The sequence below is a fragment of the Mytilus californianus genome, unplaced genomic scaffold (genome assembly GCF_021869535.1).
Source record: "Mytilus californianus isolate M0D057914Y unplaced genomic scaffold, xbMytCali1.0.p SCAF_12, whole genome shotgun sequence".
Classification (NCBI taxonomy): domain Eukaryota; kingdom Metazoa; phylum Mollusca; class Bivalvia; order Mytilida; family Mytilidae; genus Mytilus; species Mytilus californianus.
The window spans coordinates 37,596,877-37,741,055 of record NW_026262604.1 but is presented as its reverse complement, the minus strand read 5'-3'; the positions used below and the strand labels follow the sequence as shown (position 1 = coordinate 37,741,055).

The following is a 144,179-nucleotide window of genomic DNA, read 5'->3' as shown; positions in this document are numbered from 1 at the left end:
GACGAAATATTACCATTACGCAACCTAGGTTCAAAGGCGTCCTGGTAACCACACTTTATCATGGAACACGTTTCAAAATGTGGAATCTTCAACATAAAAGTGTCATAATTCTAAATTGACTTATCCAAAATATGCCAATAATGGAAAGAGAGCTTTTCTTTTTGAGACAAAACATCGGGTACAAGTCTGAGAAGACTTGATAAAGTAAACTCGAATATTCCCGAGAGTTGAAAGGGTGCACAGATGGACGAATTGACGAAAGCACAACAGTATAATACATAATTTAGTCTTTGTCCTTGTTGATCTGGCTTACAAAAAAACCCACTAAAAATGTCTTGAAATTGCCATTTAGTTACCATTTTACATTTTCATCCTACATTCTATTATGTATTTGATTATGTTGGTGATCAGCGATACCACCGGATATAACTTTGCGACAAAATAAGCATCCAATGAATGATTTATTCAGTAAGGGTTTGGATTCATAAAGGTGAACAATTATTATTGCATTCTAAAGGACTGTAAGAATTAAATAAATGAATGTTTGAATTCATAATAAAACATATAATATTTCGTTTAAATAAGCATCATGTTCGTATGATTTCGTCCAAGGTTGTAGATGCATTTGATTCAGGTCCGCTTTTCGATGACAATCTATCTAAAAAAAAACAAGTTTTAAATATTTGTAAGTTTATATTAATTAACACCGGGATTGTAATAGAATTAAAAAAAAACTGTTTGTGTGAAAAATAACATGCTTATAATTTGGTACGCCAAACGCGCGTTTTATGTTCATAAGACTCGTCAGAGGCACTCGAATCAAAACAATATGAAGGCCAAATCAAATTACAAGCAGATAAAATAACTTTATTTTCTTTCATTAAATGTCAACAAATAAATAATTGCTTTCAAATTTCCCTAATCATTAAGCATCTTGACCGATCATTTGTTTTTATTTTTGAAGATGGCGGAAGGCAACCATTCTACCTTAAAGATTATTAACCGGTATCTCTTTAAAGCCGGTAAACGTTTTAAAAACTACAAATGACATAATTACAATTATTTCTCGCATATATATCCAGTTTTGTATGAACAAGGCTGATCATTCCAAGTAGAAAGACGGTCACCATGGGTATAAATGGCTATACAGTCTTCATTCCCTCCGGAATTGGATGGTTCACCACTATTCCAATTCGTATAACTAACTGTACTGTGATCATATACCCATCTAAACTGTCCTTCTCTTGACAAGTCATTCAATCTCGTCCAGATTTGATCATGGCTTGTTTCTTTAGAATAAATAACGGTAATTTAACTTGCTAGTAAAATAAAGTAAGAGTAAGTGGTTTTTATTATATAACCCATACTAAAGATTGCTATTTGTCTCTACGCCGAGCCTTTGGTTTCGTATGTTGTTACGGACTTCCTCGTTTTTTGCTCACCTGGCCCAAAGGGCCAAGTGAGCTTTTCTCATCACTTGGCGTCCGTCGTCTGTTGTCCGTCGTCGTCGTCCGTTAGCTTTTACAAAAATCTTCTCCTCTGAAACTACTCGCCCAAATTTAACCAAACTTGGCCACAATCATCACTAGGGTATCTAGTATAAAAAATGTGTCCGATGACCCCGCTTGCCAACCAAGATGGCCGACATGGCTAAAAATAGAACATAGGGGTCAAATGCAGTTTTTGGCTTATATCTCAAAAACTAAAGCTTTTAGAGCAAATCTGACATGGAGTCAAATTGTTCAATTGGTCAAGATCTACCAGCTCTTCAGACGAATCGAACAACCCATTGTTGTTTTGCAGTTTTTTGTTATTATTTTGAATATTATTATAGATATAAATAAACTGTAAGCAGCAATAATGTTCAGCAAAGTAAGATCTACAAAAAAATTATTATGACCATAATTGTCAATTGACCCCTTAAGGAGTTATTGCCCTTCATAGTCAATTTTTAACAATTTTTCGTAAATTTTTGTAATGTTTTACAAAAATCTTCTCTTCTAAAACTACTCGGCCAAATTTAACCAAACTTCACCAAAATCATGACTAATGTATCTTGTTTAAAAAAATGTGTCCGATGACCCTGCCCACCAATCAAGACATGGCTAAAATAGTACATAGGGGTAAATGCAGTTTTTGGCTTATATCTCTGACACTAAAGCATTTAGAGCAAATATGACAATAGTTAAAAATGTTCATCAGCTTAAGATCTATCTGTCCTGAAATTTTCAGACGAATCAGACAAGCCGTTGTTGGGTTACTGCCCCTAAATTAGTAATTTTAAGGAAATTTTGCAGTTTTTTGTTATTATCTTGAATATTATTATAGATACAGATAAACTGTAAACAGCAATAATGTTCAGCAAAGTAAGATCAATTGACCCCATAAGGAGTTATTGTCCTTTAAAGTCAATTTTAACAATTATTCGTAAATTTTTGTAATCTTTTACAAAAATCGTCTCTCCTGAAACAACTGAGACAAATTTAACCAAACTTGGCCACAATCATCAGTAGGGTATCTAGTTTAAAAAATGTGTCCGATGACCCTGCCTGCCAACCAACATGTCAGACATGGCTAAAATAGAACTTAGGGGGAAAATGCAGTTTTTAACTTATATCTCTGAAACTAAAGCAAATGTATAACGGTTGCATTATTTCATGCATCAATTGTAAATAAAAATATCAGGTGAGCGACACAGGCTCCTTGGAGCCTCTAGTTAATTTACGTTATAATTCGGTATTTTTGTTATAACATTTTTGCTTACCTAGTTATTTGCAAAAACTCAAAGGTATGAATACAGATAAATACGGGAGATATATAAAGTTACTGTCATCAACCCCAAATTGATCAATGACTACCGGTAGATAGAAAAATGTAAATCGAAATCGTTCCAGGTAAAGCATCGGACTAGGTAATACCGATATAATAGACTAGAAAACACAGATACAACTGAACTTTTATACTATAACATGTATAGATTAGCAAGTTGATGTTTATCCATCAAAATGTAGAACGAAAACATACAACTGCAACAGTATAATTTTAACTTATCATATACGACTATGAAGACAAAGGTGAAATATTTGTAGGACACGAGAACAGACTCAAATGAAAAATTTACTGTCCATATATACATGACAGAAGTTGCCATTAGAATATCAGAATCAAATGAGGAACATTTTACGAAAGAATCCACATTCGTTCAGTTTGTAATGAATTTTGAGTCGAAAACCATACAAATTTAGTAAGAGTAAAGTCATGCGGATAAATTTCATTAGTATACTTATAACAATCTGGACTGTCATAACTCAAATATTATATACATAGTAATTTCAAAAATTAAATGACAAAAATATGTTATATTGTTTAAATAACACGGGAAATCCCTCGACATAACTTACTTGCACTTTCGTTACCAATCCATCTGTTTTCTGTTGATGATTCTATTTTAACTAAATGTGCGTTGTTCTCACATATTTTCTGTAGAAATAGATATAAACAGGCTTTCAGACTGAGGAATTTCTTTGAAAAGAGTTAAAGTATATTTCGTATAGAATACCTTAGTGCTGTTTTTTTTTTATTGAATTCAAAGGTTGGCAACCATAAAACATTACAAGTTAACAATAATGATAATAATAATACGAAAAGAATTGTTCTGACTTGCCTTGATTACCCTAACGTGCTTAAGCAGAATGTACTTGATTTATAGGTCAAACTACAAAGGCAAAGTCGAACTATCTAATATTTTGGTCGACATTATTATGTTTTAGTTTAAAGTTTAAGTAACAGTTACTATAATAGGAAGATATTTTTGGGCCAACTAATATATACGTGTATATTTACCTTCGCCTGTTGCCAAGTAATTCTGTCATATCGAAACATATAACAGTGGTTGTTGAACCTTTTCCATCCAGGATTACACGTTTGTCTCATATCTGTAAATAAACAAGTACATAATATAATTTATGAACGTATTTTTCTATGATGATAATGATGATGATGGATGGCTGCTTAACGTCCAGTGGTTTTCTATTATGAATTCCCTTCCGAATTGAATGGAGGATTTAACATTTTTTGTGTTAGAATGCTTTTAATTGTACATATAAGTTCAGCAGTATGTTCTGCACAAACAACATATAAGTATCACAAAATAAAATTTGAAAAATGTTGTTCAACGAAAAACACAACACCTATTTTCTTGAAATATTTGCACGATTGCTTCACATTAAAAGAACGAAGAAATATTGTACTTATTGAACAATGTGTAACCGCTTTAATCAACATCTTTTTTTCAAGTATACAATTAATTTCAATTATACTTTTGACTAATATAAGATACAGACTAGGATATAGCGTGTTGATAATATTGACTTTTTAGATAAAACAAAAAAGGTAATTAATGTTATGTTTTTCTTGGAAATTATATATAATAACCAATATAAAATATCGCAATTTGAAAATGTTATGTATTGATTGATATTAAGCAACTTTTCAAAACATTGTAAAAAATGAAAACAACACGTTATAAATTTCGTGCGTCCGAAGCGCTTTTCTGAATTTACCTTTATCAGGAACGCTCAAAGCCGAATGTTTGAAAGTCAAGGATGTATAAGAACCGGAACAGTTGAAGAGCTATACGACAAAATAGGACCAAATAGCCAAATCCATCCAAGGTCAAATTTGCTTGAGGGAGTTGAAACCTTGGTTTCTAAATAATTCACTTTCTTTGCTGTTCATTCAAAACAAATATCTTACGTGACCTCCCTGTGTATTACTTTTGACTAACATGTGTTTAATACGTCAAAATTATGTTTACTTTACTTCAGATTTATAATTTGTATTACTATATGAAGGTTTATAAAGGTAAATGAAAACTGAGATTGGTATGCAGGACTTATTTCTATTTTGAAGGAGGGTAACATGGTTTATTTGTCAAAATACCTGCAACGTAAATGGCAATATGACGTAAAAATGCAGGTCTCAAAATTAATAAATGACTACATAATTCACGACGACTAGAACTTCTCTATGCAGTGAAAAGTGCTTGTCAACTTTAAGTAAAAAAAATACGGGCTACAAAAACGGGCTTTATAAAACGTATAACTTGTTAGGATACTGTTCCCTTTATTGAAAGCCATGATTTCTTGTTGGTATTGCCATTTCAGTGTTCATTTTGTAATTGTTTGCACTTTTTAACTGTTTGTTCATGGAGTTCAAATTTCCAATGATAATGACTTCAACATACATCACTCAAACGATAATACTCAGAAGCAAAATTGTAATAAGCATAATTTGTTGTAATGATTGATACACAAACTGTCATAAAGTATTGCTGAATTTGTGTGAGGGAAATTGAATTTATTATCTTTTATTTTATACAATCGCATCATTATAATTCAAAAGTAGTGAAAAAATATACTTCGTATGCTTCCATAATTAAATAAATACTAGTAATACATTCTGTTCAGAGAGACGATATTATAAGTTTAGGAACACTTTGGTGGAGTGTTTTTATACACGCTTATGTCGTTTAGTATTACGACTACGAATACGAATTTGTTTATTATATTGACATTGTGTATATATACAGTATAATAATAATATTTGTCAATACAATGTGTGTACACCCGGCCAATTGGACCTATAAGTCACTTAAAAAATATAAATCTAAAAAAACATTTCATAGTAGAGTCCTGTAGTTCAATTATTTACATAAATGAATTGTCTGCGTTTTGTAAATGCTTGTAAAATATATTTAGCTGTTCTTCTTGGAAAATAAATTAGAAATGTATTAATTGTTCACAGTGTGGCGGTGATAAAAATGTTTCTTTGCCCGTATGGTTGAGTAAAGTTCATTTCGAAGTTCATTATATAGATCACAGTTAATAAGGAAATGAATTTCACTTTCAATTTCATTTTTGCTACACATTTTACTATTGATTATTATATTATTATTTGGCATGCACTAATATCAACAACATTTCATAAGCTTACAACCTAAAATACTAATAACAATTTTAAAAATGAACACTAATAAATAATCAGTCATTAATATTAACAACGATATCTTATTTAATTATACTCGGTTAAAAATAATCTAGATAAAATTTTAAAAAGTGCTAACTGAAGAAGGGAGATCAATAAACAAACAAGCAAACGAACCAAAAAATAATAATAACATAATAAATAAACAAATAAATAAAAATTGAAAATAAGTATATAATTAAATTTAAACAACCTTGAATTTATATGTTTAAATCTCATAAATTAATTAAGAAGACACACCGATATGTAACAAATAAATTTGAGGGAATCACATGATCTCAAAAAGGAGCGACACCAGTTAATGAGATTATTAATAAAAATAGCTACAGTAAGTAAGTGTAAGAACTGTCCAATACGCGTAAATGTTAAAACAGTATTAGAGTTCTGTGCTCGCAAAATGTTCTTAAAGTGTCAGGAAAACTGTTTTATTGGTGTTTTAAAACAGTTCCTGTAAGATTTTAAATTAAGTATTTTCATTGAAGCTTGCCTCTTTAATTGTGAGACATTTTGGTCCCATTTACCACCGGCATTGTCATCATAATTCGTTCATTATGATTTCAAATATCTGCATGGTATTCGGTACATTGTTAGATTATATTATACAGATATAGTTTCAGGTAGGATTTGACAGTGAATTAAGTTTCTTTAAGAGTAATGCCGCAATGAAATTGGAAAATGTTTGCTCTGTCCAGATTTTATCCTACAATCGAAGCATGTAAAAGATGGTGCATTTCTTCTATGCGAAGGTGAATACATTATTATTTTCTGATATGAAAATATTCATATATGTAGGTTGTAAATGCATATGAGTTCACATCAAATGAGACACTACGAAAAAGATCTGATTTGTATAACCCGCTTCTTCGGTTCGCTGTATTTTAAACACGAAGTTCAACATACTATGTCATGGTTGTAAGATTCACCAGTCCAGCTAAGCCGACATTTCTATATTGATAAAAAAAAAAATACCACGCGTAATTAAATCGTTAAGCTCGCTAGTTCATATCATGCTGTATACAATTTACTTTGTTTTCAATTTTTTCATTTGTGTATTTGTTGTTCGTTTGCATTGTTTTATGAAACGAAGACCATTTATAACATACTGTCAATTTTGCTTTAATAAATCATCTTATTAATTTCAACATTATATAAATTTGATTCATTAATTGGTGTCACAGGTGGTACAAGTATAAAATAACTTTCTGGGGCAGCCTGCTTTCAGAGGGTTGTATGTGCTCAATCTTTTGTTTAATGTGTAGTTCTTGTTTTTCAACCTTTGACTTATATGTTTCACCCTATTGACATAGTTTCATTTCTTTCTGGTAGTAACCTTTTCTTTCTGCTAGTTTTAGTGAATAATCTCCCCGTGCCAGAATCTATTTTATTCCGTTTTCCAATCTTTTAACCTCAATGTACCATTACGGAAGTGACAATAACAAATCGTGATTCGAAATTAAAAAGACAACACAATAACCATGGTCCATAAAACACAACCCACATATATAGATAGTAAGCATTACGTACGACATTTCAATCCGAGACTGAAGATTTATAAATATGAGTAACAAATAATAAATAAACATTGATCGTTTAACATATGTTAATTGTGAGTATAGTTTGTATTTGTAATGTTTTATGATTTATTCTATAATACACCATAATTTATGCTGAAGGTTGGTACAAAATGTCTCTTTGTTGTCTGTATGTGGGCTTGTTCTTGTTGTAAGTATAGGCAATACACAAAATGACCAAGAACATTGAAGCCAGGGAACATCCAACCACTACTCCAATTATTCTGTTGTCCTTTATTTCGTCTTCAATTTCCGCTATACTTTTACCTGAAGAATACAAATTAAAATACAAAAAGCAAGTTATCATTAGCTTGTGCACAAGAACGCCGTTTTTAGCTCATCGCTGTTGTTTTTGACGTTTACATGCTACAGACTTCAACATAGCGCTGATATAAAGATTATAAAAAAATAATAACAAAATTACCAACGCAAAGGAAAATTCAAAACGGAAAGTCCTTTATAAAATGTCAAAATCAAAAGCTCAAACACATCAAACGAATCGCAAAAAAACTGTCAAATTTTCAACTGGGTAAGTTGTTACAGGCATTTATTTATATATAAAAGAAGGGAATTAAACCAGTGTTAATTGCAAAGATACTCAAGTTTATTTTGTGGCCATATCATCTGGTATTAGGGAAAAAAATAAATACAGAATCTCAACCAATTATGTGTCTTCATATGGTGTGTTATGACATTGAGGACAGTAACGAGCGTTAGGTAGACATATATTTTATATATATAGTAAAACGTCAAGGTGATTCATTAGTGAAGATAAAATAATATCAACCGATAAAATAAGGTGTGTGCCAATTACCGTACAAAATTCCTGTAATGATTATAATTTCTATAAAAATACAACATATAGTTTTTAATATCGTTTGTTTCAGTGGTTATATGTTCAGGGTTACTACTAGTTCATATAAGTTCAGCATTTTGACTCATGTATATACTCTCAGATCTTTACTTAGCGTCTTTTTTATTGTTGTGTGGTATATATAAGTACCCTACCACGTCTGGTCTGTGTTTTTACTGTATGTCTTTCTGTTTTGTATCGATCTGATGAGATCAGCTTTTTTCATCTGATTTTTATAGTTTGTTACACCATTATCCTAGGTAAGAAGAGGGTATGGCGGCATTAAACTAGTCACATTATGTATGTGCCTGTCCCAACCCAGGAGCCTGTATTTCCTTGGTTGTCGTTTTTTTTTTGTTGTATATTATATTTGCTTTCGTCCTTAGTTTTGTACATAAATCAGGCCGTTGTTTAATCGTTTTACATTTGTCATTTGTCATTTCGTTGCCTTTTATAGCTGTCTATGCTGTATGGGTTTTGCTCATTGTTGAAGCCGTAAGGTGGCCTAAAGTTGTTAACTTGTATGTCATTTGGTCTTTGGTGGAGAGTTGTCACATTGGCAATCATACCACATGTTCTTATTTTTATATTGGTATTTTTGACGATATTTAAAAACCTGAAAATATTTATAAATCTACAATCACTGCTGCACGAAATAAATATTTTGCACCAAAATTAATAATTTTAGATGTAAAAAAAACCCAGCTATTTTTCATTCAATAACAACAAACGTTGTTTCATATGTTCTCATGTGTTAACATTCCTGAATTTTAAGTATAATTGTACTGTTTAACTTAATCGAATGAATCGGTTTAATAGTTTTTAATAACACTAGAAAAATGCTTGGTTGTTTTTTTTTTTCAAGTTGCTACTGGCTTTGAATGAGCTGTCAGTAATTGCGAGTATTCTCAGATCTGTACTTACATGAACCACTGTCACGTCCGGTCTGTGTTTATGTTTGATGTTGTTTTTTTTTGTTGCTTTGTTTCGATAGTAATGCCCCTTTCAAATGTATTTTACTGTGTGTTCTGATATTGTTCTGTTTCGTCATTGTCCCAGGTTAAGGGAGGGTTGGCGCCTTAAAACATGTTTAACCTCGCCACATTCTGTATGTTCCTGTCCCAAGTCAGGAGTATGTAGTTCAGTGGTTGTCGTTGGTTTATGTCTTTCACATTTGCCTTCCGTTTTTATAAATTGTGCCGTTATTTTTCTCAATTGAATTGTTTCATATTTTTTTATGAAGAGAACTTTTATAGCCGACTATACAGTATGGTTTTATTTTCTCAGTGTTAAAAGCAGTTCAGTTGCCTACACTTGCTTACATCGACTTCATTTGAACTTTGGAGGATAGTTGACCATTGGCAATCATAAAACATCTCCTTATTTATATATTGAATAAAACTTACTATCATTAGTTTCCATCATTTCATGTCCACTAGAAGATGACCGGACGCATTCTAACATAACAGTCAGATTAAATCCATAAGTACCAGTAGCCTTTGGGTCCTCTATAACTGTGATAACCATCGTTTTCGAATTTATAGACAATATGTTATGGTAGTTCGGAAAACAACTTAATTCCTGTAAAATCAAGTTTTAAAATCAAAACTTATTTCCATTATTTTAAGAATAAAATAATTTTAGGTATTGCAAATAGTTTTATCATTTTATTATATGGAAAATGAAGATAATGAGGAGAAGGAGGAGGAGGACGATAAAAAAGTATCCCTTTATATCAATCCCGGTGACCAATTTCTAGTAACATATGTTAATATATCATATAACATATAAAGATAATTTAAAGTGTATTAACTAGATTGTAAATGAAGAATAGTGAAATTAATTTTGATGGGTGGACCTTGAAATCAAAATAAATAGAATGTCTATTTATAAAGTCAACGCTAAAAAGGGTAACATGAAGTATAACAAAATACCAAAGTCCTTGGTAACGAACCTATTTGATAAGTTTTATATCTGTAGTTATTAAGCATGTACCATATAAAGAAGTCATGGTGTTCATCTGACAAACAACGAGACCTATCGTTTGTGTACGAGGTACACAACCACAAGGTTCAACTGTAAACCAATACAATTTACATACATTTTGTGTAAGGGCGTAAAAAATTTTGAAAACTTGATTTGGGAATATAATATGTCAGTTAACGGCCAAAACGATATCAGAAACATAAACAAGACACCATAAAGGTAGAACCGGTAACCCAGAGAAAGAGCAATGAAAAAAAAAAATATTTCCCCTTGATTTATTCCAGGCCAGGGCCATATACACATGTTTCAATTTTTTTTTAATTCACGGTAATACAGCCATATATGCGTACTTAACAAGGTTTTAACGATATTTTAGCGTATTTCTAAACATGTTATCAGTTTATTCCCCAAAACCCAATTTGTTATTTTTTAAGCAATTATTCAATCAAAAAAGGAACACGATGGACATCATCAAACACCAACAACAATCTTAATAGAAGTAAAGATAGGTACAAATTAACTCATTTTTAGTTAACGATGTCCAGGGACAGTCTATACTAACTTCGTAAATGTGAAATGATTTGCTATGAAGTCACGTGACATAAGCGACGGAACAGTTCTGTCTGCAAAATTGTATAGACATTGTTATAAGTTACCAGTCCCGTTAGTATATACTGTCCCTGACGATGTCCTACGGTACTTATTATCAAAACATGTAAATATAAGATGGTAACTATTATATAAAAATGCATTCAAACATTTGTCAAATGTTCAATGGCAACATATATCGCTGAGTACAATTTTTTTCATTCTATGAAGATATGTTAGTTAAATTGTGCATATATTTTTAAGTATATGATATAGACTCTCAATATTTACCCTCGACTGTGAACCAATCACATTAAAAGATGTTCCGGTAAAAGTCACCTTGGCAGAGCAGGTATCCAGTGCTAACTTATTGACTGAAACACGAAAGGATGGGAACAGGCAATCCATCGCACGAAGCGCGACTGTACAAACACCGTCTGATAGATTTCCATTTGAGTAGAGAGAGAGTTTTTCTTTCTTTTCGAAATTAATGCTGTTTCCACATATTGTTGAACCAGAACCCATAATAACTTAAAAAGAAATGGTTTGTTACGTCAGTTCATATATCAATATCTGGAGCAATCATGAAATCATTTATGAAGCAAATCATATATATTGAAATAAAAAGAAGAATGTTTAAAACAGAAGAAAAACACACTTTATATTTGAATTAAAGCAAGGTTACAAAATTTCGAGACTTTTTCAAAATGTAGAAGTACTGAATTCTCCATATGAGTTAAATACAGTTACATTATCTGGTGACCCCTATATGTAATTCCAATCGAGTTTTTTTTTGACTAATTTAAAAGAAAAGTCAAAAACATTATTATATCTTAGAAATATCAAGTGGTCAATATAATAAAATATACTTTTTAAGTCCTGACTTACCTGTCTTATCAGAACAGCACAATTTCATTAACATGATGGCTGTTGTAATGATAACTAATGTTGTTGTCATGGTGATTTTTTGTGCTGAAAATATGAATTTGTTAATGAAAAGCAGAACGCCAATTCATGGTATCTCGCACACCACGAAGTCATTGAAGCGTGATTGTTAATCTAGATGAAATCTAAAAAAAAAAAATAGTAAAGAAAAATAACGAAACGTGTCACCCCAAGGAAACGATTGGTGATTACTTGTTGCTTGTGGGTTATTTTTCTATAAGCTAATCCATGCAGAAAACTAGTGTTGCAATATAACAAATATTTAAAGCAAATAAAAGCTCAAAATTCATTACGAAACAATTATTTTTCAAGAAATTTACTGACCGAGCTTAATATCAAATTAGACGTGTTCATTGCTACATTGGTAGTTTTCAGGACGCTGTTTTCCATTTTTCTTCAAGCAAATGAGTATCATAAAAATTAAAACTAAGCTAACTTTTGCATTACTTACCTTGGTGAGGCCCTTGCTGTATATGTTTAAACCCACAAATGTTACTTAAAACAATTTCACTCTGTGTTGAATGACGGGAATTTTTCTTGAAAAAAATCATATATGGAAAAGAAAATCTCTATTCAATCATGGAAAAGAAAATCTCTATTCAATCTCTGAATACTTTAATCATCGTAGAAGAATAAAAAGTAGCTTTGATCAGGTATAATTAATCGTTTAACCTTCAAAAGATATCGATTTGATATGTTTACTCCGGAAAAATTAAAGTATTTGAAAAAAATTTCCCACGTTAAATAGTATCTATATTTACTTTTATCGATCATTTTATAAATATTCATGTGCTTGCATAAAAGTAAGAGAAACGAGCCAGGCTTTTACATTTTACACATAAATATAAGTAATGCCACAGTATTAGAGACTGGATAGGGGGGACCTTATTTCTGTATTTTTGAATTTGGCTCGTATTTCTATATCTTATTTTAGTACTATAATTCTCTATTTAGTAAGCCCCAGTCTCGCTTCACAATATGTTTCTTATACTGTGGAAACAAATATTGGAGTAACGAAAACCGGACTTGCATAAAAGAAGTCCTTACAAAGATATAGAGAAAGTTAGGGAGATTGAGAAAATTAGAGACGTGCAGTTTTTTTTTGTGCGTTTGATGCGCAAGTTAATAACCTCTGGTGTAAATAAGACGCAAATACCACTCAAGAACGTGATATCGAACGGAGACTATATGATAAGACGTCTATAAAGTCATATTTCGTCAACTTATACAAATTAATAATTGCATTACCTGCATGTTTCATCATAATACGTTATTTGATTGGCTGTTTCATTTTAATATGTTATTTTGATTGGCTGTTTCATTATAATACGTTATTTTGATTGGCTGTTTCATTATAATATGTTATTTTGATTGGCTAACAGCAATCTCCCGTCATTCTGAAATCAACCTCAAAATGAAACATAACATTCATGATGACAAGAGCTTCCACAATAAAGTGCACAAGTATATATAATAAAAACTTGACAGAAATCGTGTTTTTATTATCCTAGCAAACAATGTAATTATTAGTTTCATGCTTCTTTTAGTAATTTTATAGGGTTGTAAAAGCGTTTATCTTGCGCACATTTTTAGAATAAAATTTCATACTTCTATCAACGCTTTTACACCCCAATGAATTAACAAAAAAGAAGCATTCAATTCCTAAATTTATTTTTTTACGGTCTCACCGAAGAATGTAAATACGGGTTGGGCAATGGCAATCTTCGGAGTGTATACTGTCTGCTTCTTGATTGAAAGATATCATCGACTCATGTACGTTGATTGGTTGAGACAATTTGAATCTTAATAAATGTCTTCCAATCCGAAATTCCAAGATGTTGGGGATAACTTCTTTATCTAGTAATTTCTATATTTCAGATAAACTTGACTCAATTCACTCACTTTCTTTATTCGTACATTAGTAAAATATATCTTAAAAATAAAAAAAATGTATATTAGAATTCAAATCAGTTTTTTCCAATATATTAATTCCAATCTCAAGAGCTCCGTATTTTCCACGAACTCCAGTCCATTGTTAATTCAAAGGTTGAATACTATCTATCATTGCATCTTCTATCATTTTTCTTTTCATACAAGCTTTTAAACTTTGGAAACTCAGATCTATTTTTGGGGGGAAAATAGTACACAGCTGACAATAGATATAAGAAGATGTGGTATGAGTGCCAATGAGACAACTCTCCATCCAAGTCACAATTTTTAAAAGTAAACCATTTTAGGTCGAAGTACGGTCTTCAACACGGAGTCTTGGCTCAAACCGAACAACAAGATATAAAGGGCCCCAAAAATGACTAGTGTAAAACCATTCAAACAGGAAAACCAACGGTCTAATCTATATAAAAATAAGGAGAAACACTTATAAACCACATCAACAAACGATTACCACTGGACATTAGCTTCCTGACTTAGGACAGGTGCAAACAAATGCAGTGGTTCTTAACGTTTTAATAGGTACCAACCTTCACCCTAATCTGAAACAATAGTGTAGCATCACACCATAGAAAGACACACTATAAAATATCAATTGAAATGGCATAACTCAATCAAAAGACATATTAACACAATCACTGAACAAATACATTTGATCTGTGACACAATATAAATACAAAATCAATAAAATAAGGGGTGAGATGTTAAACGATATCAGAAAGACTAACTATAACCTTGGACAACATGCCACATTTATTCTGTAATAATTTGCGTGTTTCTAGTATTGGATTTTAGATGGATAGTATCACCTGTTATAAATTTACGTTTAAAATGTACAGGTTACATTGATTTTTCATGTAACTTTAGAATTGTTTTATAAAATATTTTGCTTCTGACATACAAAATAACAACGTTTTTGTTACCCTTTCTCCTTAAAACACAATAAAAGAATCATCTCGGGGTAAAACAAAACTTACTGGTCAAATATAAAAAAATAATTGCCCTCTTGTAATCACGAGGAGGGATTAATTGAAAAATCAAAGCTATGGGGTTAGCTCATTTATTAAAACCGTACGATGGCCTACAATTGATTTCATCTATGTCATTTGGTCTCTTGGGGGTAATTGTCTCATTGGCAATCATATAATATCTTCTTATCTTCTTATATTCTCAATAAGTTCAATAAGGCAAACTAAGTTGACCGTAGATGGATATGCCTTTGTCTTTTATCACAGGTCTTCATATGTTTCGCTTTTTATACATCCTTGGGTTTTAACTCTTTGGTTTTAAGCATTCCTGATAATGTACTTATTACACACTATCATATGTGTATGCTCTATGAACCATGCAATCTTATATATTACTAGTAAGTAAAAATTTCGCATCATCATACACAAGTGAACTAAGATTCAAGTTGAAGTACATGTAAGCACAAAGTTAACTTCACTGAAAACGAACTGATTTTTATAGTTCGTTCTTATGTTGTACTGTTACATCACTGTCCCAGGTTAGGGGGAGGGTTGGGATTCCGCTAACATGTTTAACCCCGCCACATTCTGTATGTATGTGCCTGTCCCAAGTCAGGAGCCTGTAATTCAGTGGTTGTCGTTTGTTACTGTGTTCCAATTTTGTTTTTCGTTCATTTTTTGTACATTAATTAGGCCGTTAGTTTTCTCGTTTCAATTGTTTTACATTTGTCATTTCGGGGCCTTTTATAGCTGATTATGCGGTATGGGCTTTGCTCATTATTGAGGACCGTACGATGAGCTATAGTTCCGTGTCATTTAGTCTCTTGTGAAGAGTTGTCTCATTAGCAATCATACCAAAATAAACCAAAAACTGGGTACATGTCGTGCTAATGGACGGACAGAAGCTAGATAACTAACCAGAAAACAGAATTCCCCTTTATACGGTAAGTAGAGCATTCTGTTTAGTCAAAGTGCAAGTTTCAAAAGTAAAAAAACGACTTTAAAAAAGTAATACATAAAAACTCCACATTAAAAAAAATCCGGCAATTGCGTGGTCTTGTACAAAGCAGGCTTTATCTCATTTGCACCCATACCACATCATCTTATATCTATTTATATTCATATCATATTGCCATGTCCTTTATCATTTCATTTGCCACTGGACGTTAAATAGCCATCCATCCATCATTAACATTTATACACTAAATCTAATTTTCCGGTACAAATAAATTTGATCTTTTAGACAGACAACATTTATTTTCTTATATTACAAGTATGGACACAGTTTAGTGTGGATAGTAACTGTTCTTCTTTTTAGTATGTTTGACAGTTTCCTCTTCCGAGTTTATGCATTGGTTGTACCACAACAGATGTTTCCTGGACTATTTCTATGTCTTTCTCATGAGGTTCTATGTTAAACATGTACGACAGTGAAGCCATATTGGATTTTCAAAAATTTAGCAAAAATTCAAAATTAGCATAGTACAGGGTCTGATATTAACCCTTCTGAACAACTTTCCCTTGAGGAAATGACCATACTTGTTTGGAAGAGACAACCACGTGTAGAAATTTTGTGTTTTTTTTTTATATTATAACGATATACTATTTCAAAGTATTTTATTACAAATTATTATTGGTGATTACACAGTAAGACAGTTCATACATTAGACAGTGGGATAACTGGCTGATGTTGAGATACCACAGTTGTTGCGTCTATTCCTGGACATTTGGATATAACCTTTCTGTCCCCATGATTCTCCCCAGCTGAAAATAAATAAATTAATAAGTAACAAATATAAGGGATATAAATTTAAGATGCATGTAAAAAATAAAGTAGCGTCAACTCTGTCCGCTTACTCAATTGAACAGAAAATGTAATGAATTTCATTTTATTATTTTGAGGAATCCGTAGGATGATTAAGATAACCAAGATTGAAAATATAAGTTGGAAAACTTCGGATACAATCGACAAACTAAGGATATCCTCGACAAACTTCGAATATCGTCGACAAACTTTGGATATCATCGACAACTTCGGATGTCATTGATGAACTCGAGATATTCTCAACAAGCCTCAGATATCAAACACGAAATAAAACAAGTTTTTTTTCAGTATACAGAATTTTTATATTTAAATTTGATCAGTAAATACATGACAACTGATTTTTTTTCAAGCTGTAGAGTGTTTTGAAAGGTTGAGAAATGTTCAGACACTTTTCTTGTTTCAGTATAAATGAAAACAAGGATTTATATAGTATCTTACTAATAGTATATGCAGTCATCCTTGATGAACTTAAAGCTATTTTAATTATTATTACCCAACTAAATAAAACTATAAAAAGGCTTATATATTATTACGTCTTATCATCATACTATTGTATGTAGTGGTTCATGACTAGACATTGAAGTTTTTTTAAATGTTGTTTTACATGTATATATTCCTAAACACGTCAATATAAAAGGAATAATGTACATTACTTGGTAAGACACTTTTGTTGCACTCAGCTGTTTGTTCACTTGTCTCGCTGAATACAAGTGTTCAAACACCATTATGTAAGAGGGTCTCGATGCTGGGTTGTTTCGTTCCATATTTTTTTATTTTTTGGCATTTTTTCTCTACTCTTCACTTGCTTTGCTCATTATTCTCTATTCTTTATACTGTTTAAACTTATTTTTCTCTACTCTTTATATCTATTAAAACCTATTTTTCGCTATCCTTTACATCTTTTGCCACTTTATGTACAATATTCTCTATTCTGTAAACCTCATCCAGGCTTTCACGTAACTCACCTATTCTGTAAACCTCATCCAGACTTTCACGTAACTCAACTATTCTGTAAACCTCATCCAGACTTTCACGTAACTCACCTTTTCTGTAAACCTCATCCAGACTTTCACGTAACTCACCTATTCTGTAAACCTCATCCAGACTTTCACGTAACTCACCTATTCTGTAAACCTCATCCAGACTTTCACGTAACTCACCTATTCTTTACAATCCAAAAGTCCTTTCCGTTATCTGTTCCGTAACCGACAGCTAAAACACCATGGTCAAGTCTGGTCTGACTACAGAACCATTCATGGTATACACCAGTCTTGTAAAGCTGGAAACTAGTATGGCTAGCGTCGATGGCTACGGCGATTGGGCCCTGTGTAGCTACAGCGGACATCAAATCGTCCTCACTTTTTGTCTTGATGTCAACAAATCCAGTATCGTTGGCACCAACATTGGCTGCGTTGAAGTTACATTTTCCATTCTGAAATAAAAGGTTAATTATTATTTATATAGTTCCAAACAAAACACAGTATGTATAATCCCTGTTTGTCAAATGTTTGGGTTTCTAAAATTTTCGTTAGCTGGATGAAAACACGTATTTGAATTGCGTTTCTTAATGATCTTTAAAACTTTATATAAAGTTGATATGAGCAAAATGATGATCCACACCAAATCGTGAAAATTGATAGTCACGAAAATAAATGAATCTACATATACACAACAACATCTGTATACCTGCTTGCAATAGGATATTTATTCAGGTATCTTTCAGATTGATGGATTGATGTTGCTTGCCTTATGTCCAGTCGAAAATATTTCATATATATTCAGGGCGAGAGTAAATTTACAATTATTTCAATAGAGTCCTTTTGAAAAACAGGGAATGAAGGGCTGAAACTTTTAAAATACCGCTAAAAATGGAGACATATTTGATAGAGACAAAAAAGTTGCCTTGCAACAGACCCCCTACAAATTTTTCAGAGAGTTGTCGTAAGGTATCTTTATCGTCCAGAGAGCACGGCACTCATCCTACTAAAGGCATCGGATTGAACTTTTCTATTCAGATCGGACGTGGCCGCGTATTTATACATCCGGCACAGCAAAAAGGACGTCAAACTTTAGTAAGGATCGGGTCTAGATATTAAAAGATTAGAAACACCATAGTATACTATTTACCTTAGCCGTATACGAGTATGAAGCCTCGGTATCAATTCTTACCTTAGCAGTATATGGGTATGAAGCATCAATTCTTACCTTAGCAGTATATGGGTATGAAGCCTCGGTATCAATTCCATTGTTTGTCTTAATGTAGGTGAAGGCCAGATCCATCAAACCTCCTTCACATCCATGGTTTCCTACGAACAATTATCAAATGTAAGCCATATCATTTTGCATAAAAGTAAGCTGCTAAAGTTAGGGAGGTTGATTTAAAAGAGTTGAATTTGTATATAGATATAAGAAGATGTGGTATGAGTGCCAATGAGACAACTCTCCATCCAAGTCAAAATCTATAAAAGTAAACCATTATAGGTCAAAGTATGGTCTTCAACACGGAGCCTTGGCTCACAATGAACAGCAATGTATGCCTTCGTGCATCCCAACATCGTGTGAGAATAAAAATATTTGTATTAGTTTGACATAAGTCATTGATTAATGCGAAGAATTAAAGCAAAATAAAAAAAAACAGTTTCCATTATATAAGCTTAAAACCAATTCGACACGCAGGTGTATCCTTTATTGTACAAGTTCTAAACAATGAAGACCCAATGGTGGCCTTCGGCTGTTGTCTGCTCTATGGTCGGTTTGTTGTCTCTTTGACACATTCCCCATTTCCATTCTCAATTTTATCTAATCATTTATTGGTCATTACTTTCGCTTATCGCCTAGTAGAACAAAAATTATGCATAGTCAGGACGAAAACATATTGACAAATTTTGTCATCAGCAAATTAAAACATAACTAAATTTGTATTCTTTTCAAACGGGATGTATAAAGACACACCCACGTTCATTTTGATCTATAAAGAGGTTAAACTCCTAACTATCCTACTGCCTGTCGATACATTTATTTTTGGCATTGCACAAGTCATGTCTTCTTTCACTGTCCATGACGTTAAAATACTAAATCCCTTGGAAGTGGTTTAGTTGATTTTAGTCTCTGATGCATGATTTTTTTTATTATTAATTGTTTTTGGCTTTTAACTAGCTGTCAGTAAATGCGAGTACTCTCAAATCGTACTTTCTTGTTTATTTGACCTGTTGATACTAATTGTAATGCTTTTTTGTTATTTAATGTTATTCAGGGTTATATCTGGTCTATATACCAGCTTTGATAATTGTTTGATATTACTTAAATTTTCACTTCGTACTATGAACATCAAAGTTATTTATTTTGTAAAAATATTTCCTTTCTCTATTTGATCTGTACACGTATACCTAACAACAAAATTATTTTCATTTACCTTTGTTTAAAGTAATTGCAAATGGCTGATATTTTTGTTCGAGCATATTGTTTTTCTTAAATTGTTTAACATTTCATAGCGGTATAACATGTTACTTTTATTATTCTTCCCTTAGTTTATTTATTTTGTGTTTACATTGTATCATAGGTCAAATTTATTTGTTCAGTGTATGTTCACTGGTGTTAATATGTCCTTTGATTGAGTTAAGCTATTTCAGTTGATATTTTATAGTGTGTCTTTATGTTGTGATGTTACACTATTGTTTCAGAAAAAAACACTCATACCACATCTTCTTATATCAAATTATTCAAAATTTTGGTTCTCTGAAACGAGTAGATGAAGGTCGAGAGATTAAGATAATCGAAAGAATAAAGGGTATGTTGGTTAGGGACAGACATTTGGCCACCAACGAACCACGCAAAGCGTTGTTGCAAGGCAGGCTTCTTCCACGTGCTGAGCGAGGCACTCTCCCTACACGAAGAGTCGAATTTAACGTATCCATTCAAAACAAGACGTGAATGCGTATTCATACATCTCTCATAGCTATCATTAGAATTGTTTCCATATTTCTATACACAAGTTTACCCTTGCTGTGAGAAATCTTGACGGACCATCATTTTTTATCGTAGAGTATATATATTGTAAACTGTAAAGAATTTGTACATCTTAACTCAAGGTACATACCCTGTTTTGTTGAACAGTCTACCAAGTTTTGCTCAGAGAGAGATGTCAATTTTCCGGTCTTCTTGAACCATTGTCCCTCCAGAGATCCAGTAGCACTGAAAGACCAGCATGAACCACATTGTCCCTATAAAATACAAACTGACATATTAGGGTTATGTTTAAGGAAATGTTGTCGTCATTGATATGCATTCATTTTAAGAAGAGTCGATAACTGTTAATTATATTCGTAATGGATTTGATTCCGGTATATATTTGGTGATTTCTCTTATCCTTTTAATGTATTTCTAAATATAACAGTTTTGCCATCAACTTAAATTCCAACGTGTCAAACACATCAAAATTTAATCAATCGAAACACAACCTTACCAAAATAAAACAACAACAAAACTCAACATAGCAAAAAAAAAAAATAAATAAAATAAAACCAATATTATTTCAAGTTACGACGATCGCTATCTTTAGAAATTTTTCATACCTGATTTTTAATTCCTGTGACGTAACCTTTGGTTCTCCAGTCAACAGAGGTTGGTGGATCGCCGACGTTAGATGGAGGTAAGTATGTTGAGCCACTCTTCCTCTTCTCGTCCAGCTTGTAACCATTCATTACTCTATTGAATTCTGCGTTGCTCTTTTAAATGAACAAATGTTTAGATGAGTATAATATAGATTGCTGCTTTAATTGTGGATACATTTACATATGGATAAAAAAAGTACTGAACGTATATATCAATGTACAGTTCTATATTTAGTTTAAACGATTTTGCTTATCGAAGCCTTTTATAAAGCATCTACGTTGTATGTTTTTCGATTGTGTATCAGTTTTAGGTATACATTCAAACATTTGTGATAAAAACTGGCTTAAAAAGTACTTGCATTTTCTAATATTTGTTTGATTTTGAGTAAAATAATCATAGTTTGTTTTTGAACCCTACATGTAATTGATACTAAGATATAAAGCACAATACGTTAAAACCACGCTAAAAACTTATTTATAATTAATTCTGCTTCAAGATTATGTAACTTTAAATCCAAATATACCTACCATATCTCCGTATTCGTTCATTCCAACCCAGAAGGTATGCTGTCCTCTGTCTGCCTCCAAGTTGTGTTTCTCAATAAAGTTGAGATGCTGTTCCCAGGTAACACGTCTGAAATAAAAACATCCATTCGAAAAGTTATAGTACAATATACATAACACAGTTATAATATACAGAATAATGCAATATTTGAATATAAAAACGGTACATTGACAAAACACAATAACATATAAAAGAATTATTCCCGCCAATGAAGAACATCTTTAGGTTTTTGTATAAGTTTGTTGAGGAGAAGGACTGCATCACGAAAAAGAACAAATAAAAAGCAATGAAACTCTCTATCATAAGTAAATACAAGGAGATTTGATCTGCATCAGCAACTTATCGGCACAAAAACACAAAGTCTTCCACAATATGTGATATTGCTATACAAAGGCCCCGAGTATAAGAAGTATAAAATTGAGAGAAGCAAATGTTTCCTATCTACTCCAGTTTACCAAATGGTAAAAAGCATCATGATATAACAAATGACGACGACATGAGTGGCACAGACAAACATGTTACAGGGTTGATCTAGTCTGAGATTCCATTCTCACCTTTTGATTTGTTTAATGTTTTCTCCATCTGAATATTCATTTGATATTTGCCACTGAACGTTAAGCAAACATAATTAAATCAAATTTTATACTTTAGTCATTTGTAGAAAAGTTAAAAAAGGGTTTTCTATGAAAATAATTTTGTAAATGGGTACCTTCAAAAGTTTAAACAAAAAAGTGAATGAAGGTAGAACTGGTAATCAGGTGGTCGATTTTCGTTTTAAAAAAGTTTCCGTCTCCGCTACAAATAATATTAAAATATGGTATGATTGCCAAATAAACAACAATGACCAGAGACCAAGTGACGTCGCGGTAAGTAACGATGTCACCATAAGGCCTTCAGCAGTGAACAACGCCCTATTGTATAATACTTAAGTATAAAAGGCCCCGATATGACAAAATTAAACAATTAAAACGAAAATCCAAATGGCCTGAAAAAACAAAAATGACACGTATATTGTACCAACCAACGACAGTGTATATTGTTGATGGATGACGGATATTTCTATCCTAAATTTAATGTCCATAAAACATATTTTATTCACCGAAGGGCATTGTGAATATAAGAATATTTTAGAAAAAGAAATATAAAATTTCATTGCGAAAGTTCCATTTGTTCTGTACAAATGTACATATATACCTTCGGGCCTCTTCCTCGCCTTCGTAGGTCTTTTTATGTTGTTGTTTGTAGGCCTCCCATTCTTGGTCCAGTTCTGGTTGGGTCAAACGTGCAGTTGTCACTACAACCAAAACGGCTACCAATAATAGTTTCATCATCTGAAGAAAAAAAAGAAAGATAGTTATGTAATACTAGTACTAGATTTTCATGAATAAGTTTTATTCATCACACTTGACTTTTCTGTACTAGTATCTGGATTAAAGTCACTACATTAATCAACAATAACATTTAAATGATTTCAAATGGAATTGAGAATGGTTATTCATCAAGATGGTCTAAAAATAAAGAGGCAGAAGGTACCAGGGGAACATTAAAAACTCATAAGTCAAAGAGAAACTGACTACGCCATGGAAAAAAAAAGTCAACAAAACACTTCATAATGAAACTCTAAAGATTGATCAAAAAGTAAAATAACAAAAGTACCGAACTTCAAGTAAAATTAAAATAAAAAAAGTCCCTTATCAAATGGCAAAATTAAAAGCTGAAACACATCAAGCGAATGGAAAACAACTGTCATACTCCTGAATTAGTACAGGCATTTCCTTATGTAGAAAATGGTGGATTAAACCTGGTTTTATAGCTAGCTAAAATCTTACTTGTATGACAGTCGCATAGAATTCCATTATATTGATAACAATGTGTGAACAAAACGAACAGACATTTTTTACACATTGTGACTTGGATGGATAGTTGTCTCATTGGCACTCATACCACATCTTCTTATTCATATATAATAATAGGTAAAAATGTCAAAAATAGGGGTACAGCAGTCAACATTGTGTTACAATCTTTAATTATAAAAACAAACAAATATGTCAACAGAAAAACAAAATGGTATATAGACAAAGCACATAAGTAAAAATGAACCCCACCAAATTCTGGAGGTTTTATCAGGTGCTATGGAAGGGTAAGCAGATTCTGATCCACTATAGTGGCATCCGTCATGTTGTATTTTTAGCTTAATTTGTATATACGCTAATTCTTTGTCGTGCAAGGAACACATGGGAGGGAAAAGAAAGTTTAAAGGAAAAAATAAGTATCCCTACAGCCTATATTGTGAGAGCTACCACATCCAAAATCCGGATCATAAGTCGAACTAGTACAAACTGTTTTCTTATTTTTATCAAAATTATACATTATCTCTGAAGATTGTTCACTTGACGTTAAACTCTCATCCATCTATCACAACAGTGATTACCATATAAATCTCTTAACCTAGATTCCTTATTTTAAGGTCGTTTCACAATCATTTATCTTGTGTGTGTATTGACAGGTGGCTCTCCTTTTATCAGTAAATAATCACGTCGTGGAGGTCTAAGTTATTCTGATTTAAGTAAATATGATACTAGTATCTTGACCTTGATTTAAACTGCTGTAAGCATTTAGAACTTCTTTTTTTTCTCTTATTTTAAGACTGGAATACAGAAAGTAAATAGATATTGATAGATAAAAAATATAACATTTTTAGCTAAAATAATAAAAACTGTTTTTCGGAATAAAGTATATTCATAAAAAACCGGTTTCTGGTTATGACTCGTCATTATGTATATATATATATATATATATATATACCTTACATTGTCCGCTCATCAGTTCAGAATTTATTAAGAAATAAAAGTTCTAACTCCCACACGCATATTTGGCCTTATTTTGATTTGGTTACTGTTTTATAGGCCCTTATTGCTCATTTAGTTTCTCGTGTGTTTCAGTACTTATAACGTCTTGGCTTTCAACTGTTTACTTTGAGCGTTCCCGATGAAGATTAAGCAAGAGAAGCTTTTCGAACGCAAACAATGTATAAAGAGGCATTTTCATTTTTTTCAGGATTATTTTACTTCACGTTTAATTTTTCTATGCAAAATAAAGGTAACAGTAGTATACCGCTGTTCAATAGTCATAAATCGATTTAACTGAAACAAAGCCGGGTCACAAACCAAAACTGAGGGAAACACATCAACTATAAGAGGAAAACAACGGAACAACAGAAAAACTGAACTGCTACAAAAACAAACGCCACAAACATAGAAACGGACTATTTGATAACAACAGCCATACTCCTGACTAGGCAATTTAAGAAAAAATGGTGGGTTGAACCTGGTTTTATGGCTAGCCATTTTGCTAAAAATGTGTATTTATACAACATTAATGCCATATGTACATGTATATTAATGTTAACATATTATCAAATTCAGAATTTATGTTTCGTTGATGTATTTAGTTATCACCATTTCTCTGTTTGATATGTGAACACTGTAAACTCATATCAATACACCAAGTACTATTATCTTCCCAGATTACGTTGGTCATAAAAACTGATTTAGAAATGTACCAATATCATCAATAAAGGCATATTTATTTACAAATAAAAAATAGAAAATAAAAATAAAACAAACACAAAATAATCACACACAAAAAAAAAAATATAAACACCCCCGTCCCCCCCCCCCCCCCCCCCCAAAAAAAAACAAAAACAAAAAGCGCGGAATAAATAGTCAAATCACTGCTAATAAGATGAAAATCCACACTGTTGATTGGATTCTCGAAAGCTTTTCAATCGAAAATAAACGAACATGTTTTTGCATTTGAAAAAAAAAACAATGCTGCTCAGTATGAATTGCAGTATGGTATAGACTTGCAAAATCGCCTGCAGCGTAACATAGTGTTTACTTGTAAAAATCGAATTTGAAAACTAAAAAAAATGCTTTAATACAAAAACGTTGACCAGTTTTCCTTCCGATCTATAAAAGTCGAAGGAATGACGATAAGTTATTATTATTACAGAGATGCAATTCAACATGAAATGATAAGTAGATCGATCTGAATTTGTATGATATATTAGCCACTGGACGTTGAACAAACAATTGATCAATCATTCATCGAATCGGTATCATTAAGTAGCAAAAATATTAAAAACCATAGATGGAAAACTTAATAGTAGTGCTATCAATATTAATAAAGATTACCCTTTTTCACGGAAAGTTTAGCAAAAATTTCAGTTTAGAAAGAGTAGACTAAAACCTACCTTTCCGATCTACTTGTAAAGGAAATATGTACAGCGGTTCGCTATGATAACAGTCTTTATTCCAGTCTATCGTTTTTATCTTCTTTTGGTGTGTAATGTGACGGTCATGTGGTCCAATCTAGAACATATGACCTTATCTAATGCACTTATGATATTGAATTTTTGTCTAAATGTCGGGTACGTCTGTAAATAAAATCAAATGGGGGTTATATGTAAACAAAACAGCAACCTAACAACACAAATAACCAACAAACATATATATCTTGATCAACATTTATCTTATTTTACCAGAAATATCAATATTTTGTAAAGAATGTCCAGAGATGAATGTTGTAGTTACACAGTAAACACACAAGGACACACATCAAGGACACATATTTTTTTTTTACTAAAATTGTATCGCAATTAAAGAATACGAAAGCTGTTGCTGAAAAACTGTCGCGGGTTGCGATTTTACATGCAAAACTCCTTCTTAAGTAAGTAAATTGTGCTTTGCCACTATTGGACAGGTAAATCAGGAGGCGGTTTTCCTGTCGACCGACCTGGCCATGCTTCGTTTGAAGTTGAAGCGATAACCAGTTTTCCCCCTTTTAAACATGAATTTGAAATGCATTTCAGAGATTTTGGTGGGGTTCGTGCTGCTCAGTCTTGATTTTTCTATGTAGTGTTTTGTTTTGTTTCTTTTTGTCATGGCTTTGACAGTTTCTCTAGACTAATGAGTTTTAAATGTCCCCTTGATATATTCCGTCTCTTTTTAGCTCACCAGACCCAAAGGACCATGTGAACTTTTCTCATCACTTGGCGTCCGTCGTCCGTCGTCCGTCGTCGTCCGTCGTTAACTTTTACAAAAATCTTTTCCTGTGAAACCACTGGGCCAAAATTAACCAAACTTGGCCAGATATAGAACATAGGGGTAAAATAAAGATTTTGGCTTATATCTCTGAAATCAAAGCATTTAGAGCAAATTCGACATGTGCAAAATTGTTCATCAGGTCAAGATCTATCTGCCCTGAAATTTTCAGACAAATCAGACAACCCGTTGTTGGGTTGCTGCCCCTGAATTGGTAATTTTAAGAAAATTTTGCAGTTTTTGGTTATTATCTTCAATATTATTATAGATAGAGATACAACAGCAATAATGTACAGCAAAGTAAGATCTACAAATAAGTCAAACATGACCAAAATGGTCAATTGACCCCTTAAGGACTTGTATTGCCCTGTATAGTAAATTTTTAACAATTTTTCGTAATTTTTGTTATCTTTTAGAAAAATCTTCTCCTCTGAAACTACTGCGACAAATTTAACCAAACTTGGCCACATACATCATAAGGGTATTTAGTTTAAAAGATATGTCCGATGACCCCGCCAACCAACAAACATGGCCGACGTGGCTAAAAATAGAACATAGGGGTAAAATGCAAGTTTTGGCTTATATCTCTGAAACTAAAGCATTTAGAGCAAATTTTACAGTGATAAAATGTTCATCAGGTTAAGATCTATCTGCCTTGAAATTTTCAGACAAATCAGACAACCTGTAGTTTGGTTGGTGCCCCTGAATTGGTAATTTTAAGAAATTTTTGCAGTTTTTGGTTATTATCTTCAATATTATTATAGATAGAAATAAACCGTAAACAGCAATAATGTACAGCAAAGTAAGATCTACAAATAAGTCAAACATTACCAAAATGATCAATTGATCCCTTAAGGAGTTATTGACCTTAATAGTCAATTTTTAACAGTTTTTTGTAAATTTTTGTAATCTTTTACAAAAATCTTCTCCTCTGAAACAAATTTAACCAAATTTAGCCACAATCATCATTAGGGTATTTAGTTTAAAAACATAGGAGTAAAATGCAAGTTTTGGCTATTATTTTTTGAACCGTTATAATTTAAAAATAGAGAAAATCTGAAGGAGCAAAATTGTTCAGAATAATTAGCTCCGCCAATTGTCCATATATGTCAAAACTGTTAGACTAATTCTTATAGGAGTTATTGCCTATAAATGACAAATTTTACCATTTTTCTTTTATATTTTAGCCTATTATCATGAAAACTTTGATATTTAGAGAGAAACATTTTTCCCCGTTATTCCTTATATGATTTAAATTATAATAGATAATCATAAATAAACACTTTAAATCACAAAAATGATCAGCAAGACAAGATCTATTTAAAAGTCAAATTTTACCGATATAGTTAGTAGACTGTCACTCTTCATAGAAGTGATTGTCCTTAAATGAGGAGTTTTTTACCCTCTTTTGTGTTTTGAGCAAAAACTAAAGAAGATAGAGAGACACTAAACAGACTAAAAGATCGGTAACACAAGATCAACAAAATAGAGATTTTTGTCATGAAGTCTATTCTCGTCTACAATGTTGGAGAGTGTCCTTTGTTTGAAATGCACATAGACCTGGGTGAGCAACACAGGCTCTTTAGGATCCTCTAGTTTTTCTTTTAAAGTAGATTAACTGTATACCGCCATCTTGGATTGTAAAATATCAGTTCACAATAGGTAGTTCTTTGCTTAAATCTGCAAATTTTGAGACAGATTGGCAATAAATAGGTTAGACAATTTATTGGTATATAGATAAATCAGTGATTTATTTTATTATTCAGAATTATTAGGAAATACCAATATTTTTGTTTTTCGAATTACATTCTCAACTTAACCATTTAAGAGGAGATAACTCAAATAGGAATATTTTTTTCAAGTAAAGGAATGATAAATTTTTAACAATTTTTACTTGTAGCAAGAAAACAAGGTCGGTGACACCATTTTTTCTTTTCTTCAAGCATATTTTAAAACCCATCTGCTCATATTTTATATCAAAATTCTATCTCATAGATTTCTGATTATTTACAAAAAATTGTTTTTTCATGAACAATCTATGCAAATTTTAGCAGTTTGCACGACTTGTAGCTTGAAAAATAGCACGTTGACTCATACGTTTTATTATACTTTTGAAAAAAAGCATGGAAAAATTTGCATTCTGCCAAAGTATAAGAAAATTCTATCTGAGGAAATCTATACCAATGATCCACCTTAAAGTAAACTAGTATTTAAATATTACATTATAAATGCCTTAGTGATAACTTTTTTTCTAGAATGCGGGTAGTTGTGGATCAAGTCCCTTGCTGTGTCATACCAAAGACTTCAAAACATGTAATTGCTTCTCTTACAAGCATGCAGCCATGAAGGAGACCGGTTAAAGACTGCTTTGTTGGTAAGCATGTCTTTCAAACTCTTACTTTCTGATCTATCATGTAAAAAATCGACTTACATGTAAAATAAAGCAGGTTATATACATATCTAAATAATATATTATTGGCCTGAATGTGCATGTAATATTTGCCGCTGAACGTCCTTGATTTTATGTATTTAATAACATTTGCTCTATCGTGTTCTTTTTAGTTTAATTGTCGTTAAAATAAAAGTTTTAGAATAATAATAAGTCTAAATTAATATTGACAAACGTCAGGTATAAAAGAATGTTAAGCTACAAAATGCATATATAACGTTCACTCTGAAAAGTATTCAAAATGTATATTCTTATAATGGATTAACGATACAGTATTTTAGATCGGTAATTCGTGTCAATCTGATGCGTTAACTGATGTTTACAGTTTGTTTATATGCTGTGCTGTTACACAACTGTCCCAGGAAAGGAAGGGTTAGGCGCTTGCAAACATATTGAACCACGGCATTCTGTATATGCTTGCATGTGCCAAGTCAAAAGCATGTAATTTAATGGCTTTGTTGGTAGATGTCTATTTTATTTGTTTTCATTTATTGTTTTGTCATAAGTCAGGCCGAATGTTTTCTCGTTTTTTTTTTAACAATTTGTCATGTCGGGCCTTTATAGCTTACTATACGGTATGGGTTTTGCTCATTGTTAAAGGCCAAACGGTGATCTCTAGCTACTACATGTAACATCCACGTCATTTAATCTGTGGAAGATAGTTTTCTCATTGGCAATTATACCACGTCTTTTTATTGCTAGCTATACCAAAAATAATAAAGATTTCAAAATAATTCATCAGAATGATATTTGGAAATAAATTTTTAAACATCTATTATAAAGTATAGGCCGAATTTTGTTGGTCAAATGGATGTAATGCGTACCCTACAATAACTCATAGGGATTACAAAACATGAAGAAATAACTGACACGCGAGATTAGCAAACTTTTAAAACAATATCAAATGTCATTTATAAGGAATGAGTAATGACAAAATTACTCGGCCTAAGTGAAAGGAAAATAAAAAAATGTAACAATTTAATTTTATATTCCCATAATAACAAAAGACAAACACAAAATTTGCCGGATGCACAAATGATTATGTTATTTATTTCATCATGCCACATTTCAATTCTATATGCATATCAATTGTAAAATTATTGTTTACAAACATGCAAGGTCAACATCAGAGCGCAGTTGTTGTCAATGTAACCCCGGAAAATGATGAATGTTTGGGAACCAAATGTAGATATCCATATAGCATTGACTTTCTTTCTATATACAGGAGTTCTGTGTTGCCTTTTCTAATTGAACGATAAACATAATCATCCTTTGATAATGTTTGATAGGTACTGACATACATATCAACGTCCCCTTCTCCCCCAATCGTCATTATTTGGATTCTATTTACATCTGAACCAGATAATTTATGTAATTTCCTAAAATCTAGCCGAAATAATAGAATATTATTTGCTGAGTTCAGTTTAAGGTTTTTTATCTCCATATGTTCACTGATCATACGGATATGATCTTCTACACTACAAATTTCTATACCAACATCAGAAATAGCATGAACGATATAAATCAATTGATAACTGAGATCGTAAGCGGCCTTCAAAAGGCCACAACCAGCATCAATAAAATCTGAAGTTTCATGCCAATAAAATCTACTAGCATATGTAAATAAAATAAAAATTTCTTTCCATTCTAAATTGTCCTTCAAAACACAAGCAACTCTATTAAAAATGCCACTAGAATAGTGGACGTTTAAATCTGGAGTGTAGTCTTTGAAATGAACAATTGAACGCCCATCTTTGTCCTGGTCACATAAATCTCTTGCACCCCATTTTTCGACAACGATTCCATCACCGGCTATATAATCCGTAGTTTTTGTAATGAACCATTCCGCTGCCTCACCAATGATATCAGATATTGATTCACATACGGCTCCTGATTGTCCTGTATATTCCAAATTTGTATGCTCATCTGTAAATGCGTGACCAATTTCATGGCCGATAACATCAAGAACAGCGTACGGATAAAGGAAAAATGGAATCCCGTCACCAATCTCAACAGCAACCTCATGCGGGTCAAAGTGAGCTGTTTCATTTTTTCCATAATGTACAAAAAAGTTGACTGGTGTCTTACTTACTGGGGGCAAATGTATCCAGTCCTTAAACATTTGAAATATCCTTGAACTGTAGTAGTAAACATCACTTAATGGAGAATAGGCATCGTTCACTACATCCTTAAATCCATCAGAACATTTAAATGTAAAAGGTGACTCTGGCTGGTTAAATTTGTTATGCAAATGAAACACACGTACATCCTCGTTCTGGAGTGAACACTGGCTACCGTTTTTCTGTACTTGAAGATATGGCATATCTTCTCCGTATTTATGTTTTCCAGTCTTTATATTACCTCCGACTGATTTAAGATTGTAAGATTTTAGTTTAGGTATTTGTTTAATTATCTGTCCAGTCTCTGCTGAAATAAAAAATCCAGGCATTGACACTTGATTGTTTATTTTCAAACGAAAGGAAACATCATAGACTAAAAATGCTCTGTTATCTAAAGTGTAAATATATGTTCTGATTCTCTCGCTATCAATTACAGCCTCTTTATCGAAGAAGGTGGCATTTTCCACTGCTATTTCTAATGCCCGAATTTTAGAGATAATTTTATTATTCGTTATATCATCTGGAATCTCGTGGAGTAATTTGCCGTCTGCCTGTCCTGTATATTCGTTTGTAGTTTTATCAGTTTCAATCGAAGCATAAGCATCATAAACAGGGATTCCGTTAAATTTTTCCCGGTATTTTACTATGATGGTCCCTTCTGAAGTCAGTTCTGTATCTACCTGTTCGAGTTCTTCAGACTGTTTCATTCCAATAAGGTCGCGTGGTGATAACCGATGTAGGGATCGTCTATCACGTGGATTCAAAGAAACAGAGAGTCTTTGTGAAATACGTTGTGAAACATCTACCCAATGGACTGAGCAACCATTATCAGAGAAAACTACAACATAAAAAGCATATTACAATGTACAATAAAGAAGAGGTTTTATGTATTCCATAAATATTTCTTCAAATATAGAGTCAAGAAAAAACTAAAAATGTGACCTGAAATATATATTTTTTAGCTCACCTGGCCCAGAGGGCCAAGTGAGCTTTTCTCATCACTTGGCGTCCGTCGTCCGTTAACTTTTACAAAAATCTTCTCCTTTGAAACTACTGGGCCAAAGTTAACCAAACATGGCCATAATCATCATTGAGGTATCTAGTTTAAAAAAAAGTGTCCGACGACCTGGCCCGCCAGCCAAGATGGCCGCCATGGCTAAAAATAGAACATAGGAGTAAAATGTAGATTTTGGCTTATATCTCTGAAACTAAAGCATTTAGAGCAAATCTGACATTGTGTAAAATTGTTCATCAGGTCATGATCTATCTACCCTGAAATTTTCAGACAAATCAGACAACCCATTGCTGCCCCTGAATTGGTAATTTTAAGAAAATTTTGCAGTTTTTGGTTATCTTCAATATTATTATAGAAAGAGATAAACTGTAAACAGCAATAATGTACAGCAAAGTAAGATCTACAAATAAGTTAAATGAACAAAATGGTCAATTGACCCCTTAAGGAGTTATTGTCCTTTATAGTCCTTTTTTAACATTTTTTTTGTAAATTTTTGTAATCTTTTACAAAAATCTTCTCCTCTGAAACTACTGTGACAAATTTAACCAAACTTGGCCACAATCATCATTAGAGTATTTAGTTTAAAAATGTGTCCGATGACCCAGGGTGAGCGACACAGGCTCTTTAGAGCCTCTAGTTTTAATCGTTAAAGTGTCAGACGTATTCCGCGTTTCACAGAAGCTAACGACTTTTACGACTAGGATTGGTTGACATGCAATCGTAGGGGGTATTTAGATTACTAGTTTTATCCTGAAACCATATTCCGTCTTTATTTCAGGTTGTAGAATTATAGTAGTATTTAATTATTAAGAAAAAAATGTACGAGAGATAATTTTACAACTGATATCATTTAATTCAAAAATAATATTTAACATATTCAGTACAATTCTACCAACTTTAAAAAATAACAGAAAATGTGCACAATATACAATGTATAAATAACCTTCTCTATCGTGCGGATTCAAGTGTATTATTCCATTAGAAATAAAAACAATTTTAAGGATATTATTCTGTGTTGGACAAACATATAGATTTTTGGATTCCTTTAACTATTAACTTATCATAAAGCAAGTAATCATGCAGAATACTGGCGTTATTAGGATGAAATATATCCCCTTTATTTTAAAATCCCGTAGCTAGAGCATTTGAGAAAAACAATTATTTTTTTAAAGGTATATTAATTAAATAAATGTTTTCAATATTTTGCATGAAATTTAAAAAATTCAACCAGGAACACAAAATTCGAATTAAAAAGAAATGTTAAACAAGTAATTCACATATGTTTCCATGCATGACATTGTAACACAAATACATGTATGATAAGGGTACTGCTCACGGACTGTGTTCACAGAAATACATGTATGATAAGGGTACTGCTCACGGACTGTGTTCACAGAAATACATGTATGATAAGGGAACTGCTCACGGACTGTGTTCACAGAAATACATGTATGATAAGGGAACTGCTCACGGACTGTGTTCACAGAAATACATGTATGATAAGGGTACTGCTCACGGACTGTGTTCACAGAAATACATGTATGATAAGGGAACTGCTCACGGACTGTGTTCACAGAAATACATGTATGATAAGGGAACTGCTCACGGAATGTGTTCACAGAAATACATGTATGATAAGGGTACTGCTCACGGACTGTGTTCACAGACAATATTAAGTTCATAGTTATGATATATTAATCGGTGTTTACTCCGGATTCCTTTACCAATAAACACGGACCGCCTTGAAATAGCAAAAAAAAAACAGTGTTGAAAATGGCATTAAAAACCAAAAAAATCAATCAATCAATCAGTGCTTACGTCTAAATTGTATGATATATTTTTGATAAATTTTAATTGTTAACAGTCTGTCATTATCCCTTTAATGTCTGTTATCCTTAAGAATGGAACTTGTCATTCGATGATGACAAATTTGTTTCCCATTTTTCCTGCCGGGGTCTTTTATAGCTTACTATACGGTATCGGCTTTGATTATTGTTGAAGGCCGTACTGTGACATATTATTACTCAAATCCACGTTATTTGGACAATGTTGGATACCACATCTCCTTATCTTATAGTCTAATGTTCTCGTCATATCAAATGTAGAAATAAAAATGACAAGAAATATGTAAAAATAGTCTTACCCAACAGGAGGTACATGTAGCTAAACATGTATATTCTCTCCATTATATATTTGTATGTCTTTTGTCAACGTAGTGATCTATTTATATCCGCTACACTCTCTCCGCTATTAATTTCTTGTCAACTTAGCTTCTATTTATACTAGCTACATTCCTATTCATCGTAGTTAACCCCACAAAATATACTAAAATTGACTTCAGTATATTTTAGAAATATCAGTTTAAAGGTTACATGTAGTAAATAAAATTATTCTAATGCCCACAATTTTCTGTATCATTAAATCTGATGGGTAAATTATATATGCAGTATTGTGTGAATTGTAAAGGTCAATTATTGTGGATTGTCAATCATCCCACAAATTAATTTGAAGTGTCAATTGCTTTTGTCATAAGCCTTACTGGTGTACGGCCTGTCTGGCATGTTGAATAAGTGCTTATAGTAAAACTGATTTTAATTGGCAGTAAACATCTTGAAACATTGAAAAAGATTTTACCGCTGCTGAGAAACATTATCGATATTGTTTTCATTGAGATTTCTTGGATTTCGTTAGTATTATGTTTTATAAGATGTTTGTTTGGTTTCGTTACTACTGTGTTTTATAAGATATAAAAATGAGAATGGAAATGGGGAATGTGTCAAAGAGACAACAACCCGACCAAAGAGCAGAAAACAGCCGAAGGCCACCAATGGGTCTTCAACATAGCGATAAAATCCCGCACCCTGAGGCGGGCTTCAGCTGGCCCCTAAATAAAAGTGTGTACTAGTTCAGTAAAAATGGACGTCACACTAAACACCAAAACATATAAATGAACTAAAATTAAAAAAAAACATACAAGACTAATAAAGGACAGAGGCTCCTGACTTGGGACAGGCACAAAAATGCGGCGGGGTTAAACATGTTTTGTGAGATCTCAACCCTCCCCCTATACCTCTAGCCAATGTAGAATAAACAAACACACAGCAATAAGCACAGTAAAACTCAGTTTAAAAGAAGTCCGAGTCCGATGTCAGAATAGGTAACAAAAGAAACTAAGCAAAATGACAATGGTATATAAATTAACAAAGGTCAACTAGCAGTTACTGACATGCCAGCTCCAGACCTCAATTAAACTGATTGAAAGATTATGTCTTCATCATATGAAAATCAAGCACAATCCCTCCCGTTCGGGGTTTAGCATCATACCATCATAAAATATATGAGATGAACATAACCCGTGTCATGCCAACAACTGGTTTTAGAATAAATGTGTTATTTCCGATGCAAAGACCCTATGAGTGAATCAATATCAATACCAAAATATGCAATTTTTAATGACCTGACAACAGTATCGTAACTATATCCTTTCTGAATAAGTCTGTTTAAAGGTTTGGTTAGCTTTTGAGGTGAGTGCCGACATTTTTGTGCTTTGTATAGAATATTACCATAAAAGATTGGATGTGGAATACCTGATCGTATAAGATGTCTGCATGTTGATTTATATTTACGAATGATGTCCTTGTACCGATAATAAAATTTAGTAAATGTTTTGACTAGTTTGTGATATCGGAAACCCTGGTGTAACAATTTTTCATTAACTCAGAGATTTCTTTCGTTAAAATCAAATACGTTGTTACATACACGAGCGAATCGAACAAGTTGAGATATATAAACACCATAAGATGGTGAGAATGTCACCATCTAAAAATGGCTAATTAATAATAGGAAATGAAAAATCATCTCTTTTATCATAAATTTTGGTGTTAAGCTTCCCGTTTGTTTGGTTTCGTTAGTACTGTGTTTTATAAAAAAAAAATCATGGGGTTATTTACCATGTCGTTCTATAAGAAGGTTCTTTGGTTTCGTTAGTGCTGTGTTTTATAAAGAGGTTCTTTGTGTCTCGTTAGTGATGTATTTTATAGATTTTTTAAAAACATTTCGTTAATATTGTGTTTTAAAATAACTTCAATCGGTTTTGTAAGTGTTGCGTTCTATATAAAATAATTCAAGGATTTCGATAGTATTGTGTTTTATAGGAACTTTCTTTAGTTTCCTTTTTGTTCTGATTTACAAAAAAGTTTCTTTGGTTGCATGTACGAGAGTGTTGTGTTTTGTAAGAAGCTAGTATCTTGGAGTTTCGTTAGCGTTGTGTTTTATATTGTATGGCCATGCTTGGTTTTCGTTAGTATTCTGTTTTATAAAAATGTCATTGGTTTCGTTTATATAGTATTCTGTTTTATTAGAAGCTTTTTCGGTTTCGTTAGATTCCGTGTTTTATATGAAATTTGTTCTGCGACTTTAGAGTTAAATTAAAGTTGTATAATCAGTTTTGTTTGGGCTGTTTCGCAAGTATTTTGTTTAGTAAGATGTCTTTGCGTTACGTAAGTACATGTGTTTTACTGAGTCGTACATTTTACGTGGTACCTGTCTTTGTTAAGGATGTTTTACTATACAAGCCCTTTCTTTTTGTCATCTATAACTCCTTGGGATCAACTTTCATAAATAAAATGAGTTAGTGAGACAAACCGATAACCCCAAAAATTCAATGATAAAGACTGTTGATTTACGTATCTCCTGATCAATATCATATTTCTTCTCAAGATTACATACACGGCAATTGAACAAAGTTAAGAATATACTAAATGGACAAACATGTTTCAAGAGGGTCCAAAGTTTAATTGATATGAGATCCTTAATGTGTCACTAACCATGAATATACTAAGTAAATGATTACAAAGAAAGCAGATATATTTCCCAGTCTGCCTTTTCTGTACAGATTTTCTTTGTACGCGCTGACCAGGCTGAAGCTAGCGAACAATAACTAGCGAACAATAAGCCAGCGAACAATAAGGCGATATATCTAAAAACCGAAAAAATTAATAAGACAGCAACGGCCGTTAAATGAAAAATATTTAAACAGGCAGAAATTCCGTCCAAATATTGCAATTTCAACTCAAACATGAAATGGTATTTATCCCATCCATTGATAAAACAAGTCACATCTCTTTTTAGGCTAATATTCAGTACCACAGTAAATCTGCATCTGTCAACGGATTATTTGTAGGTGTAAAACCACCAATGCACCCACTTCCATTTAGAACGTATGTAAAAGTAGTCCTTCCCTGTAAAATACAGCACCTTTGATGTCATTGTTTAATTGAACTAAAATACACATTTGCAGAAATGGGGGTTGGCCTATTCCATGGCTTCTTGAGAAAAATAATGAGGGGTGTCACGGGGTATGACTATATAGGTCTTGTAGAAGAGAAACAGGCGCATCTTTTGCGCAAGGTATCGAAGGGCGCTATGTTCAAAAATCTGAAACTAGAGCTCAAAATTTGAAATTATTTTTGTTAAAAACAGGTGGAATGGCCTATTCCATGGCTTCTAGAGAAAAATAATGAGGGTGTCACGAGGTATGACTATATAGGTCTTGTAGAGGAGGAACAGGCGCATCTTTTGCGCAAGGTATCGAAGGGCGCTATGTTAAAAAATCTAAAACTAGAGCTCAAAATTTAAAAAAAATTGTTAAAAACAGGGGGGTTGGCCTATTCCATGGTTTCTAGAGAAAAATAACGAGGAGTGTCACGGGGTATGACTATATAGGTCTTGTAGAGGAGGAACAGGCGCATCTTTTGCGCAAGGTATCGAAGGGCGCTATGTTCAAAAATCTGAAATTAGAGCTCAAAATTTGAAAAAAAATGTTAAAAACAGGGGGGTTGGCCTATTCCATGGCTTCTACAGAAAAATAATGAGGGGTGTCACGGGGTATGACAATATAGGTCTTGTAGAAGAGAAACAGGCGCATATCTTGCACAAGGTTTCGAAGGGCGCTATGTTCAAAAATCTGAAACTAGAGCTCAAAATTTGAAAAAAATTGTTAAAAACAGGGGGGTTGGCCTATACCATGGCTTCTAGAGAAAAATAATGAGGGGTGTCACGGGGTATGACTATATAGGTCTTGTAGAGGAGAAACAGGCGCATCTCTTGCGCAAGGTATCGAAGGGCGCTATGTTCAAAAATCTGAAACTAGAGCTCAAAATTTGAAAAAAAATGTTAAAAACAGGGGAGTTGGCCTATTCCATGGTTTCTAGAGAAAAATAATGAGGGGTGTCACGGGGTATGTCTATATAGGTCTTGTAGAGGAGAAAAAGGCGCATCCTTTGCGCAAGGTATCGAAGGGTGCTATGTTGAAAAATCTGAAACTAGAGCTCAAAATTTGAAAAAAAGTGTTAAAAACAGGGGGGTTGGCCTATTCCATGGCTTCTACAGAAAAATAATGAGGAGTGTCACGGGATATGACATATAGGTCTTCTAGAGGAGAAAAAGGCGCATCTTTTGCGCAAGGTATCGAAGGGCGCTATGTTCAAAAATCTGAAACTAGAGCTCAAAATTTGAAATAAAATGTTAAAAACAGGGGGTTGGCCTATTCCATGGCTTCTAGAGAAAAATAATGAGGGGTGTCACGCGGTATGACTATATAGGTCTTGTAGAGAAGAAACAGGCGCATCTCTTGCGCAAGATATCGAAGGGCGCTATGTTCATAAATCTGAAACTAGAGCTCAAAATTTGAAAAAGATTTGTTAAAAACAGGGGGAATGGCCTATTCCATGGTTTCTAGAGAAAAATAATGAGGGGTGTCACGGGGTATGACTATATAGGTCTTGTAGAGGAGAAAAACACGCATTTTTTGCGCAAGGTATCGAAGGGCGCTATGTTAAAAAATCTGAAACTAGAGCTCAAAATTTGAAAAAAAATTGTTAAAAACAGGGGATTGGCCTATTCAATGGCTTCTAGAGAAAAATAATGAGGGGTGTCACGGGGTATGACTATATAGGTCTTGTAGAAGAGAAACAGGCGCATCTTTTGCGCAAGGTATCGAAGGGCGCTATGTTCAAAAATCTGAAACTAGAGCTCAAAATTTGAAAACAAATGTTAAAAACAGGGGGGTTGGCCTATTCCATGGCTTCTACAGAAAAATAATGAGCAGTGTCACGTGGTATGGCTATATAGGTCTTGAGGAGGAGAAACAGGCGCATCTTTTGCGCAAGGTATCGAAGGGCGCTATGTTCAAAAATCTGAAACTAGAGCTCAAAATTTGAAAAAAAAATGTTAAAAACATGGGGGTTGGCCTATTCCATGGCTTCTACAGAAAAATAATGAGGGGTGTCACGGGGTATGACAATATAGGTCTTGTAGATGAGAAACAGGCGCTTCTCTTGCGCAAGGTTTCGAAAGGCGCTATGTTCAAAAATCTGAAACTAGAGCTCAAAATTTGAAAAAAATTGTTAAAAACAGGGGGGTTGGCCAATACCATGGCTTCTAGAGAAAAATAATGAGGGGTGTCACGGGGTATGACTATATAGGTCTTGTAGAGGAGAAACAGGCGCATCTCTTGCGCAAGGTATCGAAGGGCGCTATGTTCAAAAATATGAAACTAGAGCTCAAAATTTGAAAAAAATTTGTTAAAAACAGGGGGAATTGCCTATTCGATGGCTTCTAGAGAAAAATAATGAGGGGTGCCACGGGGTATGACTATATAGGTTTTGTAAAAGAGAAACAAGCGAATCTTTTGCGCAAGGTAACGAAGGGCGCTATGTTCAAAAATCTGAAACTAGAGCTCAAAATTTGAATTTTTTTTTATAAAAAACAGGGGGTAAGCCTATTCTATGGCTTCTAGAGAAAAATAATGAGGGGTGTCACGGGGTATGACTATATAGGTCTTGTAGAAGAGAAACAGGCGCATCTCTTGCGCAAGGTATCAAAGGGCGCTATGTTCAAAAATCTGAAACTAGAGCTCAAAATTTGAAAAAGATTTGTTAAAAACAGGGGGAATGGCCTATTCCATGGTTTCTAGAGAAAAATAATGAGGGGTGTCACGGGGTATGACTATATAGGTCTTGTAGAGGAGAAAAACACGCATTTTTTGCGCAAGGTATCGAAGGGCGCTATGTTCAAAAATCTGAAACTAGAGCTCAAATTTGAAAAAAAAAATTGTTAAAAACAGGGGGTTGGCCTATTCAATGGCTTCTAGAGAAAAATAATGAGGGGTGTCACGGGGTATGACTATATAGGTCTTGTAGAAGAGAAACAGGCGCATCTTTTGCGCAAGGTATCGAAGGGCGCTATGTTCAAAAATCTGAAACTAGAGCTCAAAATTTGAAAAAAAATGTTAAAAACAGGGGGGTTGGCCTATTCCATGGCTTCTACAGAAAAATAATGAGCAGTGTCACGTGGTATGGCTATATAGGTCTTGAGGAGGAGAAACAGGCGCATCTTTTGCGCAAGGTATCGAAGGGCGCTATGTTCAAAAATCTGAAACTAGAGCTCAAAATTTGAAAAAAAATGTTAAAAACAGGGGCGTTGGCCTATTCCATGGCTTCTAGAGAAAAATAATGAGAGGTGTCACGGAGTATGACTATGTAGGTCTTGTATAAAAGAAACAGGCGCTTCTCTTGCGCAAGGTATCGAAGGGTGCTATGTTAAAAAATCTGAAACTAGAGCTCAAAATTTGAAAAAAAAATGTTAAAAACAGGGGGGTTGGCCTATTCCATGGCTTCTAGGGAAAAATAATGAGGGGTGTCACGGGGTATGACAATATATGTCTTGTAGAAGAGAAACAGGCGCATCTCTTGCGCAAGGTTTCGAACGGCGCTATGTTCAAAAATCTGAAACTAGAGCTCAAAATTTGAAAAAAAAATATTAAAAACAGGGGGTTGGCCTATTCCATGGCTTCTAGAGAAAAATAATGAGGGGTGTCACGGAAGGTATCGAGGGGCGCTATGTTCAAAAATCTGAAACTAGAGCTCAAAATTTGAAAAAAATTTGTTAAAAACAGGGGGAATGGCCTATTCCATGGCTTCTAGAGAAAAATAATGAGGGATGTCACGGGGTATGACTATATAGGTCTTGTAGAAGAGAAACAAGCGCATCTTTTGCGCAAAGTAACGAAGGGCGTTATGTTCAAAAATCTGAAACTAGAGCTCAAATTTGAAAAAAAAAATATTAAAAACAGGGGGTTGGTCTATTCCATGGCTTCTACAGAAAAATAATGAGGGGTGTCACGAAGTATGACTATATAGGTCTTATAGTGGAGAAACAGGCGCATCTTTTGCGCAAGGTATCGAAGGGCGCTATGTTCAAAAATCTGAAACTAGAGCTCAAAATTTGAAAAAAAAATATTAAAAACAGGGGGGTTGGCCTATTCCATGGCTTCTAGAGAAAAATAATGAGGGGTGTCACGAAGTATGACTATATAGGTCTTATAGTGGAGAAACAGGCGCATCTTTTGCGCAAGGTATCGAAGGGCGCTATGTTCAAAAATCTGAAACTAGAGCTCAAAATTTGAAAAAAAAATTGTTAAAAACAGGGGGGGGGGTGACCTATTCCATGGCTTATAGAGAAAAAATAATGAGGGGTGTCACGGGGTATGACTATATAGGTCTTGTAGAGGAGAAACAGTCGCATCTTTTGCGCAAGGTATTGAAGGGCGTTATGTTCAAAAATCTGAAACTAGAGCTCAAAATTTGAAAAATAAAATGTTAAAAACAGGGGGATTGGCCTATTCCATGGCTTCTAGAGAAAAATATTGAGGGGTGTCACGGGATAGGACTATATAGGTCTTGTAGAGAGGAAACATGCGCATCTTTGCGCAAAGTATCGAATGGCGCTATGTTAAAAAATCTGAAACTAGGGCTCAAAAGTAAAAAATAAAAGGAAAAAACAGAGGGGGTTGGCCTATTGGTGTAATACCTCCATTGATTTTCTTTTTTTTTTTTTTTAAATTTGCAGTTTTCAAAAAAATGTGGAGAATTTATCTTTGTTTCAAATTAAAAAATTAACATAACATTTCATTGCATATAAGAAAATAACTATCACTGTCAGTTAACCAATCAAATTTGCCCCTTATTTAACCTGTGTACAAGCTTTAGTAACCATGCAACCTCAAGTTTCCAAAATATTCTACAGAAACCCCCCCCCCCCCCCCCCCCCCCCCCCCCCCCCCCCCAAAAAAAAAAATGATGCTTTGAAATACCCGATACATGTATATGTTTATGACCCAGAAATGTTTTACTGCAATAAAATGATGGATTAATTACCTACAACTGTCAAATTCAAGGGAATATTTTTTCGACCTATTTTCGTATGCAACCGGATGTGACGTACCATGCATTAATTGGTGGTATTACACCTATTCAATGGCTTCTAGAGAAAAAAATAATGTGGAGTTTCACGGGGTATAGCTATATAGGTGTTGTAGACGAGAAACAGGCGCATGGTTTGCGCAAGGTTTCGAGTTGCGCTTTGTCCAAAAACTGAAACTAGGGCTCGGAATTTCAAAAACAATTTGGGAAAAACATCTGGAATTTGCCTATTCCATAGCCTCTGGTAAAAATAATGAGGGATGTCGCGGGGTAAGACTATAAAGGTCTTGTAGAGGGCACACAGGCGCATAGTTTGTGCAAAGCTTCAAGAGGTGCTATGTTTAATTATGTCGAAAGGAACTAAAATTTAGTGAGGAACAAAGCCAACTCAAATGTCAGACAAGAACGTGAAAATCGTGAAAAAGACATATCAGAGTCAGCAAAGAAGAATTTCTTGTCATATGAAGTCGAAATGAAAATCCAAATTCCCCCATCCGAATTATATGATGAAAGAGATTGTAAAATGTGTTATGTAAGTACTGATAAAGAGAAGGCTGAACACTGGCTGAATTTTTTTCAAGGGTATTTCGAAAAAGAAAACGATGAAGATGAAATAACTTTAGTGCGAAGGCCAGCTGGTATACAACCTAAAAATCTATATACTATTACAGACTTAATAGACAGTCTACTTTGTATTATTTTCAAAAGTCTATTTATATCAGAGGTTTTGTACCAGAATAAAACAAAATCGGCAAACAGTACTGAGTTGTTAAAAAAATATGATAGTAAAACTACATACAGACCAGTTAACTTTATCATTGACAATCCAAGCGCCACATTCTTAAAGACGGTATACGTACCATCGTCCACGTGCGTGCATTGTCTGATATAAATAAATGTTTACTAGGCAAAAATAGAAACGTTACCCTGGTTTTTAATTAAAAGAATTTACATACATTAATTTATAATATTTTCAAGATTAAAACTAGTGACCTGAATGATTTATCTATCATTTACTAATTTGTTAAAAATTCGAAGACGACGTTACGTCATTTTCTGATTTTAAACAAATAAGCATTTTTTCAAACATTTACCTGTATCAAGATGGAATTGAGTTGTCCTTTTGGTCATTAAATGTGTCGAGCACTATTGTTAACAAAAGGTCGCATTAAAAAATTGAAAAAGTTACACGTAAGTCAATGCCACGTCTACGTCATAATGAGAGAGATCGAGCTATTGTGTTGTTGGCAGCAAAAATAACTCTAATACACGTTGCAAATCATCCCAATGTCTCTAGAATGAATATTGAAAGGCTTAAGACTCGTCTTAGAGATACTGGCACGACAAATAATCGTCCCCGAGGTTGCAGGCAACGTGAAACGAAGTTACGTCAAAACAGTCACATCCGCATTATTCATCTCCGGAATCGATTTGTAAACTTGTCACAAACAGCACGACAAACTCATGGAAGAAACAAAAACAGGCTTTATTCCCAAACAGTTTGTAACCGACTGCATCAAGTTTGCCTAAGAGCTCATCGTCCGTTGAAGGGACCTATCCTTACGCAACGTCACAGGATGTCGCGACTTGAATGGACTCGGGTACGGATTCGATGGAATAGCTATAGGCTAACATGGAGACAAGTCCTTTTTACCGATGAATAGAAATTCAACTTGACATTTAGCGACGGCAAAGCCAGTGTCTACCGGAGGTGCAATGCATGATTTTCTGATGCGTGCGTACAGGAAACGGATCTGTTTGAGGGTGGCGGAATTATTGTATGGGACGGAATAACCTACCAGGAACGCACCGATCTGACAATTATTGAAGGTAACCTAAATGCAAAAAGGTATAGGAACGAAATTCTGGCTCCACTCGTTCTCCCGTTTCTCCGAAGGCATCGTTTTGACCACGTTTTTGAGCAGGACAACGCCCGTTGTCACGTGGCACACATTTCAATGATTTTTTGGAGAATAATCACATTCGTGTGTTGCCGTGGCCAGCAATGTCTCCAGATTATATCGCCGATGGAACATTTTTGGGACGAACTTGGACGACCCATCAGAAAGAGCCAAAATCCATTGGAAACGCTCGCCAATCTCCGCATAGCATTTTTCAGGGAATGGAACAACACAAACGGCCATTGATAAAGAGGGATGATCATGGGTAGATCCTTCAAATACTAGAACATGAACGACAACCATATCACCATTCTGAAAGCTCCGAGGGCCAGTTCGGATGCTGTAATGAAATGGTGGGTTATTAAAAAAGTAAAAGACAGCACGTATGAAACCTAGTGCGACCAGATTTAAACGGATATAAAATGAATGAAGCAATCAAAGAACATGAGAAAAAATAATGGACAAGCTGGACAAGTGTGACCACAAATTCAAACATGCAGAACCATTTGATTAGTTAACTTCACGAAAATAAAATGGCAGAGGACAAGGTGATGAATTTTTGGTATGCAAAGAAATAGTAAGAACAAGAAGGAGAAATTCAATAGATTGACGGAGTGAGATGTGTTAAAATAAACTAGAGTAGATATCGAGATCTTAAAAATTGAGGGTAATACGTTGCATCATAATCATACCTCTCGTAAATACCACACACATGACGTTTACTATGTGTCGCACTTAATGTAATGTCACGTCACTTTGACATGTTACTATGACTAGTACATCTATCACATAGTCAAGAAGTCTTTTATTTCTATCTTAAGAAGGGAAAATGGATACAAAGCTGAAAACCATTCGTTTCGGACATAAACGAGCACTTACAAGACTTTGGAAGAATTTTGGAAACATAACTGCAGAGATAGTTTCGATATAGAAATTGAGGAAGTCACAGCTATTTTAGATTCCGTGTCACAGAAAAGTGATATTCAGAAAGGTCTTAATGATAGAAGCTTGCTCGGATGAAGACGTAGTGGAAGAAATTCAGCAAACAGTTCAGTACATGTTCGTTTACATTAAAAAAACCGTCAAATTAAAAACTCATTCAATCCTCACAATCAACTAGTCATAATTTACCCGTCAATACTACCGTTTTTCAAGCTAGTCATTTTACTCCCTCTGATACACCCATACATATCATGATTTCACCTACAGGCAATAGTGTACCCGCAAGCGACTCCTCTCAATAGAACCCGCACGCCAATTGATTCAGGTCGACACCTCTTGTACAATAAAATGCAGCATAGTTTTATACTAGTAACCCTGCTATATCAGAGAAAACCGTTAAACCCATTGGTTACTAGTAACCTTTACATTCTCATAACCTTTACAGTCTTGGAGAATCATCAAGAATATAGACCTTCTAGAGAGGTTAGTTTAAACATAGTTATTTTTAGTGGATTTGGAAACAAGTTATTGTAACTTATATTAATCATATCCCTCTCTACTTTGCTGGTGCGAATGCTGCCTTGTAGCGGCATTAGCCTGGTCTCTTTCGAAATCTACAAGGTTGTCTTTTACGTGCAGTGATATGGATCTCTCTTAATGCGGGTCAGCCGTTTATCGTACCCTTCCGACAGACTATCATCGTTCCTGAAGACAATACTCGCAAATGGTGTCAAGGCAGAGCCGAAAATTTGGTCCCTGAAATTTTCTCCCAGGAACAGAGATCGAACCACGAACCTTTGTGTTTGAAAAGAGAGGTTGTGACTCCATGTCTAATTGTTTGATCCAAGAAATAAATGACTGAGATTACCTATCCATTTCTCAAAGAGATCATTGACATCACCCCGATTTCGCCTTCGCAATACCTTATCGATGCGGTACGAGGTATTCAGAAGTTCGGGAACCCTGTATTTCCTCATCGTTGAAATCATGGGAATTGGTAAACACGCGGATCCGACCCTGCTGTATAGTAGGCATGTCTGCATACAAGTGACAGTACACCTTATTTTCTTTCATATTTCTTATGACTTGCTGCCAAAGGTCTTAAGTCGATCTCTGTTTGGTGGTGTTTTGTTGGTGAACGAGATCATCTAAAGTACCAATCGCGCATGTGCGCGTACATTTGGCTTTAAAGTATTTGATCATCTTCCCATCATGGTGTGGTCCCAGTGGTCGAGAAAACCCGGCTTTCCTCCATTCTGGCGGGATCAACGTCGTGTTTTCGGCATAGCACTTTGACCTCTTTGTTGTGGAATTCAGTAACCTTTTCCGTCCATAGTTTTATGAAAATGTTGGACTTAAATACGGTATAAAAAAAAGCACCCTTGGTCGTCATACCTTCTTGGTCTTTGGCGGCACTAAACAGTCGTATTTGGCAAGGAAAACATTGATGATGCTAAGAATAAACGTGAATTCTTTGTTCTGTTGAGATAGAACTGTAATCCAAGTTTCACCTAAACGAACAGCGTTCAGGCATCGTTTCTCGAATTTACGTCGAAATGTTTTATCCGTCCAACGAACTTTTCTATTGAGACGCCCAGACCAATTGAACTTTTTTGCCATTTTTAAGCACAAATCCTTCATAGGGACCCCAACCTCAAACATAAAATGCAAATTCATTGTGTTTCAACTAGTCTAAGGATAGAAACAAGAATATGGCTTTTTGTAAACAATGGTAGAGACACCTTAAAGGGATGTAATCCTAGGGTAGATACAAGTATGTATTTCACACAGAACGTCAGAGATACCCCAGCCCCAAACACCTTAGAAGGAAGCACCCCTTCAATTGATACAAATAAAGGGATGGCATCCAATAGTGTTGATATGAATATGGATCAGTTCAAAGATTTCTTTCTTGAGAATGAAGAACCAAAAACTTGCGGCGCATCACTGAAGAGAAAGAATGGACAGTTCTGCAAGAGTAAACCGGGAAAAGATGGGCTCTACTGGAGACACAGCAAAGAACCACGTCAGCAGGAGAAGGAAGAGGATACCCCAGTTGGAGGGAAAATCGTGGTGAAAGCCACCATGAAAGAACTCCGAGAAATCACGAAGAAGGAGGGACTTAAGGGATACAGTAGGAAACCCAAGGGGGAATTGGTAAAGTTAATCGAGGACAAAACCGCCCACAAATTTACTCGCGAAGAGGTTTTCACCAAAAAGGAACGGAAGACCATTGCCAAAAGACGGGGAATCACCAACTATTCCCGACTAGCGAGAGCTGCTCTGACTGAGCTGGTGAAACATGATATCGAAAATGCACCCATCGAAGAGCAAATCAAAATTGTCGACCGACGCAATGCATTGAAAGGTGTATTTGGTACAGTCACCATTGAACCACTCAAGCAGCATAATTTGGAAACGTTTTTCCAGATCAGCCGAGGAACCATTTCCAATGAAATCAAAAGTACCCTCACCCAAGAGAAAGCATTGAAGGTGCAAATAGCATTAACAGAAGAGTTAGTGAAATCAAACCCTGCAACCGGAGAGAATATCTACGTATATCCCACCTTCAAATCATGTCAGGTTACGATCACCCACTCATCAGACCTCGATTTCGAGATTTCCCTTGTGGCAGAGAAGGTTCAGGAAAATATGGCCAAGTATATGCGCGATGGTAGTGGATGGACATTTAAAAAGATCGATAAGCTAGAAATCCACTTGAACAAATTCAAACCACTCGCCGGGAAGTCTTACATCCCACTCCCACAGAAGCTCACCCAAAAGAAAGCTATCATCAATGTGAGAAATGAAGATGATCATTGCTTCAAGTGGGTAGTGTTATCAGCACTTTACAATCCGGAAGTAGACAGGAAATCAGCAAACCGAGTCACACAGTACAAACAGTGGGCAGGCGAGCTTAAATTTGATGGGATTGAATTCCTAGTTTCCCTCAAGGCAATTAACAATTCGAGCGGCAAAATCCAAACCTCAACATTAACGTTTTTGGCTACGATGGTGTTAAGAAAGGTGAAGATGAAGAGGAGGATCTTTAAGTATATCCCCTGAGAATATCGGAGAACACCGGAGAGAAACACATAGACCTCATATTTTTTACCCATAATGACAAGCAGCACTACTGCTGGATTAAGAGCCTTTCACGCCTTCTGACCTCTCAAGTGACAGGACACAAAGAATCAGTATACTTCTGCCGTAGGTGTTTGTGTCACTTTTCCAGACAGGACATCCTAGACGAGCACATGGAATTTTGCAGTCAGAAGAAGCCGATCAGAATCGAGATGCCGGAAGAAGGAACCTTCATCAGTTTCCAAAACTACCAACGCCAGATGAGGGTACCATTCATAATCTATGCGGATTTTAAGTGCTTTACGGAAAAAAAGGGACACCTGCCAGCCAGATCCATCACGAGCCTACACCAAGGCATATCAACTGCATCAGCCATCTGGATTCTGTTACCGCATAAAATATGTCCACGGTGACTACAAAGATTCAGTCGTTTACTGTGGAGATGATGCAGCCAAGACATTTGTGGAGTGTATGAAAAAGGAAATCGGAGAAATTGCCAAAACCTATGAAACCAAAATTGCGATGGTAATGACGGATGAAGATAATGAGAATTTCGCGGCGAGCACACTCTGTCACATTTGTGGTAACACTTTGGGTGGGGATAAGGTTCGGGATCACAATCATCTTACTGGCAAATATCGAGGTGCAGCACACAATGAGTGTAATTTAGCGTTTCAGCTACCCAAATGTGTCCCCATCGTATTTCATAATTTGAGTGGGTATGATGCCCATTTATTTGTGAGGGAATTAGGATTCGGAGAAGGAAAGATTAACTGTATCCCCAATACCGATGAAAAATATATTAGCTTCTCCAAGAAGGTTGGAGATATCGAGATGAGGTTTATTGACTCCATGCGATTCCTACTCTCCTCCATTGAAAACTTGGCAAAGAATCTGACCAAGGATTAATTCAAGGCAACGCAGAAGTGTTTCGGTGATCACACCGAACTGGTGATTAGGAAGGGAGTATATCCATACGATTATGTAGATAGTCCCACCAAGCTGGAGGAAACACAGCTACCACCTAAGGAGGCGTTTTTCAACAAACTTCGCGGTGAACATATTTCCAATGAAGATTACGCCCACGCCCAGCTGGTGTTCAAGGAATTAAGTTGCCGGACGATGCACAATCTTTACTTGGAAAGTGATGTCGCCTTACTAGAAGATGTTTTCGAGAATTTCAGGGATAACTGTATGAAAACTAACAAGCTCGATCCCGCACACTATTTCACATCCCCAGGGCTATCTTACGAAGCGATGCTAAAATACACCAGGATCCGACTGGAACTTCTGGCCGATCCGGATATGCTGTTGATGTTCGAAAATGCGACTAGGGGAGGTGTGGCCATGATATCTCACCGACTCGGAAAGGCCAATAATCCATATATGAGTAATTACGATCCATCGCAGCCAACCAAGTTTATGACCTACCTAGATGCAAACAATTATGGTGGGGCTATGGCACAACCCCTTCCCACAGGAGGGTTTGAATGGGTAGATCCAGAGGAGATCGACGAGATGTTAAAATATTCAGAAGATCATAAATATGGGGCGTTAGTAGAAAGTGATCTAGAATATCCTCAACACCTTCACGATAGTCATAACGACTACCCTCTCGCGCCGGAAGCCATGGAAATCGACGGAGTTCGTAAATTGGTACCTCATCTAGGAAAACGCGAAAAATATAGCCTTCATCTTCAGAACCTCCAATACTAGATCTCCCAGGGAATGATCTTGAAAAAGGTTCATCGGATCATCAGATTTGAACAATCCCCATGGCTTAAACCGTATATCGACCTGAATACCGAACTCAGAGCTCAGGCTACAAGCGATGCTGAGAAGGGTTTTTACAAACTCATGAATAACTCAGTGTTTGGAAAAACGATGGAGAATATTCGAAAGAGGGTCGATGTTCGACTGGTGAACAGTGAAAAACAAGCCCTAAAACTGGTGTCGAAGCCCAATTTTGATCGCTGGGTCGTATTCAATGAAAATCTGGCAGCCGTTCACATGAAAAGAACCAAGCTGAAATTCTCGACAATCCAGTCTACTTAGGAGCATGTATCCTGGACATCTCAAAGCTCCTGATGTATAAATTCCATTACGGTTTCATACAGGAGACGTATGGTGTTAACGCCCGGCTACTGTATACCGATACAGATAGCTTGGCCTATGAAATTCAGACCGAGGATTTTTACAAAAATGTTACCCCCATGTTCAGGAAAAAATCGATACCTCGAACTATCCAGCTGACCACCCTTCAGGAATTCCATCCGGCGTCGACAAGAAGATAATTGGAATGTTTAAGGACGAATGTGATGGTAAAAGTATGACTGGCTTCGTGGGACTTCGACCAAAATTATATGCGTACAAAATGGATGATGGAGACACTACCAAGAAAGCAAAGGGAGTTACAAAGGCTGTCATCAAGCAGCATATTACCTTTGACGACTATAAGAGATGTTTTGACACCCAGCAGGAAATATACCGACCGATGAATATTTTCCGAAGTTACCGCCATCACATCTACACTCAGGAGATCAACAAGGTTGCACTTTCGGCTAAAGATACCAAGCGACACATTCTCCCCGACGGAATTAGCACCCTTCCTCACGGACATTATAAAATTGAGGAGCAACACCGCCTGCAATAAATAAAGTATGGGTAAAACTCAGAAAAGAATGAAATACCTCGAGGTGCACAATGTAGTTCTTCCCCACAAGCCTCTGTCGAATAAGGAATTGGAGAACGCCGTCACAGCCCTAGGAATCCCAAGTTTTAGAGGGGTGTTTATGCGAGATACCCTACCACCCAGTCCGCGCCGCATCGAATGTGGAATCTTGAATCATGATAGCTGGGAGGGTCCTGGAACGCATTGGACTTGCTGGTATAAACGTGGACCGGTAAAGTATTACTTTGACTCTTATGGATTGCCATCGCCTGCAGAGATGGTGAACTACTTACAGCCTGAAATTCGATATAGCACCGACAAATTACAGCAACAAAGCTCGGTGGTGTGTGGTCACGTTTGCCTATTCGTGTTGAAAGTGTTGGCGACTGGAAAATCGCTGGAAGATACAATCTTCTCACTTTATAAATAAAAGGATAAGTTTGGATCTCATGCAAGAAAGCGCGCATCCCTTTGGCGAATGCTGCAGGATTTGGATATGAACGACAATCGCATTACTAGCCTAGGATATCCCAAGGAAAGCTCGGATGCCGTGACAAAACGGTGGTTGACCCAACAGTTGAACGATGGTATAAAAGACATCAATGATCTAGAGGCTGCGCTCGAAGCAATCTCGAAAGAGCTTGAGGTGGAGAAGAAACGTTTAAACGGCATCGAGAAAGATGTGGCGAAGTGCTTGCCTTCGACCGGGGGAAGGGTAAATGGTGAAATAGATATGCTGGGACACCCAATCACCAATCTCCCAACTCCAAAATCAGCCAATGAACCTGTGACTAAAGGCTGGTATGCAAAGAACTGGCAGGAACTTGTCATGAGCCTCACCGGTAAGATAAACGATCTCGAAAAGAAGATTAAGAGAGGAAGGTCACGGCGCGAGCTTGATTTTGCGTCTGAAGAGGATAAACACATTAATAGGATTAAGGAACTCTTGGGGTAACCTCAACAACCTTTCCCGTCCTGATTGAAAGGATGGGAAAGCTTGAAATCTTGACATTATTGTACATCCGACTTTTTGATCCAAGAGTTAAACTCTGCAGGATAACCCTTCCACTTCACAAACACCTCATTAATCCTGTTCTTGGTTCGCCTGCGGAGGATCTTTTCTATGCGGTAGACGTCCTGATCAGTCTTCTGAAGTTCGGGCTCATAGAAGGATCCCTGAATTTCCTCCCCATTTAAATCCTTGAGATGATAAGTGGGTGGCTGGGTGGAAAGAACTTGAGACACCTCGAAAACTTCCTTGGTCCAGCGCGGTGTGTGACCCTTCTCAAATGTGCCTTTCTTCTTGGTAATTCGAACCTTATCACCTATACGAAACCGTGCCTGCTGCATGGGAGGGAGGTCTCCATACAAATTCCAATACACCTTGTTTTCATGTTTCTTGAGGCTTGCAATCACAGGAGTCATTTTAATGGATCTATGTTTGGCGGTATTGTACTGGTGAACAAGATCATCCAACACATTGATGTAGGTGCGTGTAGAGCTGGCCGAGAAATATTTGAACATTTTCTCTTTCATGGTGCGATTCCAGCGCTCGACAACACTCGACTTCTCCTCATTCTCAGTGGAGTAGAGCTCAATATCATGCTTTTGGAGCAGCTGCTTTACATCCTTGTTGTAAAACTCAGTACCTGTGTCTGTCCACAATTTCTCAGGAACGCGCTCCTTGAACACCGCTTGAAAGGCATCCCGCACCGTCACCCCCTTCTTGTTTTTGAGTGGTATCAACCAGCCACATTTGGAGAAGACATCGATGATGCTGAGGATGAACTTATTTCCTTTGCTGTCTCTGGAAAAGGCATTCATATCATCAAGGTCGGCCGCCCAGGTCTCATCCACACCACCCACTACCACACGGCGTTTCTGAAACTTGCGTCGAACAGGTTTGTGCAACTCCTCAGCTAAATCATCGGTCCAGCGAACTTTTTTTTTTAATACCCAGACCAAATCGAGCTTTGGTACCGATGATGGGTCCGATGATGCTGCGGTCCATGCATTCGCGTGTGGTAGGGTTGGGAATGGTGTTAAGCGAGGCTAGCATAGCTTTGTCACAGATGGAGTTGCGTGCGGCTGTATCCATGTGCTGGGCATAACAGAGATCGTGGTGATATGCAGCATGGTGAACTCGATTAATGGATTTTGACTAAGCCTTCGGGGTGCCATCGGGGAGTAGCCGCTTGCTAAGTTTAGTCCCTGGTCCGGTGAAGTTGTGTCCGGGCAGATGCATTTCCATGGGTAATCGGTTGATTAGTTTGTTCATGAACCCTGCACCGGTTGTAGCAACAAACTGAGACTTCTTGGCACCGCACACCTTGCAGTTGCCAAACTTCCTCCATCGCCAGTGTTAACTGTGTCCGTCTTCCTACGACATTTCACGCAGAAGATCATCGCTATTTTCTTTAAATAAACGAACGTCGAAGACATTTCCTACAGTACCAACGCCCCCAAAAGGAGCAATCACTACCTCCTACCGCAGCGGTCGATCAGAGTGTTGATCATTGGGAAGTCGGACTGTGGTAAGACAACGCTGTTGAACAACCTACTCCTGCGCGATGGATGGCTCGACTACGATCGATTGTACGTTTTCGGAAAATCGCTTCACCAGCCCATCTACCAGCTGTTGCAGCAAGCGCTGAGAAAAGGCTTCCCTAAGGAAGATATCTGAGACCTACAGTGCAAGGGCAAGTCACCCTACTCGTTGATCGATGTAGTCAACGCCTTACCACAACCACGACACCCAAGTGGTATCGACACTTTTTTCTTCGAGCAAGGGAGCGATGTACCAGACCCCCGGGAACTTGACCCCAGCCGCAAGAACCTCATAGTGTTCGACGACTTGATGCTAGGCAAACAGAACACGTGTAAAGATTACTACGTGCGCGGTCGCCACAACAACATCGATTGTTTCTACCTGTGCCAGAACTACTTCAAACTGCCCCGACAATCGATCCGAGAAAATGCAAACTTTATCTGTCTCTTTCAGTAAGATGCTAAGAATCTCGATCATATCCGGCGTGACCACTGCAACGATCTTACCAAGTAACAATTTGACGCTCTGTGTAAGCATTGCTGGTCCTAACCCTATGGATTTGTAACCATCGATCTCACGAGCCCCAAGTCAGCAGGGAAATACCGATACAAATTAGATGAGTTCTATGAGGTATAAGATAAAGAATGGATCATTAAGAAGATTTCTTCCTGCAAATGGAGTATGAAGACACAGAGGAACCCAAGCCCTACAAGTTTTGGTGGCACTGCAAATGTAAGTTCGAGTGGGACTCAGTCGATATGAGGAGTATGTGTTGGAAGTGTGGTCGCACGATCCCCCGCCCGATCGATAGCGGTGTAGGTGATTTCGACGCATGAAACTCTGGCCGCCAGTATGGTAAGGTGAGCGCTTTCCTCTACCCCAATGCCCTACCAAGACGATTCGAGGCCACCAGTGTACACACCCATGCCAACCGCGTAAAGACCTATGCCTAAGACACTTGAAGCTTTCGAAGAGAATACAACCATACTCGTTACCCCCATTGTTTCAACAACTTTTTAAACGCTAAATGAGAGATATTTTTTCAAACGCTATAAGGTGTTTGGAAAAACGTCTATAAACGCTATGGGGCGTTCACACCAACGCTATGGGGCGTTTAACAGCGTTCGCTCCAATAAATAAATGACGTTTATCAAGATTACCGACCCTAAGCAGCGTGCGGCGCTTGCCAGGGAAATGCAAGACACCAAGCGGAAAATTCAAGCCAGTAATATGCAGCATCGCCTCGACAAGATTGGACTTAGCCGAGACCTTTCCAAGGTGTTTAAGCCTGTGGTTGAGGCTCAGCGAGAGGTAGCTTCACAGATCACCAAAACGATCGCAGACCTTCCTGCAGCAGTGCCAGCTCTTCCTCCTCCACCGCCCGAGTTTGCCGACCCACTACCCATCGCACCAGCTACATACACCGTCCTTTGACCCCGATCCCGGCAGTATTTGCAGCTCAGTATGACTGCTTCCGCCGACCACACCTTTGGATTGCGATCTGAAAACGATAGTATCTTTATCGGAAGCTCACCAGTTACTTTTGACGGTGATGATATTTTCGTGGATGGTGTGAGGTACAAAGGAACCCTTGGTCTCTGGGAACTCATGGTGAAAAAGAATCCAGAATCGTTCGAGCCCGACGACCTAGAGGACTATACACAGATTCTAAAAAGTTACGGTGCCATGTATCAAGGCAATTCCACCCTCTCGAGAACCCCGAAGGCGAATAAGGGTTACAAGTGGAAGGAAATCGTGTCCCACATCTACCAAAAGAATAAGTTTGGCAGTGGGCTGCAAACCGTGTTTTACCTTCAAACTTCAAGCAGCTTCTCGATCGCTTGGAACTGTGTGCCGCAGCATACCGAGCAGGAAATAATGGTGTGGGCAACGAAATTGTGTCGATTATCGATGCTATGAGAAAGGGTAGACATATCAGCATCGAGGAATATAAGGCGCTTCATCGTAGCATCCTATAAATAAATGTTGCAAATCAAAAAAGGTTACGCTCGAAAGTACGCCTACGGTGGTAGAGGACTGTTTGACACAATCGCCAGTTTGGCTGGACGCATGTTTACTTCCTCTGCCGCCAAAACCCTAGGAAGTAAGGCCGTGAGTGCTGCTACCAATGCAACCTTGAAAGGTGTTGAAAATGGGGCCTCCAAAGACGTCGACCATGTGGTTGATAAAGTGACCCGCCCTAGGAAACGCAATAAAACCCCCCAACAGTCAAGTGTTCAACGCAAGAAGCCAGAGCAAGTTCGGTTGAACAATCTTATCTCCGGCTCTGGTATCAAAACCATCCATGACTTCGTCCAACGCTATAAAAAATTACATTATGTCTGACATCCTTACAATTACCGAAGGGTTGACCTTCCACGAAAGTCTCCAGGAATATCAGGTTCGAGAATACGAACCACAAGCCGGTGCCCAGCTGAACAGTGCCGGTTTTGAAATCCGAATCAACATCGAAACCCAGGATTTGTTCATACACCCCGACGAGAGTTATCTCTTGGTAGAAGGACGGCTCCTAAAGAACGACGGCACTGCATATGCCGACGCTGATCTCGTGTCCCTCGTCCATAATGGTATCATGTATCTCTTCAGAACCATCAGCTATCGACTCTCCGGCCAGCAAATCGAGCACATCAACGACCCCGGCGTCGCCACCACCATGATTGGAATGTTGACCTACCCCAACTGTGGTTCAAGGATTCCTCCATCGACGCCCATGCAAACAACACCGGCTTTGTAGCGCGCCGTGGCTACATCATTGCCAAGCCGGCAAACAAAGGGTCGTTTTCATTCGCCATCCCCCTGAAGCACATTTTTTGGTTCGCTGATGACTACGACAAGATCGTGTACGGGTTCAGGCATAAAATCACACTCGTGCGCGATTCCACGCCGTCGACGTGGGAAAAGTTGTCCTGCGTAAGATCTCATGGTTCGTCCCCTACGTCACTCCTTTAGACGAAAACAAGATGCAGCTATACAAAACCATTCAGAGTAAAGCGAAGATCAACTGTGGATTTCGAATGAGACAGTGCGATTCAATAGCCGTCCCCCAAGCCTCACAGTTCAGCTGGCGCTTATCTGCCAAGGGCGGTCGCGAGAAGCCCAGGAACATCATCGTTGCCTTCCAAACCAAGAGAAGTGGGAACCAGGAGCGCAAAGTTGCCGTGTTTGATTTCTGTCGATTGCAAAACATCCATGTCACTCTCAACGCTGGACGCTACCCGGCCGTCGACTACAATGCCGTTTTCACCGAAAACAGGGTAGCCAGAGTGTTCAAAGAGGCTGCTGACTTCAGGAAGAAATTACACAGCATGGACACCCTCCTCAGCAACGGTGGCATCAACCCCTCTGACTTCATCGATCTGTACCCCTTGTTTGTCATTGACGAGAGTCACCAGTCCGAGTGGCTGAAAGAATCCACGGTGGACATTCAGATCCGGGCCCAGTTCGAGCGTAACGTGGAGGCAAACACCAGAGCATTTGCACTTATCATTTCCGACAGAATCCTAGTTTGAATCCGATGGTCAGAAGAGGAACGTTGTGTTCTAAAAGTAAAAAATGGATAAAATTTACTCCTCTTTGCAGCCGCCCTGCCGAAGTCTATGCGATCGTGGTGAAGGCTGGTAGACAACTCAAGGAGCAGTATGACGGTATCGAAGATTGGAAGCAAAAATATGTGACAATGGTGTACCATATATAAATGGATAACACATTTTTGCGACGAATTGCAAACAACACTGACCCCAAACAGGGGTTCTCGTTCATCGTCTCTGGAAACGATAGTCAAATCCTTACCTGGTTCAACCCCCCACTGGAACTCAAGGAATCCAAGACCTATGAGATGGCATTAGTGAACCTGGAAACCTATAACTCCATCCCCAACATTCATACAGGTAACAATTCCTTCCGCTACTCCCCCGACGATGGTGCCAACTGGTTTCCCATCGCACTGAGCACAGGTTTCTATGACATCGAAGACATCAACAATTTGATCCAGCGGCGGCTACGGCTCAACAAACACAAAACAAAGATCATCATCGATGTCAACCGGTCGACCTTAAGAGCAACGCTAACCCTCGCCAGACACTATCAAGTATACTTCAACGTTGTCAATAGCATCAACACCGTCTTGGGATTCAAGCGGCAGATTTACACTTTCGATATGATCACAGATGGCTATACAGAAGGGGAACACATTGTAAATATCATCAGCATCAACAGCATTCTGGTGAATAGTGATATCATCCATGGAAGTTATGTGAATGGTACATAGCAGTCTACCATCTACAGCTTCTTTCCCGCAGACGGTCCTGGTATGAAGATAATTCAAACCCCCAAGAATCTAGTATACTTGCCGGTGACTTTGCGAACCATCAATCGCATGCAAACGTATCTCACCGATCAAGATGGTAGGCCCATCGATTTCAGGGGTGAACATCTCACCATCCGCTTTCATCTTCGTGAGGTATAAATAAATGACTTATCACGAACATGGTTTGACCTTGACAAAAGGTCAAGCTGATAAACTACAACGGGCTGTCAAGCAAGGTTGTCCGGTCTCCATTCGTTTGTCCCACGCAAACCTGCAAGGTGAACACAAGATGTGGCTCACCTCTCGGCAGGTTCAAAAGATTATTAAGCTTCTCCAGAAAGGTACTGGTGGTATGAATCTGTAGCTGAGTGCCGCCCAAATGAAGGAAAACATGCAAAAAGTAGGTGGATTCCTACCCATGTTGGCAGGGCTGGTAATGAGGGCACTTCCCATGGTAGCTAAGACAATTCTATCTGCCGTGGGTGTTGGAGCCTTGAGCGGTCTGGGTGGTGTAGCCATCAACAAGGCCTTAGGGTCTGGATTGTACCCGAAACGTGGTGGGTGTGTTTATACCGTGAAACCTAGTGGCAACGGTCTCTACCTCAAACCCTCAAACGCATGGATCACCTATGGTGATGGACTCTACTTAAAGCGTGGTCAACAATTCCACGACGGAGCCGGTCTGATCTTAGGTGCTAACAGCCCTTCAAAAACATTCCCCTCCTCGGTATGCTCCTATAAATAAATGGATGATTTAGATTCTGGATACCGGCAGACCAGAGTCGAATGTATGGAAGACCAACTCAACGCGGATATTCTTAAGTATCAACGTACCTTGAAGATCTACAAACGACTCGATAAAGTAGTGTCTATAGCACAGGGTGTGTGTTCCGTAGCCAGTTTGATGTTGACCAGCTGCACCATTGGTTCAGCTTTGACCGGTATAGGTATTATAGCCTCCCTTCCCCTAGGATCCCTTGCTTGATTGAGTGCCACTGGCGTGATGGTACTCACACTGATCTCAGGGCGTATCATGAAAAAGAAGAAAAAACACCGCGACACCTAGCGATTGGCACAGTCCACAAAATCCTTGGATGAACAATGTATTAGTACTGCTTTGGCTGATGATGAACAAATTGATGATGCTGAGTTTGGTAAGATCGCAAGAAAATTCAGCTGCGACAACCTTCCACCACTTTTAGTGAGGACCATAATGCGCATGCGCCGTAAAAACGTCACACATCATTCCATTACGCTTCACTACACACATCGTTTCACGATGTGCTCCGTTCTGCTTCATTTCACGATGTGCTCTGTTTAAAGCATAAAAAAAATAAAAACTAAAAACTTTCCGATCCGGCAGAAATGTCGGATTGGAAAATTTTTTTTGTACCCCACCCACCCCATTTTTTATTTTTATTTTTTTTTTTGAATTAATTTCTTACAAGATCGCAAGAAAAGTACTCCTGTTTGGTCTTTTTACTAACTTTTAAGCCTGTACTTCTCACGAAGGCTCCTTCCAAGGGTTCCTTCTCTCTGTTCAGACTACTGCAGGCCCACATCCTTGTCGTTTCTCCTTCTTTGTTTTTCAAGGTGAGGATCTTACTCCTCCCAAACTTCCCATCTACTTCTACCACTTCTAGGATTTTATATTTTACCCAGGTTGGGAGTTCCTTCCATTTTAGGGTTTCCAGGCTCTGGTCCTTTGCCTTTTCCTCGAAAACATTATCATTAATAAAATCGTCGTCTACGATTTTTGAACTTCTGAGTTCCTCTATCTTTTGTACGAAAGCCATATTTTTGTATCTACTCCTAGGATTACATCCCTTTAAGGTGTCTCTACCATTGTTTACAAAAAGCCATATTCTTGTTTCCACCCTTAGACTAGTTGAAACACAATGCATTTGCATTTTATGTTTGAGGTTGGGGTCCCTATGCAGGATTTGTGCTTAAAAATGGCAAGTGCATCAGAATCCCCCTTTTTACACTACTACCCACCATTATTTTCCTGTAGAAGCCATGGAATAGGCCAACCCCCTGTTTTTAACATTTTTTTTTTAATTTTGAGCTCTAGTTTCAATTTTTTTAACATAGCGCCCTTCGATACCTTGAGCAAAAGATGCGCCTTGTCTCTTCTACAAGACCTATATAGTCATACCCCGTGACACCCCTCATTATTTTTCTGTAGAAAGCATGGAATAGGCCAACCCCCCTTTTTTTAACAATTTTTCAAATTTTGAGCTCTAGTTTCAGATTTTTGAACATAGCGCCCTTCGAAACCTTGCGCAAGAGATGCGCCTGTTTCTCTTCTACAAGACTTATATTGTCATACCCCGTGACACCCCTCATTATTTTTCTGTAGAAGCCATGGAATAGGCCAACCCCCCTGTTTTTAACATTTTTTTTCAAATTTTGAGCTCTAGTTTCAGATTTTTGAACATAGCGCCCTTCGATACCTTGCGCAAAAGATGTGCCTGTTTCTCCTCTACAAGACCTATATAGTCATATCCCGTGACACCCCTCATTCCCCCGGTTTTTAACAATTTTTTTTCAAATTTTGAGCTCTAGTTTCAGATTTTTGAACATAGCGCCCTTCGATACCTTGCGCAAGAGATGCGCCTGTTTCTCCTCTACAAGACCTATATAGTCATACCCCGTGACACCCCTCATTATTTTTCTCTAGAAGCCATGGAATAGGCCAACATCCTGTTTTTAACAATTTTTTTTCAAATTTTGAGCTCTAGTTTCAGATTTTTGAACATAGCACCCTTCGATACCTTGCACAAAAGATGCGCCTGTTTCTCCTCTACAAGACCTATATAGTCATACCCCGTGACACCCCTCATTATTTTTCCCTAGAAGCCATTGAATAGGCCAACCCCCTGTTTTTAACAATTTTTTTTTTTCAAATTTTGAGCTCTAGTTTCATATTTTTGAACATAGCGCCCTTCGATACCTTGCGCAAAAAATGCGCCTGTTTCTCCTTTACAAGACCTATATAGTCATACCCCGTGACACCCCTCATTATTTTTCTCTAAAAACCATGGAATAGGCCATTCCCCCTGTTTTTAACAAATCTTTTTCAAATTTTGAGCTCTAGTTTCAGATTTTTGAACATAGCGCCCTTCGATACCTTGCGCAAAAGATGTGCCTGTTTCTCCTCTACAAGACCTATATAGTCATACCCCGTGACACCCCTCATTATTTTTCTCTAGAAGCCATGGAATAGGCCAACATCCTGTTTTTAACAATTTTTTTTCAAATTTTGAGCTCTAGTTTCAGATTTTTGAACATAGCGCCCTTCGAAACCTTGCGCAAGAGATGCGCCTGTTTCTCTTCTACAAGACTTATATTGTCATACCCCGTGACACCCCTCATTATTTTTCTGTAGAAGCCATGGAATAGGCCAACCCCCCTGTTTTTAACATTTTTTTTCAAATTTTGAGCTCTAGTTTCAGATTTTTGAACATAGCGCCCTTCGATACCTTGCGCAAAAGATGTGCCTGTTTCTCCTCTACAAGACCTATATAGTCATATCCCGTGACACCCCTCATTCCCCCGGTTTTTAACAATTTTTTTTCAAATTTTGAGCTCTAGTTTCAGATTTTTGAACATAGCGCCCTTCGATACCTTGCGCAAAAAATGTGCCTGTTTCTCCTTTACAAGACCTATATAGTCATACCCCGTGACACCCCTCATTATTTTTCTCTAGAAACCATGGAATAGGCCATTCCCCCTGTTTTAAACAATTTTTTTTCAAATTTTGAGCTCTAGTTTCAGATTTTTGAACATAGCGCCCTGCGATACCTTGCGCAAGAAATGCGCCTGTTTCTCCTCTACAAGACCTATATAGTCATACCCCGTGACACTCCTCATTATTTTTCTCTAGAAGCCATGGAATAGGCCAACCCCCAGTTTTTTATAATTTTTTTTTCAAATTTTGAGCTCTAGTTTCAGATATTTGAACATAGCGCCCTTCGTTACCTTGCGCAAAAGATGCGCTTGTTTATCTTCTACAAGACCTATGTAGTCATACCCCGTGATACTCCTCATTATTTTTCTCTAGAAGCCATTGAATAGGTCACCCCCCCCCCCCCCACCCCCCTGTTTTTAACAATTTTTTTTCAAATTTTGAGCTCTAGTTTCAGATTTTTGAACATAGCGCCCTTCGATACCTTGCGCAAGAGATGCGCCTGTTTCTCCTCTACAAGACCTATATAGTCATAACCCGTGACACTCCTCATTATTTTTCTCAAGAAGCCATGGAATAGGCCAACCCCCCTGTTTTTAACATCTTTTTTTTTCAAATTTTGAGCTCTAGTTTCAGATTTTTTAACAAAGTGGCCTTCGATACCTTGCGCAAAAGATGTGCCTGTTTCTCCTCTACAAGACCTATATAGACATACCCCGTGACACTCCTCATTATTTTTCTCTAGAAACCATGGAATAGGCCAACTCCCCTGTTTTTAACATTTTTTTTTCAAATTTAGAGCTCTAGTTTCAGATTTTTGAACATAGCGCCCTTCGATACCTTGCGCAAGAGATGCGCCTGTTTCTCCTCTACAAGACCTATATAGTCATACCCCGTGACACCCCTCATTATTTTTCTCGAGAAGCCATGGTATAGGCCAACCCCCCTGTTTTTAACAATTTTTTTCAAATTTTGATCTCTAGTTTCAGATTTTTGAACATAGCGCCCTTCGAAACCTTGCGCAAGAGATGCGCCTGTTTCTCTTCTACAAGACCTATATTGTCATACCCCGTGACACCCCTCATTATTTTTCTGTAGAAGCCATGGGATAGGCCAACCCCCCTGTTTTTAACATTTTTTTTCGAATTTTGAGCTCTAGTTTCAGATTTTTGAACATAGCGCCCTTCGATACCTTGCGCAGAAGATGCGCCTGTTTCTCCTCTACAAGACATATATAGTCATACCCCGTGACACCCCTCATTATTTTTCTCTAGAAGCCATGGAATAGGCCATTCCCCCTGTTTTTAACATTTTTTTCAAATTTTGAGCTCTAGTTTCAGATTTTTGAACATAGCGCCCTTCGATACCTTGCGCAAAAGATGCGCCTGTTTCTCCTCTACAAGACCTATATAGTCATACCCCGTGACACCCCTCATTATTTTTCTCAAAAAGCCATGGAATAGGCCAACCCCCATTTCTGCAAATGTGTATCTTAGTTCAATTAAACAATGACATCAAAGGTGCTGTATTTTACAGGGAAGGACTACTTTTACATACGTTCTAAATGGAAGTGGGTGCATTGGTGGTTTTACACCTACAAATAATCCGTTGACAGATTCAGATTTACTGTGGTACTGAATATTAGCCTAAAAAGAGATGTGACTTGTTTTATCAATGGATGGGATAAATACCATTTCATGTTTGAGTTGAAATTGCAATATTTGGACGGAATTTCTGCCTGTTTAAATATTTTTCATTTAACTGCAGTTGCTGTCTTATTCATTTTTTCGGTTTTTAGATATATCGCCTTATTGTTCGCTGGCTTATTGTTCGCTAGTTATTGTTCGCTAGCTTCAGCCTGGTTACGCGCTGTACCGTTTTGTTATTCGAATGAAAAATAATTAAAAAAAGGGAGGAGTAGATCTTAAAAAGAGTCCAAAAAGAACCTAGTAAGTGAAAGTATTGATCCATAGTGTAACTCCTTTAAATTTTGTAATTAAGGGAATTTATTACTAGTATGCAAAGCAGATCTTTTGAAGTCTGCGTTAAATTCGACCTTTAGGTGTTTTTTGTGTCTTTGGGTTGCTGTCTCATTGATGTTTACCCCACACCTTCTTTTATCCATATATAATGCTGTTATATGTTTGAAAACTCATCAAAGACACTAGGCTTAAAATTTGGTATACCAGAGTCGCGTCTCGTCTTCATAAGACTTATTAGTGGTGCTCGAATAAAACAAGTTGGAAGGCCAAATCGAAAACTGTTATCTCAAGTTCAGGTTAACTAGTCTCCTCTGCACCGATGTAAGAGGTTCAAGGTACACGGCAATCATGTTGCATACCAGTCTACATATCATTCCTAATGTACATGGCTATAGATAAATAAAGACCACATATATTTAGCGTATGTAGAACATCTAAAAATAGTCCAAAATATATTCTATGCAAAAGGGAGAATCAAATTGAACAAACGTAGTGTACACGTTATCTTATAAAGTCAAAAACTGAATATTCAAACCGTAAATAACGTAATATTAGCGTTAAGTTAGCAAAAAAAAATAAAAACTCAAATCACTAAAATAATAATTTCAAAAAAAATTGTCTAAATGTAAACTAATTTCTTACATCCACTTCATTTAAACTTTGGTGGATAGTTGTCCTCATTGGCAATCATACCAAAATTTCCTCATTTTAATATAAATAGATTTTAATTGGACATTTTCAAAAACCATGCTCGCATAATTCTGGGTTTTCCCTTAGTTGGATATTTCTAATATGCCTTTCCTATGTTCATTTTGTATATCGGCATATTAAGTACTTGTTTGTTTCCCGCATGTACTGATATTTGGTACTTAAAGATAACATCATACTTTAGTCCTATTTCTAAATACCAACAAGAAAGAATGTAAGCAAATGAATGGATTGACCGACTTATTCAAAGGAAAATAAATTAAATTACTACATGTAAATTTCGCCTTGTAAAAATAACTTTGCCCTTCCTAAATATTTCATACAATTTTCAGTGTAGTATTTATATGTAAATTTATATATTAAATATTTTTCAATTAAATGATTATAAAATTATAGGAGGGAAGATCAAGGCCATTTGCATGCAAGAACTTATAATAAGGGAGCACCCATTTAACTTCAAGGGGGGTTTATGGTTTTTTGTCTGAGTCAGAACAATTTTTTTTCGCGCTAATTTTTCGACGCTATCAATCAAATTATTTTTTTCAAAATTTAACACACTTATAAGGTATGGAGAAAATCTGGATTCAGAATATTTGTTTTGTCCTCCGCTTGAACAGACTATTTTTTTCATCAAACTGGGGATCAGAATATATTTTTAGGAAACTCCCCCCCCCCCCCCAATAGCCCAACCAAAATCAGGGGTTAGATAGAGAAACAATAGCCCAACCATAATCAGGGGTTAGATAGAGTAACACGATCCCAACCAAAATCAGGGGTTAAATAGAGAAACAATAGCCCAACCAACATCAGGGGTTAGATAAGAGTAGCACGAGCCCAACAAAAATCCGGAGTTAGATAGAGTAACAATAGCCAAACCAAAATCCGGGGTTAGATAGAGAAACAATAGCCCAACCAAAATCAAGGGTTAGATAGAGTAACACGAGCCCAATCAAAATCCGGAATTAGATAGAGTAACATGAGCCCAATAAAAATCCGGGGTTAAATAGAGTAACACGACCCCTATTAAAATCCGGGATAAGATAGAGTAACCCGAGCCCAATCAAAATCCGGAGTTAGATAGAATAACACGAGCCCAACAAAAATCCGGGCTTAGATAGAGTAACACTAGCCCAATCAAAAACCGGGGTAAGATAGAGAAACAATAGCCCAACCAAAATCAGGGGTTAGATAGAGTAAAACTAGCCCAATCAAAATCCGGAGTTAGATAGTGTAACATGAGCCCAATCAAAATTCGGGGTTAGATAGAGTAACATGAGCCCAACAAAAATCCGGGCTTAGATAGAGTAACACGAGCCCAATCAAAATCCGGGGTTAGATAGAATAAAACGAGCACAATTAAAATAAGGGGTTAGAAATAGTAACCAGAGCCAAATCAAAATCCGGGTTTAGATAGAGTCACACAAGCCAAATCAAAATCCGGGGTTAGATAGAATAACACGAGCCCAATCAAAATCCGATAAGTTTCTTTCAGTGATAAACGAGGGTCTGGATGGGGTTTACAGAATAATAAAAAAAAAGGATAGAGAAAAATAGACCCAAAAATTAAGAATAGGGAATAATGGGGTTAGATAGAGTAACAATAGCTCAACCAAAATCAGGGGTTAGATAGAGAAACAATAGCCCAACAAAAACAGGGGTTAGATAGAGAAACAATAGCCCAACAAAAATCAGGGGTTAGATAGAGAAACAATAGCCCAACCAAAATCAGGGGTTAGATAGAGTAACACGAGCCCAACCAAATCAGGGGTTAAATAGAGAAACAATAGCCCAACCAACATCAGGGGTTAGATAAGAGTAACACGAGCCCAACAAAAATCCGGAGTTAGATAGAGTAACAATAGCCAAACCAAAATCCGGGGTTAGATAGAGAAACAATAGCCCAACCAAAATCAGGGGTTAGATAGAGTAACACGAGCCCAACCAAAATCAGGGGTTAGATAGAGAAACAATAGCCCAACCAACATCAGGGGTTAGATAGAGTAACACGAGTCCAACAAAAATCCGGAGTTAGATAGAGTAACAATAGCCCAACCAAAATCCGGGGTTAAATAGAGAAACAATAGCCCAACCAAAATCAGGGGTTAGATAGAGTAACATGAGCCCAATCAAAATCAGGGGTTAGAAAGAGTAACACGACCCCAATTAAAAATCCGGGGTAAGATAGAGTAACCCGAGCCCAATCAAAATCCGGAGTTAGATAGAGTGACACGAGCCCAACAAAAATCCGGGGTTAGACAGAGTAACACGAGCCCAATCAAAATCCGGGTTTAGATAGAGAAACAATAACCCAACCAAAATCAGGGGTTAGATAGAGTAACACGAGCCCAATCAAAATCCGGAGTTAGATTGAGTAACATGAGCCAAATCAAAATCCGGGGTTAGATAGAGTAACAATAGCCCAACAAAAATCCGGGCTTAGATAGAATAACACGAGCCCAATCAAAATCCGGGGTTAGATAGAATAACACGATCCAAATTAAAATCAGGGGTTAGATAGAGTAACTGGAGCCAAATCAAAATCCGGGTTTAGATAGAGTCACACAAGCCGAATCAAAATCCGGGGTTAGATAGAATAACACGAGCCCAATCAAAATCCGGGGTTAGATAGAGTAGCACGAGCCCAACCAAAATCAGGGGTTAGATAGAGTTACATGAGCCCAATTAAATCCCGGGATTAGATAGAGTAACATGAGCCCAATCAAATTCCGGTGTTAGATAGAGTAACACGACCCCAATTAAAATCCGGGGTTAGATAGAGAAGCACGAGCCCAACCAAAATTCGGGGTTAGATAGAGTAACACGAGCCCAATTAAAATCCGGGGTTGAACTCAGGTGCTTCGGAAGAATCAGCATTGCCTTCTCCACTAGTGACATCCGCTGCGTACTCATATATACTAACGTTGATAATTTTCTTTCAGTGATTAACAAGGGTCTGGATGGGGTTTACAGAATAGAAAAAAAAAGAATAGAGAAAAATAGACCCAAAAATTAAGAATAGGGAATAATGGGGTGATGAAATATAAAAAATAGAGAATAATTGGGGAAAAATGAAGAATAGAGAAAAATGGCATAAAAAAAATTTAAAGAATACAGAAATGAAAGCCCCCCATCCAGACCCTCATAAACATCATACATAATCAGAAAAGTATTGCCTCTTGTGTAACTCTAAGACATTACCTAGTTCATAAACCAATGGTTACCTAAAATCTATCGGAATGTGAAAGTTTGAAATAAATACATGATTTGCCAGGACAAGGGATAGACAAGAACGTTACCAATGAAAAATTCAGGCATTAACAAATATAAAAAATGATCACAGAATACAACCCTTAAAACTAATGAAAAACAAAACTAGGTGAGGTATCAGGTGCTCCAGAAGGGCAAGAAGTTCCTATTACACAATTGCACCGGTTGTGTTAATCTTTCCATGTAAAATTCGGTGAAAAATCATAGCTGTCTTTTAATAACGCACCCAGTTGACGCAGGGAAAACTATTCTGACATCTGTTGTAAAAATTGTATGTCTAATAATTTGAATGATGCTTGAATACATTAATATATCAAAAATGTACTACGTAGATGAAAGTAGAATGCATACAATAGTTTCGATTTGTTTAAACCAAAAGTGACTTTTAAGTTGTTGACAAATATTTCCCCACTCTGTTTTTTAAAATAAAATTGAGAATGGAAACGGGGAATGTGTCAAAGAGACAACAACCCGACCGAAGAGCTATTTCACTAAAAAAAAGACAATACTCGAGATGCCTACTGAAAGATTATTGTAGAATGCTGTTTCTCTCTTACTGAAAATCAGTTATTATTTACATTTGTATAGTGTTATAATATCAATATACTAAAATTTAAGCAAAAGCATTTTTCGATAAAGCAAATAATCATTATACGATAGTATAATCTACTTCTGAACGAAAAAATATCAATTGTCATCTAACTAAACCATTGTTTAAACATTATATAAAAATGTCCATGATCTATGACATATTTAACTAATCATATGAATTTTTGAACCACGTGGAATACCTCGGGATTCATCACCTATAGCCTATGATATAAAAAGATAAACAAAGTTATCTGACATTACTGTGTCTCTAAACAACCAAGGTGAGTGGTTCAGGTTTAGTTTAGCTTGACTGAAAATTTTTAATACATTGAATTTCTGTGTACAATATTTCTTAATGCAATTCAGCAATTTTTCGTCTTGGTTTTATTCTCAATTTGTTACAACCCATGCTTTAAATTTTTTTTTCAACGCAACACTTATAGAAACAAACTAATTGAAAAATATTAAAAAAATTACCGAGTAACAAATAAATTCACCAATGCGCGTAGCACATTCATTATGAATCAATTTTGTTCGGTCGCGTATTAAATTATGAATTCTTAAATACATGTAAGTTATCATTTTTATAATATTGATTATAATGCTCGAAAAAGACAAGGAAATGAGCGGTCAAAGTAGTGAAAATATAGAATATATTCATATGTTTTTAAAAGCCACCAAAGTAATATTACTTTTTTTCCGCAGTAACATTTTGTTTTCTGAAGAAGTGTTGAATATTTTTTTGAAGACCCACACCTATGTTACGAGTTAACATTAACGTAACTCATTAATTTCTATTTCAAGTACAAAATGTAATAGCCATTAGAATAAACCAAAAACAAAAGTACTTATCGAAATTCAACCAAGATATATTAAAGGTAAAAATCCAATTTCAATCAAATTGTACTTATTAAGGAATGTCGGTGGTGAAAAAAACTAGTTGTAATCTAGAGATACGAATTCAGACAGGAGAAGATGTATATCGCTAGTGACACACAATTGAAGGAGATGACACGTTTTTGGGATGTGGGTTATAGGGGTTAAATAAATAGGGGTGTGGGTTATAGGGGTTAAATAAATAGGGGTGTGGGTTATAGGGGTTAAATAAATAGGGGTGTGGGTTATAGGGGTTAAATAAATAGGGGTATGGGTTATAGGGGTTAAATAAATAGGGGTGTGGGATATAGGGGTTAAATAAATAGGGGTATGGGTTAGGGTTAGGGGGAGTACAAATAGTCGAATCTAGGAAAAAGGATAAACAAAAGTTGGAAGTAGGCAATTCTTACAATAAAGCGGGATTTGGGACATGAGCACCTTCTTGAACTCCCCCTTCCCCTTTTCCCCCAAATCACAATTTTTATAACTTAGTTGATTTAGTTTTTATTTTTATTTCACCATCAGATGTTCCGTTTGATGATAATTGCCGCTGTCGCTGTAGCTGCCCTAGCCTCTACACTGGTAACACCAGAACTAGATGAACAATGGGAGAGCTTCAAGGACTTGTACAACAAACAATATGGCGAACAGGAACACTTAATGAGGTCAATATTCTTTAATTTATTCTAAACATAAAATGAGTAAATTGCGATACTAAGCCAAAGGGAAAGGTATGCAGAGAATATTATGCCAAAGGAAATATTAAAACCTTTGGCGCTATTGAACTCAATTTTTATTTATTAGTCTTGCTGTCTTTCGCTTGTTATTAACACGCTAGCTGGTTTTCTCTATTGAATTGTTTAATATTTGTTCATGCTCGGGTCTTTTATCGCTATCTACATGTATGTGTTAAGGGATTTGCTCAGTGTTGAAGGCCACATTTGAAAGTAAAATGCAAAATGTGGTTAAGAATGATATCACACGACCGATTGTTGTTAACATTTTCATCCTTTGGTCACAGGTGTATTCTCTCATTGACAATCATACAAGATCTCCTTTTTTACAAATTTAAGAAATTGCAGTTACAGTTTTTTCACCAATACCTTAACTCATTTCGGATTTATTTTAGGCGTCTTATTTGGGAGAGCAACTTGAGATACATACAAAAGCACAACCTGGATGCAGACAAAGGTCTTCATACATATATTCTTGGTGAAAATGAATATTCTGATATGGTTAGTATTAAACTGTATATTAAATGTTTGTTTTTGGATTAACATTTAAAACATTTAAATTAAAGACACGAAAGTAGAAACATTAAAGTTATATACGTTTTTCGTGGTGCTTATGAAAACAAGGCATTAATAATACCACATTTTTAATTTTGATGTGAACAGAAAAAAGGAAATACTAAAAGATCTCGACTTCAGAGTACCTTGAATTATCTTAAGTAACAACAAAGTCGGAAAACCACAATAACCGAAAATGTCTTTTTTCATGTTGGATGAAATATTCTGGCTTAAGGCAAGTGTTGGCTAGTGATATAAATCATTCAATTTCAGTACGAATTGCAGAAAACTAGTCAGAAACGTTATTGACCTAAAGTTATACAAAGTTCAGTATCTCTATAAATGTACCACTGTGTGTAAAACGATCATTCATTTGTGAAACATTTAAATTTGCTTAACTACATGTTAGATTTTGGCGTTACATATGCTTGTACTGTTTTGAGCAATCTCCAGATGTGTGACAAGCATTTATATGTCTCCATGAAAATCCCAACTGTTTAAATCATATGTGGGTAAGATAATCGAAGAGTTTAATTCTAATTTCAGAAAAAAAAAACTATTGATTTGTAACATTAACTAATATTTCTATTTTTACAGACACACAAAGAATTTGTATCAGTAATGAATGGATATATTATGCCAAATGGTAGTAAGAAAGGAGACACATTCATGGCACCAATTGGAGTAGAATTGAAGGATGTCCCTACATCAGTTGATTGGAGAACCAAGGGTTACGTTACTGAGGTCAAAAACCAGGTTTGTGTTGTTCTTCAAACTAAAAAAACAACATTGAAAATAAACATGATAAATAAATTGTATATTAACTAGCCTAACTAGTAACAGAGATAATATAACTAGAACTGTTTAAAATTTTTAAAAGTATTTAAGATAATAACTAGTCTTTTCACGGAAAGTTAGATTTCTAGTTTACCGATATAAAAATAAGATGTGGTATAATTTCCAATGAGACGTATAACCACCAAAGTTCAAATGAAGTGGATGTAAGCAATTATAGACAACCGTACGGCCTGCAACAATGAGAAAAATCCATACCCTATAGTCGGCTATAAAAGGCCCCTACATAAAAAATATGAAACAATTCAATTGAGAAAACTAACAGCCTAATTTATAATAAAAAAAAAATGCGAAAAACAAATATGACAGATATGAACCAACGACAACAACTGAACTACCGGCTCCTGACTTGGGACAGGCACATAATGAATGTGGTGGGGTTAAATATTTTTGTGAGAAGAACAGTTGTCTGCAAAATTAAACTATTAAACAAGAAATTTGTAACACAAACCTAAAAAACGTCGCAGATAAACTAAAAAGATAGCAATTTTTACCCCACCTTTACCTTGTGTACCTATTATAAACTGTTTGTCCTGTGAGCTTCGTCTTTATATGCACATGAATATTTTGAGTACATTATTTTTCTTGCGTTTGTTATCTTCTCACACGATATTTAAAGATTGTTTTGTTTTTCAACAGGGACAATGTGGATCATGTTGGGCTTTTTCAACAACTGGTTCTCTAGAAGGCCAGACGTTCAAGAAAACACAGAAACTCGTATCACTTTCTGAACAGAACTTAGTTGACTGCTCATCGAGAGAAGGTTTGCTATTTTATTAATGTGTCGCCTGACAGCGTTCTGTTAAGTCACAATTCGTTACCCTACAAATCCTTGTAATTGTCTGATTGTCAGAACTGCCTATTGTGATAATAACTTTATTTTGTTTCGTCCTGAATATAAATGTAGTCATGCTATTGCTTCATTTGGCAATGTATGTTAAGCGAAGATCAATCAATCATCCAAATAGCTCAAGTTAGGCTGCATACATATAAAAATCAAATGTTTCCCAATCAAAATAGCCGTGTGTGTGTTGTAAATAGACCATGGAATTCAGATAGAAGCTAGAATACATATGAGGCATCTTATCGAAATGTACTACAGACTCAGCTATCCCCTCGTTAAAAATGATCTATGAATTGTAATTTTTAACAAAACTTCTAGTAACTTTGTCTTTTTTTTAAAACCATATCAGTGAAATATTTTTTTCTATAACCCTACCATTTCGGGAGATAAATATAGATATTATCACGATATTATATAACTCTCGATAATTAAATTTTCAGACTTATAAATGTGTTTTTTTAAATTTAACTAAAAAATGTCGTACGCCAGACGCGCGTTTCGTCTACAAAAGACTCATCAGTGACTCTCGAATAAAAAAGTTAAAAAGGCCTAATGAATAACTAAGCTGAAGAGCATCAAGGACACAACATATCGAAAGGTTTTGCCAAATACCATAAAATTATAGAGAAATTGTACTTTTTTTGTATTTAAACATATTTTGGACAATTGTTTTCAGGTAATAAGGGATGTCAAGGAGGATTAATGGACAATGGATTTACATACATTAAAGTTAATGATGGAATTGATACAGAGCAGTCATATCCATACAGAGCCAAGGTAAAAATTGATTCAGTCATTATTGTTCCTTCATCGTAAATTTCTGTCAAATGATATTAGTTCTTATATATATTTGTATGTGTCCTCGTTGATTGAAAGTTACTTGACAATAATTATATTTTTTAAAGGTTTATTGTTAAGGTATATTATTTATCTCCCTTTTCATGCTCATTTTTTAGTTAATTTGGTTTAATTGTTTATTTATTTTTTTCTGGGGACATTTTGTCAATTAATTTTTATTCTTTGGTCAACTGCAACATTACACATTTCACAGTTAGGAATCTAGGATAATCATAATTAGGATATTGAGGTGGCTCCAAAAAAAAAAAAAAAAAGAAAAAAAAAAAGAAAAGAAAAACGAAGAAGAACGCGGCGGTAAAAAAAATCGGAAAAATGTGCTAAAAACGCCAAATGTCGGCCATAATTCATGTAAATACAGAAAATAGAATGATGTAACATCTTTCTAATTATGCTGATTTTTAATCAGACAGTGAACTTTTAAAAGAATTAACTAAGGTTTAGTAAGTAGCTGCAAGTGTAGGTAGTGTATCATTGTCTCGTAATACTATTTCATGTTACTTTTAGACAGGATTGTTCTGTCGATTCAAAAAAGCTGACGTAGGTGCAACAGATACCGGATATGTTGACATCAAAAGAGGAAGCGAGGATGAATTACAAATGGCGGTTGCAACAGTTGGACCCATTTCCGTAGCTATGGACGCTGGTCACCCTTCATTCCAACATTATAAAACTGGAGTATACAGTGAAAAGCAATGTAGCTCATCAAGACTAGATCATGGAGTTCTAGCTGTAGGTTATGGTACCAGTGATTCAAGTGAAGATTACTGGATTGTTAAAAACAGGTAACAGATAAATAAGATTTCAGTACGTTGCTATATATTTGTAAATGTCTTTGTAATAAGTTATGTAGTGCCTTACATGTTCCCTTTGTATAATAGGAATTCTTATGATATGTTTCTCTTTCCTAGTTTTTGTTTTGTTTCTTTAAGAAAGCATTTACGTCACATGATTCATGTATTTGCCGATGATGATTTCATTTCGAGAAAACAAAGCTAGCTCTTTTTTGTTATTTACGAAAATATTATTTATCTTTTTTCCAGGTATATTTTTTTAGGTACATTGAAACTTTTGACTGGTTTTAAAAGCTGTCTATGTTGAAGTTTTTTCTAAAGTTATATTTTGCTGTTTTCGAAAGTTTTTGTCATTTACATTTATGTTTAGGCCATCATTGATTTTATGTTATTTTATACCTTACAGTTGGGGAACAACCTGGGGTATGAAAGGATATTTTGAAATGTCAAGAAATAAAGAAAACATGTGTGGAATTGCAACCCAAGCCAGTTATCCTAAAGTATAGAAGACTAGATACTACAGCGCACAACGACATATATCATATTGGAGAATAGCAGTGCATTTTGTTTCGAACAGCAATAAATAGTGTAATCTTAAAAAGGATCCGAAAGTCACATTTTTGTATGTTCATAATACAACAAAGAAATAAAATTATGATAAAGCAGGCTGTTTTGTTTACTTATTGTGAACTAGAAAACGTTCCATGAACGAACCAATTATAAAACATTATACAGACTGTACCTAAGTTACTTGCAATCTAACAAGGTTAAACATTTAGGCAGGTACAAATTTGTAGTTGTTAGTCTACGTTAAATGCACATACTATTAGAGGAGGAATGATCAAATTTATGGTTGATAACGTATAGTGTACTCTGCATGTCTTGGGTTAATCCATTGCGTTCTGTGGTTGCTGAGGAAAGGGATTTGAGAGTCTCTACCGTTTGAAAGCCGACATAACCGGAATTGAACACAATCGTATTTTTAAATATGTTTATAGCCTTTCTTATGTTTAGAATTGAACATATCTAAACCGGATTTATCCAGATACGCTGGTCCCGCATGAAATCCGCATTAAACAAAATAATGTTTTATAATTCTTATATGATTTGAATATTTGGGAATACGTTTATATGATTGGTCGAGAGGGCTTCCGGTAGTGGCTCTTGACGTTATTTATTTTCCGATTGACGACGTTGACCGAACCTCTTTCTGTAACCATTGTAAACAAGATGGCGGCGATAATAACACAAACCGGCTCGACGTTAAAAATATTTATTTTCACTTCGCGTTCATCGTTAAATTAAATAATAAACACAAAACATTCATTGGAATGATAATAAGCTATTTTTGTAGTTTATTTTTTTCAGATAGCAAATTTCATGGAGAACATTTTATTGCGTTAACTTAAACAATATTTTCATGCGCCAGGCCAATTCAATGACACAAATATACAACTTACGTGTGATAGAGCTCGAGGTTATGAAAGGGAAAATTAAATTCCTTAAGTCCAATTTTAAAGAATTATAAGGATTAAACGTATTCTTAAAGGAATTTATTGGTGTATAAACTGGTACAAAGTCACCCACAAACATATCATAAAAGTCCTTTTTCGTTTGTTTGTGAGTGAATTTGTCGAGTTTATACACCAATAAATTCCTTTAAAAAGGCGATTAATCCTATAATAAACTCGTGCCATGTTCCCTGAAATTGGTATCATATGTTTATACTAAGGTATTACTACAATAGATCTCACTTATACAAAAAAAAAAAGAAATAAAGAAAGCATCTACAAGTAGTCAAATGAAGCTCTGCCTGATGAGGTGACATGCTTGAAACAGTTTTTACCTAATTTTAATAAAAATCTACAAAAATGGTTATGTACAAGTTAGATCTAGCACGATGGAAATCTCATATTTTTTATGAATAGCCAAATACGGATCCAACCATACTATCAAAAAGAAACAACTGTGCTGCTGTGGAAACACAGAATTGTTTAGTAGAGTTCTTTAGAGATAACATGGCTCTACATCCTTGTTGTTTTTGGCGATGCAAAAACTTTCCGTTGTCGTGTAATAATACAACAAGGTACACATATGAATTAATAACTTGTAGTTCATTATTATCACAGTCGGTATTTTTCTAAATAAAACGGTATCGTCTGCAAATAGATTCATACAAATTAGAAGTCCATTCAAAGATACGACATCATCGTCTACATCAGTGGAAATATCTTGAATAATATCATTTACGACGAATAAGAAAAGTAAGGGAGATAAGGACTTGCCTTGTATTACACCAAGATGGTTATCAAAAGCATCTGATAGAATTAAAGCACACGTAAACGCACAGATGAATACAAATATTATACCATTGATACGACTTTACTGATAACTCCAGATTTGAGAAGTGTATACTAGTATATCAAAATTCTATATAATACTTTTCTGTTGTGTTGCACCCTAATGCTTACTTATTTCAATGGCGAACAATTTGGTTAGTCTTATACCTAGCCCATTTCATCAATACAATTCATGAGCTAAAATCACCAACCGTATCATGCGTTTATATCAACTTAGAACGACTTAAGAGGAATGTATTCGTATACTGCTTACAATGGACATTGTTGATGCTTTCTTAAATGCATAAACTACAAATGTACCTTATACCAGTATTTCACCGGTAAGAAACTCCCTCAGGCTTTCACAAAAGAAACGTTGGTATGTATATTTTGCATGTGTTAAGGGTCAACAACTGCCAGAACAAGACTTCAATTGTTCTTACCCTTTCTTACTTTTTATACTGCATTTGTTCTATTGAGCAGGTCAAATGCGTCGACTGTACATTTTTATGTGATATTTATACACTGACCTTTAATTGCTTTTTGCCACGCCTATCATTCCAAATTGGTCATGCATTCTCTACACTTCCGCGGCGGTCACCGACACAACTCATTCACCACATATCTAGTGCACAAATTAGATAAACATGATTGTTCTTGCACAGTTATTTGTTGTCTATTTTTTAGTTACTTAAAATCCATAATTTCTTTAAGATTTATTATTAAATTCAAATTCTGACTTGTGATGTTTCTCTGCTGATGGATTGTAAGTCATCGAGGGTATCATCTAGGTATTGCTGTTATAAAATTTTGGAAATCATTTGGAATTACGAAATTATCTTCCTGGCGCATAATTCTGATCCCTTGTCCGGGTTTGGTCCTTTTTGGTTTTATCAGCTCCTCAACAGTTTTAGATTTTTGAATATGTTTGCTTCGTTCAGCACCAAAGAGACATTAATTGTCGATATGCGCATCTGGTGCATTGAAATGGGTACCTTTAATGTTATTTCATTGTATTGTCAATTTGATGATCAAATACATTGTTTCATTTAACGTTGGACGGTGTAAGCTTCTTACAATGCATTTTAAAGTAAAATCTATTATACGAAGGGGTCTCAATATGGTGTTTCAATAACACAAAAAAAAAAAAAAAAAGAAACTCTTTAAGGTTCATGTGGACCCTTTTGCTTAAATGACTGTATTTACACCACAAAACTTACAAACCTCTGCATCTGTACCAGTTTTAAGGCATAGCATTCCCCAGATGTACAAAACTCCAATGCATTTTATTTTTTAAAAATAAAGCAGCTACTTTAAGAGATAGATGCGATCAAAATTTGAGACATTTGTTCAAAATTTTGGTTTCTTGGACATAACTTTCCTTTGGACAGATTCATCTAACTTTTTTGTTTTGAATGATAATCAAACGCTAACGGATTTTTGTAAAAGCATTTGGAATATATTCTATACATAAGAATGCTTCAAGTGTGTGTAACACTCTTTGGATAAACTAATTTATATTAAATATTGTAGACTTTTTACTGTATATTTATCTAATTGAAAAAAAAAAATCATCGGTGATTTAGTGATAAAAATTGATACAAATAAAATCCACTCATAACCAAGCAAAATATACTTTTAAAAATTCCTGTGCTCGTTTTCGAGCTGATGGTTAAAATCAGTTGAAAAATGCATATTTTCCCGATTTGTAACAGTTTGACGTTGCGAAAAATAGCATTTTACGTTAACAACGTCATTATCTTCTTTGTTAGTGTATCATATGCCCTTAAGCAACATAGCCTTACTAACCTAATACTTAATATTATTTGATGTTTGATATCTAAGTAAACAAGCCTTGACCAATCTTAACAACTTTGTCTCACGAAACATATACATGTACATGTATGTTGCACTTTTTATCATTTCAATGTTACAACTATATTAAACGCCGTTGGTAACACTTCATATTGTATACATGTAGTATAAACAGACGTCGAACTAGATCTGACAAACCAGTTTATCTTTAGTACGAAGGTAAGCATATCATGTGTATGTTCTAAAATTGTTCAAATTTAAAAAAAAAATTAGATTAAAGACATATTGAAATTTGACTGAAATGTCGTTTTTTTTTTATTCGTAGTAACCTTAGATTTATATCATTATTGATGTTTCAATTATTAAATTGTTTTTCAAGTTTTGTTCTACTTAGATATTAGACTAATCACTTTATCAACAGGCATAGAAATCATACCCTTTTACACGCAACATTGTAGTTATGGCTGCCATTCTTCCGAACAAACATCATATAGCAACACAATTATAAGTTTAGGAAATAATACACTCAATTATAAAATGTTTCAGGTTTTAATTCGGTTATTCTTTATTGTCGAAAAAATCGTACTCCTTAAATCTTGTGAGATAATTTTCAAAATAAGAATATTTGAAATTGTTTTAATGGATTCTTATTTAAAGGTTACAAACTCAAATTATTTAAGCAGTAGCAAGTAAATGGTCCTTTGAAATTAATCAGAACCTTAATCCAAGAATTTTCTCTCATATTAGTAGGATATACATATTTTGTTTTATTTTGTAGATGTTTCGTTTGTTTATATTAGTAGCAATCGGCGTTGCAGCTCTGGCGTCTTCTCTGATCACACCTGAGCTTGACAATCAATGGGAGGAATTTAAATTGACGTACAAGAAAACGTATAGTCATTCGGAACATCAGAAGAGGTAATTCCCTTGTCTCGTTTAAACGATAAAAATTGTGTTTGTTTAGTCTTTAAAAAATCAACGAACTATGCTTCTAGAACGTGTAGAATAGTTGATAAGTTACGTAAATGTAAATTAATTAATTTTACACCGACTTTCTAATTCATATAGCTCTATACATATCATTTGAAAATCATTATTCGTTACCTATTTTATGTTATTAAGTACTACATTCTGTAATGAATTGCAATTCTTTACATACATACAAGTGTGCCATAGATATACATTTGCGAAATTCGCTTAAAATGTTAATACGTTTCAAATAAGGCGAGGTTTTGTTCGTATCAACTTTAGCGGTAACAATTTTACTCCACCAAAAAGCATTTCCGCAATTAATGTCACTTCAATGTTGACAGAGGCCAACATATTTATAAACACACACCCTTATACAAACGTTGACGCTTTGATAAAGCAAAGATGTTAGAAAGTAAAGCCAAAGCTGTCCAAGAAATCAGAGCTATGCACGAAAAAGATACATTCCAAAATTTAATATAATCCGACAAATTTATAACAAAAAGTTTCAAACATTTTCATGCCAGTACCGAGGAACAAGATGGTTGGCTTGAAATATCGCGAGGAACTTACCAGTATTGAGCAATTGATAATATCAATGGTACAAATGTTACTGCACCATATGCGCTTGTCGACCATTTATGTCTACTAAGCGATGATAAAAGCCAACATATTTGAAAATCCTAATCTAGAAATGCAAACGTTAAAAGTCTGATGAAACCAAAAACAAAACAAACCCTCCAAAAACAATATAAGGGATCAGAGCTATACATATAAAAATAAGAAGATGTGGTATGATTGCCAATGAGACAACTCTTCACAAGAGACCATATGACATAGATATTAACAACTATCGGTCACCGTACGACCTTCAACAATGAGCAAAACCCATACTGCATAGTCAGCTATATATAGCCCCGAAATGTAAAACATTTCAAACGAAAAAACTAACTGCCTGATTTATGTATAAAATAATGAACGCAAAATATCCAGCAACAAACGACAAGCACTGAATTACAGGCTCCTGACTTAGGACAGGCACAAACAGAATGTGGCGGGGTTAAACTAGTGTGAAGGTGCCAACCCGCCCCTAACCTGGGACAGTAATGTAACAGTACAACAAAAGAACAAACTATACAAATAAGCTGAAAAGGGCTTAACTTATCAGATCGATACGGAGTATGAAGGAGATACATTTCTCAAGTTTAGAATTATTTTCATAACTGTATTATATATGTAACTAATTTCACTAAATGTTGTTTGTCATTAACTGATTGTATAGATTTCATCCTTTAAAGTATATTAACTACAAATAACAATGAAATGGGTGAATTATTAATACATTATCTTTTTTGTAAATGACAAAAACAATAATTTTTGAACTTACTTTTTAAATAAAACCCTATCCAAATTGTGTTATCATCAATTGAGTAAGGCATGTTCAATGTGATATCTTACGCCGTTCAACTATTATAAAGTTATATTTCATCTTTCCAATGATAGTTTCTTTATCAATACTTTGCATCCAATTTAATAATATTGCGTAAACATATGATTGTATCTCCATACACCTTATCGGTATTTAGTGCGATAAAAAAAAAAACAAAAAAAAACAACTAGTTACTTAGATTATTTCCTGGTAGGGTGGTCACCGCGATATAGCCTTTTTGTGCTGATGCGGCGTAAAGAAATCACCAATCAATCCTGTTGGGGTCAAGTGTCGCAAAAACAAAGGTCATCAATGATTAAACGAGGGAAGAATTTTTTTTAGAAAAGTAACATTTTGAAATTAAGATTGTTTATGAACCAGCTTTTTTAAAAGACAAATCAATGGTCAAAACATGACTCTTTGAAAAGTTTTTTGCATAATACAATGTTTGAATAGGGTCCCAATTAGCTTCAACTGGATTGTGACGTCTTAAAAAGTTGTTTAATTTTATAACTTATTCAGATTGGAATAAATAGCAATAAGGTCTATTTAAGGTATTTGATGTTATTTTGAGAGGTAGAAATTTTATTTCATAAAACACAGTATATCACTGTTATATTTGTCTTAAGTTTATTGTTTCTTATTCAGACGTATAGTATGGGAGAGTAACCTAAGATACATAAGAAAACACAACCGTGATGCCGATAAAGGACTTTACACATATATTCTTGGCGAAAATGAATACTCTGATATGGTAAATAGCGTCAACGATATTATAAATATTTATAAATTGATCAGATATTGTTTCTTCATAAGCTAACTTTCTGGTATATGGTCATCATTTGTGAACTTAATCCAAAAATTGTGAATAAATATTTTCTAAAACAAGAATTATAAAATTAAATAAATTATGTTAATAAATAAAAGAGTTTATTTACTTATTGTACTTAACATCCGATTCCACATTTATTTACAATCAAGTAATTATCGTTTTTATTCAAATTAATGCTCGACATGTTACAAAATGCAATATTGACACTATGTATAGTTTTATTATAACACTCATATATATTGCTTTGATGTACTTTAAAATACTTATCAATCAAATTATCAAATGACAATTCGCATAATTTTATCTACAGACAAACAAGGAGTTTGTATCAGTAATGAATGGATTCAGAATGCATAATACACGACGAGATGGTAACAGTTTTATAGCACCAGATGATCTTACAGTTAACAGTCTACCACTTACTGTAGACTGGAGAACAAAGGGCTACGTGACTAAAGTTAAAAATCAGGTTTGCATTATTTATAATTTTCCAAGCGAGTTTATGATGTTAGCTTGTCCTGGGCAATAAACCTAGTGAATGCATGTGAATGGTCATGCAATAATGTGTTGTTACAAAAGTGAATAAGGTATTGGTTCCTAAATTCCGATTAATTCTTACACTCGGGGGGACTTAAATCCTGATATATTTTATAGACATGTGCATGTCGATCCAGCTTTTTTGTTGGTTGACCTAATTACTTACATCCACTTCGTTTTAACTTTGGTGGATATATGTCACATCTCCTTATTTTTGTATTTGTTCATACAGTGTATATGTTAGTTTGCACTTCAGTTGATAACAGTAAAGTAGATATAAGAAGATGTGGTATGAGTGCCAATGAGACAACTCTCCATCCAATCACGATTTGTAAAAGTAAACCATTATAGGTCAAAGTACGGTCTTCAACACAGAGCCTTGGCTCACACCAAACAGCAAGCTATAAAGGGCCCCAACAATGACTAGTGTAAAACCATTCAAACAGGGTAGTATAGGTAGCGTGATAACGAACCTGACTAAGTTTTAATAAATCATAACATTAGCCCGAAGCTTGTCATTTGGTACCATATAAAACAAAACATAGTATTCTTGCCAATGAGTCAACTCTCTATAACAATTTGATACCATCAATGTTCTAGTTTCCACACAGCATATAACCATTTCGTCGGGTTCCGTGCGGAAACACTGCATGACTGTATATTATTTGTTTCCGAATAAACTATAAATCTTTGATTACACTGCTATTACTTGACTGATTTTTTGTAAGTCATTGCACTTTTTTTTACAACTGGTTAATATAATTTTCAACGTATTAATTCTAATAGATAAGTGTCATATCAATTTATACTAGTTGTTAGTTGTTAATGATCGGGATTCAGTACATGTTTCTTTGAACTTAACACTCATGTTATTCTTTGTTTTTATAGAAAAGCTGTGGATCATGTTGGGCATTTTCAGCAGTTGGATCAGTAGAGGGCCAATGGTTCAAGAAGACAAACACTTTAGTATCACTCTCTGAACAGAACATTCTTGATTGTATAGGTATAGTATCTTATATGTTCTTATTCTATATGATCATAACTTTAATTAAAAGCAAAACTGATCCATTTTTTACCCTACATGTTGATATATGAAAAACCTCAACATAAAACAGATAAATGAATGCAAAAGATAACAAAGGGACACTCAAACTTCCGGAAAGCCCGAGATCATTCCGCGTTTTGGTGGGGTTTGTGTTGCTCAGTCTTTGGTTTTCTATGTTGCACTTAGTAAACTGTTGTTATGGCATTTTCAGTTTGTTTTCGACTAATGAGTTTGAATAGCCTATTGGTATCTTTCACCCCTCTTTTACTCAAAAAGACGACTAGGAAAGTTGAATTTTTTAAGTGACAGTTACAACTACATGTTATTGTTTTAATAGGTGAAGGTGGTAGTTGTCTTGGTGGATGGATCGATGATGCATTTCAGTACATCAAAAATAACAGTGGAATAGATTCTGAAGAGTCTTATCCATACAGAGACCACGTAAGATTTTGATACTGTTACTGAATTAAATTAATAAGATAAGGTTTGACGTGACGTCTTCATTTAAAATCATAGATAGGAACACAATGTTTAAAACATAAAACCAAAAACAAAACACACAGTATTATCCGAAAATTGTTATGCAGTATCCACATACTCAGGGAATTGCACTTGTAAAAAAACACACTTACTTTAAAGCTTAAATCAAATATCCCAGTGGCGGATCCAAAGGGGGGGGGGGGGGGGGGGGGTTCCGGGGGTTGGAACCCCCCTTTTGTGGGACGATCAATGCATTTGAATGGGGACATATATTTGAAACTCCCTTTTATCCTGGGTTGGGAACCCTACTCATTTAAAAATGGCTGGATCTGCCCCTGTATCCATTGACCACCAGATGTTCATCAGACATAAAACTGTTTCATGCTCACATATAAGGCCTTAACCAATTATGGTTTTAAATTAGCCTTTCATTAGATGAAAATAAGAACAAAACAATACATACATCATGTGTAAGAATTATATAAACGATTGGAACAGTTTAAAGAAAACATCATTCTTCATAAAAACATTCTTACAAAATTTTCAGATCAGAGAAACTATTGTTTTTTTGGGATAATTTATCCTAAAGGACAATCAATGTTTGCAAGAAAAATAGTTCTTCGATAAAACTTAGTGAGGACGAATACATAAAATCATAGGGAAGTTTATAGAATTTAGGTACTTATCAAAATGGTTTTAAACCTGATGGATCGGTTCAAATAAATACCGGATAAAACTTAATCCAAGGATTAACATATATATGCACTACGGAAATAATTTGTTCCTTTATCTTAATAAAATTTTCCACAAAAAACATAGCTTAATCTTATAGGATGTCAATTCATTTAATTTTGTATGTACCTATAACTTACAATTAAAATCTCCTTTTATGATTAGCATTACTTTCTACATGTAATGCCTAATTCAGGTATCAATACACATTTTGATCATATATTCAATTTACTATAAATTTACAAAATATTTTGGCAAATTGAAAAAAAAAAACTACCTTGGTATACACTCGTAAGAACTACCATTTAATACAAGAACTGTTTTATGATATTGATATTTAATGGCAGTTGATATTATTTTAACTAAGTCTCCCAAACGAAGTTTGGGAAGACTTATTGTTTTTGCTCAGTTCTTATTATTATTATTATTCTTCTTCTTCTTCTTCTTCTTCCTCTTCCGCCGCTTTTAAATTTGAACTTGTCCGCACCCGTTCTCCAAAACCGCTTGTCAGATTAACTTAGGGTTTCACAATATGTTAGACTAACATGTCTAGTGGTGCAATCAGGGTTTTGTTTGTGCAATGGGGTTTATAAAGGAGTACTTTGAGGGGCAAAAAGAAAAGAGGGTTTTACTATAGAACCCTATGGGATTTTATTTTTTTAAATTTTCAAATGATTATAAATTGAAAACCGTTTGTGATAGCCACAATCTTTTTAATTGAAAATGTTCTAAATGATAAAGCCCATTAAATGAAATACAGGGTTAGTCCCCAGGGGCCACCCCACCCCCTGCCATTTAAGAAAGTTCTAATATCTTGTAAGTGGTCAAGATCCCCACCCCTAAACCATATATATTTTGGTTTGTTATGCTAAGATGGTTTGAATGATATACAGGGTTAGTCCCCAGGGGTCATCCCGACCCCCTGCCATTTGAGAAAGTTCTAATATCTTGTAAATGGTCGAGATCCCCACCCCTAAACCATATATATTCTGGTTTGTCATGATAAAGCACATCAAATGTAATACAGGGTTAGTCCCCAGGGGTCACCCCACCCCCTGCCATTTAAGAAAGTTCTAATATCTTGTAAGTGGTCAAGATCCCCACCCCTTAACCATATATATTCTGGTTTGTCATGCTAAGATGGTTTGAATGATATACAGGGTTAGTCCCCAGGGGTCATCCCGACCCCCTGCCATTTGAGAAAGTTCTAATATCCTGTAAATGGTCGAGATCCCCACCCCTAAACCATATATATTCTGGTTTGTCATGATAAAGCACATCAAATGAAATACAGGGTTAGTCCCCAGGGGTCACCCCCACCCCCTGCCATTTAAGAAAGTTCTAATATCTTGTAAGTGGTCAAGATCCCCACCCCTAAACCATATATATTCTGGTTTGTCATGCTAAGATGGTTTGAATGATATACAGGGTTAGTCCCCAGGGGTCATCCCGACCCCCTGCCATTTGAGAAAGTTCTAATATCTTGTAAATGGTTGAGATCCCCACCCCTAAACCATATATATTCCTATTTGTCATGTCTCGAACATTTGAATGACGTATACGGTCAGTCCCCATGGGTTCCCCCCACTCCCAATGTTCTAATATCTTGTAAATGGTTGAGATCCCCACCCCTAAACCATATATATTCCTGTTCGTCATGTAATGAACATTTGAATGACGTATAGGGTCAGTCCCCAGGGGTTCCTCCCCACCCCCAATATTCTAGTATCTTGTAAATGGTCGAGATCCCCACCCCTAAACCATATATATTCTGGTTTGTCATGCCAAGATGATTTGAATGATATACAAGGTTAGTCCCCAGGCATCACTAATGCATATAACTTTACTGGACCAAACCAATTTTCACTGGACGTTGCCCAATGTCAGTCGACCCTGGGAATTACGAATTATGGGAGCTTCGTTTGGGAGACTTCGTAACAGCATCCTGTTATAATCATTTCTTGTTACAGAAATGGTTTTGTAGATTCAATCGGGATAATTCACGCGCCACAATAACTGGATTTGTCGATCTAACAGCACAAAGCGAGGAAGAATTGCAAATGGCTGTTGCTTCAGTTGGGCCAATATCCGTGGCAATTGATGCGACTGGAACGCAATTCCAGCATTACAAAAGTGGAATATACAACTATAAAGATTGCAGTTCGACGGAATTAGATCACGCAGTACTGACGGTTGGATATGGAGCCAGTGGGGGAGAAAACTACTGGACTATTAAAAACAGGTTGATATATATAAGAATATGTTAATGATAATGTTAGATCAGATTTATTAATTTGTTTTATTGCAACCATTTTTCATTTCATATAATCGGTCTTTTTTTTTGAAAGTTAAAGCACTGCAGAAATATTTCCCCTTCCTTTTCTTATAACATTTGTACTATGTACCATTGGTTGATTGCTGTTTTTTTTTAACACGCAATGGCAATTTCAAATATATGACAGATATATATAATTGTATACTTCGAAAATGCTGTGATTGGTGGAATATCAACTCCAATCGAAATATGTTCTCGTTACTTAAAGGTTATGAATTAAAGTTCAAACGATTAAGAAAAAAAAAAAAAAAAAAAAAAAAAATAACATGGCTGTCTACAAATAAATTTGCGATTTAGGTATAGTCAATATCTAAATTGAGAATGGAAACTGGGAATGCGTCAAAAAGACAACAACCCGACCAAAGAGCAGAAGCTTTTTTCAGTCGTCTGTTCTCTTAAAATATTTTTTTTAATATTCAAAAACATCTTCAGATAATTAAACCTACATAACTATTTATTGATTAAGACAGATGTTAAGATCAGAAACTTGCTATGAATATATTATTTGACTATTTCAGCTGGGGAACATCATGGGGAATGGAAGGATATTTCAATATGGTCAGAAACAAAAACAACACATGTGGAATTGCAACGCGGGCGAGTTTCCCTACTGTATAAACAGTATTAAAATTGAATAAACCTGTTATTTTTATATGTATAATTGATTTTTGTATGTGAATAAAAATGAACGCACGTTTTGTAATTCATTGTGCAATAAATTGCATGGCCTGTGTTATCCATTTGTTATCTTTTGTTTTATTATATTCATTTGTCTGCAAACTGAATGGTATATCAATAATGATGTTATATACTTTTTAGTAATGCCACGAGCAAGTGTACCAAAATACCTTGTGTCTTTTTTTGTTTATATATGTTCAATGTATAATCTCCAAATAGAAACAATGTGAAATGAACGATTAACATCAACGAGATTGCAGTTGAACACAAAATCAACCAAGAATTTTCACACATGTGTAAAATTTCGTTTTCAATAATACATGTATATTCTAAGTATAAGGTTCTAATTACTTCCAAATATATGCCAAATATACATTTATTTCATAGGGTCAACAAAATATCAACCATAATGAAAGGATCTAATATTTAACAAGAATGTGTCCATAGTACACGGATGCCCAACTCGCACTATCATTTTCTATTTTCAGTGGACCGTGAAATTGGGGGTAAAAACTCTAATTTGGCATTAAAATTAGAATGATCATATCATAGGGAACATATGTACTAAATTTCAAGTTGATTGGACTTCAAGTTCATCAAAAACGACCTTGAACAAAAACTTTAACCTGAAGCGGGACAGACGGACGGATGGACGAACGGACAGACGAACGAACGGACGCACAGACCGAAAAAACATAATGCCCCTCTTCTATCGTAGGTGGGGCATAAAAACTTTAAAAGCTACGTCCTTTACAAAAATTAAGTATATATAGCTAACATACATTCTGATGCCCTGAAATGCTTCTTTTGTGTACATTTCATAGTTGAGTGACTTCAATTGTTCAGCAAGATACCTAGTTCGAATTTGCATCTTAGTATTTACGCAGCCTTTGATTCTGATGTTTAATTTTGAGCGAGGTTGAAGAAGACTTAGCAGATAAGGGAATAAAAGAGCTGGAAGATACTAAAAGGATCTTCAAACTCATAGTTTTTGACAAAGTAACAACGCCATGACAAAAACAAATAAAAACAGACCACAAGACAAAACACCGTATACAAGACAGAACAGAGAAAACTTAATAATGGGCAACACTATCCCCACAAAACAGTGTACGTGAACTTCCTTGTAAAATAAAATCCTTAATATAATCAAAATCTTCATAAATGTACTGCTATTGAATTATGGTCATCTCGCACACTAATTTTCCCCGATATTTTCCCGTATACAGTGATCTTAACTACAAGTCCTCTCGTAGAACTTCGGCCACCGCACAGCGCAAGTGAGACGGGAAAACCGTGATGAAAGAATGTAAACAAACGTGCACTGGAAAGAAAACAATTATAACTAGTTCTTAAAGTACAAATTAATACAACAACAAATTTTACATCTCTTAAGGAAAATTTAATTAACAAATGGGAATGCATGGAAAATATAACAACAGATATCATGGCTCTATCAAGTCACTCATTTGGCACAAGCTCCACGTGATCTTAATTGATTGTTTATTAATGTCACGATCCGGTAAACTTCGGCAACAAACTCGAAAGTTAATTTGCCTGCGATCAACAATCACTGAATATAATGTTATTTGTCAATAATACGTTATAGATTCGTAATAAATATGAAAAACATGCATGCAAGACTTAGTTTTGTATATATGCTAGCATTGGTTCAACAATTTCGATAACATTAAAATTACAAGAAACTCGTTTCATATGACTTTAAATTTGTGATATGATTTAATGTCTCTACAAATTGAGGTATTGAATCGTTAATACTTTAGATAAAAAATAAAGGTTATAGCAAACGCATGTTATTATTAATATTTCTTCTGATAGTATGCCCTATCATATCGACGTTTAATGGTTACGTTTTGGAAAATCGAAGAAGACTGTCAGAAATTCTTTTTTAAATTTTGATATGTACCCGCTAAATTCAAGTCACTTCATAATGCCAATTTTTCGATTTCTCTTAGTATAGATATTTTTGTAATAGGGATTGTTACATCTTCAAGTAGTTTTTGTTATCGGTTGTTGCGGACAAATGTATATACTTATATTTCATACAGAGATATTTCAAAATGAACAGATGAATTGATGAAATCTTTAAAAAATAGTTTTGTTATTAATATTGCATTTTCAAAGAAATAATGTGGCTTTATAATATTGAACACATGTAATAAGTTCCTCAGTTTCAATCATTGCTTTTTATGTCTTCCTACGAAGCATCATGGAGGTCGACTTTAATGAGTAATGGTCTCCTTTGAATTTTTCCCAGTTGACTCCCATATTTTGATCAGCTATGCCATTGGTTTTTAGGTATTCCCCGTTCAACGAGGAGTGACTGCAAGCTTTGTACCACCATGCTCCCTTGTTCCTGGCAGCGCATGTTGTGTGTCTTTGTGTGTTATCTTGATCAAAGGTACTGAACTTCAGTCCATGGTGATAATTTAAACCATCACCTGAAAGAAAGTTGACAAAAGAATTGAAATACAAATCCTGTACAATGGCAACGTGCATACGAACCTGAAAACGTGTCATTCTAATTTCTGTTCTGATGAATAATGCACCAAAGTTTTAAACGTTTGAAAGTGTGTACCATTACGACGACCATAAGATATAGAAAGGGCCTTTCAATCTAAAACGGAAAGATGGCAGATTTTGTCAGAGAAATATTACAAAAAATTATAGAAATATTCAAAAAAATTATAGAAATATTCAAAAAAATTATAGAAATATTCAAAAAATCATTTCATCATTAGCAATGTTACACGTTGATTAAACTTAAACTAGTCTCATTATTAATCAAATCTATAACAAGTAAGCAAATGTATATTTCCCACATCTTTAATCCTTCATATAATAAATTATATAATCTAAGAGGGTAAAAAACATAATCAAATAATGTTTAATGCAATGTTCAAACTGTATCTCATTCTGAAAAAAAAATACTCCTACTGTATTTGTTGAGTACACATCTAAACGTATTATTTAAAATATCTGTCAGAATAGTGATTGCATGCATTTTATTTTGACATTTTACCCCTTTAAACTACTGTCAAGTGGGACAATTTTGCTAAGGAATTATTTTCCGCTAATTTAGGAATTCTAAAAAATCGTAAAAATATCCCCCTCGAGTACATTTGTTCTCTCAAGAATATAACATAAATGGACCATTCCTCAATGTTCTAAAAGATATGTACAAAGAAGTTTTATTTGCAGTTAAAGTCACTGAAGGCATTACTAAGATGTTTCCTTCCACAGTTGGAGTAAAACAAGGCTGCATTCTAAGCCCTACCTTATTTTCTTTTTATATAAATGATTTAACCTCCATGTTTGATAACTCATGTGATCCTGTAACATTACATGACATAAAATTGTCTAGTCTTTTATATGCTGATGACTTAGTATTAATATCAGAATCTTCAGAAGGTTAACAAAATTATCTAAACAAGTTAAACACTTATTTCGAAAAATGGAACTTGACTGTCAATCTTGACAAGACGAAAACAATGATATTTAATAAAAGTGGTAAAAAACTTACTAAAGACAAGTTTGTATTGAAAAATGAAGTAATCGAATGCTGCACAGAATATAAATATTTAGGTATACTATTCAAGCCATCAGGAATTTTCACTAATGCTGTAAATCTCCTCTGTAAAAAAGCTTCAAAGGCATTGTTTTGTATTAAAAAAATCCTTTACTCAGATAGATGGATGTTTTTTCCCATATGAAACTTTTTAATTCTTGTGTTAGTCCAATATTATTGTATTGTAGTGAGATATGGTCACTAAATATTGTGAAGAACAACAAAACTCTTGAATCTCAATACTTATCAATTGAATCAGTAAAACTCCAGATCAAATTTGCGAAAAGTCTTCTTAATGTTAATTCAAAGGCAGTAAATACAGCTGTATTAGCTGAATTGGGAATGTACCCTATTGGTATACAGGCCCTTAAGCCTTCTGTAGGATTTTGGTTACATATTTTAAATTCAAATGAAAATGAGTCTTTATTATATAATGTTTATAAAGTTAACAACCAGTTAAATGATGGATTTGCTTCAAAAATTAAAATGCTACTATCAAAATTGAATTTCACTCATGTTTGGGAAAATCAATGTACCTTTTCTAAAAAACGATTACTTTTAGCCCTCGTGAAGAAGCTCAATGAAAATTACATTATATTTTGGAAAAATTGTCTCTTTAATGATGATAATTCAATAAATGGAAATAAACTAAGAACCTACAGAAAATTTAAAGTAAAGTATGAACTAGAAAAGTACCTTTTATTGAATTTAGATAAAAATGTAACAAAAAATTATGCCAAAATAAGAATAAGTAATAGTATGCTGGCTGTTGAACGCGGTAGATACAACAAAACAGCCTTGGCAAATAGAATATGTCCTTTATGCCATAAAGAGGTGGAAGATGAATACCATTTTATCATAACATGTACAGAAATTAATAAAACTAGGATCAAAATGTTTAATGAAATTTCTAGTATTGTCCCCAGTTTTAATTCAATGAGTAAAGAAAACAAATTTGATTTTATATTTTCTTGTGAAGAATGTGATATTTTACTTATCATTGTTAACAATATAAGTGAAATGTATAATGAGAGAAACAATTATAATGTCAGTATATGAACTGTGTGTGATTGGTGGCTTAACTTATAATGTTATATATAATCATAATATTTGAATTGATAATTTTATAGAGGAGGCATGCTGTCAAAAATAGTATAATACTTAATATTAATAATCTTAATTTTTTTTTCAATGCTACATGTTTGTATTGTTTAATGTCTATCGTTTTGTCATTAATATGCCTGTCTGTCTGTCTGTTTGTTTGTTTTGTTTTGGTTTTGTATTGGTTTGTTTATTTAGTAACAATCCTATTGTTTGGATTTTCAACTAATAAAATTCTTATTCTCTTATTCTTATTCTCAAGAAGATGAAAGTTCGGACAAGAAATACACAATGTTCGCAAAATTAACACCTTACTTTTGACCTAGAAATCGCGAAATTTAAACACTTTAGACTATCTATAAGTTGACAATTAACTTCGAAAAATAAAATCTTAACAATTGCAAAGATCATTAAAACAAGTTACCAGCATCTCCACTGAAATTATCAACAGATAGCGTATACTTTGATTCAGCATCACCAATAATGAACGTGGAGTACTTTGCATACGCCTTCTGGTTATCCCAAGCCATTAAGTCAATGCGTAGCTCAGTAGGGACTTGAGTTAAGATATGAATATATTTATTCCCTGAAATATGCGAAGAAATATAAATATTTTTTTTATGTTTGTTACATACTGTTAAAGTGAACAATTTCCTCTTATTTTATGTTTACCTGAAACATGTATGCAAAAAAGTAACGTGTTTGTCGATTCGATGGTATTACATTTAGTGTAGAAACTAGATTCGTGTAGGATAATTGATACTGAGACCACTAGATGTCTTTTGGTTATTTTCGTTAAATTTGTGTCTCATTGATAACATTTTCTTCTCTTTATATTCATGTGATAAGTACAATATGTCTGGAATACTATTAATAAATTACAGATCCTTACATTTTAAAATTATATACATATATATAGATGTACTGAGTGTGTTTAGTTTCCAATGCTCCCTATCAAAGGTTAGTACTTAAGTATTCTCCGTAAAAAGATTTTTGAGAGATTTATATCAATAAACATGATAAAGGATATTGTAAACTTTATTCTAGTCTAGATCGTTCGTTTTAATTTCAGTATCTGACAAAACAAATATTTGTGCTATGTGTATAAATATAAGTTTGTTTGAAACATTATATGATATGCAGTGTAAAAACAAGATAAAAGAAGGAGACATTAAAAACTCAGAAGTACGATAATTAATCAAGTACAGAGTTCTATACTAATGCACTATAATTAGGTGCATCGCAAGCGTCGCAAAACCTTTTGATTTATACAAGGCACATGTCTGTAAAAATTCATAAGAACACAGACAGTTAAATAAATCAATATGATACAACCTATCCAAAACTCTCCGTTGATGTCTCCAAAACCATCTTCATACGCCTGCCAGCCCCTGAAGAAATTTTCGCTGCCATCAAATCGCCTTTGGAACACCTAAATGTACGAATAGAGAAATAAAAATTGTTGTTTACATGTTTTTCTTGTTTAGCGGGCTGTTTAAATCTTAATCCTCATCATCATTATCATCATCATCCAAATGCACTGAACAAGATATACTGATCAAAATATAAGAGGCAGGATAGATTAGCTAACAACACGTTAAGTTTGCTGTCAAATGTCATGAAGTATAATATCATGAGTTAGTACAAAAATATATTGGAACATGTTGAATGCCAGCTGTATTGTTTGTGTATTTTTATAAAATATTTCGTTACGATCTGAATTCACAGCAGTGCACAGAAAAACAATTTAATTTGAAAAATTCAAAAGATATCAAAATACCCATACAGTACAGGTTGTTTTCAATAATGGACAAATTTCAAATGTCAGTAACATCTTGTTCAAGTACATTATACTTGTAGATAATTGTTAATTGAAAAACCTTTGATCCTATAGAATCATTCATAAGTATTTTAAGTAGATGATAGAAATCTGAAGTGTTGTTTTGCCAAGTTAATGATATACTTAGGTGAGGTTTAGAAATTTGTGTCAGATGTTCGGACTCCTTGGTTTTTTTCCTACGTTACAGGGTAACATATTTTGCCCCATAACACCTATTTTTCTTTTCATATAAGACTTCAATAGCTCATAAAAGGTCATTTACCAAAATTTAAGTAGATCCTAGATTTCTTTTCTTTCGATTTGAGACCCAAAAAATACCAATGCAAATACAAGGTAAAAGTCCGAATCAGCCTTTTCCCGCAATTTTTTAAAACTCAAATATCTCGAAAAGGAGGTCCATAGCCTATCAATATATTTTAGCTTATTTTGTTCCTTAACTAATGCTCTTCTGACTTATAGTATCAATTTTAACTTCTAGATTTTTTTAATTTTTTTAATTTCACCTAAGTTAGGCTAAGTACATCCTTAAGTTGAAGATTGATTTAGTGGTCTGCATCAACATATTTATCTATACCCATGATATCACGTAGTAACAAAATATATAGCAATTAGACATTTATTTTTTCATTTTCGTTTCAATGATCATAATTAGTCGTTTTCATAATTGATTATATTGTTGAATGAAACCTACAAACCATATACTAGGTATAAACAATAAACGGTTTTTTTTCTGAAAACCTGAAATTGGTTTAAAATTAGACAACGCTTGAAAAGAGAGGCATAAGATACAAAAGGCACATCCAAACTAACAAGTCGCAAACAAACTGACAAAACCATGGCAAAAAAAAAGGAGAAAAAGACAAAAAGACAAAACACAACATAGAAAACTAAAAATACACAGTAGATTGAACTAAATACATTCCATTATAAAATTGTAATCTCGGAACATGAGTACCAACAGTACAATGCGTTTACGTTGCACGGGATGAGTTTTCAAACATAAACAAGTGACAATCTTTAACAGATACAAATGAGATATATAGCCAGGTGGCATCCGGCTGTTTTCTTCTCTTCGGTCGTGGTGTTGTCTCTTTGACACATTCACCATTTCCACTCTCAATTTTATGTTGTATATAAACAATGCAAACTGCATTTATTACTTCCGATTTTAGAATTTTTTTTTTGTCATGGTTTAAGCGTGAATTTGAATACATTTAGATGCATAACCATTTAGATAATCACCTTCTTTGCAATTCGTAGCCGATTAATACAGTACGCTACTTGTGCAATTTTTGTTTTCAACATGTGGATTGTTTAATCTCAAAATTCAAATATAACGTCAAGTTCTTTATCTTTCTTACGTTCCGAAACAATCAACCATATTGACGTCTCATAACAAAAACATCTAATTGAAGATCATTGAAAACGAGATAAAGTTCGCCTGAAAATCACTAAAGAAAGAGATAAACCGAATCTAGTGAAATCTAATCGTTCAGAATTTTCCATGGTCATGACTGTGTAAATGTAAATGCTCGGACTGAAATATTGTATCATAATCAATGCCGTGACAAAATCTTATATATTCAAAAAACCGATACAGTTATAGGCCAATCAAAAACCCTAAGTGGTAAAAAAAAACTCAAAAAAAAAAAAAAAATCAGATAATACCATGAAAAAAAAAAAACGACGAAAAGACAAAATTTGTAAAACAGTTCACCAACATAAATACCCAGAACAAAATGACCAATTAGTACCCTACAAAAGATCGTGGTAGATTTAGAAGTGTTGGGAAGGCCAGCATTCCATACTCCTCCTGTGGAACCGTTGTATAACTAAGTTCCGTTGAAAAAACGTTGTATCCGGTAATTTGAAACATTGATGGATTGCGTAACGTCGCTATTGTCTTATTCTAAAACATCAAGGAAATTTTTAAACTATTTGTCATGAAAATAACTTAACCAATCACTTAACCGAACGAGAGTTTTGAAATCAAAACAGTTTTCAAGAGTAAATGATAGACAATACTGCTACCAGTAAAATAAACATAGACATTGAAAACTTTGTATTATGTAACATTGGAACCTAGAACAAAAACATACTAATCCTTAAGGGGTGAACTGAAACTCTCCGGAATGTTGAGCTGTCTTTCCCCACTAGTAGCCCCCATCGTGTTGTTCATGAGTCAAAGATGTATTTGGTGAGAAGTCGCTTTCAGTGATGTCACCATCAAGAACTGAATAAAGGCTATGCTAAGTAGAAAATATGCATTGTAGAACCATTGATACATGTACGTTTTATGCCGTTATGACTTTAAACCTTCGAAAATGAGAAAATATTTTTTCTTAATTTTCTTTGTCTGAAAACATGGTAGACTTACTAGTTCTACATGTAAACTATATGTGTCGAATAAATATCTACGCGGAAGAATAAATTCTCTGCTTATACATTCCCTGTCGTCATATCACAGTATACATCTAGTATCGTTGTATCTTCTAGGCTACATGTAATACTTACAACCCAGCCTCCTCCGTCTGTTGTCATATCACAGTATACATCAAGTGTCGTTGTATCATCAGGACTAATACTGTATACCCCATCAGTCAAGCTACCATTCTGTTTCCACGCTAGACAATCCCGCAGTGTGTAGTCTATCTCTGTAGGTTGTGTTGGTTCTAGCAATTGATAATTTAGGTGTTGGTGATATAATGTATATTGAAAATCTAACATTTTTTCTTTGTGTTTTTTCCATAAAATCGACGGGGAAAGCTACATTTCCCCCGAAGTTTAAGAAATTAAGTCTGGTGTCTGGTCTTCAATAATGATAACACAATTTAATAAAAGTTAACGTTCGGTTTGAAATAATGAACAAAGAGTTATGCTGACAGTTATCGTTTTTTTTTAAATCGTAAACACTCCTTGATTCCAAATTCCTAATTATACACATAAACACATATCAATAAATAATACGAGAGGCGAAATATACCAAAAATAATATTTAAAATTCCAAGTCGAAAACGAACCGAAAAAGCCACGTCAAACTGGAAAAGGACAAAAAAAATAAAGAAACAAAGGTTCACAAAGAAAACTAAAGTATGATCAACACGAACCCTACCTGAACCATCCCTATCAATATCAATACATATCTCATAAATCTCATCAATGATACCAGGCTTTTAATGTTGAACACCAGACGTGTGTTTCGTCTACCTAAGACCTAAGACCAAATCCTAATCAATGGCGCTCAAATTGAAAAATGGGACGCCAAACTAAAGACGAAGTTGAAAAGCATTAAAAACAGGTAATTCTAAAAATGAACTTCTAGGACTTTTTTTTTGTTTTTGGCAGAAACCAAGTTTGTCTGCAATTTTGGTACACTTTAAAGTAACTTATTTTATTCTAATTTTTATTATAATAAGTATGTTAGTCTTTCATTGCGTGATGAGCTTTTAAAGTAACCGCAGTAACACAATAATTTTGATAAATGATATATATACCAAAGTTTCATTACGGAAACAAAGATATGCTGTTTCATTTTATGACTAATACACAGTTTTTACCTGTCATGTTGAAAGTTTCGTTCCGCACACACATGTCAGTAGCTGCTAAGACTTTCAATATATCGTATCTCATTTTCTGAAAGGACTTGAGATCTAAAAGATAGATTTAATGAGTGATGAAATTGAGCATGTTATCTATTCAAAAAACACTTAAAACCTTAAAGACCTATAAAAATTGGGTCAAGTCAATTGCAAGTATACTAACAGGTAATTGCATGTACATTGTATACATATATATATATATATAAAAATTGTTGAGTTAGATTGCTGACAAATAACAAATACATTGTGTATTAAATAATAATATAACATCTTCACACGCTTAAAACACATGTCTTATGTCTATCTCTAGATTCGCCTTACGTGACAAGGTAACACTACGACTATTGAAGTTATATTTTTATATAGCGGATGTGGTCGTGTGGTCTAGAGCGCTGGACATGAGGCTAAGCGATTGGTGCTGTAGTGTATCAAAGGTGTGAGTTCGAATCCCGTTGAGGGACAAAAATTTGTCAGCATAAAAGTCTAATTCTAACACTGTTGGGTGTAATTTTCAGACTTATATATATATATATATATATATATATATATGTTTGAAAAAAATAAGTATATATATTTTACTTATTTAGATAACCATCAGGTTCGATTAATAACAAATTTCGGCAATCATGCAAATCGTCTCATGTAAATGCGATAGATGAACAAATTTAAGAAACATACTGTCAGAAAAAAAAACAACATCTCAAATGACCACATTGATAACTCTAACCCGAGAAACGGTCAAGTGCTTGTCCCATACTATAAAACTTCTCAGTAATTGTATTTTGTCATATCCTAATGCTTTAATTAATTGGAGGATGTAGTGTTGATTGCAGATCTATGATGTAATTTTAATTTTTCGACTGAGGCGATTCAGAGCCTGACCTAGTTTTTTGGTACTGTTTTATAATCTCAAAAGATTGCTTTTTGGTGTTGTATTGGGTTATGTCAAATTGAATAATACCTACATCTCATTGCGTTAAGGTTAAGCAACCAACAATCAATCAGTCATTGCGTTATTTACACATATATCAAGTTCCTGCAATGTTTCCCTATTGTATACGTTATATACATGCAACAATATTACCCCTAACAATATCATATATTAATCTCGTTGGTAGCTCCTTGAGAACATATATACTCGCTCGGCGATTTTTAATTTGAAAAGGCAAAGTCTAACTAGGGAATACATATACAAAATATCATTTACCAGAGGTGATAAATTATCATTATTCTCATGCAATTTCCCACCATATTAATTCGGAACATCCCACTAACCCATATTTCATAATATCTGTATTATTGATTTTGTTTATATCAAAAAAGAATCATATTCTACCACTTTTACGCGTTCACTACAATAAGAATTTTGTCCTGATACATATAGTTCTGAATTTTAAAATGCTCGGTTAATCTCACAATTTACATTTGAACATTTGAAAATTTGGCTATCTTGAATGGATAAATATCGTGATCAGCAGGATGCCGTTGTTTCAGTGCGAATTTTATAAATACCTTTTTGACTTTTCATCCGAAACTCTTGGTTCTGTATCTGACTTTCATTTCTCCACTGTTGTATGATTCTTGTTTCTGTACAAAAGAAATGTTGATAAATTAAATACTTGCATATCTAGAATTATTACTCAAATTCTATAAATATAAACAAAAAATCCAATAGAATGGGAAAATGATGAACTTTTTCTTACAATCAGCAATATTTGGAGTAGGGGCCCTTATTCGACCCAAATATTAGTGCAATTTGAAAACTTACTATACATATTCTTGATTCTATCATAACAACACTAAGGTACAAGGTGTTCAGAAAATGAAAACAAATTTCACATTTAACAAGTTACCATGGCAACAAACCATGACAAAATTTGTATATTCTGAAAAAGTTATAAATTTTCCATGTTTTACATCAACTTTTAAATATAAACTAGATTGGAAAAGTATGTGCGGGCCCAAGAAACAGCTTTATATTTAGTGCGATTATGTCAATAGTAATAATAAAGCTTCTCTTAAATTATATTGTTATTATTTTGTTGATGTCACTATTGTTATTTTCATTATAGCAGGCAGGTTCTTTTTACATTGAAATATTTATTATTGTTCACCGACGAAGGTTGTATATTTTTCAATGTCTAAACTGTTTGACTGCACTATTTTCTTCATAGAAAAAGTCATCGAAGATCTTATAATATACTCGAATCTCTTTTTTACAGAAAAACAAAAAAATGCACAATATTATTCTGATATTTCAATATTAACAAATATTGAAATGAATAAAGATGAAATTTAAACATATTTATATTAAAAAAATCTACTTCTTTTTTTCACCAGCCATGAAACTGTTTTGCATGTCCGTTCTACATACCATTTAAGTTATTTTTTCTCATTTCTGTACGAAATTCCGACATTTGGTTTCTTGATTCGATCATGCTTAAATGCGCTAAAAAATAAAACAATCGACCAATTAATATTGATAAAAATGCCCTTTGATCAACAAATAATCCAATAAATACATATTGCAAGAAATTTTTCATAAGTGCATGTCTTTTGATCTAATTTATTTTATATGTTCCATATTTAGTTAATTTTATGATTTTTTCGACTGTCACGAAACTGCCATACATTTTTGGTCCTACATACCAGCGTTACTGCTTTCACGGAATTCTGTATTCAGTTCCGACATTTGTTTTCCTGTTTCTATCATATTAGAAAGCTCTGAAAATTAAATAAATAAAACAAACAATAGCTTTGATAAATATGCCCTTTGTTCGACAAATTATCAATAAATTACATATTGCAAGTTCTTTGGTTTAAAGGTTTTTCTTTTTTCTCAATATTAGAAAGAATTATTGACTAATATATTGTACATGTTGTATATGGTCCATCTTGATTTGGTATAAAAAAAAAGATATGTATAATTGACAGGTAAAAAAAATTGTACAGTATGTTTTAACATATAAGTTAAGGTTAAAACGGTGTGAATATGATCGATAAAATATAAATTGTGACTATGGAGACTTAAACTATTGACCACACAATGTAGGCTTACCTTGTTCACTTTTTTGACGTATATCATTAAGTAGTTGCATAGTCGCATCAAAAGACGTCTCCACAATCAAAAGCTCTTCAAGTAAAGAGACAAAAACAGCATCATGAAAATGAAATATTTCAAGACATTGTGGTTACCTGTAGAGCTTTGATATTATAAATTGTTTTCAATTTCTGTTGCAATTTTCAAATATTGTGAAGACTTATTTGGAAAGACTATATGCTGACCTCAGGATGTCCATTTGTTATGTGTGTCATTATGTTGCTGTCGAAGTGACGTTTATCTCCACGCAGCCCTTTATTTATGATAAAAATTTACAAAATTGAACCATATAAAATGTTGTCTATCATGTATATCATGTAAAATGTATCTGAAGATTTAATGTGTTTGATTTATACATGTATGATAGTCTACAGTGAGTGACCGGACTAAAAGATAAAAATTAGAGAAAACGAATATAAAAGAATAGAAAATATTGAGGAGCAAAGTTATAAAGAATACATAAATAATGGGTAAAAATAAAAAAAAAATAATAAAAAAAAAAAAAAAAAAAAGAAATGGAGACCCCGAAGCCTACTTCAGCTCATATATATATATATACAGTCTTTAGATCCGCAAATATGATATTACACAATTCATGTAATTGTAAGGCTTGAACTAGCTAAAAATAATATCCGGCAATCTCCCGAATGTGACCGTCCGTATCAGACATATCACCGCGTTTGTACTTACATGAGCAACACGACGGGTGCCACATGTGGAGCAGAACCTGCTCACTCGTTCGGAGCACCTGAGATCATCCCCAGTTTTTGTTATGGTTTGTGTTGCTCAGTCTATGGTTTTCTATGTTGTGTTTTGTATACTGTTGTTTGTCTTTTTCGTTTATAGCCATGGCGTTGTCAGTATAATTTCGACTTGTGAGTTTAAATGTCCCTTTGGTATCCTTCGCCTCTCTCTTTTCTTCTTTTTACATATATTTCAGATATTGTCTTTCTGTTATACAAATTTCTTCAGTCGAAAATTTGTGTATACGTGTAATTATTTGATACTGACAGATCCTGTCCTATTCGATGGTTCGAAAATGTGACATGAAATGCTTACCCTTCCAAGAGCAACTGATTTCACTCATCAATTTTCAATAGGGTTAGTGGCTATCAAAACAAGTAAAAACTTTGATATGAATATAAAGAAATACCTTTCAGCGAAGTGTTTTTAATATCCGTCAGATAGTTAATTAATTCTTTTCTCATATCGTGAATAACCATAAGATCTAAAAAGAAAAGTACATCGTGAATGTATATCAATTTCAATTTAAATGTGTTACACACAAACACAGCCACAACAACAGAACACATTTATGTATTATGTGTATAAAATAAAATTGAGAATGGAAATGGGGAATATGTTAAAGAGACAACAACCCGACCAAAGAGCAGACAACAGCCAAAGGCCACCAATGGGTCTTCAACGCAACGAGAAAATCCCGCACCCGGAGGTGATCCTCAGCTAGCCCCTAAATAAAATTGTGTACTAGTTCAGTGAAAATGGACGTGACACTTAACTCCAAAACATATAACTGAACTAAAGATTAAAAAAACATACAAGACTAACAAAGAACAGAGGCTCCTGACTTAGGACAGGCGCAAAAATGCGGCGGGGTTAAACATGTTTTGTGAGATCTCAACCCTCCCTCTATACCTCTAGCCAATGTAGAATAAAGAAACCCATAGCAATACGCACAGTAAAACTCAGTTCAAAAGAAGTCCGAGTCCGATGTCAGAATAGGTAACAAAAGAAACTAAGCAAAATGACAATGATACATAAATGAACAAAGGACTACTAGCTCCATACCTCAATTAAACTGATTGAAAGATTATGTTTTCATTATTTGAAAATCAAGTACAATACCGTATTCATATGATATCATAGTTAAAGAGAAAGTGCTTTTGGGCATGATTATTGTATACAGATGAAATAAACACTGGATATTTCATGCGTCAGAATAGCTTTTGATGACCAACCTCCATCATAAACGCATAAACAATATTTGTTTAAAACCATGGATACAGATATGGAGATGTGGTAGAAATGTTCAGAATTGTCATTGTATCGTAACAGTGAAGGAACATGTTGGTAGTCGATTAAATAAACAGAAGGTGACCGTATCAAATTCTCTTTGACATACAAATCCACCCGCATGGAAGTTATGTGATTCGCTTGGTTACACTTTTTGTCCTTTTAGTTTAATAACCTTCTAATATTTTAAAAACGTTTTGGATTTTCAAATATTTTGGCCTCGGGCATCACTGAAGAGACGCATGTGGCAGATGCTTTCGACTTCAATCTAAATTGACTAGGATTGCCAGTTTTTCCACCGAAGATCGGTGGTTCTTCCTTCCGGTCACTCCGGCTTCCTCCACAAATAAAAAACTGACCGCCACCAAACAGCACAATAGTGCTGAAAGTGGCGTTAAACACCAACCAACCAATCAATCAATCAATCAATCACCGAAGAGACATTTATTGTCGAAATGCGCATCTGGTGGAGAAAAATTTGGACCGTTATAGTTATCATTTTGTAAATTGAAAAATACATATCTTCTATCAGATTTGCAGCATAGCCAGACAGTCAAGATTAAGATTACTTATATTTTATTTTATTTCATGTCTACATTACCTTCTTTAGTCTTGTTCACGTCTTCAATTACACTGGAAATTCGATTTTCTTCCTGTTGACTGGCACCCACTATTGAAAAATAGAATTTTTGTTAAAGGTCGACTCTACGAAAAACGCTTTTATTCGTGTGTTTTCGGTAACATGATGTCTACATGTATAGATGACAAAGTCCTCGCAAAATTAAAATTAAGATTCAATATCCTTTAGAATTCAAAATCGATAACTTTCTAAGCATTTTCTACCATTTAGAAATTATTAACCTTTTTTTTAATGTGATGACCAAACGCTATTGTTTCGCGTGACCTTTGGACCTAAGGAGGGTATCCTACTGGAGCCCCATATTTAATTCAGGTCAAATAAAACTATTATGGTCATTTTCATTGTGACGTTTTGTGACATTTAAGCATATTTAAACCACGACATAACAACAAATATATAATAAACACTTATCCAGACTAAATTACAGATGTAGCTCTGAACTTATTTTTTTACACAAGATTGACATTTTGTTGATAATCATTTAGTTCATGTACAGTTATGTGTGTGTGAATAAAATATATTGCATGATATATGCTGGCTACAAACATATCAAAATGCATTTCTTACAACAAATGTCAAACATTTATGTCGTTTCGCATACTTGTTGTACTTAGCTCCTATATTTTCCCGATATACTGCTTAATATAAAAATAAGGAGATGAGGTATAATTGCCAATGAGACAACTATCCACCAACGTTCAAATAAGGTGGATGTAAGTAATTATAGTCAACAGTACTGCCTTCAACAATGAGAAAAACCCATATTGTATAGTCGGCTATAAAAGGCCCAGACATGAAAAATATGAAACAATTCAATTGAGAAAACTAACGGCCTAATTTATATCAAAATAATTAACGAAAAACAAATACGACAGACATGAACCAACGACAACCACTGAACTACAGGCTCCTGACTTGGACAGGCACACAAAGAATGCCCTAACCTAGGACAGTGGTGTAACAGCACAACATAAGAACATAAGAACATCAGATCGATACAAAGCAGAAAAACATCAACCATAAACACAGACCGGATGTGGCAGGGAATTTATCCATCCCTCATCCCTAACAACAAAAAGGACACTAAGTACAGATCTAAGAGTACTCGCAGTTACTGACAGCTAGTTCAAAGCCAATAGCAACTTATAAAAAAAATCATGTATCTAAGACTAAAATATCAATCAGTACACATTCAACATCCAATGGATTTAGTGTAAAGAGGTCATTTACAGTCAAAGAAAAACATGACCTTGTGAAATGTCAAAATGACAAACGATCGACAGATTGTTGTACCGTTAAAGTTCATATTTGTATAACAAAACAATTAGTATATATACCGATAAAAACAATATTCAAAGATCTAATTACAGTGTTGAATTGGTAACATTTTATAATAAGTTTATTTAAATGAATTGATAACCTTCCCCGGATCGTATATAAATTTCCGGGCTCGGTAAACAACATCACCGTAAAATTTAGGATGTGCTATTCCGTCTGAAATAAGTTTTAAATAAGTGATAACGAAATTCCTGACTTAATAATTTACCAGTAATACATAGATTACGCTCATTGAAATCCAAAACGTCACTTCAGACACGGGCATAACGAACGAGCTGGGATATTTTAACACCGTTAAATGATGCCAGAGGAACATCACCGTCCAAAAAAGGAAAATTAACAATAGGGAAAGAAGAATCATCCCTTTTATCGTAAATTCTGGTGTAAAACTGAAATATCTAAATCTAGGAAAGGACACTTATTGCTGTTAATATTTGATTTAGTTAAAGTAAGTTGCTGTGGGTAAATTTCGGCAGTATATTTAGAGAATTCTTGATTATTTAACGAAAAAGATATCATCAAGATAACGGTAAGTGTTGTTGAATTATCAATTAAAAGGAATTTAGAAGGGGTTTTACTGAGTTTGGCCATAAACTGTACAGGAACAAGTCTGCTATCAAAGGGGCACAATTGGTGCCCATAGGAATACCTACAATTTGTCAATAAACTTTATTGCCGGAACGTACATAAATATTGTCAAGGAGAAAATTTATGGCTGTAGTCATCTCATCACACCTCTAGTGAGTATATCTACATGTAGCATAGTTACCTTTCTCGTTTGAGGAAAAGGCTTTATATGAGTTGCAGCAAATACATTTGCAATGAGATTTATCGAACGAACATTTAATTAAATATGAAAACTTTTGTTTGATAAGATTGTGTGGAAGTGTAGTGTAAAGAGTAGAAAAGTCAAAACTGTCAACCGAATCAAAAGGACCATCAAAAGCACGTAATTTATCTAAAACATCCAAAGAATTTTTTACACTCCAAAAATGGTTAATTCCGCTATTTTCATATGTTTTATTACAAAAAATAATGATCAGTTTTTTGATAGTAGTAAAGGAACTCGTTATAAGCTCTTAAATTCTAGTAGTAGAACACTTACTAGAGGCCGAGATGAAACGATATGTTACGGGTTTTTTGTGTAGTTTAGTCTTGTGCGGACGAAACGCGCGTCTTGCGTATTAAATTTTAAACCTGGTACCTTTTGTTAGCTATTATTCGTATGTTTCTCTGTCCTATATGTTCTCCCATTTATTTGTAATGTAGTCCTGACATGTAATGTTGTCATTTTAATGTTATATTTAACATTGCCATAAAAGCGGGAGGTTTGGCTAGCCACAAAACCAGGTTCAATCCACCATTTTTTTCTTAAAAATGTCCTGTACCAAGTCAGGAAAATGGCCATTATTATCGTATAGTTTGTTTCAGTGTGTGTTACATTTTAATGTTGTGTTTCTGTTGTGTCGTAGTTCTCCTCTTATATTTGATGTGTTTCCCTCAGTTTAAGTTTGTAACCCGGATTTATTTTTTTCTCAATCGAGTTATGAATTTCGAACAGTGGTATACTACTGTTGCCTTTATTTAGGTAACCAATACATAGTGGGGACCTTCAAATGTTTAGAAGATGCCTTAGGCTGAGCTGTGGTTGTGACATGATTATTTACTATATGACTCTCTGTGAAGCGTACGGCCTTGAATGTACTGTAAATTCAGAAATTATTGCGTGCATTTATTATTGCGATTTTTGAAAAATGAACAAAAGTGGTAGATTAATTATTGCGATTTCGGGAAAATCTGTATACAGATATATGTACTAAATATCAGAATGCGAGTTCTTATTATTGCGATCATCACCAAGTCGCATTATTCGCATTAATAAAAACCTCGCAATAATTTTGAATTTACAGTAGCTGAATGTATAATTTCATTCTTAAGGATATAAGTTTGGGAATAAAAGTAGAAATGGGGTAAACGTTAGTGAATCAAATAATCAAAGGAATCTAGAAAGTAAGAAACAGTCATGAACAATAGAGGTATATATACAATATTTCAGGCATATCATGGATCCAAGTCTAAGAAAGTTGTGATTATATTTAAAAGAAATTATCCAAGATATTCAATCATCACGAAATTCTCAAAATAAAAAAGGTATGAATATACAAAAAATTCCAACGAATGACGAGGTTTCTTGTTTAGTTCAGGAATTATTTATCAGGAGCTTCATTTGAATGTTAACTGCATATAACAGCTGTAATAACTTACAATTAGTTCATCATTACGGAAAAATGAAACGTACATTGACTGCAAGTGCTGATCTTTTTGTGTTTCAATAATAAATCTTCAATAGTATCTTTTAACGCAGTATATAGAAACTATTTCGATATGATTATCCAAATTTAACATTATTTGCTAAATATTGAAATATGTTTTATGTGTGATTGGATTAAAATATGTACTATGCAAGGTAATAAAATACTTACAACTTGACTGAACATTTCCGTCGTTTTGTTTTTTTCCTAAATTAAAGAAGAGATAACAAAATCCAACAGTAATAAAACAACCAACTAACAAACCACCAACAGCGCACAGAAACGAACGGTATTTAGTCCAGAAAGATTCTCTTTTAAACACACGGTCGAACATAGTCATAGATTCTACAGTGTTGTTCCCATTTGTTTCTTCAAGTGCAGAATCTTGATTTTCTCTGTAAAGCGGATTGTCCATGTTTTGTAGCACATATATATTCTAAACCATGTCTTGAATTTACGAACTATTTTTGAAGATATTGCTTATGCAAAACACTTATAATAAAGTAAATTGCAATGAAGTAGTATTAGTTCTCAACTTCATACTTAACAATTCAGTGTACGACTTAATTTTGTCAATTATATTGAAGTACGTAATTGTACTTTATTTGTCAGGATCAATTTGGAAATTCCATGTTGTATGACATCTTCTACTTTGGTAATGTTTGAATCACACATAATAGGATTGGTACATACAATGAATGTGTACATGGTGTATATGAATATAATTCTTCTTTTCCTATTTAGTGGTTACAGTAACGAGGGTCTGGATGGAGTTCCTTCATTTATTTATTCTTTAATTTGTTATACTATTATTTTCTATTCTTTTTTTTTTTGCCTATTTTTATCAATTCTGTATTATTTTAGCCATTTATTCTGCACTTTTGGCCCATTATTCTCTATAACGTAAACCTCGTTCAGACCATCAGTCATACTGCATGTTTATTTTGATCAAAATAATCAAAAATGAATATTCAAATGAAAATGTTTTTTTTTCTTAATTTTTATTTTAGAAGCTTGCCTAACCTCTGCAACTAATGTCAACTACTCTCATTTTCTCAAAGAATTCTTCTAGTGAACGATTTTGACTCCTATATCAACAGGAATACTTGAAAATAAATTCGACAAATGTATCCGCTTTAATTCTACTTATGTTTACATTATATACCGATATTTCAAAAAACTCATTCCATGGTTCAATATTAATAAATACTGTTAAATTGGAAAAACACAACAAAAAATGATACGTCATAAAGTTGCTTTCATCAAATAGTAATCAGATTATGTATATAGCTGTAATGATAGTAACTTGATAGTAACTTGATGTAAAATATGGAAATATAAAAATTTTAATTCTTAGAAAATGTAGTATAAAACTTATTTAAATTTCTCAATATTTTTTTTATAGCAAATTGCAAAACTTATCATCTTAAGGTTCGTGTTATTTCTAATAACATGGTTATATCTCAGCCCATAGAATAACGTTTTTGTACGTTTGAATTCTGTTTATTACATAAGAATATATTAAAATTAAATCATTCCAAAAAATCCATTTTGTTTAAATCAACATTTGTTTTGTTTTTATAATATACACGAACTCTGACTATTTATTTCATACTTTGTGGTCTACAATCAAAAGGTTACATCATAGGTTTCTATGTTAAATCTTATTTCTTTTTTTTTTTTTAGATCAAAACAAAGACATGTGCTTTGAATGTTTGCGTCATTGTATCAATGATTGAACTTATACGTACACTTCTATATGAAAATGAACTTAACCTACCAGCAAACAAAATTGGATTTTAGTCACGTTTGATCTCACACGATTGTTTAACCATGTTAAATGCCTGAATATATATATGACATAGATTCCAATTTCAATTAAAAAAAAATGTTATATATATATTATAAACAAGTAATACAGTCACCTTTATATGTTATGTTATTACATAAACTAACAGGAGTTTTTAGCCAGAAAGGTCTTTATTGTTGTTATTTGTTTTAATTTGTATTTATAATTTAAAATTTATTTTTTATTTTCATGCTTTGCTGATCAGCAGGTGTGCATTTTTGCACAGACATACATGAGTTATAAGATTTGTTAAGTAGGTAATTCATGATTCTCGAAGCCTCTCTGTTTTGTTGTGAAAGTCACCATGCGAAAAGCACGACAAGCTTTAATCATCTACGAATAAATATATAAACTGATATAAAACAATTTTTAAAGCTATTAAGTGATAGCTTTGACCTATAATGGTTTACTTTACCAATTGTGACTTGGATGGAGAGTTGTCTCACTGGCACTCATACCACATCTTCTTATATCTACATATAAAAATTTTTATTGGTGTCCCTAAATATTAAAATATGTATAGTCGAAAGGTACAATGAAAAAAGGAGATTCAAAGATCATGTATTTTACTATTGTATTGATCGGAAGACTGTAAGACTGTTTATACTTACTCCATTAGGTATTTGATACCTCAACAAATGAGCTGCGTCGGATAGAAATCGACCTTATGCAAGTGCACGTTGACATGTACATGTGTAAGACTATGATTGATTATATAACATTCAAATACGAAATAAAAGATGAATTTTGAACTGCTTTGTAGGGTTCTTATGACAACTCAATTTCCAAACAGTTACAGGCTTTCCGTGGAGATTTTTTCAACCCGAAATAGGTTTACAGATATATTCGAATTCATTTGCATAAGGTCGATTTCTATCCGACGCAGCTCATTAATGAAATTTACATAGATCATGTATAATGAAGTTAATAATTAGAGTTCGTATATATCATATAAAACAAACACCAAGAACAAAAATGACGATTTTCAAAAAAATATTTTTAGGAAATTTTATGTGAACGTGTATTATATGAGTAACATTAAACCTAGTTCCATTGATTGAATTATTGACTAAATGTTGGTTTCTTATCTTCCAAGGCAAATAATGCATGTATGTTCAGGACGTGAACAAATTACTAATAAATACAATAGTTAGGTCCTGTTATAGCGAACTCCAGGATGACGGACAGGGACATTTGGACTGCCACTGGAAAATGAGGCCCTATTGGATAGGAACAGACATTTTCCCTTGCAAATAGGCCTCCTACAGACCCATCAAAGAGTTCTTAGCGTGCAAATAGCGTGGCACTCTCTCTACACGGGGCTTCAGAATTAACGTCCTCGTTCATGCGCACTTGTACATCACGCACAGCCAAACGAACGACCCACTTTGGCAAAGGTTTTACTTCCGGTCGAAAGAAAACTAAGAGTGACCATATTTCTATTCCCCAGTCACTCTTGGGGGCTACCTAGTAACACAGCCTATATTGTATTGATAGCTTTCTAACAAATGAGATTAAGATAACGCTTGATATCAACTGGAATTTTAACTTATAAAAATAAATTAGACTTTTAAGTACTGAAATTAAACATCAGGACTAGATATCAAAAGGAATATCTAATTTTCATGAGTTGTAAAACCTATTACTCGTATGGTAAAAAGAAAAACCATTGTAAATTATTTTCGATTTTGCAAGCTTCACCTCAAATATAAGTCGGCTTACGGTTTACGGAATCCTTAACCAGGAACCACAAGTACTGTTAGTTTAGACGTTTTCAAGTTTTTTCTTCGTTCCAAAATGGAATCAAATTTAACAGAACGATTATAATCAGGTGAAGCATGAGAGTATTATGTATATTATTATTATAATTCAAAACTAAATAGAGAGGCGTCCTGCTTAAAAGAAGGTTAAAACTTTTGTTCTTATGTTACCGCCCACTTTAAATTCAGCTTAAACAAGAGATGAAAGGTTCCTGACTTAAAGTGTAAATGACTTGTAAGCAATGCCAAAGGGAGGGAATCGACTTTCATGACAGGAGTTGACTTAATAAATTAAACTCTTGTTTACAATGCATAACATGAGAAATACAAATTACTATATTTAACTTTGATTTTCATCCTATTTTTACACTTTGATTCATATTTTCACATGTCAGTTAACATATGTATCACACATTTATTGTTTGAATGAAAACTCCAATCAGTAAAACTAGAAATTAAAAAATAAAACGTAGTTGCTTGTCCAGCTTTATAATTAAAAAACTAAATTAAATATGTCTCATATATAAAAATAAGGGTAGCAAGTCATTTCGTACCATAGCCATTTCGTACCTCTGCCATTTCGAACCTAACATTTACCATTTCGTACCCACGATAAAAACCATTTCGTACCCATGATAAAAACCATTTGTACCCTATGGGCCAAATTCATCTACCGTTTCGTACCTCATGGACTATATGCATGTTTACCATTTCGTATCATATATTTGCAGAAGTTCTAATTTGTTTTAAGATATAAAAAGGTTTTGAGATGATTTTTTGTTTAATATAACATAAACATAAATAAATTACATCCAGCCGTAGAAATTTTATTAAGACCCATGTTTGTTTGATTAGGCACTTGCAAATTTTAATAGTTTTAATTACACTTTGTTTGCAGGATTGGTCCTTAATTATTTCTTCATCTTTTAAAATTTGAGTTTAATTAATCAACAAAGAAATAATTATCTGCAATTGTTTTTTTTTATAGTTATTAACAGTTGTTTCAGTCAGAAAATGCGGTGAAAAGGGGCACAGGCTGATATTCACACAAGATGAAGGCCATGAATAAAAATGTTTGCATAAGAATTTGCACCTTATGTTACCAATCAAAGAACTTGCTATGGCTTATTCAATTCGAGAAATTAAAACATATGATATAAACATTCAGGTTCAACTACACCTTATAATAATCAATTGAATATATCCCAATATTTAGGCACACGTCGCAATTTCAAATGGCACGTGTATTCAGTAAACATTTTTAATCCAATTAGGTAGAATGCTACCTTTTAAAAATAATACACCAGTCTCGAGACGCCAGTACGACGCGTGTCTTTAGTTACTAGTTTACAAAGTAACAAAATCAATGTTTTCGGCAGAAATGTGAACTGTTACTAAAGCACTAGCTAATACATGTAATACTTGAAATAAACATCATAAATGAAAAAGTTCTACAGATTTCAAAAAGTTTTGTTTATTGACTTTATTCCTATTTAATATCTCATAGGTGCTTTAATTTGAAATGTTATGCATTTCTCGTGACCTCTACCGCATTATAGCAAAAGGCAAATGAAATTATTTTAACCAAGAAATGAAACTCATATAAATCTTCCACCAGGTTTAAAAGTGCATACATACAAATCTTCCACGAAGTATGAAATGGTAGATGTGAGAGTACTCGCAGTTACTGACAGCTAGTTGAAAACCAATAACAACTGATGAAAACAATCATGCATCTAAGACTAAAATATCAATCAGTACACATCCAACCTCTAATGTATTTAGTGTAAAGACGTCAGAGAAAAGCATGACCTTGTGCAATCCAAGATACAGGAATCGACAGATTGTAGAGCAAATAATGTGCATATGTATATACAAATATTATTTAGTTTGATCTTAATTTACTGATAACAAAATCAATATTAATGTTATAAAAACAATATTCAAAGATCTAATTACAGTGTTAAATTGGTAACCTTTTAGAATAAGTTTATTTAAAGGATCGATAAGTTTACCCGGATCGTTTCCAAATTTCCGAGCTCGGTAAACAGCATCTCCGGAAAAATGAGGATGAACTATACCGTTTGAAATAAGTTTTCTACAGGTACAACCAAACTTCAAAATAAAATCTTTATATCTATGGAAGAATTTAGTGAAGGTTTTAAGTAATTTGTGGTATTGAAATCCCTGACTTAATAATTTAGCAGTAATACATATATTACGTTCATTGAAATACAAAACGTTACAAAAGACACGGGCATAGCAAACGAGTTGTGATATATAAACACAGGTAGGATGGTGCCAAAGGCACATCACCGTCCAAAAAAGGAAAATTAACAATAGGGAACTAAAAATCGTCCCTTTTGTCGTAAATTTTAGTGTAAAGTTTCCCGTGTAAAACTGATATATCTAAAGCTGGTAAAGGACAGTTATTACCGTTTATATTAGATTTATTAAACGTAAGTTCCTTTGGGTAAATCTCGGCAGTATATTTAGAAAATTCTTGAATATTTAACGAAAAATATCATCAAAATAACGGTAAGTGTTGTTGAATTTATCAATTAAATGCAATTTAGACGAGTTTTTACTGAGTTTGGTCATAAACTGTGAGTACAAGAACAAGTCTGCTATTAAAAGGGTGCAATTGGTGCCCATAGGAATACCTACAACCAGTCGATAAACTTTATTGCCGAAACGTACATAAATATTATCAAGGAGAAAATTAATAGCTTTAATAATCTCATCACACCTCCAGTAAGTATATCTAGCATATTTAAGTTTCTCATTAGAGAAGAAGGCTTTTTGTACAATTTGGAGTTTAGTATGGCGTTCATTATCACTGAACTAGTATATATATTTGTTTAGGGGCCAGCTGAAGGACGCCTCCGGGTGCGGGAATTTCTCGCTGCATTGAAGACCTGTTGGTGACCTTCTGCTGTTGTCTGTTTTATGGTCGGGTTGTTGTCTCTTTGACACATTCCTTATTTCCATTCTCAATTTTATTTAAATGAGTTGCAGCAAATATATTTGCATTCCGATTTACCAAACGACCATTGAATTAAAAAGGAAAACTTTTGCTAGATAAGATTGTGTGGAAGTGTAGCGTAAAGAGTTGAAAACTCAAAACTGTCAACAGAATCAAAAGGACCATCAAAAGAACGCAATTTATCTAAAACATCCAAAGAATTTTTTACACTCAAAAAATAGTTAGTTCCTTTATTTTCATATATTTTATTACAAAAGTTAATGATAAGTTCTTTCATAGAAGTTAAGGAACTAGTTAATAGCACTGAAAATTTAGTTGTAGAACACTTACTAGAGGCCGAGATAAAACGATAGTTTACTGGTTTTTTTTGTGTAGTTGAGGTAACCAATACATAGTAGGGACCTTCAAATGTTCTGAAGAGGCCTTAAGTTGTGATGTGGTTATGATATGTTTGTTTACTATATGACTCTCTGCGGAGTGCACAGACTTGAATGTAGAAGAATTTAAAATTTCATCCTTAAGAACGTCCGTGTGTTATTCACGGCATACCACCACCACATTGTTGGCTGCTTTGTCGGCCGGTACAAAATTTTTCCAGTTTACACCAATTTTTACAATAGATGAAAGAGCGTTTTTTGTGACCTCACGACACTGTTTCCAATCTATTTTAGATGGAGGGCGATATTTTGGTCCTTTTTTCAGAAAGTTTTAACCTCTCGGTCTTGAACGATATTGAGGTCCCCCGTAATAATATGTCCATATGGATCATATCTAAAATTCGACGATTCACAGTCTCAAGTTAGAGGAGTATTATTTTCTACATTGACGTCTGATGTTACTGATGTATAATTAAAAAATTAAACTTCTGCTGGGTTTTTTGTATGTATACGAAATAAAAGGTGGTTCTGTGTTCTCAAAATAGAGAGGTATAAAGCTTTGAATGGTAAAGTCATTAAATATACTCGATAACTTAATGAAATCAATACCATAGTTAATATATTTAATTTTCAGAAAGTGCCGTTTATGTTCTTCAGGTTTATTGATACGCGGGAACAGCCTATTGATAATTTAGTCTTAGATGCATGATTTTTTTTATTAGTTGTAAGTGGCTTTGAACTATCTATCAGTAACTGCGAGTACTCTCAGTTCTGTACTCAGTGTCTTTTTGTTGTTAGGATGTACAAGTACCCGGCCACGTCCACTTGTATTTGTAGTATTTGTATTTTTATCCATCTGATGAGTTAAGCCTCTTTCAATTGATTTTTATAGTTCGTTCTTATGTTGTACTGTTACACCACTGTCCCAGGTTAGGGGGAGGGTTGAGATCCCGCTAAAATGTTTAACCCCGTGCCACATTCTGCATGTATGTGCCTGTCCTAAGTCAGGAGCCTGTTATTCAGTGGTTGTCGTTTGTTTATGTGTTACATATTTGCTTTTTCGTTCATTTTTTGTACATAAATTAGGCCGTTAGTTTTCTCGTTTGAATTGTTTTACATTGCAATTTCGGGGCCTTTAATAGCTGACTGTGCGGTATGGGCTTTGCTCATTGTTGAAGGCCGTACGGTGACCTATAGTTGTTAATTTCTGTGTCATTTGGTCTCTTGTGGAGAGTTGTTTCATTGGCAATCATACCACATCTTCTTTTTTATATGGTGGCAAAAAGCTGTAATTATACGCGAATATTCATAGAGTGGTCTGAAGAACGAGATTGTGTCACACTCCTGGAAAATAATTTACTAATTGGTATTTGACCCATTTTACATAATAATTGATGCCTACCATTGTTTTAAACATAGATAGGAGATTATCAAGTGTATAATTCATAAGATGTTTAATTCGTTGATTTCGATTGATACGTTTGCCATGAGACCTATTATTACGTTTTCTTTTATCAACAATATTCATGATATCAATAGAAGAAGTTTTAGATATTTTCCCTTGTCCCAGTATATTGTCGTTTAGACCCAGGGGATATGCTGTCTGTTGTCGCTAAATCCAAGACAGTTCGATAATTTTACCGGAATCTTCAAATTGTTTATCCGATTGCCCTTGTTGTTTCTGGATCGTTTCGAGTGGTTGGAATCTTATACATTTAATATTGTGATTGTGTTTACCTAAATGTTGGTAAATTATACTTTTGAATTTCTTAGGTATTCGGAAGCGGTATAGATGTTCCTGTGTTCGTCTATAAAATTCCAATCCTGTTTGACCTACATATTGTATACCACACTTTGGCTTTGTTCAAGTAACCAGATAAATGAGGCTTTGAGTTTTTCATGTAATGTCACAAGAAAAGGAAAGCGAAAAAGCTCCCCCCTTCACTGTCGACCTGACAGTATTATTATAAGATAACCCAGAGCAGGTTAGTCATTTTCTGGCATTGCACTGGAATATTTGTGGTTATCTACGTGCATTTTTATTTAATAATCTGGCTGCAGCAGCATTGCCACCTTTGACACAATTGTAAAAAGTGCTAAATTTAGAAGGGGAATTTCGATTGTTTAATTTTGGAATGAGTTTTTTTGAGCACGTGAATATACTTGAAGGAGTGGTGTATTTTGTTTTCTTTTCATTTCGTAAAATCATGATTAAGTAAGGGTAATGAGAAAAATTAAATGAGGCCGAAAGTCATAACATTGAAAAAGGATTACAATAACGGAATTAAACAATTTATAAAGCAGTCGAAGAATTCTTATGAAAAATATATTGAACAGCCCGACAGAATGACGTTGGTAAAACAAAACAGACATATGACAAAGACTGGTCCGAGAAAACAGATATATCGTAGTGCATTTATTTAAGACAGAAAACGCAAATTTAAAAAAATCGCACCTGCTCTATCCAAAAAATATTTTCACAGTGTAGTGTATTAAAATTGGGACAAATTATATCAAAATTATACAAAGTCTACAGACTGTCATTCAAATTAAGGACAATTTTATGTATAATACAGCTTGACAACTTCAGATCTAGACATACTAAATTATGACCTTTTCAAACTGGACCAGATCATTACTTTACCTACATGCAAAAAGTACTCCAAATTGTTTATACATGTTATTTGACCTCCATATCTACCTTTTATGCATAAAATATAAAGAAATAAATCTTGAAGGTGTATGAACAAAATGTGCGCAAGTTATACACTGTCCGCACTAGGGACTCTATTTGAAGACCGTGCCTTGATTAAATTTTGAGGAAAGGGAATACCTGTTTCAATTTTTCTGTAACATTTAAGAATTGCTCAACGCGCGTTACGAATACACAAGACACATCGATGTCCTTCAACCAATACCAGAGCAAAACTTTACGACAAAAGAGATGATTTCAGCTTGCCAATTGTGAACTTTCCATTTCTATGTGAAAACATTCCAGCAGCACCTGCATACGGTGTAGGTATCTCCCAGTTGATACGATATTCCAGGGCTTGTATTTCCTATCACGATTTCCTTGATAGAGGGTTGCTGCTCACAAGGAAGCTATTAAACCAAGAGTTTCAAGTGGTGAAGTTGAAATCATTAGTATTCAGTAAATTTTACGGACGCCACCATGAGTTGATTGACCGTTATGGAATATCCGTTTCACAGATGATAGCGGGTATGTTCCAAATGTCGTAACTACATGTACAATCCCATCCCCTTTTCCCCGAATGTGACCTAACAAATTAGACTTATTACCGGGTTTGTACCAACATGAACAACACGACGGGAGCCACACGTTGAGCAGGATCTGCTTACCCTTCTGGAGCACCGGTGATCATCCCCAGTTTTTGATGGGGTTCGTGTTGCTCAGTCTTTAGTTTTCTATGTTGTGTTTGGTGTACTGTTGTTTGTCTGTTTGTCTTTTTCTTTTTTAGCAAAGGCGTTGTCAGTTTATTTTCGACATATGAGTTTGAATGTCCCTTTGGTATCTTTCGCCTCTCTTGAAATGCAGAAGCAAGCCAACACGAGTGATTTATTTCAGAACCACTTGCAGAAAAAGGGTTATAGACTCAAGTACCAGATCATCAAAACAAAATTTTGATAATATATGTATAATGATAAAAACGAAAATAAAAGTATTCGTTAGTTTAAACAAACCACCCATCTAGAAGTAGCATGACTAAATCGGAAATCAGCTTTTAACATCAAAAACTGTTCAAAATCTTTTCTGAGTCATCTCCGATTACTGCCAGCGAACGAAATAATCTGTAGATTATGAAAGTTCTGACTAAAGCGTAAACATTTCGACTGACCTGTGTTATGACACACGCTTAAAAGCTGCTAAAATCTCCATCATTAACCAATTTGCTTTAGTTATGACACAACAAAATAATCCAACAAAGTTCAAATATCACAAACAATCAAGAATGTTTTGTCTTTGGAGCCATTTCATAATCGCATCAAAATTGAGACAGGAGGGTTTATACATGTAATTTGAAGAAGCCATATCTCCCTGTGAACCAACACTGAAGATAGTCGGACTTCAATCACGATAATTTCAACTGCAAGTTTATGTGATTGATAAAAACATTTACTGGAATGATACCTTAAGGGAAGACTGGAAAAAAAATTGATAAAAGTTCCAGATCGTATTAACAGATAGAAGTAGCTGTTGTGGGTATAGATTTCTGCATTAAAATAAGGACTCGCGGTACTTTTGACAATGAGACATTATTCAAGAAAGACTAACAGAGAAAGAGTCACCGTACGACCTTCGACAATAGACAACCGTAAAATAAATTATTAAATTTCATAGGATGTTAACACTATGAAAAAAATCACAGAAGAAAAATAACAGAATGATTTATATCGCAACAGTAAACACGTAACTATAATGTAAGACACCAAAATCATTGCAACGAACCCCACTAGAATACAAACCCTCTGTTTAAGGACATTTACATAAATAATTTAGTGTTTTGTAGATTAACCTCTCAGCTAACCCGTGACAGTGGTATTATAATTTTTGACAATTTTACACTAATATTAAAACCTTTGATTTTTCTACGATTAACACTACTTTTCTGCATATCTAAATTGAAAGATCGACCACAGTCTTTCATTAAACAGAGCTTTTTTTACAAAAATAAAAACAGTTGAAACAAATTCCTTGCTTTAGGAAATGAAAAATATTACTTTGTGAAGAACAACACTGATTCCCACAACTAAAACAACGAATATGAAATCATTAAAATGCTGGACATTTTGATCGACACTATATTTATTCGTTTTAGTAGAATGATATTTCAGCAGACAGTCGGTATTCCAAAGGGTACTTATTGTGCACTACTTCTGGACGACTTATTTTTGTACTCTGAATTTTATGCGACTGTCATACAAGTGAGAGGTATAGCTAGCTATAAAACCAGGTTTAATCCACCATTTTCTACATAAGGATATGTCTGTACCAAGTCAGGAATATGACAGTTGTTTTCCATTCGTTTGATGTGTTTTAGCTTTTGATTTTGCCATTTGATAAAGGACTTTCCGATTTGAATTTTCCTTTGAGTTCGGTATTTTTGTTATTTTACTTTTTTTTGTAAAGTTGTCACAGTTCTAAACGTATACATATAATGTCGGGGAAAATGTTTTAACAAAAATACCGAACTGCAAGCAATGCTATATTAAAAAGAATATAAAAACAATATAAAATCACAATTATTTTATACAAATTATCAATAAAATCACATCTTAATTTTCAAAACGGTTTCACGGTTTTATAACATCAAATTACTTAAATATGTTACTCTGCATGTAAAATTAGCATAAAGAGATGAAATCGATATGAAAGAAACACTATTTTTTTAAAGTTGTAACGTTAGTTTGCAAATGTTTAAAAAAGTCTGTTAAGTTTAGATTTATAGCCCTTTTTAAAGGAACTCATTTCCGGAATCACAAATTTTACTCTAAAACTATAATGTGATAATGGTTATATTCTTTTGCGGAAAGCAGAACTGCTCGCGCCAATAAAGATCAATGAACAGTCAACGATTAGCGGTTTTTAATCCGTGTGGATTTAAGGATATTATTTAGTTTATATAAATATAAAAACTATCAATTGTATTTTGTCATCCAGCATACTCGTTATCAAACTCGATTATAAAGCTGAAATGTTTATAAACTAAAGTAAAGCATTTTTTTAAATTTTACTTCTCGACGTTGCTTTGCACTGCAGCAAACCAGTATTTTTACTAGTATACTGCCCAACGAGGGAAATAATTTGTATCTAATTGTAATTTTAGATCAGATTCTGATTTTTGAAAGTGAGATTCTAGAAAGCCTATACGTATTGATATTTATTTATTTTGCGTTGCACAAGGTTATGCATTTCTTTGACTACTTCTTTATACTTATCTTTCATACACAGAAATGAAGAAATGAACAAATGAAATAATAAAACGATGAAAAACAATATAAAAACTATAATCACATTTTAGCAGGACAATAGAACTTTGGAATGTTAAACACACGTAATAAGTTTAATTGAACACATGTTATACATGAGTACAGAATCATAATTTCAACCATTGGTTTTTATGTTTTCCTACGAAGCATCATGGAGGCCGATTTTAATGAGTAATGATCTCCTTTAAATTTTTCCCAGTTGATTCCCATATTTTGATCAGCTCTGCCGTTGGTTTTAAGGTATTCTCCGTTCAACGAGGAGTAGCTACAATTATTGTACCACCATGCTCCCTTGTTTCTGGCAGCGCATTTTGTGCCTGTTTTTGTATTATCCTGATCAAAAGTACTGAACTTCAGTCCATGATGATAATCTAAACCATCACCTGAAAGAACATTTATAAATTTAATTGAAATACACAACTTGTACCCAGACTACGTTCGCGTGAATCTGACAACGCTTCATTTTTATTACTGTTTGGATGATTATTGCATCGACTAAAAAATTGCCTGCCTTTTAAGTCATGAAAGTGTATATCATTACGACAAAACCCGAACATACCGAAGAGACCTTTAAAATGTAAAGCGGAGCGATCGCAGATCCTTGTCAGAGAGGATTGAACACAGAATCTCTATCATGGTAATCAAGTTGGCAAAGATATAGAAGTAAATACAAATTTATCGCATCATATGAGCAATGTTGCCCCTTTAAATGATTAACTTAAATTACTCCTATTTTTAATAACATCTTAAACAGGTTTGCGAATGCATATATTCAATCCATCAGATAAAAAATTATTTCATTGAAAAGTGTAAAACACAATCAAGTAATTGCTTATGCAATTTTATTTCAGGTAATTTGATGATGCATTCATTCTGGAGTTTTTACCCCTCCTTTACTTGCTGACTACACATCTAAAGGTACTATTAAAAGTATTGATCAGTATTTATAGTTCATGCGTTGATGCGTTAAATCAATGTATTATTTTGCACGACAGCATTGCGTTTCGTCTACAAAAAACTCATCAGTGACGCGTGAATAAATAAAAGTTAAAAGTCTAAAAGAAGTACGCACTTGAAGGGCTTTAAGGACGAAAAATTCCGAAAGATTTTGCAAATACAGCTAAAGTATATATTCCTGGAGTAAAAATTACTTATGGTATCGAACACTTCAAAGTTTTGTTAACTTTTTATTTATAACCATATGAAAATGATAATGATAATTCATGTCAACAAAGAAATGCTGACAACTGGGCTGGAAACCTCCACCCGCAGTGGCATCAACTCGGTGGTTGTAAGAAAAGCTCATGATATATACCAGACTATAATATTGTATGCAAGACGCGCGTTTCGTCTACAAAAGAATCATCAGTGACACTGAAATTTCGAACCATATCTCTCAAGAAGATCAGAGTCGTGGACAAGAAATACACAACAACAAATTGACTATTAACTCTAAACAATTAAAATAGAAAAAATTACAGAGTTCCCTAAAAGTAGTTACCAGAATCTCCACTGAATCTATCAACAGATAGCGTATACTTTGATTCAGCATCACCAATAACGAACGTGGAGTACTTTGCATATCTCTTTTCGTTATCCCAAGCCATTAAGTCAATACGTAGCTCTGTTGGTACTTTTGTTAAGATATGTAGGTATTTATTTCCTGAAATATGCGAAGAAATGTAAATACATTCTATATTTTTCTATGTTTGTAAATAAACTAGTTATTGATACCAGGATTGACATTTTGTTCGCAAGACGTGCGTTTCGTCTAAAACAATCATCAGTGACGCTCTAATAAGTTGAGAAGTTCAAATAAAGTACGAAGTTCAAGAGCATTGACGGGTACCACATGTTGCCCGAGAACACAGTCATTTCGTAGTGCATTTCTTTTAGACAATAAATTCAAATTAAAAAATTGCACTTGCTCTATCTCAAAACGATTTTTACAGTGTAGTGAACTACTTTTGGGACAAATAATATCAAAATTATAGAAAAGTCTACCAGCTCTAACTCAAAATATGGACAATTCTATGTTAAGGTGGTCTATAATCCAGTTTGACAGCTTCAGACATACTAAAGTTTGACCTTTTTTAACTGGACCAAATCGCTACTTTACATAAGAATTCATCACCCAAATTTTTGAACATTTTATTACATTCCCATACTTAATATTTCATGCATAAAATATAAAGAAATAAATTTGGAAAATGTATGAAAAAAAATGGCCAGTCATATACTGTCAACACTAGGGACTATATATGTAGACAACGAAAATCAAAGGACGATAACTGTATCCTCGGACCTAATAGTGGAGCAGGATCTACTTACCCATCCGGAGCACCTGAGATCAACCTAATTTTTTGGTGGGGTTCGTGTTGCTCAGACCTTAGTTTTCTATGTTTTGTTTTGAGTTTGAATGTCCCTTTGGTATCTTTCGCCTCTCTTTTATGGACCCAAAATTCCGAAAGGTTTGGCCAAATACAGCTACGGCAATATATTCCTTGAGTAGAAAATCCTTATTATTTTGAGAAATTCAAAGTTTTGTAAAGAGTTATTTTATAATTATGACCAAATCAATGATAATTTATGTTAACAAATAAAAGCTCACTACTGGACTGATTATACTCTCGGGTAGAAACGTACGCTAGCAGTTTTATCGACCCAGTGGTTGTAGATAAACTCATCATAGATAACAGGATTCAAGTTTTGAACAGAAGACGCACGTTTTGTCTCATAAGTGACGCACGAATAAAAAAAATGAAAAGGGTCAAACAAAGTACGAAGTTTGAAGGGCATTGAGGACCCAAAATTCCGAAAGGTTTTGCCGAATACAGCTAAGTCAGTATTTTTTGGGGTAAAATATTCCTAAGTATTTCGAGAAATTCAAAGTTTTCTGAACAGTAATTTTATAATTATTACCATATCAATGATACTTCATGTTAATAAAGAAGAGCTGACTACTGGGCCGGCGATACCCTCGCGGAGGAAACATCAACCAGCAGTGGCACCTATCCAGCGGTCGTAAATAAACTCATTATAGATACAAGTTAACATTTTGTACGCCAATAGCGTATTTCGTCTACAAAAGACTCATCAGTGACAGTCGAATAACAAAAACGCTGTCAAAGTGAACATTTCCTTCTTTTTTATGTTGACTTGATAAATGTGTGCAATGTATTTAAGGTTTTGTTTTCGATTCAGTACAGGTCAAAGCTCCACTTATTGCTTGGAAATCAGATTTCTGTGGGATGCGTGATACTAAACCAATAGATGTCTTTTGGTTATTTCTTGTCGTAAGGCTGCTGTCTCATTGAGTAATATTTTTACCTTTTTTTATTCATATGAATTATATATTATGTAAAATATGTCAGGAATAATATTAATACATTACAAGTTTTTTTTAATTTTAAAATATGTTATAATATATAGATGCATTTAGTATGCTTAGTATCCAATGTTCTTTATCAATTGTTAGTATAAATATTCCTCTTTAAAATCAGTTGTTAAATATATTACTATAAGTATGGTAAAGGATCTTCTAAACTATATTCTTGTCCTAATTGCTTATAAATCATTATCTGGTAAAACAAAATGATCTTTGTGTTATGTAATTAAATATGGATGTTATTCTATTTTGAAACAAAATATGACTTGTAAGATATGTAGCGTAAAAATGTGGAGCTGAATCTTTTGATATTTACAAGGCACTTTTCTTTAAAAAATTAGGTAGTAATCAGTATAATATAACCTATCCAAAATTCTCCGTTAATGTCTCCAAAACCATCTTCATACGAATGCCAGCCCCTGAGGAAATTTTCGTTTCCATCATATCGCCTCTGGAACACCTATATGTACGAATAGAGAAGGACAACTGGTGGTTTACATGTTTTTATTGTTTAGAATGCAGTAATATTTGTGTTTTTCTATAAAGTATATCGATAGAAATTGTATCCACAACAGGGCACAAATACACACTTTGAAGTCATCAAATTATCTAGATTTCACAATACAAGTACCGATTGTTGTCATTAATTCATAAACTTTACATGTCAGTAACATCTAGTTCAAGTACATTATACGTGTGGATAATTGTTAATTGGAAAACCCGTGATCGTATAGAGTCATTCATAAGTAACTGAGTTGATGATAGTAATCTTAAGTGTTGTTAAAGTGAAGTATGGTTTAGTGGTATGTTATGTATACCCATGATGTCACGTAGTAACAAAATACATAGCAGATAAATATTGCTTTTGTTTTTACTTTTTCGTTTCAATGATAAAAATGAGTCGTTTTCATACTTTATAATATAGTTTACTTTAAACTACAAATCATACACTAATACAAACACAATCAATTAAACATTTTTCTGTAAATATAATATGGTATAGATTAGACAACAATGGAATTAAATACATTCCTTCGTAAAATTAAATTCTCGGATCACCAGTACCAGCAATACACCACGTAAACGTTGCACATGCTCAGGGTTTTTCAATAAATTGAAACTAGTGACAATGCTGACAGATACAAAGAAGATATAAAGTTATGTCTTGTTACAATTCAAAATGCATTTCTACAAATGGGTAAAGTCTCAACTTAACAAAACATCACCTAGCAGCATGTTTGCTCTTTTTACTTTCGATGTTAGAATGTGTTATTGTCATGATTTAAGCATAAACTTGAATAAAGTTAGATGCATCACCATTTAGAAATGTGTTTTTCTGTTATTTGTAACCGATTTATGCATTTCCAACCGGCTTAAAATGTTTTAAATCCACACAATTGTTCATCTCAATTATTCATTTAGTCAAAATTCAATTGTTACGTCAAATGTTCTTGTTTTAATCTGAATTCGTTATTGTGACGTCACGAAAAAGGCAACCATGCATTATGACGTCACATAGCAAACACCTATCTTTTTGCAGTACATTGAAAACAGACAAAATTTAGCAATATACAATGCACATGTATATACTAAAATTAGTATTGCAAAAAAGGTAAACTTTTAAATCTTTAAAACACTCGGATAGTTTCGGATGTGGAATATTGCATCTAACTCAATGAAGTGGTATAATCTTTATATATTCCGTAACACAATAAATTATAATAAATGTTAGCGATCCTAAGAGAGAGAAAGAAGATACGAAGGCAATCAAAAACCATAAATTCCACAAAAAAATCCCGAGATAATATCAATAACAAGCTGCGCCATGAGCGCATGATACGCCCGTCGCTTTTTCAAAGAATAAAGTTCAATAACTCCTCACTGTCATATCAGAAATTTATAAAAAGGGAAAGGGAGGTTATTTTAATAGATATGAACCATTCACCAAAGTTTCATGAAAACTGCTAAAAGAACTTTTGATTTGTTGTCAAAAAACTGGAAAATCCCCCTTTTTTAAAGAATAAAACCCCATTACTCAGAAACGTAAAATCCTAACTTTATAAAAATCGAAAGGGAGCTCACATCAATAGATATAAACAATTCACCAAAGTTTCATGAAAACTGCTCAAAGCATATTTGAGTAATTGTTGGAAAACTGGAAAATCCCCCTTTTTAATGAATAAAACCCCTTAGCTTAAACGTAAAATCCAAAATTTATAAAAATCAAAAGTCACGAAAAATTTCCCGTCAATAGAAATAAACAATTCACCAAAGTTTCCGACATAATGACGACGGAAGGACAGACGGACGGACAGACGGACAGAAAGTCGGACAGACGGACGGACAGTGGTATACCATAATACGTTCCTTAAACGGGCGTATACAAATATGACGAAATGACAAAGTGTTTAAACAGTCCTCACCAAAATACACAGAAAAATCAAGATTGAACAATAAGAACCCTACCAAAGACGAGCGTAGATTCATATGTTCTTGGAAGGCCAGCATCTCAGCTCATCTTCGAAAAACCGGCGTATAAGTTCTTTGTCATTTCATATTGTAACACATTGCATCTGGTGATTAGATACAGTAGCTGATTGGTTGATGTCTCTCTTGTCTAATTCTAAGACACCGAATAAAAACTATGGGTCAAGATAATTTTTTAACCCTAGAACTAACTCAATGTAAAATTTTGAAATAGAAGGAGTGAAGAATGACCAACAAAAAAACAACAAAAAAACAACAAAAACATGATAAAAATAATCAATATGCAAATTTAAAAACTAGAGCAAAAACCATTTTTCTACCTCCAGTTATTTAAACCTTCTTTTAGGATCATCAGACTTTATCTGACTGAAAACCTGTTAGTTTAACTATCACAACCGTGAATGTTTGTCTAAAACATTTCTGTCAGACAACTATTCGTGGGAAAATTTTTTCTCTGTTCATGGTTATACTTACAGTCCAGCCTCCTCCGTCTGTCGTCATATCACAGTATACCTCTAGTATCGTTGTATTATCAGGACTAATACTATATACCCCATTCGTCAGACTACCATTCTGTTTCCACGCTAAACAATCCCGCATTGTGCCACTTATATCTGTAGGTTGTGTTGGTTCTGTTAAATCAAGTGTTGAGGATATTATGTTTTGTGATGTTTGTTTTTAAATCATGTGGGAAAATATATGTTTGCCCGAAGTTTAAAAAAATAACTGTCGCGTCTGGTCTTCAATAATGATAAAAAAAATTTAGAAAATTGTAAAGGTCTAGTCACAAAACATTAATGGTCAAATCATTTGTGTCTGCTTTTACTTCTATATAAATAATATAATCAGCATAAGTGCACGCACTGATTTTGTGTCATGGATGGATACCTCATATCCTTTGTATTTCTATTATAACATAAAAGTTATACAATTTACAATTGAAATAATGAACAAAGAGTTATGCAGACAATAATTTGATTGTTTTTATGAAATCGTAAACACGACTTAATACCAAAATTCATTATTTTACCGATAAACACGTATTAAGAATTATAGAATATAAAATAGAGGAGGAAGATACAAAAAAAATATTAAAACTCACAAGTTGAAAAAAACTGATAAAGCCATGGCAAAAAACGAAAAGGGACACAGGAGAAACAGTATACAAAACATAACATCAAAAACCTAAGACTTAGCAGCCCGAACTCTAACTATACAATCCATGTCAACATAAAAACATTTCTCTTAAAACTCATCCATGATATCAGTCTTATAATGTTGAATACCGGGCGAGCGTTTTGGCTAAATAAGACTCATTAAAGGAGGTCAAATTAAAACATTGGAAGACCAAACCATATACGAAGTTAAGAGCATTAAAAACGAAATTGCCAAAGGGTAGTGATTCTAGAACTCTTCTTTGTTTTGGCAGATGCCAAATTCGTCTGAAATTTTGGTCCACTTTAAATCTATTGTTTTTAATTCTAATTGTTATTGAAATTCATGCAGTTTGCTTGTCATGCATTGTCTGTTACAGTTTTTATGCTACCATGCTTACACATTAATTTTAATCAACCAGATTTTTACCAAGATATGACGTATCATTTTATGACACAATGTCACACAAGAACATGAAAAAAGTGATGACCCAAAGTTGTTTGTAGCTTCTTTTTTCACCTACGTAAAAGTCACAATCAGGCATTCAACAAGGAGCAAATACACAGTGTTTACCTGTCATGTTGAAAGTTTCGTTTCGAAAACACATGTCTGTAGCTGCTAAGACTTTCAATATATCGTATCTCATGTTCTGAAAGGACATGAGATCTGAAAATATAGATAAGAAGAATACAGAGATGACATTAAACAGATTCAACTGATACTTAACATATAAAACCTTAAATACCAACAAAAATGTTTCATTTCCATATATACTAAAAGGTAATTACGTGTACATTGTTTATCTTTATGTTGTCGAAAAAAAAACGTATAAAAATACTGCTTATTCAGATAACCATCATGTTTGATTAATAACAACTACTTCTGATATTTTTCTCGGCAATCATACAAATCGCCTCACGCAAATGAGAAAGGTGAAGGAAATTTAAAACATAAGGTTAGAAAAAGGTAAACATCAAATATGAAGCTCCTCCCCACCACATGGTCATGTGCTTGTTCCAGGAGAATTAAACTTCGCAGTAATTGTCTTTGTCATATCTGAATGTTTTGATCATTTGGAGGATTTAGTTCTGTTTGCAGATCTTTGATGTTGTCTTATTGTTCAGACTTCGGCGATTCAGGGCCTGACCTAGTAAACATATTCTTTTTTTTTGTAATGGTTGTTAACCTCAATACATTTATTTTGTATCCTGAGGAGGTGGACAGGGGGTACCCTTCTCCCACCTCCCTCAAAAGCTGTCCACCCCCTCTATCCTGACCTTATACATTAATTGTTAAATTCAAACATGCTCGGTAAACCTCATAATTTTAATTTGAACAGTTAGCTATCTCTATAATGAAGAAATATCTTTATCAACGTGACACGTGGTAAAATCCCTTTTTACATAAACTGTCAGTTCGATATTATAAATACCTTTTTGACTTTTCCTCTGAAACTCTTGGTGGTGTTTCTGACTTTCATTTATCCACTGTTGTATGACTCTTTCTGCTGTAAAAGAAATGTTTGTAAAATAAGTATTTGCAAATCTAGAATTATTACTTAAATTGTTTAAATATAATACGCAATAGAAGAAAAAAAACAATGATGACATTTTTCTTTCAATTAACTATATATTAAGTTTAAATAAAAAAGGACAATCTTATAAACATTGATTTGCTTTATCGGTATGGTCCGTTTGATGTCCTGCAAGTTTGTTTTTTTTCAAATTACGTCATGAAACAAACTACCATATTTTTGAAAAATTGAAACCATATACGAGTTTGAATTAAAGATAAAATATCAAATAAAAAAATGCAATCAATTTATGTTTGCCAGTTCAATGCTACAACTGACATATATAATTTCTTTAATTTCTTTTTGTAAATAAAAAAAAGTATAACAAAAATACCGAACTCCAAGGTAAATTTCAACAGGGGAAGTCCATAAAAACTGAGAAAATTTTTTTATAGTTCCGTTAAATTGACTAAACTAGGTGAGCAACCAAACAGACACAATAGATTATTGTGACAATAATTGGAATCCAGAAGCCATAGTTTTGTTAACATGTATCATAGACATACAACACAACTGGTTAAAAAACAAATATACAAATCAATCTAACATAGACGCCAACATTAAAAGGTGTTGTAGTTGATAGTAGATTTGACAAACGTATGTTTAAGGTCTGATTTTCCTGTGAACTGTAAATTATATTGTATTAGATAATTGTAATGGAAAACTGTCACTTATCTAAACGGTTATAATCATCGTTTTTGTTTACTTGTTTCTTTTGCTGTCACTGTTCAGGTGGAACAAAAAAAAAACCCTTAAATCAACCAATCAATTACTTGTCTTCATGGAAATGCCTTATGTTTGATAAGTTATCGAAAAACTAAGTATTGAAAGTAATTGATGTTGAAGGTTTTATATTGTATACGTTCTAACGGTGATTTGATGCAATAAAATAGATGCAACATGGCAATTATTTAACAAGTAATGTTCATAGATTGTGTAACTTTGTTTTTGTTGCTGTCACTATTGTTATCTATATTATAGAAGCGTCATTTTAATTTGAAATATTTAATCAATTTTCACCGACGCAGGCTGTTTTTTATTTCAATGGTATAGAGTGTTTGACTGCACGGTTTCCTTCATATAAAAATATACCAAAAATCTTATAATATATTCGAATCTGTTTTATTTAACTCATATACTACAGTTTCACCACATCGAGATTTACACTCATTGAAAGTAATAAACATGAATAAAGATGATATTTAAAAACATTTATATTATAAAAAATACTTCTTTTTTCACCTGTCATGAATATGTTATGCGTATTCGTTCTACATACCATTTAAACTCCTGTTTCGCATTTCTGTACGAAATTCCGACATTTGGTGTCTTGATTCTATCATGTTTAAATGCGCTAAAAAATAAATCAATCTATCAATTAATTGTTAATAAATATTCCCTTTAATCAAATCATCCAATAAATACACATTGCAAGTAATTAGAGTAATTTCTTTTTCATTTTTCATATCTGTGGATATATGTTCCATATTTAGTTCATTTATCATTTTTTCACCTGTCATGAAACTGCCATACATTTTCTTCCTACATACCAGCGTAACTTCTATTACGGAGTTCTGTATTCAATTCCGACATTTGTTTTCTTGTTTCTATCATTGTTGAAAGCTCTGAAAATAAAATAAATCAAACAATCAATAGCTTTGATAAAAATGCCCTTTGTTCGACAAATATCAATAAACTACATATTGCAAGTACTTTGTCTAAAAGGTTTTTTCCCCTCCAGACTAGCATGTATAATTGACTACTAGTAACATACTGTATATGTTCCATCTTGATTTGAAATAATATAATAATTATTTATTAATCAATAGGTACAGACAGTTTGTACAGTATGTTAAAACCTATAAATTGAGTTAAAAAAGGGGTCCATATAATCGATCAAATATAAGTTGTGACTATAACGACTTAAACTATTGACTACACAATGTAGGCTTACCTTGTTCACTTTTCTGACGTATATCATTAAGTAGCTGCATAGTGGCATTAAAAGACGTCTCCAGTATCAAAATCTCTTCAAGTAAAGAATTAAAAACAGCATCATGAAATATTTCAAGACATTGTGGTTACCTGTAGATCTTTGACATTATAAATTGTTTTCAATGTATGTTGCAATCTTCAAATATTGTGAAGACCTATTTGGAAAACTATGTGCTGACCTCAGGATGTTCATTGGTTATGTTTGTCATTATGTTGCTGTCGAAGTGGCGTTGACCTCCACGTAGTCATTTATTTATGATAGAAATTTACAAAATTGAACAATATCAAATGCTGTCTATCGTGTATACCATGTAAAATGTATCTGGAAATTCAATGCGTTTGGTTAATACATGTACGATAGTCTAGGTTGAGTGACCGGGCTAAATAATTAAAATGAGAGAAAAAAAACAAGAAAGAACAGAGAACATTGAGAAGCAAAGTTATAAGGATTGCAAGAATTATGGGCAGAAACAATAAAAAAAAAAAAAAAAATGGAGACCACCAATCTCTCTCCAGCTCATACATGTCTAGTATTTAGATCCGCAAATATTATATTACCCAATTTCTGGCCTGAACTAGTTGAAAATAAAATGCAGCTGACTTGTATTTCAGAACCTGTGTTTCTGCAAACAAAATTTCTTCAGTCGCATAGTCGTGTGGACGTGTAATTATGTGTTATCGACAGATCCTGTCCTATTCGATGGTTCGCAAATGTGATATCAAATGCTTTATTTTGCGGAGCAATTGATTTCACCCATCAGTTTTCCAAAGGGTTTGTGGCTATCAAAAACAAATACAATAAAATTGAGAATGGAAATGGGGAATGTGTCAAAGAGACAACAACCCGACCATAGAACAGACAACAGCAGAAGGTCATCAACAGGTCTTCAATGCAGCGAGAAATTCCCGCACCCGGAGGCGTCCTTCAGCTAGCCCCTAAACAAATATATATACTAGTTCAGTGATAATGAACGCAATACTAAACTCCAAATTGTACACAAGAAACTAAAATTAAAAATAATACAAGACTAACAAAGGCTAGAGGCTCCTGACTTGGGACAGGCGCAAAAATGCAGCGGGGTTAAACATGTTTATGAGATATCAACCCTCCCCCTATACCTCTAGCCAATGTAGAAAAGTAAACGCATAATAATACGCACATTAAAATTCAGTTCAAGAGAAGTCCGAGTCTGATGTCAGAAGATGTAACAAAAGAAAATAAACAAAATGACAATAATACATAAATAACAACAGACTACTAGCAGTTAACTGACATGCCAGCTCCAGACTTCAATTAAACTGATTGAAAGATTATGTCTTCATCATATGAATATCAGGCACAATCCTTCCCGTTAGGGGTTTAGTATCATACCATCATAACATATATTAGAAGAACATAACCCGTGTCATGCCAACAACTGGTTTTTAAATAAATGTGTTTAGTGCCGATGCAAAGACCCTATAAGTGAATCAATATAACAAACCTGGATATGAATATATAAAAATACCTTTACGAGAAGTGTTTCTAATATCCGTCAGATAGTTAGTCAATTCTTTTCTCATATCGTGAATAACCATAAAATCTAGAAAGAAAAGTAAATCGTGAACGTATATCAATTTCAACTAAATGTACTACGCACAAACACAGCCGCAACAACCAGAACACATTTATGTATTATGTTTATGTATACATATGATATCAGAATTAATGAGAAAGTGCTATTTGGCATCATCGCTGTATACAGATGAAAATAACACTAGAAATGTCATGCGTCAGAAGTGGTTTTGATGAGTAACCTCCATCATAAACGCTAAAACAATTTTATTTTAAACCATGGATACAGATGTGGAGATGTGGTAGAAAAGCTTAAAACTGTCCTCTTATCGTTACAGTGACGGAAAACGTTGGTAGTCGATTAAGCAATGAAATAGAAAAGGGGGCAAATCGAATTCTGTTTGACATACAAATCAATCCACCTGGAAGTTATGCGATTCGCTTTGGTTACACTTTTTGCCCTCTTAGGTTGATAAGCATTTCTTTTTTTTAATACTTTTTTGATTTGTAAATATTTTAGACTCGCGCATTAATGAAGAGACATTTATTGTCAGAATGCGCATCTGGTGCAGAAAAGTGGTAACCACTAATGCTATCACTTTTTAAAATTTAAAATTCATATTTTCTATCAAATGTCTTAAAGTTATGGTTAAAGTAAATTGTATTTTATCTTATTTGATGTCTACATTACCTTTTTTTGTCCTGTTCACTTCTTCAATAACTCTGAAAATTCGATTTTCTTCCTCTTTAAAACCACCAACTATTGAAAAATAGAATTTTTGTTATAAGTCGACTGTTTTATTCGAGTGTTTTCAGTAACGTGATATTTACGTCACCATTATAGTAGAAAAATTAACAATAAGACTCAATAAACCTCAGAATTCAAAGTCGGGAATTTTCTAACCATGTGTAATCATTTAAAAATCAAAACTATTTTATTTTAATATTGTGAACGGAGCCCAATTTCAATCTAGATCATTTTAAATTATTATTATAATTTTCATTGTGACATTTTGTTATATTTAAACATACAAAAACCACAATATAGCAAATCAAATTTAAAATTTATAATAAACACCAAACCAGATTTACATGACAGCTGTGAAGTTATTTATTTTACATAAAATTGACATGCTGTTGATAAACATGTAGTTTATTTACAGTTATGTTTTTGTTCGAAATAAATTCAATTTACAAGCAACTAGCTGCAAGCGTATCGTTATTCATTTATAACAACAAAGGTCATACAGTCATCATCAGAAGGTTTTCAAGCATAAAATGGACCTAAAAAAATTTAATTATATTTAATAAAATTTATCCAAGATCTACAATTAACACCAAATTCTCCAAAGTATAAAAATCATGAAGATACGACATAAACCAACTAATAACGAGGTTCTTTGTTTAGTTCATGCACATGATCAGGTGGCGCGGTTGAAGTTGTGTTAGGAATCTCAAACTTTAAACTTACAATTACCGCTGTTTTGACAAGCAGACTATATATATTTAGATGTATGTCTCGTTTTAAAATCATGGGAAAAATCGAAATTAATTAACAGGGTTAGCAAATATATAACTACTTTTTCACAAATATGTATCATTTAAAAGATTCGTCGGAAAAAATATTTACCATTAAGAGCGACTAAATATACCATAAAGAATGGTAGAGCTGCTTTTGTCTATTCATTCAGTGTTTCGTGTGAAACTAAACTGCATAGAACAGCTGTAACAATCTACAATTGACTCAACATACCGCTTTCTCACTTTGACTACAAGTGCTGATCCGGATATATAGAGAATATTATATGGCTTTTTCAATATCACATCTGTATCAACCCTAGACACCAATATAATCCCAAATAGCTCTGCTCGAGGGATAATATTGGTTGAGGGTTGATACGGTGTGTGAAATTGAAAAAGCCATATCATATACACTTTATTACATATCTCAAGTAGATGTTTTGTTTCATGTGACGTGACGTCATACAGATTAGGGGTTTGATAAAGTCTTTGCAACGGTGACTGATGTCGATGACGTGACGTCATACAAATTTAGGGTGTGATAAAGCCTTTGCATCCGTGACTGATATCGATATCATCACGGATGGCTGATGCACCACGATTAACATTGATCGTATTACATATACAATTTACATGCATTTACTACTAAGTATATAATAAATTTCAATAATAAACCTTCGATAGTATTTTTTCATGCAGTGTATGAAAAAATATTTCGATTTTATTATCCAAATTTAACTTAATTTGCTTAATAATGAAGTTTTTTTTTATGTGTGATTAGATTAATATATGTTCTATTTAAGGTAATAAAATAGTTACCGCGTGACTGAACATTTCCGTCGTTTTGTTTTTTTCCTAAATTAAAGAAGAGATAACAAAATCCAACAGTAACAAAACAACCAACTAACAATCCACCAACAGCGCACAGAAATGAACGGTATTTTGTCCAAAATGTTTCCTTTTTAAACACACGGTCGAACACAGTCATTGATTCTACAGTGTTATTTCCATCGTTTTCTTCAGAATCAATACTTTCTCTGTAAAGCGGATTGTCCATGTTTTGTAGCACACATGTATTCTAAACCATGCCTTAAATTCACAAACTATTTATGAAGATATGGCTTACCCATAGCTGGATTAAATAATTATCACAGATACCGCAAAACACTTATACTAATAAAGTAGAACTTAATTGTGTTACATATATTGAAGTGCGTAATTAAACTTTGTTCGATAGGATGAATTTGGAAATTCCGTGTTGGATGACATATCCCGCTTTCGTAATTCATGAATCATCTACAATCTGATTTGTATATATATGTACATGTATTTAATATATCCATTTCCAAGTAACGGCTAGTCAATGAAAAGGCATATACTATGAAATTTATAGCGAGGAGATTGCCGGAAGCTCTTAGTTACTTAGCACATACTTAAAACTTCTCGTCCAATCATATTGTTTGAATATGCACTCTAAGTTTGATAGTACATACTTTTTTCCGTGTACTAAGTAACTATGCACGAATGAAAACAATTGTTAGATGTCATTGTATCGTAATCAAATTAAAAAAAATTTAAAAACAAAAATTGCCACTGGCTATTTTGGAATAAAATACTGTGCCCCCCCCCTCCAAAAAAAAATTGTAAGAGTTTTCACATTGATTTTCAAATATCCTGCTAATAAAATTTTTGGTTTTCAAAAATATTTTTGACAATTGCAAGTTTCTATCTGACAACTAAATAAAAAATAACTAATAAGGTCCGTAATACCTTGATTATAATACAACGCTATCTTATAATTGTGGTAATTCATCATCCATGCAATTACTTTGTACACAAAAAAGTATGTACTATGAAACCTTGTAAAGAATATTAAGGCAACTCGATGATGAATTTTTTTTTAACTTTGTTAAGGAACTTGATCCATCTCATCACAAATTGAAAAACCGTGATAAGTCTGAAGAGAATGTCCCACTTATATCTATATTTTGATAAAGCTTATAATTTTTATTTTGAAATGAAGAAATAACAACATATAATCTTTCAAATTGATCTATTTTGTTGCTTTTTAATGCATAACCGCTAAACTATGTATGGCACATATATCTATGTTTTTAAATCTATTATAGCTGTAGTTTTACTGTGAAATTGATTTTTTTACAATACTTGTAAAGCTCTTACTGGAATTTAATTATATATATGACTGTTTCTTGTCAATTTATTTGGTCATCTTACCATTTACATAAATTATGTGAGATTGACTCATAAACCGGTATTTTCCAAATTCGTGTTTCCTGCATTCGTAAACTCATGATCTGGTAAATCACTGTCATAAATTGAACAAATATGATAGCTATAATACTAGTGAGTAAATTTATAAAGCATACAACTTAGTTAATGAACTCCGTTTTACAAACACCTGTGATACAAGTAGTCAGCCAAATAAACTACCGATAGACAAATTAAAAGAGTTGTAAATATGTGCTTAATTTGATAGTCCACGAAAATGTATATACTAATAAATTAAATTCTCGGGCAAGTTCCTTGCTCTAAATTTCATAGTACATACCTTTTCATAGACTAACCGATATATAGTATATACCTTTCCATTGACTATCCAATTGAGTACATATTTACAACTCAAGTAATCTTTTGATTGGTCTATTCATAGTTTTTTTCTGTCGGACTGCTTATATTGTATATGTTCGTAAAACTGAGTTCAAAAATTTAGTTTTTTTATTTGTAAATTTACTCACAAGTATCACATATATCGTTTTTGTTCAATTTGTGACAGTAATAAACCATATCACAAATCAATAAATGCAGCAAAAACGAATTTTGAACTTAACGGTTTATAAGTCAGTCCGACAAGAAAAGTTGATATTAAAAGGCCATTGACCGCAGAAAGAAAAGATGGTAAGTGCTGGTGTAAGTCTGTTTATTGAGATAAAGAGATGTAAACTTCTGTACATGGACAGATGACAAATTTAATTGACAAAAATCAGCAATATACAGTTAAATTGTTTTAAGGTTTCATAATACACACTATTTTTGTGTATAAAATAACTACATAGATGAATTTCGTTTGTACAACAATTATATTAAGATTGCGTTGTACTCTTATCAAGGTATTTAGAACAATATTGTTTATTCTTTATTAAAATGAGAGAAACTTGTCTTTTAAAACATATCTTTTTAAACCATAGATTTCAATAGCAGAATATATAAAAATCAATGTGAACACTAATTCAAACACATTTTTAATTCGGGACACACAAATTTATTCCAAAATAGCCAGTAGCACTTTTGTGTTTAATATCCTAATTATGATACGTCTAGGTTAGTCTATGGAAAGGTATATACTATGAAATTTAGAGCGAGGGGCTTGCCCCGAGCTCTTAATTTCATAGTATATACCTTTTCATAGACTATCCAATTTAGCACATATTTACAACTCGAGTAATCTTTAATTGGTCTATTGATAGTTTATTTTGGCTGACTACTTGTATCACAGGTGTTTGTAAAACGGAGCTCATTAACGAAGTTTTGTAAATCTACTCACTAGTATCATTGTAAAATATGTGATTTCAAAAGGCCCTTCACTCCAGAATGAAAAGATGGTAGCTGCTGGTGTAAGTATGTATACTGATAAAAAGCGGTGTTTTACTATACATGTTCTTCTTACATGGTAAGATGACAAAATGAATTGACCAAAAGCAGGCAATAATTAAACTGCAGTGGAAGCTTTACATGTTTTGAAAACATTTTTTTTAATTTCACAGTAAAACTAAAGCTTTAATAAATTTGAAACATATAGATAGTTTGTCCCTATAGATATAGTCTAGCAGATAGGCATTAAAAAGCAACTTCCAATAGATCAGAGATTATAGGCTTTGTTGTTTTTTTTTTTTTTTTATTATTTCAAAGTAAAAACTAAAAGATTTATCAGAATATGTTTATATATATATATAGGTGGCACATTATCTTCAGACATAATCACAGTTTTTCAATTCATGACATCGTCCCGAACATGCATGAAATATTTTCCACTGGACATTAAGCAACCAATAATCAATAAATCAATCAATCCATGACGAAATAGATCACCTTCCTTAAGAAAGTTTAAAAAATTATCACCAAGTTGCTTTAATTTTCCTTCACAAGGTTTCATAGTACACACTTTTCTGTGTACAAAGTAATTGCATGGATGATACATTATCATAATTTTAAGATATCGTTGTACTCTAATCAAGGTATAAAGAACCATATGTATTACCCTTTATTTAAATGATAAAATTTGCAATTGTCAAAAACATTTTTAGATCCAAAGATTTTAATAGCAGGATATTTAAAAATCAACGTGAAAACTAATTACAAACTATTTAATTTAATTTGGAACACAGCATTTTATTTCAAAATAGCCAGCGGCAATTTTTGTTTTAAATATCTTGATTACGATACAATGAAATCTTACCCTTGTGGTCATTCATGCGTAGTTACTTAGTACACAGGAAAAGTATGTACTATGAAAATTAGAAGGCAAATATAAGCAATTTGATTGGACGATAAGTTGTAAGTATGTGCTAAAATGAAATCTGACCCTTATGGTCATTCCTGCATAGTTACTTAGTAAACGGGAAAAGTATGTTCTATGAAACTGAGAAGGCAAATTCAAGTAAATTGAATGGACGAGAAGTTAAACGTATGTTCTTATTTAGTAGAAACAGTCATATTGTATGATTATTATGATCACATCTAATCAGAAATAAATATTCAAATAAACAATATGTTTTTTTTTAAGCTCGTGTCACTAATGTCATCCACTCTTATGTTCTCATGAATTCTTCCAATGAAAATTTATGACACATAAATCAATACAAAAAATCTGTTCGATACAAAAATCCGTTTGTATTTTAAACATTTTAATTTACTAGAGATCTCCAATAAAATGACATAATGTTACGTAAATACCTACCTATAGAAACGGTTATTGCCAACCTATGCATTTTGTAAATTCGTCGCTAAAGTTTAACCAAAGTCTTTAAAGACTTTTGAAATCATACAGGTTTAATACCGCCAAATCATAGTAAGTCACATCCAGTTTCATACGACAAAGAGTCGAAAAAAATATTCCCTTAAATTTAACAGTTATAGGAAGAAAACCTTGCATTTCATACAAATATATCGTTAGTGTTTCAAAGCACCATTCTTTTTTTATTTGGTGTTTCTATAAAATCTTTTGGAAACTTTAGGTAACGTTGGTACTAAAGCTTGTAAAAAGGAAAAAAAAGGGGTGAAATCCTGATTGGTTTACTTCCGGTGATGGTTATTATCTTATATGTAATGAAATGGTATGTGAAATGTACACTGTATTACTGGAGAAGATAAAAAGTGACTCATGTCAAGTATTTATTTATTTGAAACAAAGATGAATTCTGCATAATTTAAAAAGAATGCAAATTTAACAAAGACTAAAAGGGAAAAACAATGGTGATATTACTCCCATCTACATGTAGGGAAGCTGCACATGCACTTTTGACCTTATATCTACCTTATTTTTTAAATTTTCGTTCTATTTCACTGAATTTATATAACATGTTTCAAACATAATAAAATACACATCAAGCGTATGATCTAAGTAAGTACCGACACAGCAGACCAAAGCCAATTAACTAATAAAACCTCAATGCGTTGACCTTAATAGACCAATTGATAAGAGAATTACTAGCGTGAACAATGATTAGAGATATACAGCTAAATATAAATAAACCTTGACCGCAGATAATTGATAGCTATTAACGACCACTCTTATAAGAACGATCACAGACACTATACCATAATTACAAAAGTAGTTATTGTTGATATAAAGCCTGTAAACGTCCAGCAGGAAGTATTTCAGATACCCAGTCTGATATTGTTGAAGTACTGAAAAAATATAAAACATGATAAAATAATTATTTTTATTATGCAAATATTTGGGCTTAAGGGCAACACGTTATGTTACAGAAAACTTCCTTGGCGTCATTGAATAAGAAGCGATGAATGTAAACTAACTGACGCCAACATTATACTTAACTATCCGAGCAGTGTGCGCGGCACACTGTGTGAATGCTTGAGGATATTTTTTCTCTAGTATCATGTAATTCACTCAGTTCTGTCATATTGTAAATCAAGAACAAAACAAATTACATGCTACCTGCAGTTGACACAAAGCACACAGTATGTACATAAAATGATAGTGTGTTCTCAGAAAATTAAGGATAATGTGCCGCTAAAATACTGTGCCTGAGCTAGCCACATATCTTTGACAGAAATGCGTCACCATAGGGGTATTTGCATACACGTGTGTGTACGTCTACCAGTCTACTTGTCTCAGAGTACTTTAGCAAGCCGTTCCCGAGCGGTATAGCCTTACTTGATTTTCCACGTGGTACCGCATAAGAGTAAATCTTTGTGGGCATAGACCGACGTGAAATAGAGCTGTTGAGCAATCAAGATGAGACTATTCCTCGTTAAGGTACGTAGGCACCCTAACTACTCAGAAAATTTTGGGGAACGATATTATATTTGGCCAAAATAAAATATCATAGCCCAAAACGAAATATGTAACGTTATGTTGCCTGCCCAAGTTGCATATTGAGTAACCCCAAAATTTGAAGATGTTGTGCCTGATGAAGCCTTGTGTCTTGTTAAAATTAAAGTTGATCTAGAGAAAATTAATGTCAATATAAAAATCCTTAACCACAATATTGAGATCAACGTGAAAAGAAAAGACACAAGGCTAGGATGTAGGACATGTTACAAAGTCATAACCGATCGCGGATTTAATATCCGATTTAAATGTTCTACTGTAGCGTTTAAAACAATCTGATTTCCAAAGTCCCAGTGATTGTATCATGCTGTCCTCAATACCTTTAGAACTAGGGCTAGTGGCCGCACCTGATCGAAAGGAATGTCCGCTATAATCCTTTGCACAATATCCTAATGCCATGAGTATTGTTTTGAGCTTGCTTATAAAATAGTTCCGGGAAACTGGGTTTCCGATATTTCTTCAACGAAAAACGAATCATTATGCTTTGCGTTTATAGGTTTCGTCTTACACTCAGCAGCTGGAATAGCAATTTATACGAAAAAGCGAGGTCATCAATCCTGAACAATGAAATTAATACCTTGTCGGAAAATATCTGTCTTTGTAGCTTTTAAATTTATAGTTACTTCGCTTTCTGAAACGAAACATCTGAAATAGCAATTAATACGGACAAGCGATGCCATCACTCTTGAACAATGAAATTATAATGCTGCTAGCCACGCCTGATTGAAAGGAATGTCCGCTAAAATCGTTGTCTAATTGTGTTACTGGACAAAATATCTCTATGCAGTCTAAATGGACTTCGGTCGGACAATAAATACTATTTTTGTAGTTGATACAATGTATTTAAAAAAAATTACGTCGGTGAAATAGTAAGCTAACAATATGTCAAATGTAAATATAAACAGTGATGAAGATAATTTGTCAGCAAAAGTTCTAAATTGCAGTTTTTCACGCGATCGTATGTATTTAGGCCTCTTCAATAACTTCAGTTGATCATGATGTCAGTTCTTCACATAAATACGCTATAAGTATCACTTATCCAATTGGTTGAATGAACAACAGACAAAGAGCTTCTCCTCCATATTCCAAATATGAAATAAAGAAAAAACGAATGTAACTGTGTGCACAATATCTGGTATCATTTAACATACTAAACCTTACTAAGTAATAATCAACCAAATTACAAAAAAAAAACAAAAAAAAAAAAAAAAAAAAAAAAAAAAAAACGAACTACTAGTAAGTAGTAAAATAATAGTTTCAATCAATCCAACTATTACTGTATCGTGACATCTGAACTTGTGATGAGTTAGATGTTTGCCCTATGTTGAAGTGTCAGTGTGACTTGAGATAAAGGACGGCAATAAAAGCATATTGTGATATTGTGTTATGAATTGATATATACCATATCCTTTTCTACTTGCTCATAGTATGTAATCGTTGTCGGGGACAAATGTATATATATTAGGATAAGATCATTCATTGTGTCATGGAACCTTAATTTCGTTAATTTTCCTAATCTGTAATCAGATTTACGTAGGTAAATTGATAAGGTCGTCGTTGTTGAATACTTGAAGGTTAATTGTTTGATGAACTATAACAGACAGTCTTAATGACTGTTAGTTTAATGTACAAGTAGTTTTGTGGACTAGAGGTAAATGATATTTGATGGGTGTTACATGTAGAAAGTGTCGAAAACTTTCATGAAGTGAATATAATATATGACATGCGGGAGAGTCGAGTATGAATAGTTACAGCGAATGGACATGTATCTGCTTAACTATGTAAGTTTGGTAAAGTGTATATATACATGTATGAACATACATTTGTAAAATTGTAAATGTGAAATTGCATTTTTAAACCAATGCATAGGAAGAACCCCGTGGCTTGCCCAATTGTACCGCGATTTCGCGGGCATCATCTAGTACCATATAATAAATGTGTTGTAGTCCGATGATTTTACTCTCATTCTCATGATTCTTGTGAATCCGTAGCATAGTGTCAAGTAAGAGCCTCAATGCAGAACGTAGTCTTGTTGAGTGTTAACAATAATAATGTATCATGATCTATAAGAGTATAGTGTAACGTTTACTAAATACAACCTGGTGTAACATCTCTGTAATCATAGTTCCATATGTACATGGTATACAAAATCTGAAGTCTATGTGCACGTGCTAAATCAGGTGATCACCATATACATGTCAATGATAAAACAAATATTAAATAGAAAATTTCACATTCAAGATGAACCTATGCACTTGCGAACCTTGTGTAACACAACAATTCTTTAAAAATAAAAGATATATATATGTATATATAAATAAATAGAAAGTAATTGTTTCTGTCTCTTGCCTACACGCGTACGTTCTATGAATGTCGAAAATATATATACAACATCGTGAACTCAATTAGGCGCAATAAATTCTCTTCTGTAGATCTTATATCGAGTGAATGTGTAGATAATTCAAATGATCATGCTAAATTGCTGCTCGTCAGTTTCAAACTGCACGCATAATTTGTTGTATGACCAAAATATGAATTGAGATGACATGTCTATCGATTATTAATCATTTAAAAATATCTATTTTAACGATAGCTTTCAGAATCAATGAAAAATCTAGAAACTGAAATATACAATAAACTGACCTGTCTAGAAGATAAATTTGTACCAGATTCTCAAGACACGTCTAAAAATGTTGGTATACCAGTGCAATCTTATCTGTAAGCCAATATCCACTCCGAGTCATTAGCAGAAAATATCGGCATTGACAGAAACGCAAGCGTAAATAACAAACTAGTGAAAAATTCTGACGTACGTTAAGTGTTGTATACTAGATATATTTATATACATAGTTGTTACCATTTGAAATTTAGCATCCATTTCTATATGAACAAATAATTCCGTAGCGTCTAATAGAACACATCACTAGTAATCAGCCTACTCGTTTCCAAGTAAATGTAATCTCACAAATTGCAAAATAAAGCATTTATTCCCATCCGGATCCGTTTCGACACAATCTAAAGTGTCAAATATCGAGTATAATTCTAAATCTTCATACCTCTTGTTGAAAATGTTGCGGGTGTATAATATAAACACAAAAAGTATACTGTCGTAATTCGTATAGTTATGTTGGCATTGTAAGAATAGTTATGAAATAACCGAAAAATTTGATTTGAATTTTTTGCACTGCTACTGCTACTAGCTAATAAATGCAACTGACTGAATAATCCTGACAAAGATTGAAAATTAACACGTGCACCAAGTTCATGAGACGGTTAAGAAAACATTGCCGTCTCGACCACAGACATCATAAATCTAGTAATAAAATGTGTATCGTCCACCTAAATAAATAATGGATTTTTGACAGAAGCCGAGTCGGACAGAACATGAAACACTAATATAAACATCAATTAAAAATTTCTAATTATTGCAAACATTAAATATTCTGAGTGGATTGAGTCTCAAAACATATTTGAGGGAAACTTGCCTTGAAAAGGCTCTACCATGAATATTAGTTGGCAAAGCAAGCCATACTCAGTGTTTTGGAAACTTTTTCTGACTTTTTTCCTCATTTCATATAATTGGCTATAATAGAAAACTTTTGCCTTAGTAATTCTTTAAGGAATATACAGTAATATTTTTTTGAAGCAATAAAAACAAATTATTTACTAAAAGGGAACCAGTATATGTCCCTTTCTGTAAATTTAAGATTTAAGTAAGGACATAAATGTGTGATAGTTACCTAAAAATTTGTATTTATTAACCTAAAAATTTTAAATTTTGATTCCATGAGAGGTATAAATGGACCAAAATGGACATTATAATGAAGACAGAGGGGTACACTAGAGGTGTGTATAATCTTTTGTATCATATTCAACTGTTTTATGCAGATGAGATGAATTTTTGATCATTTATTGGTGAATTTATAAGTCCACATTATATTCTATCATGATACGGCGGGATTTTGATTTGTCAAAGATATTTTGCTGATATCGCTGTAGATATTGTCTTACATTATACTAAATTTCTCTCAAACTATTGAACTGGCTATGACAAAATTTTACAGTAATGCTTGAAATAGCCTGTATTTCGCAGAAAAATAATCACATTC

At 34.1% G+C, this 144,179-nt stretch overlaps 6 protein-coding genes across 8 annotated transcripts; 2 read left to right on the top strand and 4 right to left on the bottom strand.

Annotated features, from left to right (window-relative positions):
- Positions 1-16,503: 16,503 nt before the first annotated feature.
- On the bottom strand, positions 16,504-26,271 carry LOC127721781 (procathepsin L-like). Its single transcript, XM_052228575.1, has 8 exons — positions 26,159-26,271; positions 23,098-23,234; positions 21,867-21,972; positions 21,300-21,452; positions 20,825-20,948; positions 18,934-19,034; positions 17,889-18,160; positions 16,504-16,667 (listed from the first exon to the last, which is right to left on the bottom strand). The coding sequence occupies exons 2-8, from the start codon at positions 23,232-23,234 to the stop codon at positions 16,568-16,570; spliced, it is 993 nt and encodes a 330-aa protein (XP_052084535.1). The 5' UTR covers positions 26,159-26,271; the 3' UTR covers positions 16,504-16,567.
- Positions 26,272-30,428: 4,157 nt separating this feature from the next.
- On the bottom strand, positions 30,429-32,409 carry LOC127721776 (neutral protease-like). Its single transcript, XM_052228567.1, has one exon. The coding sequence runs from the start codon at positions 32,282-32,284 to the stop codon at positions 30,584-30,586; it is 1,701 nt and encodes a 566-aa protein (XP_052084527.1). The 5' UTR covers positions 32,285-32,409; the 3' UTR covers positions 30,429-30,583.
- Positions 32,410-69,967: 37,558 nt separating this feature from the next.
- LOC127721780 (procathepsin L-like) lies at positions 69,968-74,745 on the top strand. The gene is made up of 7 exons (XM_052228574.1): positions 69,968-70,107; positions 70,572-70,677; positions 71,329-71,487; positions 72,226-72,349; positions 73,107-73,207; positions 73,793-74,070; positions 74,486-74,745. The coding sequence occupies exons 1-7, from the start codon at positions 69,968-69,970 to the stop codon at positions 74,583-74,585; spliced, it is 1,008 nt and encodes a 335-aa protein (XP_052084534.1). The 3' UTR covers positions 74,586-74,745.
- Positions 74,746-79,011: 4,266 nt separating this feature from the next.
- LOC127721785 (procathepsin L-like) lies at positions 79,012-87,281 on the top strand. The gene is made up of 7 exons (XM_052228581.1): positions 79,012-79,151; positions 81,280-81,385; positions 81,774-81,932; positions 82,889-83,003; positions 83,383-83,486; positions 86,228-86,499; positions 87,111-87,281. The coding sequence occupies exons 1-7, from the start codon at positions 79,012-79,014 to the stop codon at positions 87,208-87,210; spliced, it is 996 nt and encodes a 331-aa protein (XP_052084541.1). The 3' UTR covers positions 87,211-87,281.
- Positions 87,282-88,650: 1,369 nt separating this feature from the next.
- LOC127721778 (angiopoietin-related protein 7-like) lies at positions 88,651-107,384 on the bottom strand. 2 transcript variants are annotated; one of them, XM_052228570.1, is made up of 12 exons: positions 106,995-107,384; positions 103,135-103,206; positions 101,653-101,727; positions 100,458-100,532; positions 100,049-100,123; positions 99,774-99,848; positions 98,912-98,986; positions 97,358-97,450; positions 96,315-96,472; positions 93,296-93,392; positions 92,385-92,546; positions 88,651-89,732 (listed from the first exon to the last, which is right to left on the bottom strand). In XM_052228570.1, the coding sequence occupies exons 1-12, from the start codon at positions 107,236-107,238 to the stop codon at positions 89,479-89,481; spliced, it is 1,455 nt and encodes a 484-aa protein (XP_052084530.1). In that variant the 5' UTR covers positions 107,239-107,384; the 3' UTR covers positions 88,651-89,478. The 2 variants fall into 2 exon arrangements, with proteins under 2 accessions (XP_052084530.1, XP_052084531.1); XM_052228571.1 differs by having other exon boundaries at positions 103,135-103,203.
- An 11,662-nt stretch (positions 107,385-119,046) lies between these two features.
- Positions 119,047-134,730, bottom strand: LOC127721779 (microfibril-associated glycoprotein 4-like). Of its 2 annotated transcripts, none has more exons than XM_052228572.1 (12): positions 134,298-134,730; positions 132,649-132,717; positions 131,911-131,985; positions 130,362-130,436; positions 129,958-130,032; positions 129,687-129,761; positions 128,267-128,341; positions 127,408-127,500; positions 126,154-126,311; positions 123,556-123,652; positions 121,306-121,467; positions 119,047-120,187 (listed from the first exon to the last, which is right to left on the bottom strand). In XM_052228572.1, exons 1-12 carry the CDS (start codon positions 134,533-134,535, stop codon positions 119,934-119,936), a joined length of 1,446 nt encoding a protein of 481 aa, XP_052084532.1. In that variant the 5' UTR covers positions 134,536-134,730; the 3' UTR covers positions 119,047-119,933. The 2 variants fall into 2 exon arrangements, with proteins under 2 accessions (XP_052084532.1, XP_052084533.1); XM_052228573.1 differs by having other exon boundaries at positions 134,605-134,723.
- Between the last annotated feature and the right edge of the window lie 9,449 nt (positions 134,731-144,179).

Bases quoted from the DNA above. Each gene is read 5' to 3' on its own strand.
- LOC127721781 (XM_052228575.1), bottom strand. From the start codon at position 23,234: ATGATGAAACTATTATTGGTAGCCGTTTTGGTTGTAGTGACAACTGCA. The intron at 21,973-23,097 runs GTATATATGTAC...TTTTTATTTCAG, and splicing joins GGCGAGGAAGAGGCCCGAAG to ACGTGTTACCTGGGAACAGC. The intron at 19,035-20,824 runs GTATGTACCTTG...AATTGTTCGTAG, and splicing joins AGACTGTTCAACAAAACAGG to GAAACCATGGATGTGAAGGA.
- LOC127721779 (XM_052228572.1), bottom strand. From the start codon at position 134,535: ATGGACAATCCGCTTTACAGAGAAAGTATTGATTCTGAAGAAAACGAT. The intron at 128,342-129,686 runs GTATGTAGAACG...TTTCTTTTACAG, and splicing joins GCGAAACAGGAGTTTAAATG to CAGAAAGAGTCATACAACAG. The intron at 126,312-127,407 runs GTAAACACTGTG...TTGATTTAACAG, and splicing joins CGAAACTTTCAACATGACAG to AACCAACACAACCTACAGAT.
- LOC127721785 (XM_052228581.1), top strand. From the start codon at position 79,012: ATGTTTCGTTTGTTTATATTAGTAGCAATCGGCGTTGCAGCTCTGGCG. The intron at 79,152-81,279 runs GTAATTCCCTTG...TTTCTTATTCAG, and splicing joins CATTCGGAACATCAGAAGAG to ACGTATAGTATGGGAGAGTA. The intron at 83,004-83,382 runs GTATAGTATCTT...TTGTTTTAATAG, and splicing joins GAACATTCTTGATTGTATAG to GTGAAGGTGGTAGTTGTCTT.
- LOC127721780 (XM_052228574.1), top strand. From the start codon at position 69,968: ATGTTCCGTTTGATGATAATTGCCGCTGTCGCTGTAGCTGCCCTAGCC. The intron at 70,108-70,571 runs GTCAATATTCTT...GATTTATTTTAG, and splicing joins GAACAGGAACACTTAATGAG to GCGTCTTATTTGGGAGAGCA. The intron at 74,071-74,485 runs GTAACAGATAAA...TATACCTTACAG, and splicing joins TACTGGATTGTTAAAAACAG to TTGGGGAACAACCTGGGGTA.
- LOC127721778 (XM_052228570.1), bottom strand. From the start codon at position 107,238: ATGGACAATCCGCTTTACAGAGAAAATCAAGATTCTGCACTTGAAGAA. The intron at 100,124-100,457 runs GTAAGCCTACAT...TTTAATTTTCAG, and splicing joins ACGTCAAAAAAGTGAACAAG to AGCTTTCTAATATGATAGAA. The intron at 92,547-93,295 runs GTTGTATCATAT...CGCATATTTCAG, and splicing joins CAACGGAGAGTTTTGGATAG to GGAATAAATATATTCATATC.
- LOC127721776 (XM_052228567.1), bottom strand. From the start codon at position 32,284: ATGAAACAGTCTGAAGAACTCGAACAGGTAGATACAGAACTGACTTCA.